Source organism: Mytilus edulis, chromosome 9 (assembly GCF_963676685.1).
Source record: "Mytilus edulis chromosome 9, xbMytEdul2.2, whole genome shotgun sequence".
NCBI classification, from domain to species: domain Eukaryota; kingdom Metazoa; phylum Mollusca; class Bivalvia; order Mytilida; family Mytilidae; genus Mytilus; species Mytilus edulis.
In genome coordinates this window covers 37,867,621-37,997,093 of record NC_092352.1, presented here as the reverse complement: position 1 = coordinate 37,997,093, position 129,473 = coordinate 37,867,621, and the positions used below count along the sequence as shown (strand labels likewise).

General features: G+C 31.6%; 6 protein-coding genes and 1 long non-coding RNA gene across 9 annotated transcripts in view; 1 reads left to right on the top strand and 6 right to left on the bottom strand.

Annotated features, from left to right (window-relative positions):
• Nucleotides 1–31,343: 31,343 nt before the first annotated feature.
• LOC139488279 (uncharacterized) lies at nt 31,344–37,444 on the bottom strand. Its single transcript, XM_071273781.1, has 4 exons — nt 37,177–37,444; nt 36,715–36,798; nt 35,952–36,209; nt 31,344–32,538 (listed from the first exon to the last, which is right to left on the bottom strand). Exons 1-4 carry the CDS (start codon nt 37,379–37,381, stop codon nt 32,165–32,167), a joined length of 921 nt encoding a protein of 306 aa, XP_071129882.1. The 5' UTR covers nt 37,382–37,444; the 3' UTR covers nt 31,344–32,164.
• Nucleotides 37,445–50,257: 12,813 nt separating this feature from the next.
• On the bottom strand, nt 50,258–50,593 carry LOC139489945 (homeobox protein Wariai-like). The gene has a single exon (XM_071276794.1). The coding sequence runs from the start codon at nt 50,591–50,593 to the stop codon at nt 50,258–50,260; it is 336 nt and encodes a 111-aa protein (XP_071132895.1).
• Nucleotides 50,594–50,652: 59 nt separating this feature from the next.
• On the bottom strand, nt 50,653–51,018 carry LOC139489944 (protein fem-1 homolog A-like). The gene has a single exon (XM_071276793.1). The coding sequence runs from the start codon at nt 51,016–51,018 to the stop codon at nt 50,653–50,655; it is 366 nt and encodes a 121-aa protein (XP_071132894.1).
• A 5,077-nt stretch (nt 51,019–56,095) lies between these two features.
• On the bottom strand, nt 56,096–64,232 carry LOC139488278 (uncharacterized). Of its 2 annotated transcripts, none has more exons than XM_071273779.1 (4): nt 64,130–64,232; nt 58,872–59,026; nt 57,989–58,407; nt 56,096–56,248 (listed from the first exon to the last, which is right to left on the bottom strand). In XM_071273779.1, exons 2-4 carry the CDS (start codon nt 58,963–58,965, stop codon nt 56,102–56,104), a joined length of 660 nt encoding a protein of 219 aa, XP_071129880.1. In that variant the 5' UTR covers nt 58,966–59,026; nt 64,130–64,232; the 3' UTR covers nt 56,096–56,101. The 2 variants fall into 2 exon arrangements, with proteins under 2 accessions (XP_071129880.1, XP_071129881.1); XM_071273780.1 differs by having other exon boundaries at nt 58,875–59,026.
• Nucleotides 64,233–71,847: 7,615 nt separating this feature from the next.
• LOC139489694 (ankyrin-3-like) lies at nt 71,848–108,488 on the bottom strand. Of its 2 annotated transcripts, none has more exons than XM_071276360.1 (8): nt 108,335–108,488; nt 88,774–88,916; nt 82,742–83,160; nt 81,630–81,798; nt 81,062–81,270; nt 77,828–77,855; nt 77,055–77,105; nt 71,848–76,148 (listed from the first exon to the last, which is right to left on the bottom strand). In XM_071276360.1, the coding sequence occupies exons 2-8, from the start codon at nt 88,862–88,864 to the stop codon at nt 72,826–72,828; spliced, it is 4,290 nt and encodes a 1,429-aa protein (XP_071132461.1). In that variant the 5' UTR covers nt 88,865–88,916; nt 108,335–108,488; the 3' UTR covers nt 71,848–72,825. The 2 variants fall into 2 exon arrangements, with proteins under 2 accessions (XP_071132461.1, XP_071132462.1); XM_071276361.1 differs by having other exon boundaries at nt 88,774–88,943; nt 108,326–108,445.
• LOC139489943 (zinc finger MYM-type protein 3-like) lies at nt 92,983–94,944 on the top strand. Its single transcript, XM_071276791.1, has 2 exons — nt 92,983–93,347; nt 94,486–94,944. The coding sequence occupies exons 1-2, from the start codon at nt 92,983–92,985 to the stop codon at nt 94,844–94,846; spliced, it is 726 nt and encodes a 241-aa protein (XP_071132892.1). The 3' UTR covers nt 94,847–94,944.
• Nucleotides 108,489–126,251: 17,763 nt separating the features above from the next.
• Nucleotides 126,252–129,473, bottom strand: part of LOC139490311 (uncharacterized) — a 5,201-nt gene continuing 1,979 nt past the window's right edge. Inside the window, exons 2-3 of the long non-coding RNA XR_011656277.1 lie at nt 127,721–127,790; nt 126,252–127,442 (exon numbers count right to left, since the gene is read on the bottom strand). This is a non-coding gene — a long non-coding RNA (uncharacterized lncRNA). The remainder of the gene's footprint in view (nt 127,443–127,720; nt 127,791–129,473) is intronic.

The window sequence follows — 129,473 nt, the reverse complement described above, 5'->3', positions numbered from 1 at the left end:
TTCACCGGTTATTTAGATGGCTGAGTACTGCGGGAAGGTGGCTGCCAACAGTTTCCATGCAATAGCTTATGAATCGTAAACATATTCAACCAATGCTTAACATTTCAATATGTAACAAGTCTGTTCCATGTTATAATCAATGAACTGTATACATATTCAACCAATGCTTTAAATTTCAATATGTAACAAATCTATTACATGCAATAATTTATGAATCGTACCTACTTGTCTTAACTCTATGCATGGTTTTCAAATTTTAATATGTTGCTACTGATGAAAAAATGGAGGTTAGGTTTGACAATGCTGTTTTTCACTTTTACCATTGACATATACTTTAAATACAGTTTCTGTTCTTCTTCTAAACTAATTATCCGTTTAACCAATGCATTACAAATTCTATAATTTGTCTAACGAGAAAGGTAAATATGCTAGATATATACTGGAGATGTGATGAGTTGATTAAAGCCCTCAATATTCCCATAGCCAACATGTATGTTTCGGCAATTAAATCTATTGCCAGGTTGTTGCCTTTAATAGAAGACTTGATCCTTTAATGTTATAAATCCCAGTTTATGACTACACTCAGTAAAGAATAACTTAATTCCATTGAATTAATAAATTCAACAACATTTACATATAAGAAACATAAAATATGAATATAAGGAAATGCAAAGTACAAAAAATGTATATATAAGAAAAAAAAGCAACCCAACAACATACTACTGAAAGGCATGCAATTCACTGGGTTTACTTGATAAGATTGTTAGTTCAAATATAAAAGATGAAATGGACGTCTGCGCTTATTTCTCAAATAGTGTGTGTATTAATTTATATATGTTTCGCTTGACACCTAGAAACATAAATTCAGACCCAGTCACAAAGAACATACAAGAAATTAGTACATATGTTAAACAAACTAGTTCCTAGTGTACACATAGCTGATACTTTTTCTGAAAGTCAAAAAGGAGTGCTATTTTGGTATGATATTTCTCCGATCCTCTCCCTTGTTTTTCGTTAGACGAGAGATTAAATTGGCTCCTTCACTGCATGGTCAACTAACTAAGTGGGATTGGGAAACAAGTTTTTCAACTTATATTAATCCCTTTCCACCTTGCGGGTGCGAGTGCTGTTTTGTAGCGGCATTAGCCTTGCTCTTTTTCGAAATCTACAAGGGTGTCTTTAACGTGCAAGAGATATGACTCTCTCTTAACACGGGTCAGCCATTTATCATCCCCTTCCTTCGCTCTACTCGTAAATGGTGTCAAGGGAGAGCCGAAAATTTAGTCCCTGAAATTTACGACCCAGACGGGAATCGAACCAGGAACCTTTGTGTTAGTAGTCCGATGCACTAACCACCACACCACGGCTACGATTTGAATTTACACTCACGGTTACAGTTTTAATCGTTTACGATTTTTTCATTTGTTGGTGATGCTATACTGTGATATAAAATATGCATCTACTCAGATTGATCTAGTATTTTTTTAGGTTTGCCCTTTTTTTGATTTCTTCATATTATCCTATGTTAAACTGTGTGATAAACATCCTGGATATCAGATCAGTACAAACACAGTGTTGTTTATTTGATATTTGGTTTTAATGTTCAAGAATATCATGGAGGAGATACTCTTCGTATGTTTTAAAGTGATTATATATTTTTTTATCAGCAATTTTTTTTAAATAGACTACTTGTTTATTCAAAAAAAAAATCCTGTTTACAATTTCCTAAGTTGTCCAGGATCCCGTTTACATTTGAAACCAACTGTCCGGGAAGTAGGAGGCTGAAAAAAAACTGTTTACCAGAAAAAGTAGTATAATAATACTTATTATTCTTTATATGACAATGAATGAAAATGAACGTCTTTCTAGAATGTAATACTAGTAATAAATAATATAACACTATAACATAATCGCTTGCACCTCTAAACCAGAATAATAATTTGTTATAACATCATAACATAATCGAGCGCACCTCTAAACCAGAATAATATAACATCATAACATAATCGAGTGCACCTCTAAACCATGGATTAACTCATACAAATTAAAGAGATATAAAAGGCAGACCACATAACATCGTGACTGTTATCTCCTACAAAGTTTGTAGTTATCATACAAAATAATTATTAAAATGTGTTTATTTTTTCTTTTTCTATAATATTGTATTATTAGATAAATAACAGGGTACAGATTTCAGATAGGTTATCATGTATGATTTCCAAAGATTCAAAACATTTGTAGATGACATTTTTAACCCATTATATATTTAATTTTGTTTCTTATTTTCCACAAGGATCATTTTGTCAAAATAAGAGAGAGATGTTTTCTTCGTATTGATTACGAAATGCTCCTGATCAAAAATCAAAAACTCAAAATTGGGTTTGTCCAAAAAAAATAATCAGTAAATAAGTTAAGGATGTTTACAGTATCATTAGTGAAAAATTTCGTTCAAATGTTCGAAATTGGTCTTCGAAGGTGTGTAATAATTCTAAGTGATAAAACACTACCTGGTATGACGCTTTGGGTTAGATAAATTAGAAAGTACACTTTTTTTGGACTCGTTATTCTAATTCTTTCTTTGAGCATTTTATCTTCCTACACTCTTTTATTAAGGTCTTTTGGAAGTAATATGAAAAAAATCTTAGTTTGAAAATAATTTGAATAAAATGGCAAATCATTTTTTATGATTCTTAAATTCAAAAAATAAAATATGACAAAAAAATAGTGTAGATTACAAGTTATATGAACTGTTGTTCTTAAATAGTATATGAAATTATTCTTATTATGTATGAAAACAGAGTACTGCGACATTCGCGAAATTTCAGTACAGAAACGGAATGAGCGGTTGAAGGTAAAAAAAGAAGAAAACAAGAATGTGTCCATAGTACACAGACGCCCCATACGCAATTTTATTTGTTCAATGGACCGTGAAAATGGGGGAAAATCTGTAATTTGGCATTAACATTAGAGAGATCATATCATAAGGAACATGTGTACCAAGTTTCAAATTGATTGGACTTCAACTTCATCAAAAACTACCTCGACTAAAAACTTCAACCTGAAGCGGGACAGACGGACAGACGGACGAACGGAAGCACAGACCAGAAAACATAATGCCCATAAATGGGGCATACTGAAAAAAAAACCCAAAAAAAACAAGAAACATGAGACTGAAATATGACCTCTAAATATCTGTTGAATCAAATTTTTTCTCATAGACATATTGACAATTTTCAACGCAGATTTTAACGGCTAATGTTTTGACAAATAAATCGAGATTAGGTTGTCTTTCTTTTCTCTGATTATTTGATTTGTATTAGAACTGAATAAGTTTAATAATAGACAAATTTTCTATAATACTTTAATTAAACATTATACAATTCTGTACAGAACAACTGTATATTTTATATGTACATTTTGCATTTAATTTAATTTTGCATTATATGTTATTGAAAGATAAAATATTGAGTTAAACTAACAGAGAGAAAACTCACGAACAGACACGAGACAGTGGCAAATAATTAATGTATATGATCAAGACAGATCTTGTTCTATATACACTAATTTAAGACATGAACTATTAGATTCTGTTTCAGTTCTTCCTGTCCAAATTAACACAAAAACTTTGCTTTTTGGATCAACGGTACTCTCAGATAAGCAAAATAGTCTTTTATTTAGTTTGGTGCAGAAATATATTATTAAAAGTAAACGTTTTAACCCTTGATGTTAATGCTTCTTCACTCAATAGGAACCCAAGCATTTCACACTGTATACATTACAATAATTCATGTTTATTTATTATTATTATTTTTTTTTCTCATTAAATTTTTTTTTCTTCTTCTTTCACCTTTTTCATATTCATATATTTATTACAGAGCATGCCAGTATTTATATTTATGTATTGTTCAATAAGTGTATTATTTTTGTAAAAGGAGACAGATTTGTAAAAGCAAATTGCTTGTTTCTGAATCCTTAATTTTATTTCATTTATATAATATAGTTTAAATTAAATAATGTTGATTTATCTGAATAAATATTGTTTAAACTAAGACAGATGTAATTACCCCGGCACCCTTTGCCCAAAAAAAACCTTCTTTATTTTTAATGTACCTTTTGAATTTTAGTTTCACTTTCCATATACGGTATTCAAATTAATTTTTTTTTTTTTTTTCAATTCAAAGTTTTATTGCCATATAAACTTTACAGTTTGTGACATATAACAACAACAAAAACAAATAAAGACAATAACTAAGTAACTCAATATATATACACAAATTCAGGTAAATATTAAAGGGTCCCCTGTCCTCAGTTCCATTGACTTTTTTATAAAGGATCCTAGTTTATTCACTTGTGTTGGTGTTGATGGGTTAAGTATATATATAACTTTGTCATTGTCAGTGAGATTAGCAAATAAATTACTTTCTCTATTAATGCAATCAAAATATGTTAATCTAATATTTGAATTATGAGAACAATTTATTAGGAAATGTTTCTCATCATCTAGTACTTTACATTTTTTGCAAAGTCTCTCTTCGCGAGGAATTTTAAAATGCCTCCCTTTTTCAATTAATAATGAATGGTCACTGATTCTAAGTTTTGTAATTAATTTTCTAAATTCAAAGTTTGGGTTAGAGAGGTAAGGTTTGATCAATAGATTTGGCTCAAGTGCTTTATAAAAATTTAATTTACTTTTATCATCAATAGATGTTAACTTATTTATCAACAGGTTGTTGTAGTATGAGTTTATTTGGGGTTTAATATAGCTTTTAATATTTTTTAATTGTTTTAAATTATCACAGGTTTTTAGTCTATCTATATCAATGTTAGATTCAGAAAGAATATCTTTTGCAAAAGTGAACCATGAATAGGTGCCACTAGAATCCAAAGTTTTAGTTAATTGAAAAGATTCATGTAATAAGGGATTCAAATTTGAGGTGAAAAGCCTTGCTAAATACATAATAGTTTGGGTTTTTATATGACATTCAATAGGCAGTCTTCCCAATTCGTTCCTTGTACCAAAATTTGAGGCACTCTTGTTAGTGCCAAGGGTAAACTTGCAATACCCAAGATGCAAGTTTTCTATTGGAGTCTTGTCAATAAAATTAAATGGGTCCACAATTTTTCCAGAAACCAAAGCTCTTTTTTTAGCTTTGAAATATGTTATATATGAGTCCAAATATGTTATTTCAGAATTATAAGTCAATATAGGTCTCACTAAGGTGTCAAATAAGTTATTTGACACTCTGATAGGAAGGCTGCCAAGAGAATTAGTATATGTTTTAATAGAGAACAAAACCTTTTTTGCCTTTTTTGTTAATTCAGCTGTACTATGACTAAGATTACCATTTGATTTAATCAGCAGACCCAAGTAAGGATATTCTGAAACATTCTCTATTTTTTTGTTTTTATATACAAGTATAGATGTTTCAGGCTTTTGCTTTGTTGTTGAAAAGACCATACTTTTTGTTTTATTTATGTTTAGAGAAAGCTGCCAGTTTTCACATAACATGGAAACTTTATTTAGACTATTTTGGAGACCCTCCTTAGATTCTGATAGTAAAAGCAGATCATCAGCAAACAGGAGGGAGCCTAGTTTACTATTTATAAGCTCCAGTGGACTTGAGTTGTCATCTTCCAAACCTTTAGTGATATCATTTATAAAAATATTGAACAAAGTAGGACTTAATGAATCCCCTTGTTTCACACCTCTAGTAATGTCAAAATAGTCAGAAATGTGATCTTTATGTTTTAAAGAGGATTTTGTATTTAAATATTGTTGTTTTATTACTCTGTAAAAAGACTTTCCTACTCCCATTTTGCATAATTTATACAGAAGGGCTGTCCTCCATACAGAGTCAAATGCCTTTCTTAAGTCAATGAAGCATGCATATATTTTTTTGTTATTTTTGTGTATATATTTATTAATTAAAGATTTTAATATGAAAATACTGTCAGCAGTTCTGTGGTTTTCTCTGAAGCCAAATTGACAGTTATTCAGCTGTTTATCCTATGATTTATTGATAATAGGCTCTTCGATTATCAAAGACATTGACGGCAAAAGATTGTACAAAAATAGAAAAGTTAAAGTTACCACTCTACACGACAAAACAGTGTTTGGAGCAATTCAGTATATCAAATCGTTTAGAGATAAAGCAAAACATATAATGTTCCAAATAGGCTCCAATGATATAGAACAGAAAACACCGGACGAGGTTATCGAAGAAGTAGAAGAACTAGTCAGAGTGACACAAAGATATAACCCAGATGCAACAATCACTTTTGGTGAAATACTGCCACGTTTTTTGAGTGACAGATATTATGCTAAGTTTTTCAATGAACACCGCCTTATTTTTAATGTTCAATTGTATGAATTATGTAAAGATTTAGATTTACATTTTGTAAGGTATGATTTCATTCAGCCTGATTATTTTGTAGATGGAATACATATTAAAGGTCATGGCATTCCAATTATGGTTATGTCCATTAAAAGAGTACTCAATACACTACTAAATGTAAAGTTATGGGAACACAAAAACAAACCATGTAAGAAACAATGGTATACCTAATTATCAAATGCCAAATTCAATAACAAACAGAAAGCAGAGAGATCATCAAGCTTTTGAGCAGAAATCTCATTTTAATAACCCTATACATGTAGGGAGTGAAAGTGCTATGAATGGCAGAAATAAAATTGTAAATATGATGGAGCTCATGTTACAGGAAATGAGAACGGGTCAGTGGTAATATGTCTGAATGTTTAGAAGAAAAATCTAGTCTATTGATATAACCGGTATATGTTTACCGCCATATGTACTTTTCATATGTTTTGATTACAAACTGATTTTTTTATGTCAGTGATAAATATGTATGAATAATTAGAAGAAAAATGTATAGTTTATTGATATATTGCTTACCGGTATATGTTTACCGCCATATGTACTTTTCATATATTCTGATTACAAACTGATTTTTTATGTCAATGAATAATATGTATGAATCATTAGAAGAAAAATGTATAGTTTATTGATATATTGCTTACTGGTATATGTTTACCGCCTTATGGAATTTTCATATGTCCTGTTACAAACTGATTTTCTATATATAGAACTAAAACACAAATGGGAGGTGTACATGCAAAATAAATTCAAAAGAAAAGCTTTTTTATTTTTATTTTTTTATTTCTTTTTTTATATGTTCAAAGTGTGACTAGAAATAAAATAAAATTATATGACAAATAGGTTTTTGCACTGATATATACAACAATATAAATATAAATTTGTTTATTACATCAAATTGTCTTTGGTATTGATTTTAATATAATTGGTAAATACTAGTATATATATATATGCAAGGGTTTAAAATATTGATTTTTCTGAATTTAAAGAATAGAGTTACCTCCCATAGACCATACACAAGGTAATATCATTTAGACTTTATATTGTGAATATTGAGGTTTTCAGGTTTACAACAAAATAAGAAAGATTTATATGCTCAAATGTCAAATTGTTATAAAAATTTATCTATATCCTCATGGAATGTTCATGGCCTTGGAGACAAACTGAAAGATGAATTGTTTATTGAGAATTTAAAAGGTGACATAAACATACTTTTAGAAACCTGGAAGGGAGAATCTAAAGAATTTAAATTGGAAGGCCATTGTATTATTTCTAAGTCCCGTAAAAAAAGAAAAAAAGCAAGAAGGTATAGTGGGGGCATTATTGTTACTATAAAAAAGCCATACTTTAAAGGCATTACATATTTAAAAGAAGCAACAACCTCGCCAAATAGACTATGGCTTAAGTTGAATAAGAACTTTTTTGGATTTGTACATGATATTTATCTGTGCGCTCTTTATATACCCCCCTTTTCATCATCTCACTATGATAATGACTTAGATTTTTTAGAAAATGAGATATCATCTTTCTCCATGAATGGACAGATTGTATTAATTGGAGATCTAAATGCTCGAACTGGCCAAAGAGCTGACTTTATTGTAAATGATTCTGATCACATCAATAATTTTGATGGTTTTGATTTACTCCCTGAAAATTATATTACTGATTCAGAAATTAATAGAAACAATCAAGATACTTCTGTAAATACAGTTGGTACAAAGTTATTAGACTTGTGTTTGTCTTCAAGGCTGCGTTTACTCAATGGTCGATTTTTAGGTGACTCATTGGGATATTATACATATATGTCAAGCAGTGGATTTAGTACTGTTGATTATGCTGTTGTTAGCGAGAGTCTCCTGTCCTCAGTCAAATATTTTAAAACAAACGATTTTACTTACCTATCAGATCATGTTCAAATTACTTTATATATGAAGTGCTCTATAAATATAGATAAAGAAATTGGCCTTGAGGAAAAAGGTTGGCACTGGATTAAATCATATAAATGGACAGAAAATTCTAAACTTAAACTTATTGATGCTTTATTGACTGAAAATGTAAAGAATGAGATAATAGAGTTTGAAATGGTTAATTACGAGGAAAATCAGGTTGGTGTTGATGAGGCTACAGAAAAATTGACAAAAATTTTAGATAATATTTCAAGCCTTTCTTGTAAAGCAACTCCAAAAACTAAAAGGAGGAAGAAGAAAAGGAAATTTAAACAAGTTTGGTCAGACAATGTTATATATGAAACCAAGCGTCAAATAAATAAAATAGGAAACAAAATAAGAAATAATCCAAATAATAATAGTTTAAAGCAAAAGTTTTTTGAGTTAAAAAAAAACTTGAAGAAAATGGTTAAACACAAAAAGTATGAATATAAACAAAAACTTTATAATTGTTTAAGTGAATATATCAATCAAAATCCAAAGGAATATTGGAAAATTTTAAAATCTCTTAAGAATAAAACAGAAAAAGATGAAATACCAGAGGTATTAAAAGATGAAGAAGTTTTAATAAAACATTTTCAAGATCAAGGTAAACCTTCATCTATAAATAATGCTTTTATGATAGACATTGAATCACAGTTAAAGCTATTAGAAAATAATATAGACTTCAAAGCTGAAACAGATGCTCCAATATCTTGTTCAGAAGTAAATAAGGTAATCAGAAGACTAAAACTTCAAAAGTCTGCTGGACCAGATAGAATTATAAATGAAATAATTAAAACCTCAAATCAAGTAATAATTAAGTCAATTGTTAAAATATTTAATTTAATTCTAAAAACGGGTATATACCCAAAATCATGGAAGGACTCATATATAATTGCACTTCATAAGAAGGGAGACAAATCTGATCCCAATAATTACAGAGGTATATCTTTAATCAGTAATCTTCCTAAAATATTCAATGCTGTACTCAATAATAGATTAATCACAGTTGTGGATAAACAGCTGAATAACTGTCAATTTGGCTTCAGAGAAAACCACAGAACTAATTAATGTAAGCTCCACGTGGCAAAAATCACGTGATGCAGGAATGTAGTATCTTGGAGTATACGCCAAGACGAGCATCAGATTTTCAACTTTTGTTTCATTTTGTAAACTGTGTACCTTAAATTTTTTAACGGAAAAAAAATGTCTTCACTGGGATCTCTCGAGCTGGAACCGACACTCTCCAGTTTAGCAGGGACACTACTCTGTTTTTAATTTTTGTCAATTTTGTGCATGGCATCGTCAAAGACACTTACAGCATTCCTTGTCAAAGACATGTCTACTAAGTTAGAGAATGCTGTATTCGAATAGGGACTGCTCTATTCATTCACATAAATTTTGCAATCTTTTGACATAGAAAACACCCTTTTCTATTTAAAATAGATATTCTACATTATAAGGTGTCATTTGTAAGTTTGTAATGGAACTTGAACAACTTTAAAAAGTTGAAATGTTTAAAGACTGAAACAAAACGTTGCCACATATTTAATATGATGGACACACCAACCTTTAATGACATGACCCTTCTTTGTTGCCCTCTCCTTTAAAAGCTTAAACATCTTCTCAATATCTATTGCTTTCCGCTAAAATAGCTGCCTAAATTTAGAAAACAGCTCTGCTTTAAAATTCATCTAGTCTTCTTGTTTTTCAAAACGATTAAAGGTTAAACTGTTTCATATCCAACGGCAAATATATTACAGTATTATCCGAATTCATCATTACACGATGCTGGAAAATTGCTATTATCAAGTTCAATTTCAAATAAATAGATTCGTCCTTAACAAAACTATATAATCTGTGTGGGAAACGTCTAATGTATAAAATGATTGATGTATTTATTGTTAGTCTTTAACGCCACTTTAATCCTTATTTGCAATTTCATGGCGCCAAGGTTGTTTTGTGCGTAGAATGCTGGAACGCTTATTTCTTTCTTTTCGTGCGGGGACTCCAAGCAGACAACATGCATGTAACGGCGCTGTAGATTTTCTTATTAATTAAAGAAAGTTGCCGGTCCGGTATTAGATCTGTTAGAAGTATTCAAATCGAAAATCTGGTGGTATCGCCTTTGGCTACAAGAGATATTTAGAAAATTGTATTACACCAATTGAAACTGATTGTCCTTTTGTACAATGGTTTAGTATTGACGAAAAAATATTTGACTTAAAAAGTAGTGTTATTTTCGGAGTAATTTACATACCACCTGAAAACTCTATCTATACATCAGAAAATGCACTTTCAGATATAGAATTAGAATTTTTTGATTTACAAAGAACAAACAAGTATATTTGTCTTCTTGGCGATTTTAATAGTAGAACAGCGAGTTTACAAGACTTTAATGATTTAGTAGACACTGATGATTTTTTAGCACAGAATTTAATTGATATTAATGAATTTAGTAATGTTGATATCTTAGATAAATTGGGTATTCAAAGAAAACGACACAGTACCGATTCAAATGTAAACACATATGGTAGAAAACTTATACAATTTTGTAAGAATAACAACATGTATATAATGAATGGTCGGATAGGAAATGATGAAGTAGGTAAACCTACGAGCAAGAATACCAGTGTCGTAGACTATGCAATAAGTACTGCAGATGTATTGTATTTAGTAGAAAATTTTGATGTTCTACCATTTAGCAGTTTATATTCTGATATCCATTGTCCACTCGAATTAGTACTCAATTGTAGTAATACTAAGCAATCAAATGTAAATATAAATGTAGAATCTGGTGAAAATAATACATATATTGGAAAATGGAATCATGATCAAGTTAATGAATATAAAGAAAATCTTGACAAAGAAAGTATATCTCAATTGTTATCTTATATTATGACAAAAACTGAAAATGTTCAAAATGTTGATAAAAATACTATTGATGAAATTGAAAATGAAATAAGAGATGTTTTACTCAATTCTGCTAGAAATACATTTGGGGAGTTCGTACAGAAAACTTATGGATTTGATTACACGGGAGGGAAACAAAATCACCGTGATTGGTTTAACACAGAATGCCGCCGGGAAAGGAGGGCGTTTAGAAAATCAAAAAGGTTATATAAACGATATGGTTCACGTATATTCAAGGAACGTTTGAGACGTAGTGAGACTTTATATAAAAAAACTATGGATAAAAATATTAGATCATTTAACGTTGATTTACGTTCAAAGATGAAAAAGATGCGAACAAAAAACCCGAAAGAATTTTGGAAAATTATTAATCGGGGTAAACGAAAGAAAAAAAATGATATTAATATTGAAGATTTGTTTTCTTTTTTTAAGGATCTGAATAAAAATAAGGAAACAAATGATCGGTATATTTTAGAAAATGATGTAAACGAAAATTCATCAAATGTATTTCTTAATGCTTGTATTACAAAAGATGAAATATTGAAGGCAATAAAAAGCCTGAAAAATAATAAGACCCCTGGTGATGATCTTATTGTAAATGAGTATATATGCTCGTCTATTGAATTTTTTATTGATGTTTATGTGTGTTTATTTAATCTTGTTTTTGACACAGGATTGTTGCCTGAGGCATGGTTAATAGGAAATGTAATTCCATTGTTTAAAAACAAAGGCTCTGAAAGTGATCCACAAAACTACAGGCCTATAACGTTATTGTCTACTCTAGGTAAACTTTTTACCTCAATATTGAACACAAGATTATGTAATTATCTTGATGAATTATGTATATTGAATGAAAACCAAGCAGGTTTCAGAAGGAATTATTCTACGACTGAACATATTTTTACTATACATATTTTATTTGAATTATTAAAATTGGGAAAGAAAAAGTTACATTGTGCTTTTATCGACTTTGAAAAAGCGTTTGACTCTCTACAGCGAAATTTACTTTTGTTCAAACTATTGCAGAATGAAGTAAATGGGAAATTTTTTCGAGTTATTCAGAGTATGTATGATTATGCCAAATCGCGTATTATACATCAGGGTAAAAAATCTGATTTCTTTCCTTGTGAGATGGGGGTGCGACAAGGGGAAAATCTTTCACCTGCTTTGTTTTCTATATTTTTAAATGATCTTCAAACTTTTTTTGAAAAGAAAAACATAACAGGCTTAAAATCTATATCACAGGAAATCGAAAATGAGCTGACAGTATTTTTGAAATTGTTTTTACTTTTATATGCAGATGACACTGTTTTATTAGCAGAAAATAGCACTGATCTACAATACATGTTAAATACATTTTACGAATATTGTGACGAATGGAAAATGAAAATAAATACAAATAAAATTAAAAACCAATTGTTCAGAGAACCATTGATGGTCTTTCCACCAGTTAAGACCTTTTTTTATGTGAAAATATTAAAATTTGGTTTTAAATGTCAATTGTACCGTCAAATGACAGCTCATTGAACGCTAATTCCAAAAATGTATGGTTTCTATGGAAAAACATATAGATAAGGGAGATAATTGTTTACTTCCGGTTCAAACGATGTTATTTCCGGTATAGTTTGATAGTTAAAGTGACACTGATTCCAAAAATATATGGTTCTATATACTTTTTCATTAATGAAGGACAAAATATAGCTACTTCCGGTTTACAAAAGGTCACTTCCGGTTGTCTTTTTCTAGATCACATTGCTTGCAACCTAATTTAAAAAGTCCCAAGTCTTGATCATGTATACATATGAGGTAAAAGCAAAGGTCAAAATCTAGAACGTTACATTTACCTATGACCCTGAGCTCAATTTCGAGGTCATCAACCAAGGACCTCAAATCAAAAGACTCTAGGCCTCTACTATATATAGTTAATGAGTTGTATTACCTTACAACTAATATTAGATATAAAAGGGGGCAAAACTGGCATCAAATGTCTACGTACTCTTTCGACTAAAATCTACGTGTTACCACATGTCGCAACTAACAATTTAGTAAAAATAATTTGTCGATAAGTTATACGGCTTTTGAAAATAAGTGAAAATCAGCCAAAATCAAATTTTATAATATGACCTTGACCTTTGACCTTGACCTTATTTTCATTTTTTTGGACCAAGGACCTCAAATCAAAAGACCCTAGGTCTCTATCACTTATGGTTTACCAGTTAGAAATGCAAATTCTTATATCAAACATAAAAGGGGGGATAACTGTCATATGGAATCTATATACGGCTTCGGTCAAAATAAAACAGAACATCCTAAGGATATAACGAGCAATTTGGAAAAATAAATTTGTCGGTTTCTTATACGGTTGCGAAGCCTTAGAGATAACAAGAAAAACAGTGTTCGGGGAGATAACTCTTATTTGGGAAAGTATTCGGTTAAAACGAGTTGGTTTCAAAAGCGTATAAACTGTTCGATATCATATTCCAAAAATCTAAGCGACATCTTGCGAAACAAAAAAACAGCGAAGGAAACAAATTAGGCGGAAGAAAAAAAAAAAAAATAATAATAATAATAATAATTAAAGTTCAATTCTTCTTGAATAATTGATAGGTCTTTCCTTCCATTTTCTTTTAATCATACTGTCATAAATAAATATATCATATATATCGATTGATTAATTTATTGATTAGTTGGTTGGTTGGTTGGTTGGATGATTGGTTTATTAATTAAACACTTGATATAGGGTCTCTTGAAACAAGCGAAAAAAAAAGAGACCTTGGATTCCGTATTAAACACATGAAACGGAAACATGCATTGATTGATTGGTTGGCTGGTTAAACACGTTGGTTGGTTAGTTAAATACGTTTGTTAAACATGTTGGTTAAACACGTTGGTTAAACATGTTGGTTAAACACGTTGGTTAAACATGTTGGTAAAACACGTTGGTTGGATAGGCTCAATTAAAACAAGCGAAAAAAAACCTTGGATCCCGTATGAAACACATGAAACGTGACATGCATTGATTGTTTGGTTGGTTGGTTGTGTTAAACACGTTGGTTGGTTAGTTAAACACGTTGGTTAAACATGCTGGTTAAACACGTTGGTTGAATACGTTGGTTAAACACGTTGGTTGGATAGGCTCAATTAAAACAAGCGAAAAAAAAAACCTTGGATCCCGTATGAAACAAATGAAACGTGACATGCATTGATTGATTGGTGGGTTGGTTAAACACGTTGGTTGGTTAGTTAAACACGTTGGTTAAACATGTTGGTTAAACACGTTGGTTGGATAGGCTCAATTAAAACAAGCGAAAAAAAACCTTGGATCCCGTATGAAACACATGAAACGTGACATGCATTGATTGATTGGTTGGTTGGTTAAACACGTTGGTTGGTTAGTTAAACAAGTTGATTGGTTAGTTAAACACGTTGGTTAAACACGTCGGTTAAACACGTTGGTTAAACACGTTGGTTGGATAGGCTCAATGAAAACAAGCGGGAAAAAATCCTTGGATCCCGTATGAAACACATGAAACGTGACATGCATTGATTGATTGGTTGGTTGGTTAAACACGTTGGTTGGTTAGTTAAACACGTTGGTTAAACATGTTGGTTAAACACGTTGGTTAAACACGTTGGTTGGATAGGCTCAATTAAAACAAGCGAAAAAAAAAACCTTGGATCCCGTATGAAACACATGAAACGTGACATGCATTGATTGATTGGTTGGTTGGTTAAACACGTTGGTTGGTTAGTTAAACACGTTGGTTAAACATGTTAGTGAAACTCGTTGGTTAAACACGTTGATTGATTAAACACGTTGGAAAAGGTCAATTAAAACAAGCAAAAAAAACCCCTTGGATCCCGTATGAAACACATGAAACGTGACATGCATTGATTGATTGGTTGGTTGGTTAAACACGTTGGTTGGATAGGCTCAATTAAAACAAGCGAAAAAAAACCTTGGATCCCGTATGAAACACATGAAACGGAAACATGCATTGATTGATTGGTTAGTTAAACACGTTGGTTGGTTAGTTAAACACGTTGGTTAAACACGTTGGTTTAACACGTTGGTTAAACACGTTGGTTAAACACGTTGGTTAAACACGTTGGTTGGATAGGCTGAATTAAAACAAGCGAAAAAAAAACAACATTGGATCCCGTATGAAACACATGAAACAGAAACATGCATTGATTGATTGGTTGGTTGGTTGGTTAGTTAAACACGTTGGTAAAACATGTTGGTAAAACACGTTGGTTAAACACGTTGGTTAAACACGTTGGAAAGTGTCAATTAAAACAAGCGAAAAAAGAGACCTTGGATCCCGTATTAAACACATGAAACGGAAACTTGCTTTGATTGATTGATTGATTGATTGATTGATTGATTGATTGATTGATTGATTAATTGATTGATTGATTGATTGATTGATTGATTGATTGATTGATTGATTGATTGATTGATTGATTGATTGGTTGGAATTCAAACACACATAAAACTGTTTAAATAGTGCCAAAAAACACATAATTTGATGACCTTGACCTTTGACCTTGTGACCTTCGTCAAGGTCATTGCTCCACAAGGTCATTGCAAAAGACCGTATGGGTCAAGGACCTTTTGTTAATGAGTTTTGCCTAAAAATGGCTTTTTAAAAACCATCAATGGGAGTTATGTCCCTTACATGATGGTAAAATCAGTATAGTCATAATGTAAAAAAGTTGCCCCTTGAAGTACCAATCATTTTCAACTGCTTAATTTTTCTGTATCTATAACCGTTCAATAGTTATAGGGAAATGAAAAACTTTTGAAAATCTAAAATATGACCTTGACCTTTGACCTTGACCTATATTTTCTAGTTTTGGTCCAATGAACTCAAATCTGAAGACCCGCAGTCTTTATGACTTACGGTTCATGAGATTTATATGCATATCGAAAATTTAAATATTCAAGGGGAAATAACTCCTATAAAAGGTCACTGGATCGCTTCGGTTAAAGTTATTTGAAGTTGTAACTTTTGGCAAGGAACATTTAAAAAAAAACCATTTGCCGCTAAGTCTTATAGTTTATGAGGAGTAGTGATAACAGTGTTTTTTGTAATTGGGGAGATAACTCCTATAAGGTAAACAGTAAACCTTGGTTATTCTAATACAAGATAGATATTATACCTCCGATACATGATATCAAAGATCATTTGGATATGTTGCGTACTTTTCTTGATTTTGGACTTTGAAAACGGACGAGGAAAAAGAATAATAATAATAATAATTAAAGTTCAATTCTTCTTGAATAATTGATAGGTCTTTCCTTCCATTTTCTTTTAATTATACTGTCATAAATAAAAATATCATATATATTGATTGATTAATTTATTGATTAGTTGGTTGGTTGGTTGGTTGGATGATTGGTTTATTAATTAAACACTTGATATAGGGTCTCTTGAAACAAGCGAAAAAAAAGAGACCTTGGATTCCGTATTAAACATATGAAACGGAAACATGCATTGATTGATTGGTTGGCTGGTTAAACACGTTGGTTGGTTAGTTAAACACGTTGGTTAAACATGTTGGTTAAACACGTTGGTTGGATAGGCTCAATTAAAACAAGCGAAAAAAAACCTTGGATCCCGTATGAAACACATGAAACGTTGGTTGGTTAGTTAAACACGTTGGTTAAACATGCTGGTTAAACACGTTGGTTGAATACGTTGGTTAAACACGTTGGTTGGATAGGCTCAATTAAAACAAGCGAAAAAAAAACCTTGGATCCCGTATGAAACACATGAAACGTGACATGCATTGATTGATTGGTGGGTTGGTTGGTTAAACACGTTGGTTGGTTAGTTAAACACGTTGGTTAAACATGTTGGTTAAACACGTTGGTTGGATAGGCTCAATTAAAACAAGCGAAAAAAAACCTTGGATCCCGTATGAAACACATGAAACGTGACATGCATTGATTGATTGGTTGGTTGGTTAAACACGTTGGTTGGTTAGTTAAACACGTTGGTTAAACACGTTGGTTAAACACGTTGGTTAGATAGGCTCAATGAAAACAAGCGGGAAAAAAACCTTGGATCCCGTATGAAACACATGAAACGTGAAATGCATTGATTGATTGGTTGGTTGGTTAAACACGTTGGTTGGTTAGTTAAACACGTTGGTTAAACATGTTGGTTAAACACGTTGGTTAAACACGTTGGTTAAACACGTTGGTTGGATAGGCTCAATGAAAACAAGCGGGAAAAAAACCTTGGATCCCGTATGAAACACATGAAACGTGACATGCATTGATTGATTGGTTGGTTGGTTAAACACGTTGGTTGGTTAGTTGAACACGTTGGTTGGTTAGTTAAACACGTTGGTTAAACATGTTGGTTAAACACGTTGGTTAAACACGTTGGTTAAACACGTTGGTTGGATAGGCTCAATTAAAACAAGCGAAAAAAAAAACCTTGGATCCCGTATAAAACACATGAAACGTGACATGCATTGATTGATTGGTTGGTTGGTTAAACACGTTGGTTGGTTAGTTAAACACGTTGGTTAAACATGTTGGTTAAACACGTTGTTTAAACACGTTGGTTAAACACGTTGGTTGGATAGGCTCAATTAAAACAAGCGAAAAAAAAACCTTGGATCCCGTATGAAACACATGAAACGTGACATGCATTGATTGATTGGTTGGTTGGTTAAACACGTTGGTTGGTTAGTTAAACACGTTGGTTTAACACGTTGGTTAAACAAGTTGGTTAAACACGTTGGTTGGATAGGCTGAATTAAAACAAGCGGAAAAAAAACCTTGGATCCCGTATGAAACACATGAAACGGAAACATGCATTGATTGATTGGTTAGTTAAACACGTTGGTTGGTTAGTTAAACACGTTGGTTAAACATGTTGGTTTAACACGTTGGTGAAACACGTTGGTTAAACACGTTGGTTAAACACGTTGGTTGGATAGGCTGAATTAAAACAAGCGAAAAAAAACAACATTGGATCCCGTATGAAACACATGAAACAGAAACATGCATTGATTGATTGGTTGGTTGGTTGGTTTGTTGGTAAAACACGTTGGAAAAACATGTTGGTTAAACACGTTGGTTAAACACGTTGGTTAAACACGTTGGAAAGTGTCAATTAAAACAAGCGAAAAAAAGAGACCTTGGATCCCGTATTAAACACATGAAACGGAAACTTGCTTTGATTGATTGATTGATTGATTGATTGATTGATTGATTGATTGATTGATTGATTAATTGATTGATTGATTGATTGATTGATTGATTGATTGATTGATTGATTGATTGATTGATTGATTGATTGATTGGTTGGAATTCAAACACACATAAAACTGTTTAAATAGTGCCAAAAAACACATAATTTGATGACCTTGACCTTTGACCTTGTGACCTTCGTCAAGGTCATTGCTCCACAAGGTCATTGCAAAAGACCGTTTGGGTCAAGGACCTTTTGTTAAAGAGTTTTGCCTAAAAATGGCTTTTTAAAAACCATCAATGGGAGTTATGTCCCTTACATGATGGTAGAATCAGTATAGTCATAATGTAAAAAAGTTGCCCCTTGAAGTACCAATCATTTTCAACTGCTTAATTTTTCTGTATCTATAACCGTTCAATAGTTATAGGGAAATGAAAAACTTTTGAAAATCTAAAATATGACCTTGACCTTTGACCTTGACCTATATTTTCTAGTTTTGGTCCAATGAACTCAAATCTGAAGACCCGCAGTCTTTATGACTTACGGTTCATGAGATTTATATGCATATCGAAAATTTAAATATTCAAGGGGAAATAACTCCTATAAAAGGTCACTGGATCGCTTCGGTTAAAGTTATTTGAAGTTGTAACTTTTGGCAAGGAACATTTAAAAAAAAACCATTTGCCGCTAAGTCTTATAGTTTATGAGGAGTAGTGATAACAGTGTTTTTTGTAATTGGGGAGATAACTCCTATAAAGTAAACAGTAAACCTTGGTTATTCTAATACAAGATAGATATTATACCCCTGATACATGATACTAAAGATCATTTGGATATGTTGCGTACTTTTCTTGATTTTTGACTTTGAAAACGGACGAGGAAAAAGAATAATAATAATAATAATAAACAAACGAAATACAGTAAGGTCTTTCCATTTAAGAAAGGAAAGACCTTAATAAACAAACGAAATACAGTAAGGTCTTTCCATTTAAGAAAGGAAAGACCTTAATAATAATCAGAAGAAATCCAATAGGTCTTTCCACGGAAAAGTGGAAAGACCTAACTAAAGTTTTGATCTTTTCGAGTGGCAGAATGCCAGCAAATCTCAAGTTCACAGTTAATTGTAACGACATTGAAATTGTAAAAGAATACAAATATTTAGGTATTTTATTTTCTAGAAGTGGATCCTTTTTATCAAATAAAAAATATTTAAAAGAACAAGCAACAAAAGCTATGTATAGCGTTTTAAAAAAAGGTAGACAAAACAATTTGTCAATAGAATGTCAACTTGATTTATTTGACAAAATGGTTGTACCAATATTGTTATATGGATCAGAAATATGGGGTTTTGAAAATATAGATATTCTTGAACGTGTACATTTACAATTTTGTAAAATGATTTTACATTTAAAACAGTCTACTCCAAATTTCATAGTGTATGCAGAACTTGGCAGATACCCTATTACTGTGTCTGTAAAACTGCGAATGATTAATTTCTGGAGTAGACTTCTTAATGGAAAAGAAAGTAAAATTTGTGCTGTATTATATAAACTTGTATTTTTATATTATAATGATTACGGAATAAACACTAAGTGGATATCATATATTAAAAATATTTTTGATAATTGTGGTATGTCCAATATATGGAATGCACAGTTTGCTGATAAATGGGTGTCAAAATGTATTGAGCAAAAACTTAAAGATCAGTTTCAACAAGAATGCTTTGCATTTGTTGCCGAATCACCTAAAACTTTATGCTATCGTATTTTTAAAAATAATTTTCAATTGGAAAAATATTTTTCTGTTTTACCTTACAAATTCATTTATACATTATGCAAATATAGATGTGGTAGTCACCACTTGCCGATTGAGTCTGGAAGGTGGCAGGGTTTACCGAGAGAAGACAGAATCTGCCGTCTCTGTGACTCAAACGACATTGGTGACGAATACCATTATATTATGAATTGTGGATTTTTTATGTTTGAAAGAAAGAAATTTTTACCTACATACTGCTGGTCTAACCCTAATATCTATAAGTTTGATCAACTGTTTAATTCATGTAATATTGTAATATTAGAAAAACTATGTAAATTTATCAAAGTTATAAATGTGAAAGTCAGTCCTCCAAGTTAATTTCATTGTATTGTTCACACATGCTTGTAAAAATTGTACCTTATAGTTATATTTATGTATGTTCTCTATAACTATGTAATTGTAGTTTTATGAGAAATAAAGTATTCGTATTCGTATTCGTTAGAAAGCAAGGTTTTAGTTTTAATTAGATTGGAGAGCTTAATATGAGGGTTGAGTATACGCCAAGACGAGCATCAGATTTTCAACTTTTGTTTCATTTTGTAAACTGTGTACCTTAAATTTTTTAACGGAAAAAAAATGTCTTCACTGGGATCTCTCGAGCTGAAACCGACACTCTCCAGTTTAGCAGGGACACTACTCTGTTTTTAATTTTTGTCAATGTTGTGCATGGCATCGTCGAAGACACTGACAGTATTGCTTGTCAAAGACATGTCTACTAAGTTAGAGAATGGCATATGCTGTATTCGAATAGGGACTGGTCTATTCATTCACAGAAATTTTGCAATCTTTTGACATAGAAAACACCCTTTTCTTTTTAAAATAGATATTCTACATTATAAGGTGTCAACTGTAAGTTTGTAATGGAACTTGAACAACTTTAAAAAGTTTAAATGTTTAAAGGCTGAAACAAAAGGTTGCCACATATTTAATATGATGGACACACCAACCTTTAATGACAGGACCCTTCTTTGTTGCCCGATCCGGTAAATAGATCTGTTAGAAAGCAAGGTTTTAGTTTTAATTAGATTGGAGAGCTTAATATGAGGGTTGAGTATACGCCAAGACGAGCATCAGATTTTCAACTTTTGTTTCATTTTGTAAACTGTGTACCTTAAATTTTTTAACGGAAAAAATGTCTTCACTGGGATCTCTCGAGCTGAAACCGACACTCTCCAGTTTAGCAGGGACACTACTCTGTTTTTAATTTTTGTCAATTTTGTGCATGGCATCGTCAAAGTCACTGACAGTATTGCTTGTCAAAGACATGTCTACTAAGTTAGAGAATGCTGTATTCGAATAGGGACTGCTCTATTCATTCACAGAAATTTTGCAATCTTTTGACATAGAAAACACCCTTTTCTATTTAAAATAGATATTCTACATTATAAAGTGTCAACTGTAAGTTTGTAATGGAACTTGAACAACTTTAAAAAGTTGAAATGTTTAAAGACTGAAACAAAAGGTTGCCACATATGTAATGTGATGGACACACCAACCTTTAATGACAGGATCCTTCTTTGTTGCCCTCTCCTTTAAAAGCTTAAACATCTTCTCAATATCTATTGCTTTCCGCTAAAATAGCTGCCTAAATTTAGAAAACAGCTCTGCTTTAAAATTCATCTTGTCTTCTTGTTTTTCAAAACGATTAAAGGTTAAACTGTTTCATCTCCAGCGGCAAATATATTACAGTATTATCCGAATTCATCATTACACGATGCTGGAAAATTGCTATTATCAAGTTCAATTTCAAATAAAAAGATTCGTCTTTAGCAAAAATATTCATAATCTGTGTGGGAAACGTCTAATATATAAAATGATTGATGTATTTATTGTTAGTCTTTAACGCCACTTTAATCATTATTTGCAATTTCATGGCGCCAAGGTTGTTTTGTGCGTAGGAAGCTGGAACGCTTATTTCTTTCTTTTCGTGCGGGGACTCCAAGCAAACAACATGCATGTAACGGCGCTGTAGATTTTCTTATTAAATAAATAAAGTTGCCGGTCCGGTAAATAGATCTGTTAGAAAGCAAGGTTTTAGTTTTAATTAGATTGGAGAGCTTAACATGAGGGTTTGAGTATACGCCAAGACGAGCATCAGATTTTCAACTTTTGTTTCATTTTGTAAACTGTGTACCTTATGTTTTTTAACGGAAAAAAATCTCTTCACTTGGATCTCTCGAGCTGAAACCGACACTCTCCAGTTTAGCAGGGACAATACTCTGTTTTTATTTTTTGTCAATTTTGTGCATGGCATCGTCATAGACACTGACAGTATTGCTTGTCAAAGACATGTCTACTAAGTTAGAGAATACTGTATTCGAATAGGGACTGCTCTATTCATTCACAGAAATTTTGCAATCTATTGACATAGAAAACACCCTTTTCTATGTAAAATAGATATTCTACGTTATAAGGTGTCAACTGTAAGTTTGCAATGGAGCTTGAACAAATTTAAAAAGTTTTAACTGTTTTAAGACTTAAACAAAAGGTTGCCACATATGTAATATGATGGACACATCAATCTTTAATGACAGGAGCCTTCTTTGTTGCCCTCTCCTTTAAAAGCTTAAACATCTTCTCAATATCTATTGCTTTACGCTAAAATAGCTGCCTAAATTTAGTAAACAGCTCTGCTTTAAAGTTCATCTAGTCTTCTTGTTTTTCAAATAGATTAAAGGTTAAACTGTTTCATCTCCAGCGGCAAATATATTACAGTGTTATCCGAATTCATCATAACACGATGCTGGAAAATTGCTAGTTCAAGTTCAATTTCAAATAAATAGATTCGTCTTTAGCAAAACTTTATAATCTGTGAGGGAAACGTCTTATATATAAAATGATTGATGTATTTATTGTTAGTCTTTAACGCCGCTTTAATCATTATTTGCAATTTCATGGCGCCAATGTTGTTTTGTGCGTAGAAAGCTGGAACGCTTATTTCTTTCTTTTCGTGCGGGAACTCCAATCAGACAACATGCATGTAACGGCGCTGTAGATTTTCTTATTAAATAAAGAAAGTTGCCGGTCCGGTAAATAGAGCTGTTAGAAAGCAAGGTTTTAGTTTTAATTAGATTGGAGAGCTTAATATGAGGGTTGAGTATACGCCAAGACGAGCATCAGATTTTCAACTTTTGTTTCATTTTGTAAACTGTATACCTTAAATTTTTTAACGGAAAAAAATGCCTTCACTGGGATCTCTCGAGCTGAAACCGACACTCTTCAGTTAGAGGTATATATCTCCCAATTGATACGATATTCCCGTGCTTGTATTTCCTATCATGATTTTCTTGATAGAGGGTTACTGCGCACAAGGAAGATATTAAACGAAGAGTTCCAAATGGTGAAGTTGAAATCATCCCTTCGTAAATTTTAGGGACGCCATCACGAGTTGGTTGACCGTTATGGAATAACCGTTTCACAAATGATATCGGATATGTTCCTTACGTCGTAACTACAATCCCCATTCCCTTTCATGAATGTGACCTACCGAATTAGACTATTTACCGGATTTGTAATCACATAAGCAACACAACGGGTGCCACATGTGGAGCAGGATCTGCTTACCCTTCCGGAGCACCTGAGATCACCCCTAGTTTTTGGTGGGGTTCGTGTTGTTTATTCTTTAGTTTTCTATGTTGTGTCATGTGTACTATTGTTTTTCTGTTTTTCTTTTTCATTTTAGCCATGGCATTGTCAGTTTGTTTTAGATTTATGAGTTTGACTGTCCCTTTCGTCCTTCTTTTAGAGACTGCTGCATTCGAATAGTGACTGCTCTATTCATTCACAGAAATTTTGCAATCTTTTGAAACAGAAAACATTCTTTTCTATTTAAAATAGATATTCTACATTATAAGGTGTCGACGGTAAGTTTGAAATAACCTACCGTGCAAGGGCTGTATACCCAGACAAGGTCGGTAAAAACTTCCATTTGTTTCTAATGGAACTTGAATAACTTTGAAAGTTTAATTTGTTTTTAGACTTAAACAAGAGGTTGCCACATATGATGGACACACCAACCTTTAATGACAGGCCCCTTCTATGTTGCCCTATCCTTGAGAATCTTAAATATCTTCTCAATACATTTTGCTTTCCGCTAAAATAACTGCCTATATTTAGAAACCAGCTCTGCTTTAAAATTCATCTATTCTTTCTGTGTTTCAAAAGGATTAATGGTTAAGCTTTTTCATGTGCAGCGGCAAAAATATTACAGTATTATCCAAATTCATCATTACACGATGCGGGAAAATTGCTATTGTCAAATTCATTTTCAAATAAAACAGATTCGTCTTCAGCAAAACTATAATCTTTGTGGGAAACGTCTAAGATATACAATGATTGATGTATTCATTGTTGGTCTTTAACGCCACTTTTATCATTATTTGCTATTTCATGCACCAAGCTTGTTTTGTGTGTAAAAAGGTAGAACGCTTATTCTTTCTTTTCGTGCGGGGACTCCAAGCAGACAACATGCATGTAAAGGCACTGTAGATTTTCTTAATGAATAAAGAAAGTTGTGGGTCCGGTAAATATATCTGTTAAAAAGCAAGGTTTTAATTTTAATTAGATTGGAGAGCTTAATTTGAGATTTAAGAATACGCCAAGAAGAGCATCAAATTTTTAATTTTTGTTTCATTTTGTAGACCTGAAATTTGTTAACTGAAAAAAAATGTCTTCACTGGGATCTCTCGAGCTGAAACCTACACACTTTAAGTTAGCAGGGACAATACTCTGTTTTGATTTTTTGTCATTTTTGCGCTTGGGATCACTGGCGATACTGACAGTGGTTCAAAGTATTGCTTGTCAAAGACATGTCTACTAAGTTAGCGAATGCTGCATTCGAATAGATACTGCTCTATTCATTCTCAGAAATTTTGCATTTTTTTGACATATAAAACACCCTTTTCTTTTAAAGATAGATATTCTACATTATAAGGTGTCGACTGTAAGTTTGTAATGGAACTTGAATAACTTATAAAAGTTTAATTTGTTTTTAAACTTAAACAAAAGGTTGCCACATATGTAATAAGATGGACACACCAACCTTTAATGACAGGACCCTTCTGTGTTGCCCTATCCTGTAAATTTTAAAAATCTTCTCAACATCTATTGCTGTCTGATGAAATAGCTGCCTATGTTTTGAAAACAGCTCTACTTTAAAATTCATCTTTTCTTTGTTATTCAAAATGATTGAAGGTTAAGCTTTTCCAGGTCTTCATGTCCAGCGGCACATATATGACAGTATTATCCGAATTGAGCATTATAGTCCAGTCGATTTGTGCAGATTTTTGACAAAATTGCTCAGATTGTGGTAAAAGCATGAAATTTGGCATAGTAGTAGTATGTGTCATGGACAACATTTTAAGGTATGAGCCCACTCTGAAAGTCGAAATTGGCGGAAGAGGCGGCCATTTTAAAATGGCAAACGTTTGATCTCTATAAATTAAAAAAAAATAATCATGAAAATGAAATAATCATGAAAATTATATTAGAGAAGATATTGACATGCAACCTGTTTAATAGAATAACAGAAATGATTCCAATTGTCTTTTTGAACAAAATTTTTGGAAATATTACCCATATTGAATTGCGTCCATCTTGAAAAATCTTGAATTTTTTAAGCCAAAATAGGTAGTCATTATTCTATATAAAAAAATGCATTTTCGAAGATATACAAATGTATCTGCTTGAGCTATATAAACAGGACAAAAAGCGAGCATAACCCCCATAGTCTCTAATGTTCAAAAGTAATCGACATAGTTAAAACGCGGACCACGAAGAGGATCATAAAATGAATTTTTACGCTAAAAGCAATATTCGTGCCACCGCTTTTTCGGCATATGTTCAGAATAACAGGAGAATTTTTATTTTACAAGTTCAAATAAAGCAAGAAAATATTTGTATACCTGTCATTTATAATAGTTGGCTGATTACAGGATAATTTGTTTTGTTGATATTGTTCATTTGAAACAACTTTCAATGACCTTGATTGCAGACATAATGGGGTTCATATCATACAAGTAATGTTATAAAAACATCAACTGCTCAAATGTTCTCAATTGACGATAAAAATATCTCACAATAAATGAAATGTACATGTTTTGTCAAACCACACTCTGTCTATCATATTATATCACATTGTCCTCCACATTTACAAAGAGTTGTACAACTTAATACTGCCTTTCCTTGGTAACCGTGTTCACTTTGACTAATTAGTTAAGCGCTTGCTGCAGGAAGTTATTATATACATGTAGTCATATGGTATATTCATTACAGATGACAAGGACTGTCATCTGAGGACTTCATATATATTGAATTTTTGGTAGCCATCTTGAATGATGGCCATTTTGAAAACATGAATTTTCAATATATCATTATTCGCTATTCTTATTAATTCAGTGTTTGGATTCATACTGTTTTTACTAATTTATGTTGGATATTCACAAAGTGGTCAGATAAGGCATGCACATGTTTACAATGTGGAGCAGGATCTGCTTACCCTTCCGGAACACCTGAGATCACCCCTAGTTTTTTGGTGGGGTTCGTGTTGTTTGTTCTTTAGTTTTCTATGTTGTGTCGTGTGTGCTGTTGTTTGTTTGTCTTTTTCATTTTTAGCCATGGCGTTGTCAGTTTGTTTTAGATTTATGAGTTTGACTGTCCCTTTGGTATCTTTCGTCCCTCTTTTACAAAATAAAGATATCAGTATCAGAATTTCTTTTACTCACATGTTTGCCTAAGTAACTTTTTAAAAACAGAAATTACGTATATATGATATTATTTATGACCGAAAGTTGTTGTTAGAAAATATCCAAAATTGTAGATTTCAAAAACACTGGAGCTAGATATCAGAAGAACATAATGGGCGAATATACTGGAAGGAATGTGTGAAACGACAAGCGAGGACATGTGAGGGTTTGCAATGCCAAGCAGATACAAACCTAACAGACATAGACAATTGAGCTGGCAATCACTCTTTTAATGCAAGCATACAAAGATGTTGTTTCTTGAATTGGTTTTCGTTTCGCTCAATTTAAAACAGTTAGATTAGGTCTATGGAACTGCAGAAGCACTCCAAAATCACAAGGCAAAATTGCACAAATCCTGTCAAACAAATTTTCAGACCTCAAAATATTTCATCAGTAAAAGGGAAAACATACTTCTGATGTTGAAGATACGTAGCCAATTGCAAGAAAAAAAAATAAGTAACCGGACACTGTAAAGTTGTACTGAATCAACAAAATCAATGACTGCAATGTATTGTTTTCTGTGGTGATGTATCTGAAGATCTCCATGATACATTGACATTTTCAAATCGACAAAAAAAGGCATGACTGTGCACCTGTACTACAAGACATATTCCCGTAGCCAAATTAAGAGCTGGATATGTCAAAGCACTAGTAACCTGCTTGATGATTGATAAAACTTGAAAACATAGCAAATAGGCAGAATAAAAGACACAGAAAGAAAGCCAGGAATCTTTTATCCTTGGAGTTGTGCTTTCCAAAATAATAAAATACATTGAAGGCACACGGTCTGGAAGAGGTATTGTACCAAATGCAATCTCCAAGCTTGCAGATAACGATTGAAGTTATCATGGAAGGTATAAATGATACAACGCATCTAACAAAATTGGAATGTAGCTGCCATAGGATAACTGCAAGCATACAAGCAAGATAAATTAGTTCTCTTGATTTTCAACAAAGGTATTCGTGAAACTCCGAAACAGACATCATAATAAAAGGGTAAAAATGAAGGCATCACCATAGCTATAGTAGGCAAAATACATATGCTTGATACTAAGAATAGCTTTACAGGGACACTCAATAACAGCTGTTAACAGCTGTTATCAGTTCAACAGACATAAGTTACCTTAGAAAGAATGATACATGATGGCATCGAGACACAGTCCAGTAATATAATTGAGTGGCAGACAACACTAAGGATTTCTCAGCTATAATAGTTCAATTGTGCAACTCGTCCTCGAAAGGATACAACTGCAACTTATCAGTCCTCAGATAAAGAGTAAGATGTCTCAAAGATTGGTGGAACTGATTCATTTTGAAAGCCATCATTGAATATTAATGTCCCTGTAAATCTTTTTATAGTACCAAGCCTAACTCTTCAAACTATTCTAGTTACTTTGACTATGAAGAGGCCTTCACCATCACGACTAAAAGACATGGCCTGTTTCAGAACTTTCCCAACATATTCGTTGAGAATCCGGAGAAAGACACAACCTTTCATGTGTGCTTACATATCATCTATGGCAGCTAGTATTCAATTTTTCAGAAGTGTTGTATTAATCATTCCTTCTATGACAACTCATATTTACTAAGAACGTTTACTGTACAATTTACCGATATCATCAATTTCAAATATTAAAACAATGTCTGTTCCAGACTGTGAGCCGTCACTGTTTTCTATCATTTTGGCAAGCCCTATTCCATGGATAACATATTCTTGACTTTCTTTCTGTGTCTCGAATTCTGTCTTATTGCCTTGTCGTGCAGTTTTAACAAACATTTAGCATGACATCTGCTCCTGAAATATTACTCTCCAGCACTGAGTCTGGTTAAAAAATCAATGATTAGTAGTTCAAGTGACAGTCACATACTCTATTGTCGATCATAATAGTCGATGCTTTCATGATGATAGTCAGATACCTCATCACAGAGAAAGAAAAAATCCCTGCAATCATTGTCCTGGTTGATTCCTCACAACTGTGGCTGGTGATTTTACTGGTATTTTCAATCTGGGACTCATCTTAGACTTTTTTCGTTTTTCCTGACAATATATTTTGATCTTGCTTTTGCCTTGTGATTCTCCCATTACATGGCCTTCATCAACTTGGAACAGTTGTATGCTTACAAAAAATGACTGATTACCAGCTCAAATGTCTATGTCTGCTCTATTTTTTTATTTGCTTTGCATTGTATATCCTCACGTGTCCTCTCTTGGCGTTACGGAATTCTTTCCAGTCTATTTATTTATTAGTTTTTTCAGCTCCATTGATTTTAATACCTACATATGTTTCCTTTTCAACATACAGCGGTCATAACTCATATTGTATATACACATTTTTAGGTGGTAAAAAAGTAACTAAGCCCTACATGCTAAACTGCAATTAAAAGAATTTACGTATTTCTTTAGATACATTTATTTTGTTAACATATGCATGGTGGTCATGACCATACGCGTATTGTCCAAATACTCATATGGTCCGAAACATAATAATATATATAGCTTGTCAATTAAGATTGAAGTCGAACGAAGCTACCACGTGTAGGGTTCGAACACGGAAATAATCAATGAAGCAGTAATTTTAACTAATGAAAGAATTTGTTTCTCACTTTATCCAGTTTTCGTAATATTCAATATAATAATATTCAAATTGAAGAAACCATGACATTTTAAAAACGAATTGAAGAAAAAAAGTTAGCGGAGTGCATAGTTCTTTTAAACATATTCTTTTATCGCTGGGATGCTGTCTTGACATGTCTCAGAATATGAAGTTAATTGTTGGCAAGTTGTTTTATAGCCTCTTTCCATTCCTAATCATACCCAAGTATATGTATACTTGCCAAACCTATGTTTCGTATAAAGAAATATTCCTTAGATAAAATTAAAATTAAATAACAGATTAAAGTGAGAATTTTCAATTGCAACTATTCTATAAATGTTTGACTATTAATATACCTGGGAAAGTTAAGGTATTTAATTTATATCAAAATAGGTCATTTTGATCAGATTGTCACATGATACGTATATAGGTACATGTAAATTGTTTGTTATATAAACCGTCTAGATCATTCCATTCTAAAAATTTCTATTTTATAATTATTCTTTTGAGAACGAGACATACGATGGAAATTTCCAATCACAACTATTCCATATCTTATTATAGGCTATTAATGTACGAGAATAAGTATAGGTATGGTATATTTTACGTTTTAAATAGCCCATTGTAAAGTAAATATACATATTGAATTATATATCTGTACATTATGATTATGTACATGTATGAATACTGTTTGTAATCATGAATCCAACATTTATTAGTTTCTAAGACTTTTCTAAAAGATTGATGTTGATAATTAACAGTTCGTAAGGTATCGTCTTTTAATCTTTAATGGAACATGCCGACTATCCCTTTATTTGTTATTCAAATGAACAATTGATACATGTATTATAAAAGGCCTAGTCGAGAGGAGACCGTGAATGTTTGTCCTATAATCACAACATTGTAATATCAAAATCGACCAAGTAGACCTTTGACTTATCTTTAGAAGTCACGTTTCCGTTGTCATGCCTCAATGGATAGTAATATAACAAAAATACCGAACTACGAAAAAATTATAAACGGAAAGTCGCTAAGCAACTAGCGAATTCAAAATCAAAAACACATCAAACGAATGAATAACAACTGTCATATTCCTGACTTGGTAGTTGGTACAGCCAGTAAATTTCTGTTAAAATTGGTGGTATAAACCTGGTTTTATAGCCAGATAAACCTCTCACTTGTATGTGGATTACATAAAACTATAGGTTATGGGTATTGCATAAATGTTTAAGGTTTGGAGATTCACCAACTTGATGTTTTTTTTATATATTGAAAGGTTAAAGTGAAAACTACTAAAAATAAAGAAGACTGAAACAACTAAGGACCAATAATATCTAGTTGTATACAGTAGAAGAGGGAAAAATTGAACAAAAATTATGAATTATTTCTAACTCTTAGTCAAGTTCAAAAAGGGGAAGTCCATGAAAACTAACAAAATCAAACGTTATTAAATAGTGAATAACTTGTTATGTTTCTGACTTGGTTTTAGGCGTTTTCCGAATAAATGTAGGGTAAACCCTGGTGTTTGTATCTAGCCAAACCTTCCACTTTTATGGCATTTGTGTATGACCTCGTTGTATTGATGTAAATCGGGCGAGCTACTCAAAATGACATAAAAGGTTATTGTGGCAATACTTGGAACCAAGCTTCCTAAATAGTGTACTGTCAACATACATCACAGAAATACAACACAACTGGTACAAATAATCAAACAAGCATACAAATAATACCAACACAGATGTCAATATTTAATATTTTGTTTATTGTACGCACTTATTTGTATCACACGTATCAATTAAAACAATTTCAAATTTGAGTATTAACATAGTGTATTGCATACACTTTTTAAAGTTTCTGTAACAATCATACTTTTGCCCTGTCATATAATAAATAATGCGTTCTTCCACAGTTTTATATGAATAACATATATTTACACAGTGATATAAATAACACACTTGTACAGTATCACTTATACAGTATTGTAGAAATAACACATACGTTAACGCATATGACACTTACTTACACAGTTTTATATAAATGAAACATATCTCTCATAGTAAATATAAATATAAATATAAATAACATATTTACACATTATCATATAAATAACATATACTTGCAAATTATAATATAAATATCACATACTTTCACAATATCACATACCTAACACATATTAATGCAGTATCATTTATAATAACACTTTATGTACGTATACAGTATTATGAATATAGAGTACATACATTTATGTATATACAAAATACATAAATCTATGTATATAAAAAAGGAATATAGTTTTTCTTGATCACAGGTAATGCAATGATGAGCTAGATGACAACGAACATAGTATTACAAAAAACAGAAGAAAATACAAAATGTATATTTGCCATATTCCAGTAAAATGCCACTTTTGGGTCCTTATAAAATATGTTAATGTGAAAAGAAACCTCAAGGAAAATAGATTGTTAAAAGATTGAACAAAAATATATATTTATGCCAATTACACATGCAGTTTGACATTTAATCTCATATTTCTACCTAATAGTATACATATTTACACAATTTTCAGCAGACTTTATCTGTTTGTTTTTTAGCTACTGTCAATTCTGCTATATTAGTGTCAACTCCTAACGAACCTGTACAAATGTTAACATTTTCGGAAACATTAGCAGAATGTTTAGTTACATCTTGAATACCTTTTGAAAAATGTTCACTACTGTCTAAAATATTATAGTCTAATTGTTCACACTTTTTCTCGTTCTCAGCCTGGCTTACTGGTCCAATTGTGGGAGGACCTTGTAAAGATTCATCCAATGGAATACTGGACGATAAAATATTATGGTCGCCAAAGTTGTGTGAAGGAGACTTGTCGTCATCATCTGGATGTGCTACTATTGTGGAATCTGTATAAGGCAGTGATGATGGTCCATTTATATTCTCTGAAATATAATAAAAAATGGTACTTACTATATATATCAGTAAAATGTTTTATATGAGGCAGTTTCATGAAACCTCAAAAGTAACTAGCTAATACAAAAAGTTATGTTTTCATAGAAGTAAAATGTTTTATTTAAGAGAGGTTCAAGAAACCTCAAAAGTCACTTTCTTGTATTTATATACAAGTTAAATATTTTATTTAAGACAAATTCGAGAAAGCTCGTTAATCGTAGAAATCGAGAAATTTATACCCCTGTGAATATAATACACTGAATAGTTGTTTTCCTTATATCAGTCATTTCAAAATAAAGTACATATTCGGAATCTGAACTTTTCCAAAAAAAAAGTTAAAATAAATGCAAATTAATTTAAAAAACCAATAGCATATTGATTTGTTAATATTTTTTTTAAATATGCAATCTTACCAACACTTGAGAAAATTTTATTTTAAAATTGTGTGCCAGCTTGTGTCAGATTTTGTCCATCCTGTTACTTTTTTTAACTGATAGCAAAAGTGATAATAGAAAAGAAAATATCCAATGAAAAGTGTGGCTCACATTTGCATAGCAGTGTTCATTTGAAATCACATTTACATTTTTCATTTCTGTTGATTACCCAAAAAAAATCTGCAGATAGTCGGTACGTTCAGGAAAATCATCACATTTCTTATTTTTCAAACACTCTTAAAAAAATATTGTGGAGACAGTGGCATTGAAAATTTACTATTATGTCCCTTTTCAATTATACTAACTGGAAACTTAGTCAATAGATCAGTTATGTTGATTGTAAAAATTATTTTACACATTTTTGGGGGTAACAGGAACGAACAAAGGCAGTAACAGGGAGGACAAAGTGGTAACAGTAGAGACAAAACATAATTTGGGTCACGAAAATCAATAACAAAAAACTGGATTTTGAATTTCATAGGGATACGAACGGGAGATATAAGTATCTAAACATTATACACGAACCATTTATACGTGTATCAACCCTTTCCGGGTCAAACAAACAAAACAAAACAAAAACAAAAGAAAAATTGGTATTGGTGTTTTTTGTTTTTTTTTCGCTAAGTATGAAGTAAGATTTGGTTGCCGCAAGTCGTAAAAATCAGTACATAAGATGACATGCCTTTCTGTGAACTACCGCTTTTAAGACCAAGTTCAGCATGTTGGTTCTTATTTATTCATCATAATTATTCTCTTCCTGATTATGCCTTTAAGTGTCCACTGGAGGCTAACCTGAATCACCAGAACAACCACCCATCGTACCGTCTTAGAGAAGGTTGAAGATATAGGCGTAAAAAGCAAAACTAATTTCATATGTTTAAAAACACGAGGACAATTTAAAGAACACAACAATACAACTGAACGAAAATTCAAATTATTTGTTCTTATTGTCAATGATTCTGATATACATGTATCTAGTTTCTGACACATTTTAACACTGAAGGCTTGTCATTCTTGGATTTTTGAATCATCTCCATAAGTTCACGAAGAGGTTCTGATTTTATTTGGATTCGGAATGATAGCCAATATTCTGGAAGTTGTAGCAGCGTCTCTCAATGGTTTTGGCAAAGAAAAGCACAGAGGCGTCCAAAAAAAGGGGGGGGGGTATATCATTATAAAAATTATAAAAATGAATAATACACACAGATTTGCCGCTGGTGTGCGTATTTATATTTGGAATGGCAAATATATCAATGACCTGCAACTTTAAGAAGGCAATAAATCAATGGGTAGAAATTCTTATATCAATTAATGGGTCGACTCATACGTACATGATGTGCACCTACTGTAGACTAAAATTGGTGTTCTAATATTTGTATCTCCTTATATCATCTCATTTAAGTATGATAGTGGTAGCTGTGAAATATCATGTGACGGAGTAGGGATTTTCATTGTTATTTTATGAATAGGGCAGGGGAGTTCAAACCACAACCGGAGGTATAATATACCCACATTTATATGTTGTTCACCCCCCTTTTTTTGAAATAAAAGAAATTCTTTTGTGTCATGAGTGTTGCTGTCATCTCGCAAGGTTTATATCTCTATTTGCCTGTAACGAGAAAGTATCATGTCTCTAAGAAAGCAGTACAAAAGTTGGCAAAATATGATAATGATAGTTTTACAACCATAGCAGAACAAAATAACACATCAAGGAACAAAATGAACCAAATTAGGTTCAGGTACTAAAGAAAACACTTAAGTACAAATCGCAAAGTGTAAAGCATTCAAAGAGTATTGAAAAGAAACAATGCGTATTCTATATGACACGCTTGAATAATAGCTGTACAGTAATATCAGCAACTGAATTCTAAATAATAGTTGCACAATTAATAATTTTGTCCATCCTGTTACCAGTCAAGGTAGCACTTGACTTGTTCTAGAAATACCTCAATACAAATGTACATTTTATGAATTAATATACCGTACGGTAACAAATATGTGTAACAATTTATTTGCGATAATGTAAGAGGCATTTTGAGTTTTCTTACAAAGTATGTCTATCCTGTTACCATTTTTGTCCCTCCTGTTACCACTGTCTTTGTAACAGTAAGGACAGTAACAGGATGGAAAAATTAGTACATAACTTAAATTGGTTTTAAAATAGTCGCTCCCTAATAATTGATGTAGTGTTTTTATACTTACGGCCCATGCCTAAGTTACGGTAACAAGCGTTTCATTAGTCTTATTCAATTAAAAATTATCTATCAACTGGTAACATTAAAGACATTATAAAAAGGTACGCATACATCAATACCTACCGATCTTTTGATTCTTATGACCAAAATCTTTCCACATAAAAAATTTCACCATGTCGTTACGTCCTGTATCCACGCCTACGACGTCACCATAAAAAACCGCCGTTATTTGAGGGAGAAACTAGTTTTATTCCGTAAACAAATAAATAGTAACAGGAAGGACAAATATTGATGAACAGACATTCCAGTGACTGTGGAATAAAAGTTGTCATGATTTGAAACATGGAAAGTTATTTATTTTTAATTATGATGTTACTAAATGAAGAAAAATCATTCTGTTTACCTTTAAATGCAGTTTTATGTACAGATAATTTGAATGCAAATGTTATTTATCAAAAATGAACGCATGGAAATTGGCGAATTTTCATACTTCAACGAATATAAAAAAAAATATGAAACTTTTTGCACACTAATATTTGCATGTACTATCTTGCACAACATGTAAACTCTTATGTTAAATTGAAAAAATATGTCAAACTTACAAATAAAACAGACAATAGACAATAACCGAAAAATGTACATTTTTTTGAAATGACTGATATATAGAGTATATTTATAAGTTGAAATTTTAAAAAATGTGGTAAATTGCTCTTTGTTCAGACACATATATTTGAATATATTCTGCAGATGCAAGTTCTAAATATTAACAATTACCTTGAGGTGGTGCAGTTGCTTGTTCAGTTGCATTAGGAATTTCTGGGGTTGTCAAAGTTGTGTTATTATCAGGTTCACTTTGGTCCGTTTCAACTGCTTTTACAGGTTCTATACATTTTTCGATTTTCACAACCTCTAATGACGTATAACGTGTGTTTTGTTTTCCTTTTTTTCTGTATAGTTTCCATCCTTTCTTCACATACAAGCATATAACCAATAATAAAGCAATAATTGCAATGACATAGACACCCTCAATAGCTGTAAAGAGAAAAAAATATGTTTAAAACTAGTATATAACGATATGTGTGTGTTCAGCCTTTGAGTTTCCTACACACACTTAAAATCTTTACTGGTAGACGCATATTTTAAATTGTTTTCCTTTTATTGGGCGGCGTCGGATTGCGGATTGAACGGTTATGAACAAGTTTCATTCTATACGTATTAAAGATAGAACTATTCTTAAGATTATTAACATTTAACTTCAATGACACGTCTATAAATAAGTATATATTTTTAGATATCATAATTTTAAAGTATAGAAAACGGAAAATTTTGAGCTGTAAATAGATTTTTCATGGTGTGATCATAATACGTGACACGTTTTTATAATTGAATAAGAATTGAGTCATTCTATAAAAGAAACCCAGAGAGTATGGAATAATCACCAATATAACAACTATATCCACCTTAAGTCAAAGATTTAATATTATAGTTCTTTTAAAATAGAGCTAATTGACACATTCATTTTTATACATATACTTACATGTTCCAGAATATGCGTTGTAGTTGTTCATTTGTGGATCACGTTGAATGTCCCGTGTACTAGTTGAAGTCGTCGAGAACAATTCTAAAAAAAAAATTAAACATGTAGGTAGTAAAGACAAACACCTTCTCGTTAACACTGTAAATCTTAAATTTAATTGGACTTGGCGAAATATGTAAACATCGCACCAGAAACATGGAATGAACATACAGTAGCATTAAAACACAGTTTGTTCTCCATCTTGAATATACCCCTCGCTCCCTCCCCCCAATACAAATAACATAAATACTACTCTAAAGAATATATTAATAAACTTATAGAGAAAAAATGTTATAGAAGAATGTCATGTGTTAATGGACAAACATGTTGAAAGAAAATTGAATAAGAATTTTAAGAGGACATTAGTAATGGAATAAAAAAGTTAACTTCTTCATACAATAATATAGAAACTAAAAATCTTACTATTGCATTCTTCTCTACACTGTGTTGGTATTGAACCAGAATTACAAATATCCGGTGAACAATAACCACATCTGTTATCCTCTGTATCACAGTACTGAGTTGGATATGTACAAATGTCAAATCCACAATTAAATTTAAAACCTTCTTCTGGAGTTAACTTCATTATAACATTTACAGACCACAACCGATATCCATAATTCGCCATGCGAGTTTAACATTGCCTTAAATACCTGCACGTTGTTTTCTATTTTCAGGTATGGGAATTTCCACAAATGATCGCAAAGTCATTTGAATGAATAATTCTATAATTAAAGATGACAAATGATTTGTTTTACGCAGCAAACAACAAAAAGGCGCATGTACAAGAATATTTTGTTCTTGCTAGCAAAATCATGAACATGTAACTCATTAGCGCACAATCTCTCTTTTAAAGAATTAGATCTGTCCTAATTCATCGGACAAAACTATATCAAATTTTTACAGTAAAAAGAATTTAGTATAAGTAAACTTATTATATCATAATTTGATTAAGTGGTATTTCATAGAATCGAATATTTATAAAATGACAAAGAAGAAATATCTTAAAAGCCACGATGATGAGGAAAATAGTAAAACAAACAGTGACAAACTTCTATTCAGAGGAGGGAGAGGGTATACCGATGGGCAATCAATAAGGATAAGACGAAGGTCAAAACCACGCAATATGTATACCTCAACGAGGTAGAATGTAATTCAATACCTTCAAGATGTAGCGAACACATTTTGACTCTGTTTTTTTTTAATTATTTGTTTTTAGCTTTTAGCTGCCATTCTGTTAATTGTTATATTATGCAGGTTTTTTTAAATGACATATGGTCTAGATGTGCAAAACTGAGGTTGTGTTCAGGGCCCGATAGGGGGTTTATTCACATGAAACTATTTTAAACCAAACACATTTTGTGCTTATACAAAGTCTGACTATATGGACCATGTGTCATTCGTTGTTCTTTGTCTTTAGTTCAAACATATGTATGTATATAGGATTGGGAAACAATTTACTGTAACTTATATTATTCCCTTCCTACCTTGCGGGTACAAGTGCTGCCTTGTCGCGACATTAGCCTCCTGTTTTTCGAAATCTATAAGAGTGTCTTTTACGTGCAAGAGATATTGCTCTCTCTAAATACGGATCATTTATTTATCGTCCCCATCCGACGGACTATTGTTTCTCAAGACCATACTCGCAAATGGTGTCAAGGGAGAGCCAAAAATTCAGTCCCTGAAATTTTCTCCACCGAACGTGGATCGAGCCAGAAACCTGTGTGTTAGTAGTCCAATGCGCTAACCACTTCACCACGGCTTTTTGTCTGAGTTTTTATGGTTTCGGGTTTCGATGGTTCATGTGGTCTGTTCTTCTTTGTGTTTTATTTTTGCGATTACTGTTTTCCCTAATTATGCATAACTCATTCACTTCAGACAAATATTACTCCCAAGATAAGGAAATATTGTGTAGCAAAGTTTGCAATTTCTTCTCTCTAATATTGAAGAACCGAGGTGACCTCTGATGTAAGGTTTGAATAGGCACTTTAAATGATACGAATGAAACAATATTTTAGAACCATGAAGTCAATTTTGGACAATTGATGAAGAGAACGTCAATTATTCATTTGTATTTTAATAATTTAATTTTGAATGTAACGCGTCTTTTGATTGGCTGACGTTATTTTGTTATCAGCCCAAAGACACAATTTAGTCATGTGACCGTGACGTCATCAACGTTTTTTCATAGTTTTCTACCGTTTAAAATGGAATTTAGAATTAAATTATAAGAAATTCCTTATAATATTTTTTCTGTCTATTCGAAATAACATAAAAAATGTGGTGCACACTGTTAAATAACCCGCTACGCGCGTTATTCAATGTGCACCAAATTTTTTTATGTTATTTCTTCATAGACAGAAAAATTATTACAGTCATTCCTTAATTAGAATAAAGTTCCATAGCAAAAGGATCTATATGAATTTGAGTGTACACTATATTCTTTTGCGAGCACAACATTTTTATATTGAGCGCACAATATTTTTATACGCCCGTCAAAATTTTGACGGGACGTATTATGGTATACAGATGTCCGGTGTCCGTCCGTCTGTCCGTCTGTCTGTCCGTCTGTCTGTTCGGCGTAAACATGTCGCACCGTAACTTGAGAATTTCATGAAACTTAATATAGTTGTTTCTTATGATGGCCAAATGATCTGTATACTTTTTGGTGAAAATAAGATTAAAACTTTTTGAGATACGGCACTTTGTAATTAAAACAGTTTTTTTTCACATGTCGCACCGTATCTCAAAAACGATTCTTGATTATGGCTTAAAACTTTAAACAATTCTTAGTTATATTTATCTTAATATCTGTATACTTTTTGGTGATGATTCAAAATTTCATTTTTGAGTTATTGAGTATTTTGTAAAAAAGGGGGAGGGCTTTTTATATGTCGCGCTATATCTAAAAAACGATTTATGATTATTGCGTAAAACTTTACACATGTCTTTGTTTTATTAATCTAAAGATCTGTATACTTTTTGGTGATGATTCAAAATTTTATTTTTGAGTTATTGAGTATTTTGTAAAACAGGGAAGGTTTTTTTTTTTACATGTCATGCCCTATCTCAAAAATAATTTATGATTATTGCTTAAAACTTTACACACTTCTTTGTTATATTAATCTAAAGATCTGTATACTTTTTAGTTTTGATTCAAAATTTTATTTTTATTGATATTTAGTTTTTGTAAAAAAAAAAACAGGGTGGGGGGTTTCACATGTCCCGCCGTGTCTCAAAAACAATATATGGTTATTGCTTAAAACTTTCTCAGAAACTATTTATGATTATTGCATAAAACTTGCACACAAGACGTCGGGCGTATCATTCGCTCATGGCGCAGCTGTTTATTTGAATCTAGCGCACATTATAAAATGTTATGCACAATACATGTATATTTTTTTTGCACAGGTCCCTAGCTATCAGAGCTCCGAAACCTATTGGTCCCAATATTACGTACTAGTAATTTTTTCAAAATATATTTTGAGTGAAAGTATGTAAGTTGTATTGTACGTGCATTATATATCCTTTGTACAAAGGTTGTTTTCTTAAACAAACAAAGGACACTCATACTTATACCTGTTTAAATTTGAAACGAAAATTTTCTGTGCGTGTATCTATTTTTAGATATCATTGAACTATATTTTGGATATGTGTGAATATAGGTGCATTTATATAGAATAACGATTGTCATTACAATAAGGGTTTGTATTCTTTAAAATCACTCGGGGCACACTGAAAAATGGTCTTGTGAACTTATGAGTATAAGGAACCAGTATAAGTTCTGTTTTTAAATATCAATATGCATGTAAATTAATAAATACGACTTTTAATTTGACCAGATCGAAAACAATAACGCTTTAATTAAAGTCGGCAATTAACTTGAAATTGAAAATAAAATGAAATTTACGTTAAATAACATGAAGTAATGATCATGCAGAGATAGAATAATTCTAGTTATGTTGAACCGTATTATACATAACTGATTTCTTATGCAATAGATATAATAGCCATTTTATCTTTGCTTACATCTTCAATATCAATAAAAATTCGGTGAAACATTACAACTCACCATGGACTAATCCCAGTTCAATGTTTTTTTCTTCTTTCAAACAATTATTTGTATTAAAAAACTAATATTAGATACAAAATATACTCTCAAATTATCATAGACTGATTTAGTATTCGTAAAAGAAGGTTTGAATATATAACTCGTGCAATGAGAATTTCTTAAAATATGAAAACATACACTGCCAGTGATTTATAAATGGGCTAGTTGAAAACTTCAAGTCTATCTTTCTTCCAGGTCCAGAAAAAATCGTATGTGAGAAAATTTACAGATAAACTGTTTGTTGAATGAGTGTTATCAGAAATTTCATATCGACTTTTCTAGAAATGTTTACTTTTATCGTTCAACGACAGTGATCAATGATATTGACTTTCAAAAAATTGAAAATAACCATTTACTAAAAATAAATGACAAAAAAATATTTTATGCAGTACATAAGTATTTACATTTGAATTGGTTGTGCATTTGATATTGACAAAGCATAAATAACACATCTTATATTCTGTGAACAAAATGCCGTCCTTTACTGCAAGACCTTCAGAGATTATGTATTCTCAAGTTTCTATAGCTAATACTTCCAGAACAGGTGTTTCGATTGGTGACGTTCTAGATGATATAATGGAAGACCGACTTTCAGTGTCTAGTTTACCTAAAATTTCGGTCAAAGACATTGACGGCGAATTAGTTTCAGCAGACAATAGAAGACTATGGATTCATAAACAGTTAGAAAAGTTGGGACATTTAACGACAGTGGAAGTCAAAAGAACAAAGCACATTTATAGGCAAAAAAAACGCTAGAACACAAAACGTGAAAATTCGCAGTGGCTCTCCCGGAGGGAAATGGTATTGTGTTTCAGATTCATTAACAGAATTAACAAAAGTAATGAAAATGTGTTTGATATAATCGTTATAAACATCAAAAGAGTACAATACCCATAATACTGTTCAAACGATTCCATATGGAAGGCGACAAGATAAAGCTGATCATGGATAACATTTTCGCCGGAAATACCAACAATAGGCATCGAAAGACTTTAAACAAGAATATTTAAGGAGCATACAAGTCTAACAATTCATATATGCAAACCAAACTGATATATGTTGATATAATTCAGTGTTAAGGAACATGTGCATTAAAACGAAATAAGTCAACTTTAAACGATTGTATCTTGGTAGAACACACGTTGTACTTTTCGTTATCGTAACGTTGAAGAGAATGCTATAATGGTTTTCAAACGCTTCCGAAATGCATGTCTGAAATGCGAAAGAAGAGTTAAGCATCTTAACATGTGAGCATACGACCAATACTTTAATTGAAACCTAATTTGGAAATTTATGGCGGATCTGCAGTTAAGAGACGGGATCCATCTCAGATTCACCAGTAAAAATTTTAAATGTATAAATATGTTCGATTTCAGAGAAATAAGAAAAAAAAACAGTTTGGGAGATAACCAAAACAACTGACTAATTATTTTTATAAAAGCCTAAATGATTGAATGAAAAACGGCGATCTTAAGATAGTTACGTTCAATGTTTAAAAAGATATAAAGACGATTCATAAGAACAGAAAAGGACTGATGATAAATGACACTAAATGAATTTGTAAACGAGAATCTTTTATGTACAAGTGTATGATAACTTTCATGTAGCATTATATAAAATATTCAAGAAATTTAGACTTATTTAAAATTTGTTCATGACCCCAAACAAATACATGTTTATAGGAGGACCATATAATCATACAAACATATGATAACATATAGCGAGACAGGACAGTCAAAACACAAATACACAGTGCGATAGAAAAAAACATTTGGTATTAGTTATTAGAAAAAACCTGATAATTTATTTTGAACTTGTACGTTGGATAAATTATATAACCCCTAGTTTTTGGTGGGGTTCGTGTTGTTTATTCTTTAGTTTTCTATGTTATGTCCTGTGTGCTATTGTTTGTCTGTTTGTCTTTTTCATTTTTAGCCATGGCGTTGTCAGTTTATTTTAGATTTATGAGTTTGACTGTCCCTTTGGTATCTTTCGTCCCTCTTTTATATTACAATGAGGCAAACAATACACGAAACTCATCACCTATTTCCTCATTACATAAAGCAAATATGCTATTTTTTTGCGAAAAATATCCATCTCCCATTCTCAATAGGGTACTTCAAATTCTAAAATCGAGGTGTAGAAATCTGTTCTTACAGTGACTTGACTGTTAGTGTTGCTATCCACCAATTGCAACTCATTCAAAATTTTGAATCGCAATTTGTTTTATAAAATCAAATTGTTCAACTGGTCAGAATATTGAACAAATTGTTCAGTCAAAATGTGAAAGTGCAAAGTGATAAAAGAAATTATACTTACAATCCTATAAGACTTTAACTCCACTTTAATGATGTTATTACTAAATTTGTCTATCAATCTGTATAGTTATATTGTAGCCATTACTAAAGGTAAAATGTTTTATTTTGAATTGCTATAAAAATGTCCAAACTAAGCTTTTATATGGTTTTTCTTTCGAAAAGGATTTTATGTTTATAAGAATCATATATCATTTAAAATAATACATCATATATTCAGTAAAATACGTGTGAAATAACAATATGCTATTGATAAGTTTCCTTGGGGAGATAACCTAAAATACTATTCTTTTGAATAAAGATTTTTTGAAACCAAAAAAGATTATCTCCCCTTCCTACAAACATATTGCAATTTCACAAATATTTTACTGAATATGAAATGATTTTATTCACATAATGTGTGATTCTTATGAATATAGAATACTTTTCGAAAGAAAAACTATATAAAAGCTTAGTTTGGACATTTTTATAGCAATTCAAAATAAAACAGTTCACCTTTAGTATGGTAATGGCTATAATATAACTATACAGATTGATAGACTGATTTAGTAATACCATCAATAAAGTGGAGTTAAAGTCTTATAGGATTGTAAGTATGTTTTATTTTATCACCTTGCACTTTCACGACCTGACTGTGGTTTTCTACAGCAGTTGGTTCAAATTTCGGACCAGTTGAACAATTTGGTTTAATAAAACAAATTGCAATTTGGTCAAAATTTTGAATGAATTGCAATTGGTGGATAGCAACACTTACAGTCAAGTCACTGTAGGTAAAAAAATATATATATAAAATTTCATTACAAGGGGAACCTTATTTTCGACAGTAAACAAAATGTGTATAAAAATAACATGACGAGTTGTCAAAGTCCTTTCTAAATAAATCTGTTGTTTAGTTTGCTGTAAAAAAGAAGCTACGAAGAACAGCACAAGACAATTCTGTATCTGTATGTGGATTATCGTATTTAGGCTTTTTTTTTTTACACGGAAAGAGAACACAATAGTACGATCAAAAGAAATAAGCAAAAAAAGTCAAAGAATATACATCGCCAAAAAAGAAATAATGAGTGAAAAACACAAATAATATGGTCATACTTTACATGTGCTCATAATTATACGGATAAAACAATATTGTCCATCCCTGAGGAAACCTCTGGACTATTTATGAAGAGAATTCAAAATCTATTTCTAATAATACTGGGAAAAAGTACAATAGTAAAAAGCTTTATATTAGATTGAGTGCACAATATATTCATTTGCGCGTAAATAATTATAACTTGTGCTTAAATAATTTTTATAGCTCTTCACGTGTTAAAGTTCCTATGTATCCTTGGCTTTCAAATGTTTGTGTATGAGCGTTCCTGATGAAGGTTAATCCAGAAAAGCGCATCGAATGCACACTCGAGATATGAATCTAATCCGTTTGTTTCTGTTACTATACATAAGATTTAAAAAAATATCATATTTTGATATATGATAACTAATCAATAAAAGTGCTAAAGACATACTTATAATTAATGTTCAATAATCTATCGATAGTATAAAAGTCTTTTTCAAAAGGAAGAGACGTTGTCTTGGAAAATATGGACTAAAAAGTTGCTTGCTCCGTGATAGTTGTGGATAGCGTAGCAGCGACATATTTGTCATATCTTTTATAATAGCTTGTAGATCTTAAAATATTTTGGTATCGATCATCAGTGAAGAGACATTAATAGTCATAATGCGCATTGTGTGCAGCACAAGTGTAAGTGTGTTTACAAAGCTTCCTACATGATATGGAAATAACATTTCTACCCTAGTTTCCAGATACAATTCGAATAATGATTCCATGTTCCACTTTAAGTGGCCATTCCGTTAGAAGTAACATTGAGCAGGATTTTTATTGTGTGTTTTAGTTTAATCACATATGGTCTAGGTAGGCAAAAAGGGGCACTATAACTTGTTTAACCGACCCGCATTGTGCTTGTACCAAGTCTGGACCAGAAGTCATTCGTTTTTTGTTTTTCTTTGTACACTATGTCTCATTTTATGGACAAGTCGAGTTTTGAATTTGCTGTTGTAGAATTTTTAAAAGTTCACTCATATGCTTTAGTGAGATATTGCTCCTAAGTTACAATGTAGGAAATATTTCCACATGCAAGTTTTCAAATCCTCTGATTTTAAAATATTACATGTATAGAACCGAGGTGACCACTGATACAAACTTTGGATAGGTACTTCAAATGATACAGATTAAACAATATGTTAAATCTATAATACTAAAATAACGAGGTCCAATTTGTCAGCCGTCATCACGTAAAAACGATGAATCAAAGAATTCAAGTTTATATATAACTAATATAGTACGATGGTGTTGATTAAAAATTACACCACTCAAGGCCCATTTGTTTTCCACGTAATTAATATTGCCAATAATTAAGAAGTTCCGGGTCGAGTCCGATACCTATACCAATAGTATATTCACCTGTTACCTTTACCTTATCTGTACGTTCCGCATCTGACAGACGCACCACCAAACCGGGTGTATTTAGGATTTTGCTATAATACACGGGTCATAATCACAGAGTTGACACTACTATATTCAATCATTGTCACATTGTTTCCTATTGTAGTATTTTATTTAGTTTGACTTTCTAAGATGACAATACGAATACTAAAAACCTGGACTTAAAATAAGGCGTGTAGGTACAGTTTTCAATTTGCTAGCCGGCATGACGTAAAACAGCGGTTATTTATAACTAATATGGGACAATGCTGTTAATAAAAAAAATACTCCATTCCAGGCCCTTTTGTTCTCCAAATAATTAATATCACTAAAAAATTCCAGGTCGACGGGTTCAAACAAAAAGTGTTTGAAAGCATAGAAAACTGTGCATCTTATAATCGGCATGACTTTATCAGATGACATTACCAATACTAAAATAAGGCTTACGCATATTTATATACTTTAATTCAGTCACGGACCCGCGATATCACGGGTGTGTTCTAGTAATTTCTAATATTATTGGATAATGATAGTACAGTAGGAAAAGACTTGAAATGAGATTGAGCGCTCTAGATTCTTTTTTGCGCTAAAAATTATAATGTGTGCGTACAACAATTTTATAATTATTTGGTGTACAATGATTATTTTAAATATGTTCCTACCAGAGACTCGGAACTTTTTGGTCCCAATAATACGTATTTAGAAAATATATCTTGAGTGAAAGTATGTTAGTATATTGAAAGATATTCAGTTGGACAAGTTTAACCTGCATTATATATCCATTGTACACAGGCTTAATCTTAAATGAATATAGACCGCGTGTAAAAAAATATGATATGAGAATTTCCTTTACTTTTATCTATTTTTAAATATTGAACTATATTTTGGATAACATTTATGTGTGAATAATTCAATTGACAAAGAATAATGATTGTCTTATTTTAAGGGTTTGTTTTCTTTGAAAATCGTCAGAGGGACATTGTCTTGCGAAATTGTGAGTTAACATTGTATAACTTGAATTTGAAAGGATGAGGGAATTAAACGGAGAAAAAAATAATTCAATCATACAAAAACAATAACACTTTATGGACATATCGACAATTATCTTGAATAAGAAAATAAAATGAATTTTTACGTTAAAATCACCCGAAGTAATGGTCATACTGATATAGAATAATTATAATTAGTTTTACATGACTAATTCTTTAAACCATTGATATAATTGCCATTATATCTATGCTTATATCTTCAAATAATAATAAAACATTTCCTATAAAACACAACAACTCATCATAGACTAACCCAAGTTTAATGATTTTGTTTTAACCCCTTCTTTCTTCCAATTACTTGTATTCAAATACTAATCTTAGATACGAAATACTCTCAAATTATCCTTGACTGATTTAGTATTCGTAAAAGAAGGATTTTAATATGTAACTCATTTAATGAGAACTTCTTTTAATATGAAAACAGACACAGTAAATTATAAATGAGCTTGTTGAAAACTTCTGGTCGGTCTCTATTCCAGGTCAAGAAAAACTCGTATGTTAGAAAACGTCCAGATAAACTGTTTGTTTATTTAACGTTATCAGTTGGACAATTTTGTATAGACTTTTCAGGAAATTATAATATTATCGTTTAACAATATTGATCAATGATATTGACTTTCAAAAAATTGCAAATAACCATTTACTAAAAATAAATGACCAAGAAATGTTAAATGCAGTACATAAGTCATAACATTTGAATAGGTTGTGCATTTGATATTGACAAAGCATAAATAACACATCGTATATTCTTGTTAACAAAATGCCGTCCTTTACTGCAAGACCTTCAGAGATTATGTATTCTCAAGTTTCTATAGCTAATACTTTCAGAACAGGTGTTTCGATTGGTGAGGTTCTTGATGATATTATGGAAGACCGACTTTCAGTGTCAAGTTTACCTGCAATTTCGGTACAACGTATTAAAGGTAAAGTAGTTTCTGCTGACAATAGGCGATTATGGATTCTTAAACAGTTAGAAAAGTTGGGACATTTAACCACAGTGGAAGTCAAAAGAACAAAGTGGATGGGAAAAGATAAAAGCGCTAGAACACAAAACGTGAAAATTCGCGGTGGCTCTCCTGGAGGAAAATGGTATTGTGTTTCAGATTCATTAACAGAATTAACAAATTCAATGAAACTGTGTTCACTTTAATTGTCATAAACTTTAAAAGGGTACTCTACTCAAAATAGTGTTCAACATAGATCATGTGAAAGGAGAAAAGACAAAACTGATCATGGATAACATTTTCGCTGGAAAGAACAAGAGGCACGGACATACTTTAAGCAAGGAGATTTAAGGAACATACAAGTCTAACAAGTCATATACGCAGATGAAGCTGATATAGGTTTATAAAATTCAGTGCTAAGAAGCACATGTATTTCAAGAATCAAGTCATCATTAAGCGATTGTTACCTGGTGGACAAACTGTAGTTTTCATTATCAGAACGTTGAAGAGAATGAATGCTATTATGTTTAAAAAAAAAACAAAAAAAAAACGCGTCTGATATGAATGTTTGAAAATGCGAAAAGAAGAATTTAAAAGCAGTCTTACATGTGAGCATACGACACATTCCTCCAATGAAACCTGATTTGGAAATTCATGGCGAATGTGTAGTTAAGAGACGGGATCCACCTTAGATTCACCAGTAAAAAATGTAGATGTATTAATATGTTAGATTTCAGAGAAATTCGAAAATGAACAGTTTGTGAGATAACCAAAATTACTGGCTAATTATTTTCATGAAAGCCTTAATGAATGAATGTAAAACGGCAACGTTCAAGGTTTAAAAAAGGATCAGAAAGATATAAAGATATACAAATACAAAAATGTATGATTCATATAAACAGAAAAGGACTAATGATAAGATACAATAAATGAATGTGTAGAAGAAAATCTTTTATGTCAAAGTGTGTGATAACTTTTATGTAGCAAAATATAGAATAAATATGAATTTAGATTTATTCAAGATTTTATTCATGACCTCATATATATCCAGGTTTACAAATTAACCATATAATCATACAAACATTAGATAATGCATTGTGAGACAGACAGGACAGATAAAACACAAATACATAGTGTGAAAATTGGTATAAGTTGATAATTAATATAACAATGGGGTATAATCTTTTATATAAAAAAAAGAAATATCAGCATTTTTACAGGCAAACAATTCATGAAACTCATCACCTATTCCCTCATTACACAAAGTACATATTCTATCTCTCGCAGAAGCCCCGCCCATCTCCCATTCTAATCAAGTAACTTCAAATTTGAACATCCTGATGTAGAAATATAATATCTGTACTTTGGTAATAATCGTTATAAGTATGGCATTGGAATCACACAAGTATATATATTTAAAGTCTCATTACAAAGGGAACCTTATTTTCGACAATAAACAAAATGTGTTTAAAATAACATGTCGAGTTGTCTAAGTCCTTTCTAAATAAATCTGTTGTTAATTTTTCTCTAAAACAAAGAATCTACGAAGAAACAACAGCACACAAAAATTCTGTACCAGTATGTGTATATTTACGTGTAGCATCCTATTTAGGTTTTTATATACGGTGAGACAAAAAAATACCACGATATAAAAGAAATTAAGTAAAAAAGGACAAACGATATACAGTGTTCAAAAAGAAATAAATTAAAGGACTAAAACACAAATAACATGGTCCGTATTTGTTTGCGACCATACTTTTTTCGATTGAGAAATCAAAAACGAAAAATAAAAAATTGAAAGTGCTTTCTTGGTTTATTTTATATTTCTCAAAACCCAAAAACAAAATCGGAAGTGACTCAACAGTCCACGAAAAGTAACACAGTAAAACAAACATTTTTACCGTGTAGAAATATAATATCTGTCCTTAGGTAATAATCGTAATAAATATTATAGATGTATAAATGAGAGAAATAGAGAAATTAAATCAAATATCATTTGTTTTTTAAATTCTCATTTTTCCAAGGCGAAATAGGAAGGGTCGCAAATATAAAAAAAAGCAACAATCTGACTTATAACATGTACTGACATAATACTGCCAAGTATTACATTACATGCATATTCAGAAGAAAAATATAACGACCAAAAGAAATTACGACAACATGTAATCAATGAGATTTAAGTTATTATCTAACTACTGATTAAACCTTACAGTAATGTCGCTTGTCATAACTATAGGTGCATACACAGTTTGAAAAATTCATTCCAGCTTGAAAGTGTAATTCTATGTCTTCTACTTTCTTCGTCCCTAGAAATTAAAATATTCACGGCAGTTCTCATAACAAGTTTAAAGCTAATACGTGTAATAGCGGATACATCTTTTGTTTGTGAATTGGACCTTTACAGCGATAGAGACCAATATAAGTTGATATCTGATTTTTTTTATGCGTGATATTAATTTCATAAAGTATTGCTCTGCTCCAATGAATGATGACGTCACGCAATACTATGTTAGTGACAGTAGGATTTTGATAGGTTCCTGTGTAGATAATTTATCCCCCGTAGATAGAATAAGATAACATAAGGTTAAATGTGCATGACGTATCTAATCAGGCCAGTCAAACATGTCTGCTCCCTCATCCTGCAATAATCCAAATATATTGTCATGATCGTTAATAATTGCTATATCGAAAGGTGTGTGTCCATCACAGTTCGCTTTATTTAAATCGGCACCTTTTTCCAATAATATTTTTACAGTTTCATAATGACCTGCCTTGCAAGCTGCGTATATGGGTGTCCATCCATATATGTTCACTACGTTAACTAAAGAATTTTCTTCGAGGAGTATCCGAACAATCTGATGATAACCACCTTTACATGCCACAAAAAGAGGCGTCTCAGCTTCTATATTAACCTTTTTGACACTAGCATGTTTCTCCATCAATTTTTGAACTATTTCATCATGTCCACAGACACATGCGACATGGAGAGGTGTGTTTTTCATAAAATTAACTCTTCTAGTAATAGCGAGACTATTGTAAGATCTCCACTGTAGCATGCGTTGTGGAGGGGGCTATTTCCTTGCACATCAACTCTATCTAAAACGGTTCCTTTGTTTAATAAAAACTGAAAAACTGAACTGTTTCCACCTAAGCAGGCGAAGTGCATAGGAGTCTCTCCTTTTGAGTTGGCTATATCAATATCAGCTCCCATGTTAACCAACAGAATAACGGTGTCTGTATGTCCTTCACTGCAAGCAGCAACCAAAGGGGTCCATCCGAATGTATTGTACTCATTTACAGTTGCTCCGTTCTCTAACAACAGTTCAACTACTTCAGTATAGCCTGCTGAGGCCGCAGCATACATCGCGTTCCAACCATAAACTGTCGTTTCATCTATATTAGCAAGAAGCTATTAAACCAAGAGTTCCAAATGGTGAAGTTGAAATCATCACTTCGTAAATTTTACGGACGCCATCACGAGTTGGTTGACCGTTATGGAATAACCGTTTCACAAATGATATCGGATATGTTCCTTACGTCGTAACTACAATCCCCTTCCCTTTCATGAATATGACCTACCGAATTAGACTATTTACCGGATTTGTAATCACTTAAGCAACACGACGGGTGCCACATGTGGAGCAGGATCTGCTTACCCTTCCGGAGCACCTGAGATCACCCCTAGTTTTTGGTGGGGTTCGTGTTGTTTATTCTTTAGTTTTCTATGTTGTGTCGTGTGTACTATTGTTTTTCTGTTTGTCTTTTTTATTTTTAGCCATGGCGTTGTCAGTTTGTTTTAGATTTATGAGTTTGACTGTCCCTTTGGTATCTTTCGTCCCTCTTTTAATGTCTTTGTTAATAAGGATTTTAGCAATTTCATAGAACCCCTTTTTATAATCCTGGTACCTTTGATAACTATTCACATGCTATATAAAAAGGTGTTTCATTAAAGTTATTTGATTTGTTTATATCAGCATTATTCTTTATCAAAATCTTGACTATTTTTTCATATTGTCCAGCGCTTGCAATATGCAAAGGAGTATTGCAATAACAATTACTTTTATTTAAGTCAGCCCCATTTTCTACTAAAAAATCCGATATTTCATCGTGTCCTTCGCGACAAGCAACAAACAATGCAGTTTCGCCAGAATCCGAAGCTACGTTTATAAAGGCCCCCTTTTCTATCAAATTTTTCACAGCTTGCAAATTACCTGCAATGGATGCCTCGTATAAAGCTGTAAAGCCACAACCATAAGTACTATTAATATTTGCGCCATTGCATACTAATAAATTGACTAATTTCTCATTATGACACTTAACTGCAGCATGAAGAGGTGTCTGACCATCGCCCTTAGGGGTGTTTACTTCGGACTGTTTTCCTATCAGTAACTTTGCTATTTCGTAATCTCCTATAAAACAAGCAGCATGCAAAGGTACATAGTTATTTTCAGAATAATTAGCATTGCCCCCTTTTTCTAGCAGTAACTGCACAATATTCTCGTATCCCCTCAGACAAGACACGTACAACGGTGATTTGTTATTTTTGTTTGTCGTATTGATTGATGCTTTCTTGCGTAAGAGTAGTTGGACTATAGACTCAAATCCACCATTACACGCAACGTTCAGAGACGTGTTTCCAGATTTTGTAGCATAATTAATCGCGGCACCATGTCTTATCAATAGTCGAACAATATTTTCATGTCCTCTCTGACATGCCGCTAATAATGGCGACTCTTCATTTTGAAATGTTTTATTTACTAATGCCCCTTTGTTGACAAGTATTTCTACTATCGACTCGAATCCTCCACAACATGCAGCTACAAGGGGAGTATTTCCAAACTTAGTGACATAATTGACATCTGCGCCTTGCTCCACAAGTATTCTTACTATGCTTTCATCTCCACCAGAACATGCAGCAAACAAAGGTGTCACTCCAAGTTTTGTTGTTTTGTCTATTTTTGCTCTTGCATTGATTAACAATCTAACAACATTTTCATTTCCTTCAAAACAAGCGACATATAAGGGTGTATCCCCGCATGTATCTACTTTATTTAAGTTGGCGCCTTTTTTTAACAACAAGTCAACCGTAGAAACATTTCCAGATCCACATGCAGCTGTCATTGGAGACAAACGTGTATCTTTTCCACGAATGTCAGCGCCCATTGAAATAAAGTACAGAGCAATTTCATCATAACCATTTGAACAGACTGTTATGAATGCGTTGTTATCATTGTTATCTCTTTTATTTATAATTCGTTTTATGGAATTCTTGCTTATTGGTTTCAGGAGTCCAAGAAACTGTTCCCTGTAATTTTTGTACTTCATATTTACGTTGTTTAAAGCGATATTTAGGCTGTCATGCTTGATGTCGTTTTGGAATCTTTGAGAATACTCCCTCTCATATTTCCTTTCAATAATAACGGTATACCTATTGCGACAAGCTTGGGAGGATTTAAGTTGAACACGCTCAATCAAAACATCAATATTTGCGTACTTTATTATCAATGAAAGCCTCTTTTTACCGAAATAGTAACAGAGAAAATCGAACAGTTTGTCATGTATAACTTTATAAACTTTTCCTATTTTAATGAAATAAGTGCCTACACAGAAATGTAGTTTATCCCGGATTAAAGATAATGTTTTGCTGCTTTCAATATTTAAACGTTTAAATACATTTTCAAGTTTATTACTTTCGTCTTCAGTTGGTTCATTGAACAATGATTCATTGATAGTACCGTTAAAAATTACAAACATAAACAGTAAGCAGTACTTATGGAGATCGTTCCCTTCCAACTCATCCCACTCAGAACTGAAAATGTTAAAAGGCTCATTTAAGAGCTCTTGACGGGTAATAGTTTCGTATTTTGAAAATAAAAAGCACAGCAAGGGCGAAAAAGCAAAACTTCCAAGAACGTCTTGAAGATTCTCACAGTCTTCGCTGTTCATATATTTTTCAGCGATGACTAATTTTTCTTTTGGAGACAGTTTGTATTTTGAGGAAAGATCAAAGCTATAAGAAATAAACGGCTTTAAACATCTTTGTTCTTTTTCCTCATTAAATATTTCTAAGCGACACGAGGCAAGTATTTTACTTTTGCCTTTTCCTAGCATGATTTTTAATTTGTTTATATTATTGATCCAGTTGTCAATATCAACTTCGCTAACTGCGTATTTACCACATATATCATCAATGACGAAAATTAGAGACTCATTTTTTTTGTAATGGTTTATTACTTCCTGAGGACTATGACAAGGTATTATAGTCCGTCCTCCTAAGTGGAAAATTTGCAACGCAATATGGTGTATGCCAACCACAACGACGAAATGTTCCGTTTCTAAATATTTGATAATGTCGTTTACTATATCAGTTTCAAAGAATGTGCTATCATGTTCTTGCCATAAACTAACATCAAGCTGGTGTGCATCTAGAGTAAAAAGAAATATTGCAAGTTTAATCATACAAAAAAAAAAGTTTTTTGTTTTGTATCGCTTACTTTTACCTTTGATTTGTAAAGAGCATAAGAACTATTTATCTAATGATACTATTTTACATAATTTAACTTTATTCTATTAGTTCGAAGGCCTAATTTTGAAACTAGTTTATATAAACATTTTGATGATTAAAATTGTTTCATAATTTAATACAGTAAACTTGAATGAACAGATACTGAAAAAAAAAACAAGTAAAGGATATTCTCTAAAGATAATTTGATAAGCAATAAAAAAAAAATGGATTACTATGAAGTAAGAAAAGTACTACCAGTCGCATGACGACAGCAATAAAATTCTAAAGACAATCTAAGGTTGAACATGTTGATTATTAGAAAGAGTGATAAGTTTCGCCGAGTTTTATCAATTGTTATATCACTGTATAAAAACTTACCATGACAATGACATGGTGTGTTGGTTTTCAAGGTCTTCGGTTCAGTCGGATCTGGAATGTTGAAAATACTTAATAAATTATATACATTTCAAGATAAAAATAAAGGTAAGGAGATGTGAAAAGATTTCCAAAAAGATTACAATAAAAAAAATATACAAAAATTATCTAAACAGATATATTTACAAGTCATCATACCACCTTCAACAGGTTGCAAATCCACACCGTTTGTTCTAATGTTTACATTTGTCAATATGTTGATGCGAGTAAAATTTAAAAACCATGATGTAGTCTTATATATATGAATGTAGCGATTGGATGCATTCAGGAATAGATGACCTTAGCTTTATTTGACAAAACGTTTAGGAAATTTTGGTCCTCAATGCTCTTCAACTTCGTACTTTATTTGGCAATTTTACCTTCTTTTTTTTTAGATTCTAGCGTCACTGATGAGTCTTTTGTAGACGAAACACGCATCGGGCGCATATCCAAATGTCAATCCTGTTATCGATGATAAGTTTGTTTATTTGACTTTTAATATTAAGGGCACAAGTTAACAATGCATACCTGTACTGCTACATTCTGAAACGTTCTGAAATATATCGAAACCAAAGAATAAATACATCAGCTCAATTTCCTTAGACTTAATTTAGCTACTTAAACCTAAAGTTGGTATAAATATAATATATGACATATTATGGTAGATAAAGAGTGTTACTATAGCTGTAAGTTCATGTATTTGGATATGCAGATGTGAAAATACATAAGAAAATAGAATAAGAATAAAAAAAAATGTAATTTTTACGAACATTTGTTTATCTTTATTTCACTTACTTAATCTATTGATAAAATGCATCCTAAATGTGACCTCTTTAAACTTACACGTTAGAACACCCTTGCATCGATGTGCAAAATAGCCAGGTAATGTCAATGAATTCAACCGTTACAATATACTGTTAAATAAAAGTTTCAAAGTTGTAGATTAAAATATCGATTTAATGAAATATTTGCAAAAAAGCCAATGATACATACAGCATTACTTTCCATTAGATATTTCCCATTATCAGCCATTAGCTTATCAATTTTTTTCTCTATCTTGATAAGTTCATTCTGTAATTGAAGACATTTTAAACTTGTTTCTTTGGACTCATGTTGAGTAGCGTTAGCGTTCTGAATCATACTAACTAATTCCGCGCCAAGCAAGGATATGTTGATGAATTTCATACCTAAAACAGAAATACAGTTGTTACATTCCATACACGTCAAAACGAGTTATCAAGTAATTCTGCTTTCATGAGACATGCAAGTGCAACTATTAGATATAACATGCTACGCGTATGCGCTGCATCTTCTATTTATATTTTTATATTATGATCATTATTGTCCTATGAACAAAATTGTCAGATAGCTTAATAAAACTTTTTAAGAAAAAGCCGCTTATGGACAAACATATTTCAAATTGTGAGATTAAATATGTTTAAAATCATATAAAATAAATCTAAATTAAAATTTCTGAGCACTATTCTTTCTGTCAATTAACTTACCATTTGTTTTACAATTGCGTAAGTCACCTATAACTCGGTTTTCTTCTGTTGCATTTAAATGCAAATTTTAAAAAAAAGCTTTCTAACAGCTGGAAAGACACACAGAACTTCGCTATATCCCATTGTATAACATTACAATGTGCCCAACAGTTCCGTATTGCTGTTCGAACCTGAAATTGTTTTATAGGAAATTTTGACATAACCATTAAAATTATTCATCAAAGATTTATATACATATATATATATTTATATATTTATATATTCATTAAATAAAATAGTAAAAAAAGTAAAAAGTTAACAGTTCCATTCTATCGATTTCATCCTTCCATTGGACTCTTCAGGATAACTGATGTAGTGTCGCTATAGGCGACGTCGTTAAGGAGGTTTGTGACTTTCCGGCATTGGTCGTGATTAAAAATTCTCTGGATTTAATTTCGATCGGAATGTTGCAATGAAATAACGTGCCATCTTTTTTCTATATGCTTCATCCCGTCTACATTTAAAAATAGGCATTATTTGAAAACGTTTTTTACCACAAGTGTCAAGATGGGCACTATTGGCGAATTTCTGTATTGTGTGTGCTTTATTTGTTCTTTGTGAACTCGCACCCGTTCACAGAGGCTATTCCCGGTCTGTCCAATATAATTTTCGTGACAACCAGGACACGTGACGCAGTAAATAAGATTTTTTGTTTTACAGGTCATATTGGCGTTCACATGAAATTGTTTGCCTTCTTTAAATGATTTAATTTTACCCGTTTCTAAATATTTTATATCTTGACCGCAAACACCGCATCTTGAATATCCGCAAGACTTTATTTCAAAGTCACTAACCGTCGGTTCGAACCGAGCTCTGGTGAAGTGTTTCTTTAAGTTTTTAGGTTGTTTTCGGTTGCAGATTAAGTTTCCTTCCGGTATCATTATTTTCATAGTTTCGCTTTCATGTAGAATCGGAAGGTTAGTTTAAATTGTATTAAAAAGTTTGGTAAATACGGGTCATGTGTACTAACAAACGGTATTTTCTTTAAGTTTTCATACGTGTCTTTCACTTTCAGGGTTCATAATTCTTGAAGTGTCAGTAGTTTTGATTTTCGTATTCCACTTTCGATTAAACCCTCTGGGTATGACTGCTGTGTCAAATAGCCTTTTAATTCTCTCAAACGTATGTCTGGAATTTTATTGTCCGACCTATAGCACAAATCCGCCTGGCCATACAGTAAGGTATCTTTCGTTTTGTATGGGACGGATGGCACGAATGAAAATTTAAGTATTGATGGGTGTCTGTGGATTAATAATAAATATCCGTTGTTATATGTCTGCCTGATTTTAAGATGAGGATATCCAAAAATTGTAGTTGTATGTCACTGGTTTCCATGGTGAATTTAATCGACGGATGTAAGGAGTTGATTAGGTCTTTAAATTTATATTACTGTTCTTCTGATCTGCTCCAAAATATTATGCAGTCATCTAAATATCTTTTCCAAAACTGAATGACATAATCACTGAAATTTTTATCGAATGGATAGATGTTTGTCGATACCTCTGTTGCTCTAAGTATCCAATCACATTAAATTTATATTTAAATGCCGTTAATATGGTTGTCATTATTATCTAATTAGTTTAAAGCCGACAAACTGTCTAGTTACTAGACTAAGTATGTAAGGTCATTCGCTTGGACGTTCTTTGATTTGAGATTGCATGGTCGTTTCAACAACATTAAGTGAACTTTTTTTTTATCTTGATGTATATTTTAAAGAAAATCTAACTTCGAATGGAAAAATATCGGACCTAACAAGGTTGTGTCCAAGAGTCTTTACGTAGACAATAATCTATCAAATCTATAAAAAATAGAGATAAGTTTATTTGTTATGTCCTTTTAATTTACTGCGATATGTATTTAATAAAACATACCTTAATGGCATCCTCTTGAACAGCTAAAGGGAACTGGTCCATATTAATAATAATCGCCAGTAATGCTGACGAATCGCATGCTTCATCAAATGCTACGTATTCGGCCATGTGAGTTTGTAGGAAAAGCTTTGATAGGTCAACAGGATTTTTAACATTATAGTCGTATTTCCACCTCTGTCGACCATAGAGTTTTTTGTTATCATTGATTGGTTCGTAGTTGAGCATCGTATTTGTTGGTGGGTGTTTTTTCAAATAATTTTGAAACTGTTGATTATCAATATGGTATTGTTTAACCAATGATTTATACATCTGGTCAACAATAGGAGTGACATATTTTCTCAATGCTGGAGTCAAGACACTGTTCAAACAAATCCCTATAACTACCCATCTTTTGACATCGTCATCGAAGTCTAGTATACCTAAAACATATCAGTTAATTTTATGGAAGAGAATACACGATAAAAACAGGTTCTACCTCTAATCTCCTCATGATCAGATGAAATAAAAAGAAAATTGTGAAAGGTTTAAAACTTTAAAAAAAGATAAACTCTATCTATTTATTGCTCCTATTGAAATCAATTTATTGTTTTGCCCGTATCTTCATTTTGAATTTTTTAAATATTTCATTGTTTCAAACAGCTATGTATTTTTAGTATGTTTATGTTCTTTGTACAGCAGTACCCTCAATTTCATAATTCTAAAGGCTTCATTTTGTTTTAATAGATACCATTTTTTCTTTTATTTTCATAGCTTTGTGTTATTATGTACTAGAATTATTAATTTTGCAATAAAAAATAAAAACAAGATGTATCTTATTCTAATCATGATAATATAGTTTCCGACTCAAAGTTATGTTTTAGATGTATTAATATTTCATATATACAACTTTTGCTGCTGGAGGCTGATGTCTGGAGCTGTCCTTGTATGCATTGTGGCAATATTGGCTTCAGTGATGACATGAGGTTTTTTACTGCCATTTTTCTATGTCAGCTTTTACTCTTGTATGCTATCTTCGTTGATTTCATATCCTTATCCAGACTATACAATAGAAATGAATAGAACTGTAGAATGACTAAAAGGTTGAATTGCTCGCAAGGTGTGTTGGATTGTTTGTCAAAGCGTTGTAATTATGGTTGAAATATTTCTGCCAGTTACCTTAATGGCACAATGCATAGTTTCATATTATGTCTTGTAAAGATCATAACCTTGAAGAAGGCACCGTGTAATAAATATTCCTTCAAGCTGTACCATTTAAGAATTGATTATGGGGAAAGAGATCAAGTTAAAAAAAACGGGATAAGAAATAGTTTGTGCAATTTTGAATCAGATTTGAAATCATAAACTTCTTCTGAAATTAGAAAAAAAACATTGCAACAAATATGTAAAGGTTCATAGTAACAACGTGGCTTCCAAAAACAATGGATAAAATAAAATTTGATTAGTTTCATAAGTTACCTTTTCTTACCTCAAACTTGGGGTTCCTTTAAACTGAATTTGACTAAGCGTATTGCTGTGTGTTCGATTATTCCACATTAACTGTCCCTAGTAAATAAGCTCTGCCTTTTGTTTGTCTAGTATGTGTTTTTAATATTGGTTTATTTACATGGTTGAGACTTAAGTGAAACGTACATTTTCACTGAACTATTATACATATTAGTATAAAAGAGACCATCTGATGTCAGCCACCTGTTTCGGAATTTTCCCGCTGAGTTAAAGACCCTTTGATGGCATTAGGCTATTTTCTGCTCTTTGGTTGGGTCTTTGTCTCTTTCACGAATTCCCTGTTATCAAAGATGATGTTATCACAATATGAAAATCAAGCGCAATCCCTCCCGTTCACAATGAGTGAATCTGTCACGAAGTAGAAGTCCCCTCATAATTAAGGTTCCAAATAGAATAAATGTTCTGAAATATTATTTCCACTGGAATTAATATAACAGTATATATTTATCGGAATAAATGGTAAAAAAATTGAGAATGCAAATGGGGGATGTGTCAAAGAGAAAACAACCCAACCAAAGAGCAGACAACCGCTGAAGGTTACCAATGGGTCTTAAATGCAGCGAGAAAGTCCTGTACCCGGAGGCGTGCTTCAACTAGCCCCTAAACAAAAAAATATACCAGTTCAGTGATGATGGACGTCATACTAAACTTCAAAATATATAACAGAAACTAAAAATCAAAAATCATACAAGACTAACAAAGGCAAAAATGCGGCGGGGTTAAACATGTTTTTTGATATCTCAAACCACCCCTTATACCTCTAGCCAATGTAGAAAACAAAAATCACACAACAAAACACACAGTAAAATTCAATTTAAAAGAAAAAAAATTGATGTCAGAATAGGTTAAAAAGAAACTAAACAATACGACAATGATACATAAAACAGGACTTCAAGCAGTTACTGCATGCCAGCTTCAGATCTCAATTAAACTGATTGAAAGATGATGTCTTCATGATATGAATACAAAGTACAATCCCCCGCCAGGGTTACATGCATGAAATAGTTTCCTGGATATACACATAGAACATATATAAATGTAGGATTTAGTAAGATTTTCCTGCGGGAAGAAATGAACACACTCATGAAAGTGAGGAGCTTGTTCCTGAAAAAAACCCCATACATAAGTTCATACATTACTAACCATTAATTGCTATTCCATTCCAGGAAATATACAGTTAATTTATTCAAGACTTCACATTTACATATTGTGCCATTAATTGTGCATATAAATGAATAAAGACTTCTCTAATGATAAATTCATTGAAATCATGAATGTTTAACCCAAATTTCGTTTTACGTCCTGTACCATGTCAGGAAAATGGCCATTGTATATTATAGCTCGTTTCTGTGTGTGTTACATTTAAATGTTGAATTTCTGTTGTGTCGTAGTTCTCCTCTTATATTTTAGTGTTTCCCTCAGTTTTAGTTTGCAACTTGGATTTTTTTTTTTGTATCGATTTATGAATTTCGAACAGCGGTACACTACTGTGCCTTTAGGTGGCACGGTAGTATTTGCATTCCAGAATTTAGGTTGCTCTTTTGTGTACCCTACTTAGGTAAATGTATCTAAACAGTATGATTGGACAACAAATACAGTATCAACTGAACATACTTTCCCAAACTGAGGGATGAATCAGGTGTAGAAAAATATGAAATAATTTTACATACAGATGAAAATGAATTTTTGAGATTTTTTTTAAATTTTGTATTCACTGCACCCTAAAAGACCTAAAATTACTGGTGGCCTTAGGTTTTTAAAAATAGCAAAAACAGTAAACGGTCATGATACATATTCAAATTCATTTCTGAATAGTAAAATGAAAGTACTTCAGTTAACTGTGAATGTAGAATTTTTTGCAGTGTTAGAAAGTGGTGAAAATTCTAAAAAGGCTATCATTATCCCGTATAGGCCAGGAAATACTACCGTGCCACCTTTATTCATCCTCTTGTTCTAATACATTATACAATAACGGATAAGAATTTCCATGAGAAATCATCAAATTTAAAAATTCAGTTGTCATAGGTTTAATTGCTCATTGTTTCTGTGTTTCTCTGACAGTATATATTTTGTCACTTTTAGCTATAGAATTCGTTTAATTATTTTCTTCTCTTAACGTTTATAGATAACTACTTCACTTTGTAAGGGTTATAAAAGGCATTTGTGTATATTCAGAACACGGAAATGTTGATCTTTATAGTAAAGGGAATTTCCACAGCACATAAACCCACAATTGTTATTTAAAGTTTGATTACGTATATTGTATATCTATCGGTAAAAAATTTCAGTCGTCCTTAAATCTCACCTCATAAATTTCACAACCTTGATGAGTTTTTACTTTGAACAGTTTACATGCAATTTTCAAAATGTAAAAAGACAAAAGCTAATGTTCTTTATGTAAAGTCGGAAATGCAGTTATTATTAGAGCAAAATATATTGTTTTTAATTTTTTTATTCAAAATATCCAATTTTATTAACATATTGACAGGACACAAAATGCAGGAACTGAACTAAAATGTCAAATTTATCTAAAAGGTCGTAAACGTATAATATTCATCATCGAACACAATCCTTTGTATTTACAACGTTTACTGCCTTCGGAGGTTGAGCATTACTCAACTAGAAAACCAAACAAATCAGTTCGTAATTCTTCTTTTTATTTATGCTTATATCTACAAACGCGACCTTTTTTAAACTCTTTTATTTTGGCCTATCGACGAAAACAAAACAACACGTTGACAAGATTTATACCTACCTGCAAAATGAGATAATAAGGAATTCTAATTTAAGTGATGGAAGCTAAAAAAACCTGTACATCCCGTTATAACAACTGCACTGATTGAATCATGTCGTATGAATTCAATGATTTCTATGTAAACATTAATTTTTTTTTAAAGTACTGTTGATGTAGCCAGCATTGTTGTTTGGAAATGGGAAAAAATACATCAATGGAATAATACTCAATAAGTCGAAAGCAGAACAACCGAGGCTTTTTTAAACAAATGAATATATATTTAACACCTCATCTAAAGATTGAACAAGACGACACGTCATAAATAAACAGAATAGTAAACTGTCGCTTTTCTACCTTGTAGTTCCCGTCATGGTGTCATTTGAGGTATAAATAACCCAGAATAATAATGAAAAATGCAATAGACGCTTTACCTGTATTTGGCAAAACATAAAATTTTGAATTGAAATAGGGAATGTGTCAAAAAGACAACAACCCGACAATAGAAAAAAACAACAGCAGAAGGTCACCAACAGGTCTTCAATGTAGCGAGAAATTCCCGCACCCGGAGGAGTCCTTCGGCTGGCGCCTAAACAAATATATACTAGTTCAGTGATATTTAACGCCATACTAAACTCCAAATTGTACACAAAAAACTAAAATTAATATAATACAAGACTAACAAAGGCCAGAGGCTCCTGATTTGGGACAGGGGCAAAAATGCGGCGGGGTTAAACACGTTTATGAGATCTCAACCCTCCCCCTATACCTCTAGCCAATGTAGAAAAGTAAACGCATAACAATACGCACATTAAAATTCAGTTCAAGAGCAGTCCGAATTAACGTTTTTCATTGCGCTTCAATTTCTCAATTTTTTGGCTCTCTTTAAAATATTGTTTTTGATAAGACCGTCATTCGATTTGTCTTTTAACATTCAGAATTTTATTTTAAAACCATTGAATACATATTGATATTTTGGATGATTTTTGAAATCATTATTTTATAAATAACATATGACAATTTTAGATAACTGTTTCAATAGTAAAAGCTACTTCGAATAATTTCGACCTACCTACTAGTATCTACAATCATATTGTACGTGCTATCATTTGCAATTTGCAATGACGACCTTTACAATTGAATACAAATAAAAGGAAGAATTTTGCAAGTACTAAAGTTGTTTATATTTAAGATTTCTATCGTGGGATTTTGAAAAGTAAGAAATAGCATGAATATTTCCTTGTCATAAAAGTTTTCTTATAACATTTCTTATTTTTTGGAAATCATAACGTTTTCATATATGTTCAATTGAAATCATTCGAATTAAAGCTAAAAATTATAGGTTATATCAATGTCCATTTTAAGTAATATGATGATTGTTTTCACAACGGATTCTTATTAAGATCAATAATATAATTAAATTTCATTTCAAATCAGATAAGCATTCATAGGACTAGATTTTCTGAAGTAGTTTACAGGTCATCGTGAGGGTAGTGTTTAGTGATAAATATAAAAAGTAAATTAAAAAAAATACTATGGGAAATTTAAAAAGAAAATTCCTTTAAAAATGCAAATTCAAAAGCTTTTTACATACTAAATAGAAAGAAAACAACAGTCATATTACTAACTTGGTAGATGCACTAACCACTACACCACGGCTCTCACTATCTACTCTATCTATGGTTATAATATTTAAACAGTTTAGACAGACACTTGTATAATTTCCTCCGAACATCTTAACATGTACATCGTTAGAAGTTTACCTTACTTATGTTAAGGTTTTAGAGAAACAAATAACACTTTTGAAATAGAATCGTATAAATAATATTCAGAAAATTTGCTATATCAAATATTTTATCAGAATCTTAATTAAAATACTATCTTAAAAACTTTTTTACGATACATACCAACAAGAACGAAAATGTCCATGACAATCTTCTAAATAGTTACACTCCAAATAAAAAGGAAGTTATAGGTAATTATTTAACAGAAGCTTAATATATAATGTACTTAACAAGGAAGGTGGCATAAAAAACTCTTTATTCAACAAATATCTAAAAATAAAACAGAGTAATCAAAAATTTAGTTCATAAATCAAAAGGTTAAGTTCATGTCATTATGAAACGCACAAAAAAAGTTAAATGAAAGAAAAATACTTTTAAACAGAGATGCAAAAAAAATAAAATAAAAATGAAAATGAAAGAAAAATACTTTTAAACAGAGATGCAAAAAAATGAAAATAAAAGAAAAATACTTTTAAACAGACATGCATGTCAGTATGCTTCCAACTAAAATTAACACCTAGAAATGGACAGAAAAGGACAATTTAGAACAAAAATTTACAGACAAACAGATCACTTTAATTCCATAAGTAAAAGTTTTTATATTGTTGTAGCATTATTCCAGCACTGGATATAGAGTGTCACGCTTTTACAATTTCCTCACATTGTACATAAACTTATTGTAATTTATTGACAAAACGCTTCCTTATTTCTGCCTTTAAAAAAGATATTTTTTTATTCTCTTAATTTATATAAGAAAAAGCATAAAAAGATGCCTCACAACATTTAAATATTGTCGCTTTATATTCAGAGTATGAATAGTAACCCAATTGATAAGCACAGCGCATTCATGAATGACAATTTTTCACAAGGTACATTGAAAATAGGATGTGTATATGCAGTCAATTTCATAATAAAAAGAATAAATGGAACGATTAACATAGAGACAACTAATTTAATGAAGTGGATTTAAGCAATTATATGAAATTTAACAAATATAATTATAAACATGTCAACCATTTAAAAACAGCCAATCACTTACACTAGTAACATATAGCACATCTTCTTATAGCTAGTTAGTTCAAGAGAAATTGTATGTTTTCCATTGAATCCCCAAACATTTGGTACGAATGCGAAAGTAAAACAGACACGACTTATAAAAGACAATAAGTTATTTCAAAAAAGGGGATCTACAGAGGTGTAAGATACACAAGGTTTATGCAAAACCATAAGTCAAAAACAAACTAAAGCCATGGCAAAAAACAAAAAACGAAGAAAAGGAATAGTACATAAAACACAACAAAGAAAATAAAACTTGACTAAGTAAAAGAGCCCAACCAAAAACTTTGGGATGAATTTAGGTGATCCGGAAATGATGAGCAGATCCTGCTCCACATGTAGCACCTGTCATGTTGCTCCTGTGAGTACAAACCTAGTGGTGAGGTTAATTCGGTACAGTAACATTTGAGGTAAGGACAACATGGTTGTAGTTAAGACAATTGGAACATAATGCTTCGTCAGCATACCAGCATTCAATTTAAATGAACATTAAAAGGTGTAAGCTTAATAAATGACAAACGAGAAAGAAATAGGTATTATAATGAATATCCAGGTTAAACCCTCTGACGTTATTCGTTGGAAAAAGTCTTTCTAAAAAAATTGAATGACTTTTACTTGAAAAACCGGTATATTACTGTTGCCTATATTAAGTCTAAAAATAAATAGTTAATATACATTTTAAAAAAGATGTGTGTAAAGTTTAGAGGAAACGTAATAATGCATACTCATATGATATCCTAGCTATCGTAAGCGTCATATCATAACATTTTGATGTGTTAGTATTATAAATATTTTTATGAAAAATTGTAAACCTCCATAATTAATTGTGGCTATGTAGCTATATATATATAGACACATTCAGATGCTAACGAGCTAAACAAAACTATTAATGTTTCATCCATTTCTTCAAATTTAAAGACAGACAGACGGAAGATACAGAAAGTAGAGTCAAACCTCAAAGTGAAAAAGGAAATGACAATTATAATACCATGGCATAAAACATACAAACAAGGACAAAAAAAAAGAAAACCCAGCAGTCTACTAAACACAACAAAGAAAATGAAAGACTGAGCAATAACTATTCAAGAACCCCAACAGTATTCACAACTGTGAATCTGCTCAATCAATAATCCCGATTTATCATGCAATATTGAAATGTTCTGAAATTCAGAAACTTCGTTCAAAGCACTTGCAACAATTATCTAATGATGAAAACTTAATACAAAACGCAAACTATACAATATATTGTGTTAACTGCTAAAAATTAACGAAACATGACGGTGATATTTTTAGTTCTCAACCAAGCCTCACTGATAAAGTAGAAATTTAATTCAAGGTGTAAAACTATGCATCAGTAGTATCATTAATTCGAAGTACATATTTCCCAGTTGATACGTTATTCAAGGGCTAGTATTCCTAGCATATTTTTCTTGGCAGAGGGTTTTTGCTCACAAAGAAGCTGTAAAAACTAAGAGTTCCAAGTGGTGAAGTAAAAATCGACCCTTCGTAAATTTTGCAAACCACGAGTTGGATGCCCGTTATGATATATCTGCTTCACAGATGACGACAGATATGTTCCAACAATCGCCTGCTCTCCTAATGTGACGTATCAAATTTAACTAATCACCGTATTTGTATTTGCATCATAAACACGCCGGATGTTAAATGTGGAGTCGAGTCTTTTTATATCGTATTTGCAGCAGGAATTTAAACTTTATAACAAACTAGTTTCAATTGATTAAGGCTTTTGAAGTGAAATCCTGCATAATTTCGTAAATGTTAACAAAAATGAATTTCTAAATGTTCTTTTATACAGATAGCCTAGATATGAATTACTTATTTAGTTTTCTAATTGGTTTCATAATAATCGATCGTAATAGTGTAGAGACTGGAGGTATTTAATATATTTCATTTTGAATAAATACATCCTTCTCAGTGTATAAACAAATCTTTTACATTGTATTAATGAAATAGGAATGAAAAATGTTTCACATTGTTTAAATACAATGGACTACAATGGTTTCATTTAATAACAAAAGGAAAATATTTGCTCTCACGTAGACACCAAAAAGTACAAAAAAATGGGTATTTCCCAAGGAATTCTAAATAATTTCTATTTTAATATACTGAAAAAAACTGAAGTCAACGAACACTTTTTGCATTCATATAATGTACGACATAAACAATTATCAAAATCATTTGTTGAGTAAGCAGCAATGAAAATCAGTTAAACAAAATCATACGCAAATATAGCACAAATAGAAAATGCATTTCAACAACAACCAGCCGCTCTCATTGAATTAAAGGCCATGTGGAGTAAACGTCAATAAACTGAAGCTCACCACGACAAACACACCAAACATATATTTAAATAAGTCAAAATCTTATCTTCTATAATGTAAAGGCCAAACAAAAAACAAGTCTTCTTACTTACCGCTAAACTTAAATCGTTGTGAATAAATTCAACACAGAAGACAAAATATCTGACACATATACTGATATTGCCACTTAGACAGCTTCCAAAAATGAGAACAAAATTCAGACACATGACACCTATACACTCTGGTAGTAAGCCTCTTTTGTGATTGATCAATCTTTCCACCTTTAATATCGAACATTGAAAATTAAAATCGCATATTTCAAATAAATCAATACTTTGCTTGTTTGAATTGTTTTACATTGTCATATCGGGGCCTTTTATAGCAGACTATGCGGTATGGGTTTTGCTCTTTGTTGAAGGCCGTACGGTGACCTATAGTTGTTAATGTCTGTGCCATTTTGGTCTCTTGTGGACAGTTTTCTCATTGGCAATCATACCACATTTTCTTTTTTATAAAGCATATCATTCAATGGCATTACAGAGATTGATGAACTCAACAAAACACATTTGACAACCCTAAAGGTTATAAAAGAAAGCATGCTTAATGTTGAAATTCCCCTATTTTAAAAGATACAATCAGTACTTTTTCAGATAATAAAAGGGATAAATGCATAATCTTTTTTGATTTATAGCTTAATTTCAACGAGCCAAAGTTCTACGAAAATATGTGACTTTGCTCATCTACTGTAACGTGACCATAAGATGAAATTATTGACGTTCTGTTTACTCGAATGACCCCAAATTCTGATGGCTGGCAAATAAAATATCCAGATTTCCATCTCCATGTATCGAGCAGTTGCTTTCTAAAGTCGGGAGTCAAACATTTCAAATGCATTTAAGACTTTAGCATACTAGAGTTTAACAGTAAACTAATTGGCTAGGCTATGTTGGTACAGTGGATCGAAAGTGACAACAGAAAAACATATAAGAAATTTGTTTTGCACTGTCTGAAAAAGAAAGATGACTGGATAATTATAATGTACCCCAAAAAAGTTCGAATTTCGATCAAAATTGATGTGTACAAAAACAGTCACCCTATTACAATACGAGATTTGAAGAATTAAATAAACTAAGAAAAACGTACATAACGGATAGAAAGTATGATTCCGTTTTAGTCACACAGGTATAGAAGAGACAAAACACACTTTTATAGTATCGGACGGTAATATCATCGCAAATACGAATATTTACGTTTTTATGGTTTGGGATCTTAGTTGTATTTTACAAGATATGATATGGTAGAGTGGGGAATAAACCCAAACATTTAAAACATCTGAGGCACAAAAAAGGACTTGTGATGAGAAGAATTTCGATTATTTATAATAGAGTTGTGCAATTGACAGTTTTAAAAAAAGAAGGAATAAATGAATCGATACATTAAACATCAAAAGAAAAGAAAAAAAACAAAAGTTAAGACGCAGAGCTCAAATTGTCTTTCCTCATCTAAGTTAAAGTAAATTGCGTCTTTGAGATGAAATCACCTCAGATTTAAGGCAAAGGAATCTAACAAATACTGTCAAAAGTACAAGACAATCTAAAAATAGAATACTCATTTATTTTTATTTAGGCTTTTCTTTTTCTATTTTGTTTTAATTTAACACACCATTATTCTCTATTCTTTATATTTTCTAATTTTTTTTTCTCTGTTTTATAATATTTCAGTCCAATGTTCTGAAGATTTGGCCCATTATTCTCTATTCTGATAATGTAAGACATTCTCTCTTCTTTAGGTCTTTTTATAGATTGTTTCCAGGTGGTGTGAACGGTCTACAATACCCCTTACAATCTATTTTGTATACACCAATTATGCTTATCCAGTAATGACTGTGCATTTAATAAAATGAATTATATTGAGACTTATTCAATATGAAATAAAACATTGTTCACCGAGAAATGATATATACTCAGAACGTAATGGAGAAATTGGTTTCGTGTATATAATCACGTCCATCCGTATTTCGTTTTTTGTTTTGAGAGGTAATAAAAAAACCTACTAAAAAACAAACCGAAAGTACAATACACTTCCTTCGGTCATGTTTATATAATGATATTTCAACACTTAACTAAATGGACGCAGATATACATGAATTCAAAACACCACAAAATATAGGTTATATCATGTGCTTCGGAAAAATAAACATTTCTTGTTTCAAAATTAAAGTGGCACAAACATTTCTTGACAAACACGGGAAGGAATATCATAAACGACTACAGGAGAACAAAGTAGCGGCGAAAGATAAATTGTAATTTTGGTATCCATACAGTGAGTAAATAAAGATTCCTTTCTCATTCTAACGAAAAAAAAACCCAACGCACATACATCATGATTGTCCTTAATTTTTCCTTAAGTAAGTGTGGCCAAGTTAAAGTATATGTAGGTTTAGTGTCAATATATTATTTACTTCTTGAGCGAGGTATATAATTTGATTAAAACATCAAAACGATATTGTATGATGCTATGGCTGCATACAATGGTTTCTAGTAACATATTTAATTTAATAAAAGCATGTAGCAACTCTGTAAATAGAGTTAACAGGTGTTTGTGTTTCAATTTTAATCAAAAAAATTGTGCATCTCTGTCTTTCAAATGTTTGAGCTTGAGAACGTTCATGATGAAGATTAGTCCAGTAACACACTTTAGACGCACGAGTTTTATGGGATGATTTTCATTCATTAACACACTGAGTCGTTATCACTGCTGTTAGTGTCATCAACTCAGACTTCAGAGCTTTGTAAAATAAACCTCCCCGTTAAAGGATAACATATAACGAAGAAAACAAATGTTCTAACCCCCTTCGACAAAGTTGACATTGAAGCTATTAAAGCAACAGTTCCAAATTGTAGAGTTGGAATCACCCCTTCGTAATTCTACGGACGCCATCACGAGTTGGTTGACCGTTATGGAAAACCCGCCTAACAGGCGATAGCGGAAATGTTCCTAATGTCGTAACTACCATCCCGTCCCCTTTACACGAATTTATCCTACCAAATTATTACCAGGTACAAACTTACATTAGCAAAACGACCACTGCCATATGTTTTAATGTGAAAAACAGAAAGACAAAAGACGATTTGAAACGAAAATCAATATAGGTGAGTCCAATACATGTATATCTAAATATATTTTATACCAGGGCAGTTTTCAAAAATGGTTCACAAGCCCAACTTAAGAACACCGTACACATACTATGTGTGTTTATTTCTTACTAACTGCACAAAATGTAAACGCCTTAAAAATTTCGTGTGCCCAAAGCGCATCTATAGATTTGCTTTTGTCAAAAACGCTCTGACTCAAACATTCGAAGGTCATTGATGTAGAAAAAGGTAAAAATGTTAGGAGCCATTTGTATAAGGGGGATATAAAAGGAATAGCATAATTTGGCTAACTCAAAGTTCAAAAATGAGAGGCGAAAGATAACAAAAGGTCATTGAAAAATAAAATAACCCTCGAAAAACGAAGAAAAGACAAACAGTAGACAAAACAAAATATAGAAAACTTAGCAACACAAACCCAACCAAAAACAGGGTTGATCTCAGGTGTTTCGGACGGGTAAGCAGTTCCTGGTCCATGTTGTGGCAACCTTCATTTTCTCATAATAATACCCACCCGAGTATGTCTTTTTCTGGAAGGTCACATTTGGGAAAAAGGGGACGGAGTTGTTGTTACAACAATCGGAAAATAATTGATGTCATTTGGGAAATAGATCTTGATTGTCAAACCAATTAGTGACAACGTCCGTAAAATCAAGCGAAGTGGTGAATTTAATTTTTGGTTGAATAGCTTCCTTGTGGCCAGAATCTCTTTATCAGACAAAACACGATAGGAAATAAAAGCCCTGAAATATCGTATCAACTGGGAGATACACACTTCGTATGCATCCGCTGCAGTAATGTTGCTACATTGAAATGGAAAGTTCACAATCAGATAACTGAAATCATCTCTGATAATTTTGTTTTCAACCGACTCTCATTATCAATTGCTAGATGTAGGTCAAATACTGAGCAAATTTAAATGTATCTGCTGTATCCATTAACTTGAATTAAATAGGATAGATGCATTCAACATAGTCAACAAATTTGAATCATCTATATAGCGGACAGTGAACCTAAAGGATACTGCTAATTTTTCTTTATTCGTCCTAAGAACTTCCTGTATGTAGCCGGCCTCATGTGAATATTTATACAGTTGGTTTCCTGGGAATGTGATAAAACAGTTGACAGACTTTAATAATTCAATGTATAATAAAGCGATCGTACTGTATTACATGTACACTACGAAATTACAGAACCACAAACAATGTTCCTTAAACGGAAAGATATTTGAATGAATTTTAAATAAATAGTTCTTTTTAACTTTTTTCAGTTTTTTCTTTAATCGCTTTTCTTATAAAAGATAATATGTACACCAAATCAAATACGTTTAATATCACTAATTACAATACACGCAAGTGTTTATAGTCACTGCACATTTCATATTTCATGAAGAAGGGTCATACGGTTTAACGATTATTAAATTTATTTGAGTTATCTGAAAAGTCAGAAGTTGGTAGATTTGTTTGTACTACAATATGTAAATTTTCTGAGTCATTTATAAACTCCTCAATGATATGGCATCAATGATACTGCATGAGTAAAATGGAATGTAAGTCTTTCACTTAGTAATTTCACCAATTAAGACTTAGCAGTTCCCACTCATATAAAACTCTCACAAATTTTCGCCAAATGCATCATCGGCATAAACTGTTAGTATTTTGATATTGGAATGATTCCTCTATTTAAGAGAACGCACTTTTATGGTCACAACGTAAACGTATCTTGAATATAGAGTCCTCTACGTATAACAATGTACACGTACTAATATAAATGGCTGTACAAAAGCTCATTTGCATTACATTTCCAAGTTGAATTATTGGTGGCAGATGATATGTTCAGGGGTAAAGCACAGTATTTTTGTTTATCTTGTTCTGCTTATTTCATATTGATGATCGCTATAACCGTTAATTGGAAGCCATACTTTAATATTTTTTTCGCGCTCGTCTTGATGATAACGGTCATTACTGTTTCAATTCGTTTCCCTAACTGTTGCTGTATCAGTACACTAGTTTGGTTGCCGGAAGGCTGCAAAAAAAATAAAATAATAACCGCGTAATTCGATAATTTGTCTAGTTCAATCAAAAAGTGTTCAGTTAACTGGTGTTTACAACATTTTGAGCGCTTTTGTGTTCCATATGTAGCCGTCACAATATCTCTGCTGATCTTCTAGAACTTATATATATTCCACCGGTTCTAGTGTTTTCATTACTGCTCTGTCTTCTTACTTGACATTTATTTGCTCTTATCTTGAAAGTGTACTCAAGTTATCACACTCGATATAAGATGACATTTATTTTTCAGGCCATTCACAAATGTCCGCTCCCTTGTCACAAAGTAATTCAGATATTTTCCTATGATCGTTTAATGTTGCTATATGTAAAGGTGTTTGTTCATCACAGTTAGCTTGATTAATATCGCCACCATTCTCTAATAATAGTTTTACTGTTTCGTAATGCCCTTTTTTACATGCTGCACAAAGAGGTGTCCACCCTTCGAAATTTAGCATGTTAACAAAAGATCCAGCATTGATGAGTTTTTGAACAATTGTATGGTAACCACCTTCAGATGCTACTAATAGAGCCGTTTCAGCATTGACATTAATCTTATTAACATCTGCATGTTTTTCTATTAGTTTTTCAACAATATCCGAGTGTCCACCAAAACATGCTAAATGCAGTGGTGTGTTTCTCATACTATTAATGCAGTTTAAATTAACATTTTCTTCTAGAATAAGCATAACTATTTCGGTGTGTCCATTTTTGCATGCGTTATGCAGAGGATAATTTCCTTTCGCATCAGCTGTGTTTATACTTGCTCCTTTATGTAATATAAGTGTAAAAATAGAATTATATCCACCACAGCAGACAAGGTGCATAGCAGTCTCTCTACTCGCGTTAGCTATATTAATATCAGCTCCCTCGTTAAGTAACAGGATAACGGTGTCTATATGTCCTTTACTACATGCAGCTATCAAAGGGGTACAACCAGAAGTATTGCACTGATTAACATTCGCTCCGTTCTCTAACAACAGTTTCACTATTTCTTTATGACCGGATGAGGCGGCCGCATATAAAGCACTCCATCCATAACGTGTTACTTCATTAGCATTAGTTTCATTGGTCAGTAGTGTTTTAGCAATTGCATAGTATCCTTCTTTGCATGCCATGTAAAATGGAGATTCTTTATTCTTATTGAGAGGATTGATTTCAACTTCATTTTTTACTAACATGTAGACTATTTGTTCATACTGCCCGGCGCATGCAATATGCAAAGGAGTATCCCCATTCCAGTTACTTTTATTAATATCAGCCCCCCTTTCTACTAGAAATTTTGATATTTCAAAATGTCCCTTACGACAAGCACCAAACAATGCAGTTTCGCCCGAATGTGAAGCAACGTTTAAAACTGCTCCGTTTTCTACTAAAATTAACACAACTTGTAATTGTTTTGCCACGGATGCCTCGTACAAAGGTGTAAATCCACAACCGTAAGTTGCATTTATATTTGCGCCTTCACATATTAATAAATCCACTAATTTCTCAACATAACGTGTACTTTTAACTGCAGCATGAAGAGGTGTCTGACCGTCACCTTTTGGATTGTTTATCTCCGATTTGTTTTCTATCAGCAACTTTGCTATTTCATAATCTCCTATATTACAAGCAGCGTGCAAAGGTGTATAGTCATTTTCAGAATCATTAACTTTGGCCCCGTTTTCTAACAGCAACTTCACAATATTCTTGTATCCTCTCTGACAAGATACGTACAACGGCGTTATGTTGTTTCCTTTTCCTGCATTAACATAATTAATCTTTGCACCATGTTCTATGAGTAGCCGCGCAATATCCGTATACCCTCTCAGACATGACGCAAATAATGGCGACCCTTCATTCTCAAATGTTTTATTCACCGATGCTCTCTTATTGACAAGGGTTCTAACTATAGATTCAAATCCACCACAACACGCAGCAAACAAAGGAGTATTACCAGACTTAGTGCTTTTATTCACATTTGCGCCATGCGACACTAGCATTGTGACTATACTTTCGTCTCCACCGTTACATGACGCAAACAAAGGTGATGCTCCTGATTTTAAAGTTTTGTTTATATTCGCTCCTTTTTTAATTAATAATTCGATTACATTTTCAAGTCCTCTACAACAAGCTACATATAAGGGTGTTTCCCCGCATTTATCTGGTTGATTTAAGTGGGCACCATTTTCAATCAACAAAACAACGGTAGAATAATGTCCAGAGCCACATGCAGCTGTCATTGGAGACAAACGTGTATCTTTAATATTAATTTCGGCTCCATCGGAAATAAAAAACTTAACTATTTCATCATAACCGTTTGCGCATGCTATGATGAAAGCATTGTTACTGTTTTCATCTTTTTTATTTATCATTTGCTTTAATGATGATTCCTCACTTAAAGTTTTTAAAATATTTAAAAATTGTTCCCTGCAAACTTTGTACTTCATTTGTTCGATATTTAAAGCCTTATGAAGTCCATGATGCATATCTTTTTTAAATCTTTGAACATATTCCATTTCATATTGACTTTCAACTACAACGGTATTCCTGATGCGACATGGATATAAGGTGTTAAAAGATTGTAATTGAGTTCGCTCACATAAGACTTCAATATTTGCGTACTTTATGACAGTTGAAGTCATCTTTTTACCGAAATAGCAACATAGAAAGTCGAACATTTTATCATGTATAACTTTATACATTTTACCTATTTTGATGAAGTAAGTGCCTACACAAAAGTCTAGTTTTGTCCTTATTAGATACAACGGTGTGCTGCGATCAATGTTAAAATTTTCAAAAACATTCTGAAGTTTCGTTCTTTCATTTTCATTTGTTTCATTGAATAATGATTCATTTATAGTACCATTAAAAATTACAAACATGAACAGTAAACAGTACTTATGAGGATCAACGACTTTTAACTCATCCCATTCTGAACTAAAAATATTAAATGGCTCATTCAAGAACTCATGAACGGTAAATTGTTCGTACTTTGAGAACAAAAAACATAGTAAAGGGGAAAAAGTGTCACTTCCAAGAATGTCTTCTAATTTCTCACAGTATTCAGACGTCAAATATTTTCCAGCTATAGCTAATTTTTCTTTCAGAGAAAGTTTGTATTTAGTTGAAAGATCAAAGCTACAAGATAGAAATGGCCCTAAAGATCGTTGCACCTTTTCTTCATTATATATGTCTAAGCGACATGATGCTATTATTTTAATGTTGTTTTTTCCTAGCATCATCTTTAATTTATTTTTATTATTAATCCAATTCTCAATATCAACGTCGCTCACTGCGTATTTCCCACAGATGTCATCAATGACGAAAATAAGAAACTCAAATTCTTTGTAATGACTAATTATTTCGTATGGACTATGACATGGTATTAAAGTCCATCCTTCTATTAGGCAAATTTGTAAAGCAATATGGTGTATTATTGCTGATTTTCCCATGCCCGATGCTCCGATCACAATAGCAAAATGTTCCTTTTCTAAATATTTGATTAAATCGTTAATGATAGCAGTTTCAACGAACTTTCTATCATTTTCTTGCCACGTATTCACTTCAAGCTGGTGTGCATCTGCAGTAAAAAAAATATTTGTTAGTTCTTTGATGATTCTTATTGATATAACTTTAACATATAATAATTCTGTATCAAAGGAAACGAGGCATTTGTACAACTGCTCATAAAGTTCTATGTTCAAAGGCCGATATATCGATGTTCTGCCAAAGAGGTTAGTAACTTTTACTTGAATGCTAGTATGATATCTTTGTCACTTTGACCAGATGGAGACAAATCAAGCTATTCCTCGTTCATCTTCAACGATGCCACAATGATATGAATGTGTCATATAGAAATTTGCTGCAACTGAATATATATATACAAAAGATTTATACCAAGTAAACTCATTATTGAAATTTTCAGATGCGCATTTCGTCTACAAAAGACTCATCAGTGACGCTCGTATCGAAACAGCTAAACAAATAAAACAGCCAAATAAGCTATAAAGCTGAAGAGCATTGAGAATCATTTCCTAAAAGTCTTGCTAAATCAACTAAGGTTATCCTTTCCTGAGTTAGAAACGCCTTAGTATATCAAAAAGTTGAAGGGGACATTCAAACTATAAGTAGAAAATAAACAGCCATGACTAAAAAAGAAAAAAAAAAAACACAGGCAAACAACAGTACACAAAATATAATAAAGAAAAATAACGGCTGCGCAAAACTAACTCCATTAAAAACTGGGAGTTATCTCAGGTGCTCCCGTAAGGGTAAGCAGTTCATGTTCCACATGCGATAAATTATATTCTATGTAGTTAATACATGAGATAAAGAACAAAATAACCAACAGTTTGATGTGCTTTTAACTAATTATGTAATTTAAAATTAATTTTATTCTATATATTACTAGGTCGAATCCGTGTCTTATTCGAAAAAGATAATCAACTTTGTATAATAAGTAACGATTTTTATTACGTAAACCTACCATAGCACATACGGTTTGGAAGGTAAGTTTTGTTCTTTACTTCGGTTATATCTGGAATGTAAATAATTACATAAATAAGACTTTGTTATCTACTCATTTTCATGACTATTAATATTTGAATTCACTTGAAGAATTTGTATATATATTATTATTGACGTTCATACATGTCTTAATCGCGAAAGTAATTCCTACAAACTTTCATCTGTTCACTTGGCAATCTTCCGTGATTTATACAAAATGAAAAAACAAGCACGATAAACAAAAATGGGTAAAAAAGAATCATTTAATTCTTATAATAACAATTTTATAAGACGACATTGGAATTACGAATTGTATAACAGCTTTTCATTTGTTTTCCCATCCATTGCTGTAATGAGAAACACGTGTTGTCATGAATGTTGAATTTTATTTGGAATGTCTCGCAACAGTTGTCTACCAATCAAAATTACTATTATAACACAGATGTAAGGTAGACAAAGTTATTAATACATTAAGTGTTTAATCTGCTTTGATTTGATATGAATGCCAATGAGACACTTTTCTGCTAAATTGTTAACCGTTTCTGGTCATCGTACGACCGTCAGAAATGTACATACCCTAGTTATGTTCATTCTGATTTATAAATCTATTGATATTTTTTTACTTAATGAATGCAAGCTACTTAGCTTTTTAACAAATTAAATCGTTTCATAATACAAATCAGTATCGCTTTATTCATAAGTTTTATTCAGCGTTCTATTTCAATTGAGGAGACAAACGATATAAATACGAACCTGTATTAATACTACAATCTGATAATCTCTGGAAAAAATACAATGAACATACATATACTGTAGATAAAGTGTTCATTATATTTGCTATTTACTATCAATTCCAAGTTTATTATTAACGACGATCACATATTATATAGAGATTATAGTATTATATGTCTGTTCACAGTATACAGAAAAACGCAAAAGAAAATAATTGAAATTGATGAAAAAAATAAAAAAGAATAACGAATTTTGAAAAAAGGGAGAGGGCTAGAATAATCATCCTGTCCCCAATTACTTTTGGATACCTTTCCTTAAATTCTCCAGTCATAAATTTCGATTAACAAAATTCATTCTACAACAGTAATAATATACCTTCAACCACGCTATGAATGACATGATTTCTGGTATTATACCTATTTATTAAAAGTTTAACTCCTTCTATCTGACTGCTGTCGATACTTTTATTTTTTGCATTTCACAAGTCATGTCTTCTTTGACTGTCCATGACTTCTTAACACCAAAATCCTGGGATGTGTTTAAGTTGATTTTAGTCTCTGATGCATGATCTTTTTTAACTAAATAATTGTTTGTTGAGTACGCTCAAATCTTATTTCGTGTTAATTTGAACTGTTTATTCAATTTGGATTTTTGTTATGAACTGCTTACTATTTTTATATATCTCATCTTACTATTTTTTATATTTTTAGCTGTGATAAGTGTTTGGCATTGCGATAAATTTTGACTTCCGGTTTCGTACTATGACCAACAAAATTATTCATTTTGTAATATATATTTCCGTACTACATTTTATACCTTACCTCAAAATTATCATCATTAACCTATGAACCTTATTTTCTTTGGTTGTATTTTGTCTAAAGCTATGGTTGTCTTCTGATATTGTTTGACATCGAACTCACTTGTTTTCTTGAATTTGTATTTATATTGTGTCATAGATATTTTTTTTTGTTTAGTTTATGTTCACTTTATTTTTTTAAAGTCTTTAAATGAGTTAAGCCATTTCAATCTATATTATATACTGTGTATATCAATGTTGTGATGTTGCACTATTGTTTCAGGCTGGGTGAAAGTTGGCAAATCAGAAAGCTTAAACCCGCTGGGTTTTTTGCCACTGACAGGAACCTGATTATCAGCGATTGTCGATAGTTGAGGTTGTTCATTAGTGTTTCTCGTTTTTTTGTAAAGTATAGACCGTTGGTTTTCTTGTTTGAACTGTTTTACATTAGTCATTTTTGGGCTCTTTATAGCTTAGGGTTTGATGTGAGCTAAAGGGTTGTTAAAGGCCGTACTTTGACCTATAATGGTTTACTCTTACAGATTGTGACTTAAATTGAGAGTTGTCTTCTTTGATAAGTTCTAGATTAAAATAATAACATGTTTTTAGAACAAATAGACAAAAAAACGTTATGGACCACTTTGATTCGAATTAATATCGATATTTATGTTCACCAAGGACAACAGGTACAAATACAGAGCACACGCAACTTGCAGGCTGATTTGTTATTAATGTCAACAATTTCCGACAGAAAGTCTTAAATTTTAGCTCTCAAATTTGCAGGAATCACAATTTATCACTAGAAAAGATATTTTCTTTCACTTTTAATGATTTTCTAACACCATTTGTTTATCATCATGATGAGATTTAGCAGATGCAAACTGTCTGAAAAATAAACTGTTTTGTTACGTTCTCATTTTTGTTTGTGTTAAATTTGTACGTTTTCTTAAGCTGTTAGAAGTGCTAGATATAGCTGATTGTGGTAAAGCGTTTTTACTTTACATTAACCAAAACTTTAAAAGAAAGGATTTTTGGGTGAATAAATAATAATTAATGAATTTTATGTTTATGCCAGGTGTTATTCTAATGACACCAAATGAATTGCAAAAATATGTAATAATTTAGGTGAAGATAACAACTAAACCCAGCTTTTTAAAGTTTTTACTGAGTTAACACAAGTTGTCAATGATCAGACTAACAAATATTCAACCACTTGCCCTTATCAAGTTTGGCCAAATGTATGAGATAATACAACTAGTAGATAAAAATATCTTAAAGGTATGTTTGACTTTTTATACAAGAGAAACTAGTATCTATAAACTTGCATTTACTTATTGTGCTCTGATTAAATAACATACTATTTATGGACCTAAACATTGTTATTTTTATACTGTTATGTTGCCAAATATATGAGATAGTAACACGAGTCTATTGATTGCAAATGTCTTCATTAAAACCTCCTTTTTAAACTTAACAAGCTATGTTTCACTTTTTATACCAGAAGAACTGGTATCTACAAACATTCATTTACTTATTGTGCACTGATTTATATTTCATGCATTTTCTCACATTGTTAGCATCGACAAGCAAAAACAAATGTAAATATCCAGTTTTAGCGGTTAAGCTAGTAAAATAGGATTTTCATTGGCGTAAATCTTTTGAAGACAACCACATTCTTTATGTACCTATCACGAGGTGATGGGTATGGTAATCAGTGGTTACAGTGTGCTTTTGTCTGTCCTTTTGTTATTCGTTAATTGTTTTCTCCTAAAGCAAATTTATATTGTTTAAAATTGTGTTACATGTATGTTATGCATTTTTATTTTAGATGACTATACGGTATTGATTATGCTCAATGTTGGACTTAAATGGAGAGGAGATAATTGGTCGTCATATCATATATCTTTACCTGTTATATTTTTGTATTCAAAATGACAAGTTTTCCAAACATTTGATACTTGGTTTGTTAAAGAAGTGGCGAAAAATACAAGAGGGAAATTCAAACTCGCAGATAAAAAATAAACTGACAAGGCAATGGCTAAAAAAGAAAAAGACAAACAAACAAAAAATAGTTCACAAGACACAACCCGTCGTGTGGCTAATGTTATTACTAACCGGTAATTTTTTTTTTTTAAATTTTCTTTCCAGTTCAGGAATAACTACATTACATTTAGCTAGCTCACTATTCTGTTTAGAATCAATCATTCAAACTGTTTAGCAATGCAACTCTATTTTTTCATTGCATTTTGAAAAATAAAATGATTTGGAAAGATATTTTATAATTTTTGTTGTTGTGTTGAGCTAAAATGTCACAATTTTACGTGTTTTGCAAAGAAATGATCGGTATATCTATTGGTGTTGACCATTACATGCTTTTGTAAACGAATTTGCTTGGGTTTTCTAATGTTCATTTAGAACCCCCAACATAATCCCTAAAGAAAAGAGAAATTAAAACATACAGTTCCTATTTCGTTTAACCATTTTCCTGTATTAGTTTTAAACTCCTCAAATTTTGTCTCTATCTTGATGAGTTGTTTCTGCAGCTGGTGAAAATTTGAATCTGTTTCTATGGAGTCCTCTTGAGTACATTTAGTCAAGGCTTGTGTAGCGGTTTGAATTTCGCCAACTAGTTCCGCACCAAGCATGGATATATTAATAAAATTCATACCTTGACAAAAGAAATAAAATGAAAAGACTTAAAACAAACCAATAATAATTAAAATAATTATGAAGTTTCAGAATTTTCAACAATATTTTTTTTCTTTTTTCTTTGTTATGGTCTAAGTTGTCGTCCCTATTACATTTTCAACAACTTTATCACATTTAAAAAATCCATAATCAATGAATTTTACATTCAAAGTATTTTATGATATTTATATAGAAAAAGCTTTTAGGAAAACTCACACATCGACATACATAGTGTAACCGTTAACTGAGCTTTACATTTTATAAATATAAAATATATACAAGCATGTCAAATATTTTGAATTATCACCACTAGTCTTCCAATTTTTAATTGTCTCTTACCGTCTGTTTTCCATTTGTGTATGTCACCTAAAATTCTGTTTTCTTCCGTGGCATTGACACCCATCTTTTTGATAAATCTTTCCAAAAGCTGAAAGGATGCAGCAAATTTTGTGGGAGTCCATTGCAAAAAATTACAATGAGCCCAACAGTTCCTAACTGAAGTACGAACCTGAAATTGTATCAAATACATAAAAATTTCTATTGAGTGGTTTATTATCGTTTGGAATGTCGAATATCTTATGTTTTTACTGTCATACATATTTATTGATAATAAAGATATGGATGTCAAGTTTTTTTGTAGACAACAAGAGTAGGGACAACACACGATACGATAATTTTGTTTTTTAATCGACCGGTTTTCATAAAATGTCAATAGAATAAACAAATTCATCATAGTTTAGTTTAAACATATTTATTTATAGTGGACTGGGAAACAAGTTTTGCAACTTATATTAATCCCTTTTCACTTTGCGGGTACGAGTGCTGCCTTGTAGCGGCATTAGCCTGCTCTTTTTTGAAATCAACAACAGTGTCTTTAACGTGCAAGAGATATGGCTATCTCTTAACACGGATCAGCCATTTATCATTCCCTTCCGACGGACTATCATCGTTTCCTCAAGACCATACTTGCAAATGGTGTCAAGTGAGAGATACTATAATAGAAATTTTGTATTTGCGCCAGTCTTCAAAGACTCATCAGTGTATATTTTTTTTTTAAGTTAAAACTATTCATATTGATTCACTTCATTTGTTTTTTTCTTTTTTTCACAATAATAGCCCAAAAGTAGGTAAAAATTGATGAAAAATGAGAAAATCATCAGGGCCATAGCAAAAAAAAAAAAAGAAGTGCACCACAATATGATTTTTACTTCACCAATAATTTCTTTACAATCATATAAACCCAAAAATCAGGTTAAGAAAAAAGTTTAATTCTAGAATTTTTTTACCCCTCAGAGGTGTACATGCTTAACTGAAAAGACTTAATTTGTAGAAATGACCATCCGCTGCAGTTGCAGCAGTATTTCATTTCACTACTGATTTTTTTACTAGGCAAAATGCTAACATTTTCTTGATATGTTCTTTTACCTTTGCTTTTATTAGAAAAATATTACCTCATTTGCTTCTTCCTGTACGACCAATGGAAACTGATCAATATTAATAATAATCGCAAGTAATGCTGACGAATCGCATGTGGAATCGAATGCTATGTACTGTGCCATATGCGTTGGTAGGAAAAGCTTCGATAAGTCAAAAGGATTTTTAACACAACGGTCGTATTTCCACGTTTGTCCACCATAAAGAGTTTTGTTGTTGTTGATTGCTTCGTAGTTCAGTTTCGTTTTTGTTGGTAGATATGTTCTAAGATAGTTGTGAGACGTTTGTGTATTGATGTGATCAGATGCAACTAATGAAGTATACATCTTGGTTACAATTTGACAGACAAATATTCTTAAAGCTGGAGCCAAGACGTTGTGAAGACCAAGTCCTATAACTACCCATCTCTTAACATCGTCATCAAGGTCTAGGGTACCTTTTAATATAGATTGTTTATTTTAGAAAAGAAGTAAGAAAAACCAGATAATAGGAAAAAATGTTCTTTCGATATCAATATTTCCTATTTTATAATTTCAAAATATAAGGGTCCTACTGGTATTTTAGTTTTGTTTTGCCTAATTCACTTTTTCTGTAATTTAGCCTTTCGATTGTAAACTGCAAATGATAATGCAATGCTTAAGTTATTTCATTAACCAAAAAGTGATCTTTCAAAAAATAAAAGTAAAGTTTTTGTTAATGTCACTTATGCACTGTGTCTAAACCACACTGGCAAAATTTGTTCGGACTTGATGGTATCTAACATCCGGCACAATGACGGAACATCAATAGACAGAAGAAAGATAAGTTTCTCCTTATTTTCTTATTTTTTTTATGATATCGAAGAATATATATACATATACAACTATTTTCTATTGTGATATGCAATATTTTCTACAACCGTTCTATATTAACGGAGAAATAAGTAAAATTGCACGTCAAAATGACAAATTGAGTGAACCTTGCCTCGAAATTGTTTAATTTCTCGTTAAATTGTTCACATTGTACGGAAAGAAAGGTACGGGAAGATAGATGCTGACACGGAGATTGCAAAACTTTTCATTATGAACATCTCAATACTTGTATTTCTGTGTATGGAACGAAAGAAATGGGCCATGTCAAATTAAAGTACACCGGTTTTGTCATTGTTGTTTACTACACAATCACCCGGTTTCGTCTATATATATCACCCGGTTTTTCCAATTTGTTTAAAACCAACAATTTATGAAAAGCAACGTTAACACGGATCTGATCATTGTCTCTCGAAAAAATTTGAATATATATTTATTGTAAAGTAAACTTGGCTTGTTTAAAGTTATTTTAAACGGACACTTTTGGACATAGGTAATTATAGTAATACAGATTTTCCTAATGAAAGGCGTATCCATTATTTCACTGATCTTCAAACTAATTTTAAATGGAATATGAATACTCAATAGCAAACACTGATATCTAATTATTTTATAACATTATGATATTTTTTTTATATAGGTTTTGAGATACATCACAATATGTGACCCCCTTTTTTTTTACAAAAACCCTAAATAACGCTTAATAAACAAAATTTTAAACATCACCAAAAAGTATGCAGAAGTTAAGATTTATAGTACTAAGAAGTAAACACACTCCTTACTTACAAAGACCTGTAACTCTAAAAGATTTAATTTGATTTTCACGAAAAGGTTTACAGATCGATTGACCATTATAAGAAATAACTTTGTTAAGTTTCATGAAAATTAGATAAGCTGTTCTCAAGTTACGGTGCGACATGTTTACGCTGGACAGAAGGATAGACGGATAGATAGACGGACAGACGGACAGAATGACTGATACTGGATTAAGGAACGGACGGATGGAAGGAAGGACAGACGGACGGACGGATGTATATAAACGTGTAAAAACGCAAATAAATGAAAAAAAAAACTCTTAATTAAAAAGGTCAATAAGTTTTATAACGATATCGGCCAATTCGATTTATTTGTATATCTTGACTTCCTAAATTATTTTTGCTATATGACTTTTATATGTTTGAAAATAATATATAGACATTGATAAAAAGAACTTCAAATTCGTCATTTAAGGGCAATGCAATAACTCCTTTAAGAACTTATGTGAGAATTTTATAGTAAATGGACAAATGGTAGAGCTCAACATTTTGAAGATAATCATCTGGCCCTTTCGAATTTTCTACGTCTACGGCTGTTTTTAAATAATTGACATCATGCACTTGCATGTCCCCCTATGTTTATTTCTAGCCATGACGGCCATCTTGGTTGACAAGCGGGGTCACAGTAAACTTTTTAGAACTAGATACCCTAATTATAATAAAAAAAGACATATGATTTTAGATAAGGTTTGTTAAATGCAGCCTAGTAATTTTAGATATGAAAATGTATTTAAAAAATTGTATTAAAAGATAATGAACGACGGTCGACCGGTGCCAACAGATGAAAAAAATACTTTTCCTGTTAGGTCAAGTGAGCTAAAAACAACCAAAAATTCCAAACAAAATTACACCGTTCTTGAATTTAAAAAAATAATTGTGTAACAACTGAAAATTTCAAATTTCACGAACGAGATAACTTGATTGGACATAGCAAACAACTTCACTGGCGGTTGTTTTCAATAAAAACAAATAAGACATATTATTTATACTTATAAGTGTACGCACTGAACTGTCACAAATGCTTAAATGATCGCAATTCAATTTATTTTGAAGGTCTGTAAAATTTAAAAAAATGGTCACAGAAACTTAACCGATTGTTTATGGAACCATTTAAGTCGAGGTCTAATGAATCCTGCCAGACGGACATGAACATATTCTAATCATTAAAACCAACAAAACAAAACCCTTAACATTTACCAATTAATGAAGGAAATTAGTTTACGGTCACTTGAATCGTCATGTGGCCAAAGGAAAAATAATATAGAAATGAGGTCAAGGGCAAGAACAATGGACATATGGCAAATAGGAAAACAATTCGTTAGATCTGTGTTCCATACTTGTATATGTTGCAGTCAAACCTTCTTACTTTTGTCATATGCAGCTTTATACGAATAGTTCGAAACGCTATGAATTAGAATCACTTGATCTCGCTTGTTTAATAATATCAATGAAAATGTTAATAATAAACATAATCAAACTCACATAATCCGATTTCACGGGTGTCCCTGTTTTCTTATTTCTTACAATATTTAAATTCGGTGTACACTTTATAAGATAAGTGGCGAATCTAGAAGACGTATAGGTTGCACGCCCCCGACCCCACCTTTGATTGCCAAAACTATATTGATTCATGTATTAAACGATTTTTTAAAGCAAATAGTAGTGGAAAGATTGTTCGACTCGCTACGCTCGGCGGTATGTAAAAGTTGTTCGAATTACGTCCACTTTGAAATAAACTGAATCCGGTGTCAAAATATATTGACCAACGTCAGTGTACGATCATCATAACACAATGGCGACAGTACAGACCCGTTTTTTTTTTAAGTTAAGTTAACCATGGAAGTAATATTTAAATATTACTTCCATGGGTTAAAAAATATTTATTATAATATTGAATTTTGTCGATGACCTGAGACTATAATACTAATTTATACATAGTAGTATAGTTACTATATAGTTTCCAAAGATACCAGGATTATAATTTATAGTACGCCAGAGGCGCGTTTCGTCTACATAAGACTCATCAGTGACGCTCATATCAAAATATTTGTAAAGCCAAACAAGTACAAAGTTGAAGAGCATTGAGGATCCAAAATTCCAAAAAGTTGTGCCAAATACAGCTAAGGTAATCTATGCCTGTGATAAGAAAATCCTTAGTTTGTCGAAAAATTCAAAGTTTTGTAAACAGGAAATTTATAAAAATGACCACATTATTGATATTCATGTCAACACCGAAGTGTTGACTACTGGGCTGGTGATACCCTCGGAGACGAAACGTCCACCAGCAGTGGCATCGACCCAGTGGTGTAAATAGTTATCAAAGGTACCAGGATTATAATTTATAGTACGCCAGACGCGCGTTTCGTCTACATAAGACTCATCAGTGACGCTCATATCAAAATATTTGTAAAGCCAAACAAGTACAAAGTTGAAGAGCATTGAGGATCCAAAATTCCAAAAAGTTGTGCCAAATACATCTAACGTAATATACAATTAATGATAAAAAAAAATTAATGCATGGTAGTTGTAATCCTTTTCTTCCTATAAACATTCATTTTCTATGTCGATTATACATGCATATACATTTGTCTTATTATCAACGTCTATACTTAAGATGATTTATTTTTAACGATCATAGAAAAGATTACCTACGTATAATGATTAGATTACTTATGATGGTGCCCATTCTATTGTGCGAGAAAATCACATATCAATTCTGTGTTTCGATTTTCAAGTTTAAACATATTTTCCATATTTCATATAGAAAACGCATATTTGAGAGCTTTAACATCAATTTGCGTTATAACCTTCATTTCTATCTATTTTGCTGTTAAAAAAATTTAAATGCAAAGTAAAATTAAAATTATTTGTGTTCTATAAGAGTAGGAATTCAAGTGTTTGCTTATTATCTATTTGAATCTGAGACTGATCATATAAATAATAAGCCGTTGACCTGTGAAAGAACTTGTTTTCCAACGACCCACAAAACTCCTTTTTAATACTGAAGTTAAATTATCAATTATAATGTAATGCGATTATGATTTTTTTTATTTGACCAAACCGGGTTATGCATTGTGAAATCTATGACAAAACGGGGTGGTAAACATTGTCAAAAACCGGCCAGTTCCATTTTGACATGACCCATTTCTTTCGTTCCATACTCAGAAATACAAGTATTGAGATGTTTATTATGACAAGATTTGAAATCTCCGTGTCAGTATCTATCTTCCCGTACTTTTCTTTCCGTACAATGTGAACAATTTAAAGAGAAATTAAACAATTTCGAAGCAAGGTTCACTCAATTCGTCATTTTGACGTGCATTTTTACTATTTCTCCGTTAATATAGAACGGTTGTAGAAAATATTGCATATCACAATAGAAAATAATTGTATATGTATATATATTCTTCGATATCATAAAAAAAGAAAATAAGGAGAAGCTTATCTTTCTTCTGTCTATTGATGTTCCGTCATTGTGCCGGATGTTAGATACCATCGAGTCCGAACATATTTTGCCGGTGTGGTTTAGACACAGTGATATGGACCGATTCTATATATACATATTCAAAGCTTGTTGAGATATTATACTATCAGATTATTACATGGCATTTTTCATATCGCATGTATTATCAGCCCTAGGTTCAATATCAGCCCAAGAGCCGCATGGCTCGAGGGCTGATATTGACCGAGGGCTGATAATACATGCGATATGAAAAATGACATGTTATGATCTTTTTATCATATGCTTCAACAATGGAGAAAAATAACCGATTCATATATTGATCCTTTTACGTGGTTCCCAAATAGAAGTTCAAAGATTGAAAAGTTCAAGGACGTCGGACTCAAATTTAGTACATTCGATATCAAATCTTTCTACCATATGCCTCAGCAGAGCAGAACACATTTTTAATATGGACGACTCGACAAACCAAAACAAAAACAACAATATACATAATGAACACTGTTTGGAAAAGTCAACCTTTTCAAAGTAACTTTCTAAATTATGTTTGCAACTTATAAAGAATGCATTTATTTAATAATTTGTTTGTTTTTTTTATTTTTATTTTTTTTGTTATTAATTTACACAATATACTTTTCAGTATCAGACTTAGTAAATAATTGTTTTGTACACTATTTCGTAATGTTTTTCACTGAAAACGTAGCATTTGGGTGTATTTTCCGGAATTTGCCGAGTATCACCGGAATGCCATGTGATAACGTTACGGAAAGGCATGTGATAACAATCGAAGCATGTGATAAACTTTTCATATCAGCCCGCTAAGCACCAATTCGAAAAATATGGAATTTACGTTAATTTAATGCTATTATCATACAGTAAAAATCATATGTTATTTAGTCTAAGTATATGATAATTGTTTTTATTACCTGTGCTACTGGATACTGATGCCTGGATCTGTCCTTGTAGATCTTGTGGCAATCTTGATTGCAGTGATGAAATGATGCTATGTAGTGCCATCTCTGTTGATCTCAGCTTCTATACTTTTGATTAGATATCTTTTTTACTTGAACTATATATGTAATAGAATGACACTTCTCTTTTTAGTAAATAGTTAAACAAAATTAACACGTATGATACTAATTGTTTGACAAAAAAATGATTTTTTATAGTACAGTCTCCGTTTATTTGGGGAAAGTCTATCATAATCTGTACTGATAATACTAAAAATTCTACGCTTTCTTTGTTACTGTTACTCATTAAAGAATCTACATTGTACTCTTAGTAGACATGATACATAAATGTTTCTCTAATTCTTGCGCGATTTATTCCTTTCCTGACCTGATAATTTTTATTTAATCAACGTGTGCTTCGTTTGGTCTCAGTTCTTCATTGGTCAAAATTCATTGATGATGTTAAATTTGTTGGTTTTCCTTTAAATTTCATATTGTGACGTCATGAAAAAAGGCGGCAATGCCTTATGACGTTACATAAAAAAAACACATATTCTTGCAGATCAATCAAAAAAAAAATATTTGAGTTTGTCTGCATCGGTGAAAAATTATTAAGAAACAGATTCCACCTTCAAATTTCGTCTTGAATGGATAAATATTATATTTACATTTGACAGTCGAGAGTTTACAGTTGAGACATTTAGATAAGGGTAGTCTCAAAAGCATTAATATAATCATTGACTACTCTCCACACCAATAACTGTTTTGTTATTGCTTCCAATAAATATAGAAGTACATATGAGTGAAGTATTTCCATCTTCTAACATGATAATTGGTTGATTGATTAGATGGGCAAAAACTTTGGATAACACATGTTACATCAAAAAGTAAAATCATAAAAATACTGAACTCCGAGGTAAACTCAAAAACGTTAAGTCTCTAATCAAATGGTAAAAATCATAATCTCAAACACAACAAATTGCATGTTTTTATATGAATAGGTTGGTTTGTACTACTAAGGTAGGTAAACTGATTGGGTGATTGGTCGAAATTTAGCAGACTATCATACTACTCGTGGAATTCCGCATTCATTACTCGTTTGATTAGATGGGTGCGTTTGTTAGATTGAATAATTTATTGATTGATCGAAAAATTAATAATGTTTAAGTTTTTTAATAAACACATGTTCCATAATGATTGTTTGATTCATTAATTGCTAATATGACTTTAATTGACAAATATTTAGCGAACGTTATGGAAAATGTTTAATGCCCTTGTTCAATTTAAAAGCCAGGCCGCAAACTAATGCCTCGATTAAAAAAAAGGTTTTGGTTCCAAGCGAAAAAAGAAAGTAGGACGTCAATATCCTACATGAACACGTTTTCAGGCTAGTACAAGATGTTTACTAATATATTCCATAACAAATATAGCTTGATGTCAACTCGAGCTATTAAATTCAAATATAACTGGAACACACCCGCGATATCGCGGATCTGTGACTGATTGAAGTGTACAACTTTGTGTAAGCCTCATTTTTTAGTATTGGTATTGTCTTCTGATAAAGTCATACTGATTATAAAATGCACAGTTTTCTCTGCTTTCAAAAACTTTCTGTTTGAACCCGTCGACGTGAAACTGATCAATTATTGGTAATGTTAATTATTTGGAAAACAATAGGGCATGGAATGGAGAAATGCTTAAATTTAGAAGTGTAAACCCTGTGCTTATGACCCGTGTATATATGAAATCCTAAATACACCGTTTGGTGGTGCACCTGTTAGCTTGGAACGTACAGATAAGGTAATCATTGAGGTAACAGGTGAATATACTATTGGTATCGGTATTGGATTTTACCTGGAACTTGTTAATTGTTGGCAATATTAATTATGTGGAAAACAAAGGGTCTGGAATGTTGTAAATTTTAATCAACACCATTGTCCTATATTAGCTATATATAAAGTTCAATTCTTTGATGTGTCGTTTTTACCCCATAACGACTAACACATTGGACCTCGTTACTTTAGTATTGAAAATAAACTAGCCTTCGGTGAGGTTATTGTTACTATTTAGATAAAATAACGAGAGTTGATATCAAGCAATATCCAATTCTCACAAGTTGTTAAACTTTTTCTAACTGTGTTGTATTAGAAAAAAAACCCCAAACAATCGTTGATAAAGTCTTTTGCACATTCTAAAATAACGTCATATATTCTTTTCCGGTGTCAAACTTAAACATCAGACATTTTAAGACCTTCTGTACGCTTCAAAATGTAATAAAAAGTGGCAAAAAGAAGACTGTCCGGTGAAAAGTGTTATTGTTTTGTATATAATGGAAGAAATCACATATATACGTTGTCATAGACGAATTATACATCGTCGTAACCTTTGAAAGGCATCGATGACCTAACCAATAGCCAGTAGAAATTCTGTAATACAGTATAATGATGCTATATTAGACAATCAGATTAACGCTGTTTTTTTGCAGATTTCTTGTTGTATGATACGGGAAAAAACTATTCATGCAAGAAAAAAGATAATAGGCGACAACCACAAGAGATATGTATTAAAATCATAGCATTCATAGGTATAAACAATTATTACATTGGTTGCAATGAATTACATTTATTTCCCAGTCAAATAAAAACCGATAATTTCACATGTGAAATAAACGTGGTCATTTCACTCTCTGACGTCATACAACAATAGGCGTTGTCAAGACGTCGATAACGTCGGATCAAAACATGCGTAGGAAAAACATATAGTTCCTTACATTTTCTACATTAATTTCATAAAAAAGAGCCATTTCCCAATGTAATAAAAAGAATAACTAATCAAAGAATTCAAATATCGAAAAATATTCAACTCGTGACCGAACAACACTGATAATTAACTCATGCGCTACGCGCATTCGTAAATTAATGTGTTGTTCGGTCACTCGTTGAATATTTTTCTCTATTTGAATTCTTCGATTAGTTATTCTATAAATATTTAACACCCTTTCCTTTTCTTATTCCAAACAAATACGTGAGTCTTATTGTAATATCTCAGTGATATAGATACAATGGATAAGCGTAGATTCTTGAAAAAGAAACCATGAGCCCGGAGGGCGAATGGTTTGTTTTTCATGAATCTACGCTTATCCATTGTATCTATCACTTAAACTATTGTGTTGATTTCTTTTCAAAATTAAATCCTTTTCTTAATTAGCAGGTATTGTAAGTGATGTATAAATAGCCATGTTATCATGTTCAACGATGCATTTATAAATAAAAGTTCAAACATAATCAGTTAGAGAAAAACAACGTATCACGTCTTTCGTATAAATTAACGCACGTATGTTCATTACTAAATTACTGTATCATTTACCTAAGGAAGTTTTTTTTTAATAAGAAATGCGAAATTTAAATAAAAAAAAGATCGATTAAAACAAATACTATTTTTTAATGGCAGGAGGGGTGGGACAGACAGGGCTGGGGTTGGATCGGTGGAGAGGGTAACTCAAAAGTGTACGTGAAATTTTACAATTCGAACTTTACAATGATCTTTGAGTCAGCTAAAAAAAATCGCTCAATTGAAGCTGTGCTAATATGTTAATGAATGGAAAGTCTTCTGAAATGTTCTATTTGTTTTTAATATCCAATAAGTACATTGGCAATTGTACCTATAAGATACTGTTTTTAAGCATTTGTCGTTAAAAAATTTAAAAACATAGTTGAAACAATATTTTACTTTCCAAGTTTCAATGTCAATTCATAAAATTTATTTAAAATTTTCGTTTATTCACGACTGGCTTAATATAAAATAAAAGATATATACCTTTGAACTGCAAGCTAAATATAGAAAGACGATAATGTCCAGTAAAGGGGATTTTTTTTTAACAAAACTTTTTTTTTCATTGATATTTTTATTGTAATTGAATAAATATAAAAAGTTTGTATCGAAAATAGGTTAGATTTCTTAACTTTTTTTAATGATACCATTGTAATACGATAAATTTATTCATCCCTTTATACATTATAATTCCTGCATCGAGCCTTCATTAAACAAAATGTACTGTTTTTCTGATTTTAACTCATCATGAGCTCTTTTCTAAAATATATTCGGAGTAAAAAATAAAGAAATAATCCGAATGTGTATTAAAGTGTATTTAAGCAAATCCTAATCTAATTAAACATACTGCACAAAATGTTTCAAGACGGAGACGACTTATTCTTGACGCAGAATCGTTTTTTCCAAGAACCTGATGAACCAGCTGAAGACATATGCTCCCTTTTTGGATTACCAGTTCCAGATGAATTGGAAGATATACAAACTGCAGACTTTCAATTGCTTGACCAAGATGATGTGTTTAGCCTCATTGGGAATGGTAACTCAGATCTAGACCTAGAATCTCCTGAAATTTACGATGACCTAGCTGCATGGGCTGAACAAATCGAGACCCAACATCCACCCATCGCCATTGCTGCTGCTGTAACCGGTCCAGAAAACACCAACAAAAGAATAAAAAGAATCGTGTCTGACGACGAGATTAAAAGAATTGCAGTTAAAAGGTAAAAACTATTTTTTTTCTTAAATGTATACTTGCAGTATCAGTCAAACGGTGGAAGGGGATAATACACATATAATATGCATTTAGTTGATTAACACAAAGCTGTGATCGATATATATCGCAAAAAAATTCTCTTAGTTCGGGTTAGGTTCCATCTTGAAATTAAGTAAAGCGCGAGTTTTTACCCCATGTCGAAATCGTTTTATTAACTTTTAGATATAAAAAACGGCTATAAAACTGTCGTTTCTTTGCCTTTTCCGTGTACTTATAGGAAGTATGTGTCAGTTCCATAGTAATCGATACATCATGATTTCCTTTCTTTTTTCAAATTCCATATATTATATATGTTTGATAAATGTCTGGTTTATGGTATATAAAAAATCATTTTACAGCTAATTTCCTAATGCATGTAGAGGAAGACTTTGGTTAGCTTGCTTGCTTTGTTTGTATATTGTACAATCAAATGCAATTAAATTCAAATATGATATATACAGGTTTAACTATGCCATATATATATATTGTTTAGAGATGTCAATCTTAATTACAAAGCTTGAATAAGCAATTATACTAACAAAGCAAGCAAGCCAACCAAAGTTTTACTCTACAAGCAGTAGTAAATTAGCTGTAATGATATATGAAACCTTCCTTAACCAACAAACTTAAGATAATTCATGTAAGTTATCTGTAAAAAATCTCTATGTACTATATTTGATAACTAATAATCTTTATTTCTGATAACCTTTTAAATGAATAAAGAATTATTTAGAGCTAATTTCCGAATGCATATGTGTCACATTATAAAAGTTTGGCAGAGAATTTTATATTCGTCGTTGAGACTGCAACCCAAAAAATCAAGCAAATAGATTTTGTTCGGAATGTTAAATAATTGATTGACTGTTGGTTGATTACCGTCCAGTGGCAAATATTTCTTATATATTAAGTATTTATGATGAAACTGTATGCATTTATCAATCAATTGCGTAGAAATGAGCTATAGAATGAAAATAAATATAGAATCACCGAAATATCTTATGTTGCTACAGAAATGGGAAAAGGGTACTGTATGATGGTAAATTTAAATTAGGGATATGCACTTTATGTCTTCGCTTTTAATCTGGCAAATTGTCTTCTATTTTCAGTACTGCTGATAATACAAAGAAAAAGATGAGATGGGCGATAAATGTTTTTAGAAAATGGCAGTTGGAAAGAAATGAATTGGCGAAACGCGACGAGAATATAAGTTGTATTGCACCTGATATTGAAGAAATGACAAAAGATGAACTGTGTTATTCGTTATCTAGATTCATATGCGAGGTTATAAAAGAAAATGGTGAAGATTATCCGGGTCAAACATTGTACGAGATTTTGATTAACATTCAAATGCATTTTGAACAAAAAGGAAAATGTTATAAGTTCCTGAACGAGGATGCCTTTTTACAAGTGAAAAAACACCTTGGATATCACCATGAAACAGAGGGCAGCAGCAGGACTAGGCATTAACAAGAAGAAAGCGGAAACTATTCTAATTGAGGAGGAAGAACTTTTGTGGCAGAGAGGTATTTTAGGTGACAGTAATCCAGGAAGGCTAGTGGACACCATAGTGTATTTGATTGGATTACACTACGCTCTTCGGGCTGGAAAAGAGCACAGAAACTTGAGAATGAAGAATTCCCAAATAACTATATTGGAAAGAAATGGAGAGACCTGCCTAAAATATTCCGAAGATATTTCGAAGAGTAATCAAGGTGGATTAAAAACAAGAAGAATTAAACAGAAACAAGTCTACGCCTACGAAGATAGCAGCCAACCCAGATAGATGTATAGTTCGACTATACATGAAGTACATTGATCATTTGTAAGTATATAGATAAACTTAAATTGTAGCACATTTAATGACTAATGCTATGTATAAATTATGCAACAAGTTATTTTGAAATTTCACGCAATTTACATTAAACAACTTAAGTCAAAATACAAATAATTCAGCCCCTCACTGTGGTCGATTTTCAAACTTGCGAGTAATTTTAAAGTCAAACAGCAGCAGAAAAGACGACTCATTTATTCTGATTAACTACTTCTATGTTCTTCGACAATGACCGCAAACGTTCTTTTTTTAATGGCGTATTCTTTTACAACTCAATTTTATCTATCAATTCACCAATCAAAATAGAATGAAATTCAAAACAGTGTGGCTGTGGCCATTGATTGACACATTAAATTCATCCATTGACTTGGACAATTTAGGTGAACGTTTGTATGTTACGACCACTGCTCACTATGTACTTTTTAAAGACACTTAAACTATGGGGTCACCAAAGGTTCTCAACACCTTAATAAAGTAATTCGAAAAATTAATCAGAAATAACACGATGTTTTGATTTATATCAATTATATAAATCAAAACATAAAGGTTATTCCTGATTAATTTTTCGAATTATTTTATAATTAAAGGCGTTAAGAAACCTTTGGTGACCCAACAGTTTAAATGTCTATCGTAGGTACGTCGTGAACAGTGATCGTTACAGACAAACGTTCAAGTAAATTGTCCCAGGCAATGGATGAATTTAATGTGTCAATCAATGGCCACAGCCACACTGTTTTGAATTTCATTCTAGAAACAAGCTCATCCAAAACAATTATGAGTTTGCTTCAAATTCAAAATCAAATAATTTATTTTTATAAAAACTCGTACCCCTGAAAAAATGAATGGTCAGTGTCTTAGTACAATTGTGAGCTTGCAGGAATTTTTATATTTTTTTTCAAAACCCTAGACTGTTTTTAAGAATTTTGTTAATAAACTTTTAAGAATAAAAAATACTCACATGTTCGTCCATGTTACGTTATCATACGTCATGTATTATTGTTTATAATCACCATAACTTCATGCTGAGTCACTTAAGCTTGTCGTACACTAAAGGTGTTCTTGAACACTTGTTTTGTTCAATTATATATAGTATACTCAGTAATTAAAAAAGGTTAGCAGCAAATTTGTAGAGTTTATGTTTACAATAAAACACTTCTAAGTATAGACATAAATACATTGCCGTTAAAGAGAACATATACGATATGTTGTGCTTTTACATTAGTTCAAAGTTTACAAATTATTTCCCAATTTTGGACATTTTGAATATATTTTTTCTTAAGTTAAGGTTTATGTACCCTTCTGTAGCCATTTTTGTACGAATTTTTCAAACCTCAATTGTATCAAAACTAAAGATATAATAAATAATAGAGATAGGCCATTTAGTACATGTTCCAAGGGGAAACTTGATGCAAAGCATCATTTTTTACTGTTTCATTGCATTTGATAGAAAAAAGGACTTTGTGGCAAATAAATCAAGATTTTTATAGAAAATCCACAGCCTTTAATACAGAGATTTTTGTTATAAAATTTGAGACATAAATTACTCACTTGATTTTCTATGATGTGCTAGTGTTTATTTTTTGCAAAAAGTTCTAAGTAACCTGTAAATTCCAAAACACCTCGTGCTGAGTCACTAAAGTCGAGCGCACCCTAAAAGGTGTACATGATTTTGGTCATATTTATACTTGTCTTAACCAATAACTACATTTATAAACTTGTTTTAAGGAAATCAATGCTAGCACTGCATGCAATAATCCTTTATCTATCAGTCATCAAATTGCCAAATATGAGAGTACAAGGATAAAGGCTGTGGATTTTCTATAAAAATCTTGATTTATTTGCCACAAAGTCCTCTTTTTCTATTAAATGTAATGGAACAGTAAAAAATAATGCTTTGCATTAAGTTTCCCCTTGGAATATGTACAAAATAGCCTATCTCTATTATTCATAATATCTGTAGTTTTGATACAATTGAAGTTTGAAAAGTTCGTACAAAAATGGCTACAGAAGGGTACATAAACCTTAAAACATATGTTGCTAATTTTGTTTTACTCAGTTTAAATTACATATTGATTGATTGATTGTTGGTTGCTTAACGTCCAGTGGCAAATATTTCATGAATGTTCTTTATATATATTAAATAGTATTTACGGAATCCATTGCTCACATTGATTAAAGTAATTCTGTATTGATTTGGTGTAGATTTTTTTTCCCTTTTCGAGGCGTTCAAAATCACGCAAGTGTCATGTGTTTTCGATTCTTAATCTTAAAAGCAAATGTTGGCAGTACTGATTTGGTAATGCCAAATTTTCATAATCCTGACTTATTCAGAAAAGACAGGTCAAATGACGGTGGAGGAGGAATTTTGATCTATGTAAGATATAGTCTCCATTGTAAACGCCGTAGTAACTTAGAAATAGCTGAATTAGAATCAGTTTGTGTTGAAATTACAACACAAACTGGTAGATTCTTAGTTGTATGTTTTTATAGACCTCCAAATGCACCAGTCACATCACTAGACCATTTTGAAAATTTATTAGATAATGTAATAGATACTGATAAAAATGTAATATTGCTTGGTGACTTAAACATAGATTTAATAAAAGCAAGTCCGACTAGTAGGATATCAAGAATCTGTGAAAGATATGGCATAGAAAATGTTGTTAAGGAACCTACTCGAATAACCTCCTCAACTGCAACACTCTTAGACCCTATATACATAAATAATCTTAGTTTACTAAGAAATAGTATGGTACTACCACGTTTTTGTAGCGACCACTCTCCGACACTTATTGAGATTAATTATTCCACAGCTAGGCAAAAGGCTTATTCAAAAGTAGTTTATGACTATGAGAGTGGTGACTATGCATCAGCAAACATGTATTTACAAAGAAAAAACTTGAATGAATGCTTTAAAAATGTTCATGACATTAATAAGATAAATGGTTTAATTAACCAAAAAGTTCATCATGTCATGGACACATATATTCCAAAAAAAAAAGTATTGGTTAGACCCAGGGACAAACCTTGGATCACAACCAGTATTAAAGTTAAAATGCGAAAGCGTAACCGTGCTTACAAAAAAGCTAAATCAAGAAATTTAATTTCAGACTGGAAAAAATTTAAAGAACTTAGAAATGAAGTGATTGATCTAGTAAGAGAAGCTAAATGTCAGTACCTGATTAACTTGCATAATTCCCTAGTCGATAAATCAATCCCCCCAGGGAAGTGGTGGAGAATAGCTAAGAGTGTTTGCAAATTTAAAAATAAAGAGAGTCAAAATTCTCCCAATAAGGTAAATGGAGAGATTCTCATTCACCCCATTGAGAAAGCCACAGCCATAAATGATTATTTTTGCTCAATATCAAAATTTGACACAGAACCTCAACTACCTAATGTTCCACCTTTGGCACCCTATGAGCTGTCTGCCATAGTGATAACAGAGCAGGATGTGATTGACCATTTTCAAATTTTAAATATTAACAAACCAGCTGGACCTGACAAGCTACCTTCAAAATTTCTTAAGGCAATTTTCCCATCACTGGTTACACCTTTAACATTCATATTTAATAAAAGCTTACAATCAGGAATAGTTCCCAGTGATTGGAAACTTGCAAATGTATCAGCTATCTACAAGGGTAAAGGAGATCAGGACAATGTTTCAAACTACAGACCTATCTCTGTTACTAATTGTTTTAGCAAAATATTGGAGAAAATTATTTTTAAGTATTTACATAACTATATACATGATCATGCAATATTAACTGACCAACAGTCAGGGTTCCGAAACAAGGACTCTACTATAAATCAGTTACTTTTATTATATGATGAGATTGTAAAAAATCTTGACAAAGGGAAAGATGTCAGATTTATTTTTTGCGATGTGTCAAAGGCATTTGATCGTGTATGGCACATGGGACTTCTATATAAGTTAAGAAAATATGGAATAAAGGGTAATTTGCTTAACTGGTTCAAAAGTTTTCTTTCTGATAGACAAAAAAGGGTTGGAGTAAATGGGTTTTTTTCTAACTGGAATACTGTCAAGGCAGGAGTCCCTCAAGGGTCCATCTTGGGCCCTTTTCTGTTTTTATTGTTTGTGAATGACATAGTAGATGTGGTTACAAACAAAATTAACTGTTTGCAGATGATACTTGTCTATATTGTGTTGTACATGATGAGAGATCAGCAGCTGAATCCCTGGGGCAAGATCTAGAATCATTAGATCAATGGGCAGGAGAATGGGGTGTAACCTTCAATGCAGACAAAACCAAATCTATGTACTTTACGAGAAAAAGTAATATTGATGTCACATCACTATGCATGAATGATGCACCTCTAGAAAATGTCTCAGAACATAAACATCTTGGTATAACCTTATCATCTAATGCCAAATGGTCTAGTCACATACAGGATATTTATTCAAAAGCTTGTAAACATCTTAATATTATGAGATATTTAAAACATAAGATTGATAGAGAGTCTCTGGAAAGACTTTATATTGCATTTATAAGGCCTATTTTAGAATATAAGAACATAATTTGGGATAACTGCACACAAGAAGAATCAGATCTAATTGAGTCTGTACAACAAGCTGCTGCCAGAATTGTAACTGGGCTTCGAAAGGGAACTCCTAGATGGAAATTATATAAGGAATTAGGTTGGGATTCCCTCCAGAATAGACGTCAGAAAAACAAATTATTGTTTCTTCATAAAACTATTTCTGGAGATATTCCTAATTATATTGCTGCTGATATCTTGTCGTATACAAACACTAATGACCAGTATGGACTGAGGAAAAAAAGGGAATTTAAAACTCCTCGTTGTCGAACCACAGCCTATAAGAACAGTTTTATTCCACATACTCTTGAAAAGTGGAATTCACTTGATGGAGAAGTTAAAAATATTTTAAGCTTTACAGGATTTAAAAGAAAACTGAATGAGGACATAAGTCCTTGTCCTGTTTTCTTTTCCACTGATTCACGTAAATTTAATATAATCTACTGCCAATTAAGAAATGAGGCTAGTGATCTAAAACAACATCTTTTCTGTGATAATTTGTCAGACAGCTCTATATGTGCCTGTGGAGATCCAGTAGAAGATAATTTTCATTTCTTTATGTTTGTCCATCTTACATTTATCAGAGATATGAGCTCTTTCGAAAAATAAGTAACTTTAATAATGTCAATTTTGATGTCCTACTACAGGGTTGCTCAGACTTTAATATTGATGAAAACACAGAGATATTTACATATGTACAACAATATATTCATGAAACTGGAAGATTTTTATAATATTTCATGTGATTCTATACTGTTTAGAAATCAGCTTATAACCACAGTGTACCACTCTTTAGTCTTAATAAAAGACAAACCTAACTTTTAACACAAAAAAAAAACAACCAATTGTGTTTCGCATCGTTTTGCAAATAAATTTATATATATTTTATTTTATTTTTTGTATTAGTAATTATATTTTCAAAAATCAAGAAATTAATAGTCATGTAATAAGATGGTACACTAAATTACTTATGTATTGCAAAAAAGGGCCAATCAATTCTTGTTATTCATATAAATAGGACAACTTTGTTGCAGTGAGTTTGTGAATTCGAGTAAAAAATCACTTAATGATCTACTTGATTCCTAACCAACACTTATTAATGTGGTATAAAATTCGACACCACCTTCAGTAGGTCTTGCTTTGACTTTGTTAACATAGTTATTTATATACGTATACACAATAAAATACTTCAAGAAGTGGGGGAATTGCCTCCCCTGACTCACTGCAACAACGTATGATCTATTAACTTATCAGAAAATTATATACTATCATGCATGTTATTCAATCCATCTTGTATGGGAAAGGATTTGTATAGGCACTGCCTTTTGTCTAATCCCTTTGTTTAAATGTACATTTGATATTTGAACAATAAAATATTTTGAATTGAATTCTTAATCTTAATTGCGCAGGATTATCAGTTTCCTTAACTCCCTTAGAATCAAAATTACAAATAGATATTGTTATAAATGCCTAATTAGATTTTTTTTTTATTAAAGATTCAACTTTTTCATTTTAGCCCAGACAGACAAAAACTAATGTTTTTTATCTGAGGCCTTTATCTAAACCAAAGGAAAACATTTGGTAGACAGCACAACCAATTGGTATAAACACCCTAGCTGCAACCGTCGGAAAAATGTGCACAGAAGCAGGACTCGGTGGATTTAGGTCAAACCATTCATTACGTGCAACAGCTGCAACCCGTTTGTATGAATGTGGTGTTGATGAGCAAATTATATCAGAGGTAACTGGACACCGGAGTGATGCTGTGAGGGAATACAAAAGAACTAGCGAGACAATGCGACGAGACGCATGTGGAATTATTCGCGGTGGTGTGCCTAAAAAACAGGAAGTGTCGAAAAAAATCTGTATTGGAAACCAGGAGTTAGACATTAATATAAATGTTAATGTTAACGTGAATAAAAGTTAAATGCAGTTTCTTTTCATTTTTGTAATTGAACTTATTTCAGATTTATCGGCCCGAAGGTTCAGAGATAAATACTCGTCAGGCAACAATACTCGATAATGAGCTATTGTAGCCTTAATGCGTTTTGCCAAAGGCTCTCTAGCTAGATCTCATTGTTCAAGCACAGTGGGTTCTTGAAAAACAATCCACGCTTATTGAATAGAAAAATTTCACAACAATGGTTTAAATTATCTTATTAGTGGTTGCTCAAAGGATAGTATAATAATATATGTTACATTTATAATTCCATAGATACAATCAAATTATGATAAAAAATTGCGAAAATATGGGTAAACAAAAACTAGAACGCGAGTCGATGAAACTGAGCCATTCGAATCCAACTTAAACCCGTGAACTGAAATGCAAGATTTTGATGAGAAGTTCCTACTATAACAGTGATACGCACCGTGGAATACCTGCTAACATACTTTGATGATTTATATAAGGATGCGGTATTTTTCGAAAGGGTGTAGGGAAATGTCTTTTCTCAAACTTTAGAAGCAATTCATAACAGTTGTCATAGTTAATTTTCATACTGTCGTGTTTTCTCTATCCGTTCCAATATTTGTATGACTTTTGTAAACACATTGAATACATTATTAACATATGATATTTCTTGTTTGAGATGTGACTGCACTTAACAATCACCATTGTAGTAAAAACAAGGAAGTGTAGATTATTTTTAGATTAGGGTATTTCAAAAGTGCATAAACCCGAAGATGTTATTTAAAGCTTGATTACGTCTATGATATATTTATCAATGAAAATTTCCATTCATCTTCACACGTTAGATGAACAACATTTGCTATTGTGTTTTATAATTTCAGTTTACAAAGATTTTTAAAAACTCCAGTTTAGGTTGTGATCTATATCAAAATTATACTCAAAAGTCAGCACAAATGAACTTAAAAGAAAGAACAGATGGAAAACAATCAAATATATATGAAACGCACTTTATAAAAAAAATGTTTTTTATGTAATCTTTTTTGACAAGAAATTCGAACCAATATTAAATAGTATTTTTTATGACTACAAAAGAACTTTTATTGGTGAAAATTTAATTGGTGTTTTTAGTTTATCAAAGGAAAATTGTATAGATAAGAAACCAGTGATGTAAATATTCAAGAGCAAATTTCCAGATGTAAGATAAATAAGACAACTAATTTAAATTGAGAAAAAAAACAAAAAATGATTTTTTATATATTTTAAAAAGTACTTAAAAATATAAACATAAGGAGATTATAGGCATTCTGGAAAACCCTAGTTTAGGTTATTTAAATTGTGTTAAAATAAAACTCGAAAATTGGTACAAATGAACATAAAAAGGTTTATGTAGACCATATTGTTAATCATCCGCCCGCACTATACAAAGTCATACATAAGGGAAATTACCTAATCAAAGATCCTAGAAATTATATTTATAGTTTAATAAACATCTATTGATTGGTATCACATCAGCAAGTTCTGTCATCGGAATTTTTTTTTTCAATAGGAAATAAAAAACTGTACATTTTTATATCGATGTAAATATTAGAGCAAAAATCTTAAAGCTAATAAGTAATAGCTTACATTTACAAAATGTACTGTATCAGGCAGCGATATATAAGACGCACAACAAAAATAAGGACTTGTCTACCATATTTAGGTCTTTCCACAGAGCCTATTGGTTTACTTCAATTATTTTATCGTCTTCCACCACATTTTTTTCTTACAGTGTTTTATGGTTTTGCAAGATGTCGCTTAGATTTCATGAATAAGATATCAAACAGTTATTCTGATTTTGAAACTGATCGTAAAAGATAAAGACAAATTTATTTCAACAATTTGCTCGTTATATTCTCATTATCTTTAGAATAAAATTTACTGAAGAGGTCCGGAGTATTCATAAGAGAGTTTTCGCCCCTTTAGTATTTCATATATAAAAATGTAAATGTAACTGATAAACCATAAGTGATAGAACCCTACTGTCTTTTGATTTGAGGCCCTTGATCCAAAACAAGGATAACTAGGTTAAGGTCAAATGTCAAGATCATGTTCGAAATTTAGATTTTGGCTTATTTTAACTTCTTTTCAGAAACCGTTTTACATGTATAAGATATCGACAAATAATTTAAACTACATTTTTAGCTCTGACATGTCGTAACAAATACATTTTGGTTGAAGGGATGTATAGACATTAAATGGGAGTTTTATGAAAATAAAAGATATTTTTTTCTATTCTATTTTATTTTATTCTATTCTATTCTATATTTAGAATTACGCGTATAGTAATATAACTCATTAATCATATAAATAAAGACCTAGTGTCTTTTGGTTTGATGTCCTGTGTTTATAAACTTGAAATTGAGGTAAAGGTTATAGATACAGTTGATGTTCTATATTTCGACCTTTGCTTTAAATTCATATTTATATATCATAAAGCCATAGGACTTTGAGCAATATATTCAACCGTTACAAGCGATATGACCTAGAAAATCAAACAGGAAGTGACTTATTGTAAACCAGAAGTGGCTATTATTTTTGAAACTAATATCATTTAAGAATGTATACAATAATTTATCTTTATAACCAGTGTCAAATTAACTTTTAAACAATACCAAAAATCCCATTGCTCTGACCAGAAGTAGGATATTATCTTCCTTATTTCAAATAAAATTGTATAGAAACCATATATTTTTGGAATCAGAAAACAATGAACTATCATTTGGCACTTGAACTGACACAACCGAATTTTAATATTTTTATATCAAAATATATCAACCCACCATTTTTTCCTTTAAAAATGTCCGGTACCAAGTCAGGAATATGGCCATTGTTATATTATAGTTCGTTTCTGTGTGTGTTACATTTTACGGTGCGTCGTTTGTTTTCTCTTATTTTTGAGTGTAAATTCACATTTCGATAAGACGTGTCATGGTACTTGTCTATCCCAAATTCATGTATTTGGTTTTGATGTTATATTTGTTATTCTCGTGGGATTTTGTCTGATGCTTGGTCCGTTTCTGTGTGTGTAATATTGTAGTGCTGTGTCGTTGTTCTCCTCTTATATTTAATGCGTTTCCCTCAGTTTTAGTTTGTTTCCCCGATTTTGTTTTTTGTCCATGGATTTATAATTTGAACAGCGGTATACTACTGCTGCCTTTATATATCGTTAGGGGTTGCAAAAACCATAACTGTTCTCTGAACAATTGGCTTTTAATTGTTTTTGTTTTATTGCATTAAGCATAAAATCAAACAATTATGTTTCTTTATATTTCACCAAACTTATCAGGAGCCTGTAATTCAGTTGTTGTCGTTTGTTGATGTGTTACAATATTGTTTTTCGTTCATTGTTTTGTACATAAATTAGGCCGTTAGTTCTCTCGTTTGAGTTGTTTTACATTTGTCATTTTAGGGCATTTCATAGCTGAAATGAAATTATCTTCATTATTTTCACTTGATTCTTACTCAATATTGACTGTTGTAGTTGGACATACAATCAGGGTAAATTGTCAATGAATTCATGTCAATGTGAGTTGATTCAGACGTTGTGGACTCTAATTGATATCTGAAACTAATACTGTTGCATCAGTGTTTCGTTAGGAAACCATTAAATTATTAAACGTGATGTTTCCAAATTTTATAGGCCTTTTTTCTAAAGCCGCTTACAAGACGATCGAATAAACTAATTTTGAAATCACCTGTTTCAATCCACATTTTACTATTGTTATTGTACAAAAAAACAGAGATAAATTTTCCATGATAGCATTTGTCAATTGTAATATGATTCAAATACTTGTTTTCATTTGGTATTTTTATCGTTTTTTGTCATGTCGTTGTATCGACTTATGAGTGTATACTCTGCATCTCAATTCCAGCGTTTAAGATTATTTTAATAATACTTTACATATTTTTTTTTTATCTAAATATAAACACTTTATACAGATATGTGTGTGTTGGTATGTTATGTGTTATTACGAAATAAACTGCAAATCATTTGTATACTTAACCTTTCCCATTCTATGAATAGATTATAAAAATATTAGATTTGGTATGTCTTAATCTAAAAACCATTAACAAATGAAATCGTGGACAATGTTATGTCGATTGTTTGTAAAAATTCAACGGAAATTTTTTTTGCAGAGTTCGGGTGAAAATATGTTTTATCTACCATTATTAGATTTACTACTGTTATTAAGATTTCATCAACTTTAACCTATTTAATTATAATAGTTTCAGGTTGGTTTTTTTTTTTTTAACGAAAACACTCAGCAGAAAGGATATGACAGTTTCTCCGAATTTTTATATTATATTCTTGCTTTTATTCGATGTTTTTCCAAGCAAGTTTAATGGATACTAAATAAACTCATCCTAGATACCAGTATTGTAATATTATATGTGCGTCAGACGTGCGTTTCGACTATAAAAGACTCATTAGTGACGCTTTAATAATAAAAAAAAATCAAATAAAGTACGAAGTAGAAAAACATTGAGGATAAAAAAATTCTAAAGGTTTTGCCAAATACAGCAATAAAAACATTTCATTATACAAACTGGAATAAACGGACTTTTGTATATAAAACAGCATATCAACGAGAAAAAACCTGTAGATCACAAACCTTTGTATTGACTGTATGAAAGTTATGAATTGTTGTTTTTGTCTTTTATACTTTGAGTTCAAGACGTATTACACTTTTACAGTCACATTCTTACACTTGATATCTCGCGGACATAATAAAACATTTTTCAAAGTTTAAACAAAACTTAACTTTTATACTTACGGATGTATGAAAATAAAAATAACACAAAGTTATTAATGATACAAATATTAATGCAATAAGGAAGAATCAAACATGGAAATCTGTCAATTGGTACTTTCTACAGAAATTTATGATTTTTAAAATATATAATTTCTAGTGAGAAAACTATCCACCGAAACAACCATAGTTAGATCTTCATTTTTATCAACAATATTTTTTGTAGTAAACATGTTGCTTTAAACAAGGTCAACACGAATGTCCTGTTTATTAAATATATTAGCGTTCTGTATAGATCTATTTCCAAATTGTGTACAATCATTTTCCATTTTATGATAGTTTCAGATTTTTAAACTCTAGTTATAACCTAAAACGAAATGGTGGACGATTTTTTATCATTGAAATTAGTGTACCGCAGTAATTCATTTTTTCGAAGAGATTTTTATGAAGTTAAAGCATACGACTTTCTTGAAAACTAGTTGAAACTTGTAGTACACTAAAAGCGTATGCCTCGAATATCACTCTTGTAATGAAAATAAAACAACACACAAAAATCATGTTTATGCACTGAATAAAATTGAGAAAGGAAATGGTGAATATGTCAAAGCGACAACCACCCGACCATAGAGCAAACAACAGCCGAAGGCAACCAATGGGTCTTCAATGTAGCGAGAATTCCCGCACCCGTAGGTGTCCTTCAGCTGGCCTCTAAAATATGCATAATAGTACAGTGATAATGGACGTCATACTAAACTCCGAATTATACACAAGAAACTAAAATTTAAAATCATACAAGACTAATAAAGGCCAGAGGCTCCTGACTTGGGACAGGCGCAAAATTGCGGCGGGGTTAAACATGTTTATGAGATCTCAACCCTCCCCCTATACCTCTAGCCAATGTAGAAAATGAATGAATGAGCGAGTATCACAAGCCCTGAAGTCAGGACTTGTGTGTTGACATGGATTATCATTAATATGGTAATAATCATAGATTGATTGCTTACAAAACTTTAATATTTTCGAAATACTAAGGCTTTTCTACCTCACAGATTTTATGAAGTTTTGGTCCACGAATGCTCTCCACCTTTTTACTTTATTTGGCCTTGTTACTTCATTTGATTCGAACGCAGCAGATAAGTTGTTTGTAGACGAAACGCATTTCATATCATAGCAATTCAAATATATATGGTTAATGGATGGGGATCGAACAATATTGAAAAATTTTAAAGACTAAATACATAATGAAAAAGGGCAGGACTCCTGGCGACAAACATCTATATGCACTATAAAAGTATTGTCTGGATAATAAGGAATAAATATTCTAGGGATAATATAAGTACATCTTACATGGTATTTTTTAATTATACCTTCAGAATAATAAAGTTTACTCAGACTGTTTTAATTTATAGAGTTTTCATAAATATATGGATATTCAAAAACGTTTTATTTCAAAGATAAAGGATAAGCACTTACCCCCATCAGTTTATATTGCATTTGGTTTTTCTACTTTCATTTTTATCTAAATAGACTTCTTATTATTTCTTTTCATAACCGAGGATTTATAACCTGTAACATTACACTATATACATATAGCTTGTCAGTCTTTACAGCTTGAATGATCTTTTAAATCTGAATCATTTGTTAAACTTAAAATGAAAAACATTAACAAAAATCAGGTTGGCTTAAAACAAAAGTCGGTTGATGATAACATACAGTATAATAAAGATTACACCATTCTTACACAAACATAGTCTTATAGAATTACATACCAGGATCTAAAGGTTACTTTTTATAGAAGCAAATAGGTTTCAAACCTTTAAACTTCAAAACAATATTTAGTTTCTAAATAAGAAAACTACAATACTTACGAATAAAACGAAAATATCCATGGCAACCTATTCAACAAATAAACTACAATACGGAAGTGTTTCACAGGTACTATGCAGACCTTATATCCAACGAACTAAACAAGGAAGTGCACACTATAACACACACTTTTGGGACAAATATCTTTGTTGTGCCTACATCAAAATACATTAGGGTAAATTAATCAAAACAAAGGTGGAATATATCACAGACAACCTCAGAATATACATATTTTGAGTTTCAAGACTAATAATAATTGCCTTTTTATTTTTAAGAAACACTTTTCTTCCTTTTGTTTTGGTTTTTAATATCATTAGATGCGCCGGGCCCGTTCCAACAAAAAATCATATGTACATGTAAATTGTGCTAATTTTGGAAATCAGAACGGAATTGTCCTTTCAAAAACTAAATATACAAATTTAAACAAATATTATGTCTACAGTAAGAGTGACTATCCTATCATCAATAAAAAAAAGGGGGAGACATTTATCCACATACGTAAGGGGTGGTGGCAATCAGAAATGAACACCAAAACATTCCAAAGATCTGTTACAGCACACGCAATTACATACCCACTTTTGCAATGATATAAACATTAACATGTTGTCAGTCTTTCTTTGGAATATGAGTTTTGATCGTTCCCTTGTTATGTTCCTAATCGTTTAATTATCCAATAGGAATAGTACCATTATTTGAACTAACCATTTGCAACACGACAGAGTGCAATTTGTGAAGCAATAGATGTTGACGTAATCTGAATATGTCATTTTTCCTTTGGTTTAGTTTAGTTTGTGTTACTGGGTATTTGGAGGGTGAATAACGAATTATACCCATAATTTAAAAAAATTAGATGGAAACACTTTTATAAATTTTATGATTCCAAAGTACTTTTCTGGTTTGACTATCATAATGAACGCGTAAGGCCAAATATTTGGATGCCAATGATGAACACTTATCAATCTAAGGTTAACTTTGACTGAGAGTTGAAACCTTCGCTTTTTTTTATAATTAAAACTTATAAAAAGACAATATAAGACAGGTTGATTATAGAATGATAGAATTATGTTGTGCCGAAGTACTTACAACAGGGCTTAAGTATATCATCGGGAACTGAGAATAGCGATATTTACTTATTTTTCAACCCTGACAAAATTGCATTGTTTGGTACTATCAAATCTATAATAAGAACTCCATCAAGATGTACACTAAACATATAGGAAGTCCTTTTTTAAAACAAAATACGACAATGTATATTCAAAAGGAAATTAACAAGAAATGTGAATGAGAAAAAATGTCAAGGAAAGGGAGGAATACAGTACATACGATAAGGTAATAGTTTACCGATGATGAAATCTATAGATAGGTCAAACTTTTAATCGTAATTGGTTGCTTTTGTGAATGACTATATCAAAATTTAAAAACCTTGACATACTTAATCAAAATATAAATATTTTAATCATGCATATTGTTTTTCCTTTAAGCAGAAAATAGAATAGTATTCATCGGCACATGATTAAATGGGTTATTTTTAAACTTTAAAGAACTTTTAAAAATGCTAAACAAGTAAACACATAACAAGTTTTTATATGGACTAATTTTGACGAACTATCAACTTATCAAATGTAATGATATTACTATAAAAAGAGATAAAAGATCATTTATGAAAATTCCTTAAAGCACTGTACGTAAGGGTAACCATATTGCACCTTGTTCGCCTTTGAGCCTGCGTTTATTGATGATCCAGACAAAAGTTTCGATTCTGTTTTATTTTGTAGATTATAATTTTTCCCATACAGCTTCACCAAATAAATTTTGAAACCATATTGTAGCATATTAATCTATTGTAATAAAAATTCATAATATCTAATAAAATTTGTAGATTTAGCTATCAAGGTCCTTATATTTGTATAAAATAACAATTGTTTATAGTGGAAAGTTGTTTTAACGTTAAATAAGCTACAACTAAAAATTGCTTTCTAGTCCCTCTTTGTGATTACCTGTAGAGAACTTTGGTTCATTTCCCAATCAATCTATCATCAAGGGAAGATAATGAATACGATTTTCAATCATAGTATTTTTCAAAAATGATGAACGGTTCTTTATATTGGTATGTAATCATTTTAAACGTTACAAATTTATGAAATTATATTCGTACATCAATGTTTTTGATACACCAATAACAAAAACTGAAATATATTGAATTGATACATTTTGTAACTATTCAAATTTATATCAGAAACCTAAACTTAATTATAAAATAATGAACCTGTTAAAGGGAGACAATACTCCCATAACTTTTTCGAATTGGCACATAATACAACGGAATGTCACTCTTGCATACAAATGGCACATCAATATAATTAATTAACTGTGCAATCGCGCTCCACCTTCAATGATGATTCTAAATTATAAATATAACCAAAAGTTGTTAATCTTTAGATAGTAAAGACTAATGAAATCTAACCCACTGTTAAAATATTTCTTTTTTAAAACTTCCTCAGTAAAATGCTTGAGCCACTTGACTTTCATAGCTCATAATTAACGTTTTTACACAATATTTAAATAAAGTAGCTACAGATTTTTCGCTTCTCAAAGTGTAAGACGCAATAAAAATCGTATGCTTTCACCATCTTACCCAAAAACAGATTTAATTAAGTTCTGAACATTTCGACATTTCTTCGTTAAAACCGGTTTTAAACAAATCACAAGTTCGTGTTAAGATCTGACTAAATACCCATATCCTGATATCGTCAGGTTAATTTGCTACATATTGGATCAAAGAGAAGTTGGTTCGAATCGACCTCCAAACAATCCATGATTCTGTAATGAGGAGTACTCAAATTGCATGCGGGTGCCGGCTTTTCTCGCTACATCGAAGACCCTTTGACGGCTTTCTGTTTTTGTCTACTCTTCATTTGGGTTGTTGTCTCCTTGACATATTGCTTATTTCATTTTCAATGTTATTAAATTCACATCCGTAAAAATCGAATAACTGATTATTGTTTTATTTCACCAAAATATGTAAAACAATTCGACAATAGACCTGATTCATTTTTCATTTTATAAGAAGCAAACGCCTGTTTCATATTTCAATTGCTCATATTTAAAGGTGAGTTTTATGGCTGTTGTATAGCAACGATTTTGAAGATTTACTATTTCTAGTGAATACTTTATCAGTGTATGTATACAATGGACGTTTTCTGTATATATGAATTTATTAAGCTTTGTTGTATGCCGTTTAAAATAAAGGCAACAGTAGTATACCGCTGTTCGAAATTCATAAATCGATTGAGAAAAAAAAAGTCCAGGTTACAAACTAAAACGGAAGGAAATACATCAAATATAAGAGAAGAACTACGACACAACAGAGACATAACATTAAAATGTAACACACACAGAAACTAAAAAGTCATAATAAAAAATACAAATAATTAAGTCTCTTATAAAAAATAAACATGATTAAGGATTATCACCGATATTTATGTTAAACGAGTGATAATTGGACTGGGTGCAACTTGAGTACTATGTCTTTATATCTGTCATACATATATGGGGAATAAATCAGCACTTATGAAGCTAAACTTGCTAAGTATATTATACATTGAAAACAATCAATTTATGATGTAGTCTAAAAACTTTTATAAAGACAACGCTTTAACTTACAATATAATCAGAAAAATGATTGGATGAGTCTTACCGAGTAATTCTCTATGGACGGAATTCAAAATAGGACACGCAAGCTCTTGTACATGTATACCACATCAAATAAAACACATATTTACGACATACTATTACATTTGTTTCATAAATTTTAGTTTTCAACCCAGCTTCAGTATCATAATGTAGGTTAAAGTCAAGATATGAAAGAGGACTGCGGTGCAACAGTTGTATCATTTTTTTTTAAAAGTTTAGCGATCAGGGTGGTCATCATACTTTAAATCAGTCATTGGAAGGACTAAATGTCTACAACAGAACATGCAGCAAGAATCTTTGATTTTATTGTTTTGGACCAATGCACTGAAGATTTGTTTATTTAGTTGTAAATGATTAGATATTTGAGTTAAGAATATTCTACAAATTAAATTCACCATTACTAAGAATAATCTGATTTATTTCAATTTGGTATCAAAATGATTAATCTTTAGCTTAAATATCGGTGGTTGATATCAGTTTTACATGATATGAATAATATCTTCAACTTCGTATAACAAGTGCATAAAATAAGTGCATGTACATATCATTCGAATACAATTGAACAGTTTACTTCTTATGTAATGATTAAAATACAGGTAAGTATAAGAGATATGAAGTAATGTGGGAATTTCCGAACGTACTTTGATGAGGTACTATTATAAGCTGTTCGTCACATGAGTGTTTGTTATAGTTATTTTTGGTTTTTCTCTCGCCGGGATTCGAACCCATGCTACTTGATATCGTGACACCAAATCGCCTGCACTGCAGCCGTCTCGCTAGACCACACGACCACCTGGGCTCTTAACAAATAGAGCTTTCGCTGGCCGTGTGTTACCTATCCACGTCAGTTTTAATCTAGCGGCGTACTGCAGTACATGATATATAAGGCACGAAGATGTTATTGTTACAGATCAGCTAAATTATCAATGATGGTGATACATGGCTGTGTACATAATGTATATACAACTCGTCTAAACATCAACCCAACAATGTTAGCTCTGTAAATTTGCATTCGCAAATTTTTGGTTCTTCCCTCGCCGGGATTCGAACCCATGCTACTGTGATATCGTGACACCAAATCGCGAGTCTAAATTGAAAACTACGTTCAAACCTATGATTGCGTTGGATAAAAACCGCAATTTTTATACGTGTGCATGTAAAACAAATTTCGTTGTAGAAGGGTATAAAAACAGCACAAACAACATTTTCCAAAAGACCAAAAAAGTGAAAAAGTATATTTAAACAAAACACATTTGACTAACAGGTCGAACAACTGATGTTCTTTAACCCTGCTGACTGCCATTGGCGATTGCCAAATAAAATTGATCACAAGATGTAACAAAATGGATCTAAATATAAATTTAATACTTAACAGAAAAAAAAGTTTTTTAACTTGTGGCCACGATGTTATGCCACAAATATACGGTGTCAATATTTTTTAGTACACCAGATCCGGATTTCGACAATACACGTCTCTTCAGTGATGTTAGGGATCGAAACGGTATTTGGAAGGCCATATAAAAAGTACCCTCATTGTTAGATAAACTCTTGAATTTTAAGAGTCAATATAGGATGAACGGATCATATAAACCGGAGGGAAAATATGATACAAGCCCAAACAAAAAAATATAAACGAGTCTACATTGAAAACTACGTTCAAACCTATGATTGCGTTGGATAAAAACCGCAATTTTTATACGTGTGCATGTAAAACAAATTTCGTCGTAGAAGGGTCTAAATACAGCACAAACAATATTTTCCAAAAGACCAAAAAAGTGAAAAAGTATGTTTAAAATAAACGCATTTGACTAACAGGTCAAACAACTGACACCAAGTCGCCAGCCGTCCCGCTAGACCACACGACCACCTGGGCTCTCAAAAAAAGAGCTTTCGCTGGCCGTGTGTTACCTTTCCACGTCAGTTTTAATCTAGCGGCGTACTGCAGTACATGATATATAAGGCATGAAGATGTTATTGTTACAGATCAGCTAAATTATCTATAGTAAAGGATCCTTAAATGAATGTAAGAAACAGTCACAGAAAATAATTTTATTTATAAGTACGTCTGAGTCAGTGAAAACCCTACAACAGATGTATCCATCGGATCGCCATCAATGATGGTGATACATGGCTGTGTACATAATGTATATACAACTCGTCTAAACATCAACCCAACAATGTTAGATCTGTAAATTTGCTTTCGCAAATGTTTGGTTCTTCCCTCGCCGGGATTCGAACCCATGCTACTGTGATATCGTGACACCAAATCGCCTGCACTGCAGCCGTCCCGTTAGACCACACGACCACCTGGGCTCTCTATATATATAACTCGTCTAAACATCAACCCAAAAATGTTAGATCTGTAAATTTGCTTTCGCAAATTTTTGGTTCTTCCCTCGCCGGGATTCGAACTCATGCTACTGTGATATGAGTCTGAAAGATTGTGTAACTGGTTGGTAGATTCTTATAGACTCTATATATATATATATATACAACTCGTCTAAACATCAACCCAACAATGTTAGATCTGTTAATTTGCTTTCGCAAATTTTTGGTTCTTCCCTCGCCGGGATTCGAACCCATGCTACTGTGATATCGTGACACCAAATCGCCTGCACTGCAGCCGTCCCGCTAGACCACACTACCACCTGGGCTCTCTATATATATAACTCGTCTAAACATCAACCCAAAAATGTTAGATCTGTAAATTTGCTTTCGTAAATTTTTGGTTCTTCCCTCGCCGGGATTCGAACTCATGCTACTGTGATATGAGTCTGAAAGATTGTGTAACTGGTTGGTAGATTCTTATAGACTCTATATATATATATACAACTCGTCTAAACATCAACCCAACAATGTTAGATCTGAAATTTGCTTTCGCAAATTTTTGGTTTTTCCCTCGCCGGGATTCGAACCCATGCTACTGTGATATCGTGACACCAAACCGTCCCGCTAGACCACACGACCACCTGGGCTCTAAAAAAAGAGCTTTCGCTGGCCGTGTGTTACCGTTCCTCATCAGTTTTAATCTAGCGGCGTACTACAGTACATGATATATAAGGCATGAAAATGTTATTGTTACAGATCAGCTAAATTATCTATAGTAAATTACAAATTAATGTAATATACAGTCACAGAAAATAATTATATTTATAAGTACGTCTGAGTCAGTGACAACTCTACAACAGGTGTATCCATCGGATCGCCATCAATGATGGTGATGCATGGCTGTGTACATAATATATATATATGTTACATTTTTTTCAACAAATATTGGTAACAGAGCCTTTTTTTAAGCTGCACATTGTGTAAAAATGTCAAAATCTGTGCATAATATACATGGAAATGTTATGTTATAGAAGTAAAACCAAGCTATAGAATTTTAAGATGAAATATAGGAATATATATAGTTCCTATAGTATTCTTGCAGACTGATTAACATTTTATCACATATTATAAGCCTTTGGATTTTTTACTGATTAATACTTTTGTCTAGAGGAACATGAATTATTTAATATTTGTTTTTGGCTTTGGTGATATTGCTGTCCAAGGTAAGCAGGGTTGAGCTTTTAACAACGCTAAACTATGTCGGCTCCAAGTCCGAAAACTGTTATTTCGTGGTTGGCGTTGATTACTGTTTGTCTTATTTGTTTTTGCTAAACATGTGATAACATAAGATATGTTCATCTCATACCAAATGCTCGCTTGCTTATACAATACACTATGTATTCAACTATATCAACATGACTATTGTAAATGTTACAACGACATAAATTTTAAGCGAATGCTTGCACAAAGTTAATAGTAGATTATCTATCAATTCATTTGTTGTGGCAAAAACTTACATGCATGTTTTCAAATAACCATCTTTTTTTCTTTGTAGAGTTTCTAATTGGCAATTTCTATGGTTGTATTCCTTTTTTTTTTTTTTTTATCTATCTATGGAAGTGAAGTTGAAATATTTAATTTGTTTTATTTTGGGTAAAACCTGGGTTTGATAAAATACAACGGAAAGTGTGACGAGTACGCTTCAAATACACGTGTGTATATAAAGCATATAAAGCATACTATTAATATTGAGTATTGAAAGTGTAAGTCCTTTAAATGAAACTTTTTGACGGAAGTCGGACATTTATTTCAATGATTTCATGTTAAATGAGTGCCATGTTCCATAATGTTAAACCATTTTTATGCCTGTTTCAAGGACAACTTTTTGTCACTAATCCAGAATTAAAACCTTCATCCTGTCGTTGGTTTCACAGATCTACATTTTTTATATGTCATTCATTTAGGTATTTTCGAGAATATTGATCTCTTAAACTTTTAATCCAAAATGTTCATACATTTTGTCTTTTCCTTAGAATTGAGTAAAATTAATCATCTCTATAACGTCATTATATTTTTGTCGAAACAATCAAACAAGTTATGAATGAATAGCAAATATCATATTCATTACTTGATACATGGATTTTTAGGGTAGAAAATTGTGGATTAAACCTGTTTTTGAAGGGATAATATTTGTAGACTAGTAGAATGTTTAAGGAATTTTCCCCACTTCTTACACTCAGGTAACTGAAGTCGTATCATTTTTCAGATATTCATGTAAATATGAATGATGACCATCTTCTTTTTCTGCTATCTATATATGTTTAAGCCTAATCATACTTTTCGACCAAAACAGAGAGTGTATATAACTCTTTTTTTTATTCATCTTTTTTTCTAAATAGTTAGATACTTTGTAGACAATTTAATAAAATTTTGGCAGGTACCTGTCTTATGGTGTAATTTTAACCACAGAAAAAAATTACTATCTATTAATTTTTGTATTGTAAATGTTTACAATATTTAGACTACCCACAACGTTTAGGTTTGTCATCATACAAGGTCAACGACATATGCATAAATACAGGAACTTTTGCACAAATAAATCACGAGTAACTCTAAATTTCATTTCATGCTGTGGTTTACTATTTCAATCAACTATAAAGTTAATAACAGTTACAGAACGTCACGCGCTTTGGCAGAATGTGTAAAATGTTAACATATTATCATGATTAGGTTGCCTAACAATAGATATATTTCCCGGTCAGAAGATTCATATGGTTCTTCGTCAAACCAACTTCTTTTCATTTTCAAAAAGTTGTATTTAATTTTCTAAATATATCTTACATGCCTTTAGTGATAAAATGATTTATATTTAGAATCACTTAAATCATGCATGTATTTGATTGGTTTAACAAATCAATGGATCATCAAACATTGTCAAGATAGTATGAACTAATCAAACATGTAATAAAAATGCATATGTAAAAAGATAACAAGACAACTGCGACATTCCCAGTTGTCAAAACGATCTACATGCACCTTTTAAGTATATCTTAATGATAAAATTGTTTATATTTAGATAAAAAAAAATCCTGTTTTCTATAATTACATTCAACAAATAAACATATACATCATATAACTATGTAATTTCCAACTGTCATAATAATAGGCATGGGAATTCTCTTTTCTAGAACTTTTATCGGGTACATAAAATAATCTAACCATTACGAAAAGTTGTATTCTACGACAGATATTTGAACTAAGTATTACTTATGATTTATTTAATGGAAGATTTACAACATGCCATATTACAACGTGAAGCCATCGGATATTTTATACTCTCAAGTTTCTATTGCAAACAAATTCAAAAATGGCCTCCTGATTGGAGAAGTTCTAGATGACATATTAGATGGAATCGCGTCTGTCAGAGACATACCAATGATTGAGGTTAAACTAATTGACGGTAAATACGTTTCCGCTGATAATAGACGATTGTGGATCTTAAAGGAGTTAGAAAGGTTAGGTCATCTTGTTAAAGTGGTAGTTAAAACGACTCGACGAATTAATAGGAGAAAATCTGCGAGGACAGAGAGTATTAAAATACGTGGTGGTGGCCCTGGTGGAAAGTCAGCAGATATAGATTTGAAGAATATATATCATATGATGGGGAGATTAAACATATAAAAAAGACAGTAATTGTAAAAAGATGATTTTTAGAGTGTTCGAAGAGAGTAGAAATATTTTGCCAAATTCGCAAGTGGCATGAGCATGAGTGGAAGAATAAACAAATGAAAATACGAAATGCATTCCAAAAAGATGCTATTAAGAGAGTGTTGTGGAATTTAGAAATATTACGATTCTGTTGTCGAACAGACTTTGCAAATGACTTGAGCATGATGATGGTCCGGTTAAACGTACTGAACTTTGGAAGGATATTTTGCCAAGCAGTGTGAGTCGTTGGTATTAAATTATTTGAAGAACTTGAAAAACAAATACTAACAGCGATGCCACATAAGTGTTATGAACATATGTTTTTGTTAATTATTTCTGTATCACTTGCATTTTTTTTTATCATGATAACGTGTATTATTCCATAGATAGTCTTGCTCTTTATAGTTAATCCATTATTAAATGTTATTGTTGTTATTTATATTGTAATAGTTACATTTAAGGGGGCTCGCGGGTCTAAATGAAATTTTTTATTTAATATAGGATTTCTCTATATTTTTCTATAAATGAACTTTATCTTATACTTAATAGAAAAATGAAATAAAAAAGTGGGGTCACCGTTCATTTACGCTCACAATCTGCCTTCGAATGGAGCATACATTTTTGTTAATGTCCTTTTTTTCTGTTGAACTAATAGGAGAAATAGCGGCAATATCGAAATAAAAAAAGAACTAAATTACAGAAATCGCTAAAATTTTACAATTATTTAGTCTATGTACAGCTTATTCGAAAACAACAATAAAAAATATAGGTCACCGATGAGTTAAAAAAGATATTTCAATTTTTATGCCAAAAAATGGCATTTTTGCACCAAAGGGAGATAATTTGAAGCTTTATCAATGACATCTACATTTTAAAAGTCCGCTGGGGCCAACACGAATTGATTTTTTGGAATGCTTTTTGTACCATAGGATAAAGTAACAGCTACTTAAGGTAATCAATAAAATTTGTAATGAAAAATTAATGTTTAATTTTTTTCTGAAAATCTTATACCCGCAAGCCTCCTTAAACATATGCAAAACAATTGTTTTATAACAAAAATTAGACAAAGATTTATAACTGTTTGATTTGTACTGCCTACTAGTAAAAAATTACAAAAAGTGTTCTAATTAAGCAGATTATTTTGTTTTATTTCTGTGTCACAGATGACTACATATATGTTCCAACAGTTTTGGTGATTTTCGTGTTGCTCAGTCTTTAGTTTTCTATGTATTTGTTTTGTGTACTATTGTTTGTCTGTTCCTCATTTTATTTTTTAGCCTTTTCGTTGTTAGTTTATTTCGTCTTATAAGTTTGGACGTCTATCTAGTATCTTTCGCCTCTCATTTTTAATTCCTGTTACCACTACCCCGTCCTTTTCGTCTCGATTTTTGACATTAATAAAACGACTTATGACTGGTCTTGACATTGCTCTAAAACTTCACGTATGCTTAATGTGGATCAGAAATAACTTATCTTTCAAACCTCTTGTGTCATCGCGGTTTTGTGTAGGTTAGTTTCCCTAGTCTTCGTTTTTTATGTAATGCTTTTTTATTTCATTGTTCTTATATGTTTTTTTAGTATTTAATTTCTTTTTTCCTAATGATTTTCAGTCAGTTACAGATATAAAGACTTACTTTTCTAATAATGATTCGTGAAAAAACCCAAGCAAACTTCTTACATGTATTAATATTGTACCGATAGTAAAATAAAATTCATGAATGACATCGAACAAATGAACAATAAAAAGAAACGTCTGATTTTTAGATTGCTCCGAAGATCATCTTTGCTGGTATTTAAAAAATCATTCAACGACTTACTGTATAAGGCAAATATAAGACGGATATTTAAGGTGATGACTACTGAATAAGGAAGAAAAATGATGTGTAGCAAAGTGAACAAAATAACAATGACGTGATCAGTCTATTTTTAAGAAGTGGAGTGATATCGTTATTTTTAAAGTATATTTTTCGCTTCTTTTAGTATAAATACGAAATCCTTCATGTTGTTTTTTGACCATGATCGTCATTTAAATCAATGTATGTCATTTAAACATCGGTAAACTACTGCTTCATTAATGTAATGCTGTTACATCTCTCTTCAAATACGTACAGCTGAACTTGTTGTACATTAAGTAACGATCCAGATGCAAACGAATGTTAACAATAATTTTACTAGTATCTTTAGTAGAGTTCCAACACTTCCCGTTGTTTTGACCTACCGTTTCAATCCTGGTATCTATGATAAGTTTATTTCTAATAAGAAGTGATATTTTATGCAATATCACTAACATGTCACTTTTCCTCAAGATTTGGAACTCGTTTAAGTATATATTATCCATCTATAACTGATAATTTTTCTTCTTCAAAAACTTGGGGAATAATGTGATTAATTAGAAATATGTTGAAACTGTACTCAATTCGGGTGTTATTTACAACCACTGGGTCGAAGCCACTGCTGGTGGAGTTTTAATTCCCAGAGGGTATCACCAGTAGACATAAATTATCATTGATATGGTCATATTTATAAATTAACTGTTTACAAAACTTTTGAATGTTTGAAATAATAAGGTTTTTCTATCTCAGGAATAGATTACCTTAGCTGTATTTGGCAAAACCTTTATATGAATTTTGGTCCTCAATGCTCTTCACCTTCGTTTTTTATTTGGTCTTTTGATTTTTTTTGGATTCGAGCACTGGTGAGTCTTTTTTTAGACGAAACAGGCATCTATCGTATAAACAAACTTTTATCCTGGTATCTATGATGAATTATTTTTACAGTTGAGCATAATACCGATGCTTTAGTTCATCGCTTGATAAAATGATTTACCTCGTACACTCGTGACAGCTGTTTCTATCTGTGCAAAGAGAGGAGTCTGATATTCGATAGTTGTTAGATATAGAAAGATGTGGTGCGAGTGCCAATGAGACAACTCTCCATCCAAATAACAATTAAAAAAAGGTAAACCATTATAGGTCAATATTCGGCCTTCAACACGGAGCCTTGGCTCACACCGAACTACAAGCTATAAAAGGCCCCAAAATTACTAGTTTAAAACCATTCAAACAGGAAAACCAACGGTCTAATCTATATAAAATAAAAAAACGAGAAATGAGAAACACGTTTAAATAACATAAACAAACGACAACTACTGTACATCAGATTTCTGACTTAGGACAGATGCATACATTTGCAGCGGGATTAAACATTTTAATGGATCCAAACCTTCTCTCTTTTTCTGAAACAATAGCATAACATCACAACATAGAAAAACACACGATAAAATATCAATTGGTAGGCTTAACTCAATCATAAAACGTACATTAATACACTATGAACGAATAAATTTGAGCTGCGATATCTGAATGCAAATGCACAGTTAATAAAATATTAGGGACAAACATTCAAGGCCAAAAAATAAACACACAAGTGTGTTAAAACATGTTTAACCCCGCCGCATTTTTGCGCCTGCCCCAAGTCAGGAGCCTCTGGCCTTTGTTAGTCTTGTATTATTTTAATTTAAGTTTCTTGTGTACAATTTGGAAATTAGTATGACGTTCATTATCACTGAAGTAGTATATATTTGTTTAGGGGCCAGCTCAAGGACGCCTCCGGGTGCGGGAATTCTCGCTTCATTGAAGACCTGTTGGTGACCTTCTGCTGTTGTTTTTTTTCTATGGTCGGGTTGTTGTCTCTTTGGCAGATTCCCCATTTCCATTCTCAATTTTATTTTGAGTCCAAACAAATCCATGTCAAGACACCACTGCGAAATATTTAACCCTTCGAAAATATTCACTTTAGAAAAAAAAACCTTGTCGCTGATTTCTCTTGGTTGCATATATATTGTTTTGTTTTGTACATAAATCAGGTCGTTCTTTTCAACATTTGAAATTATATCTTGACTGGAGCGGTTATATCCGTTCCCTTTTGTGTATACGATCTCGCGACATTTCGAACTATTAAATGTGTGTAATCGTGGTTTACATAAGCAACGTATCAAACGTTAGTATCATTTTAACCATTTCTATTTGTTTTAATACATGCACAGAAGATGCGTAATTTAAGTGCGATATTCTTGAATTTTTAAAGATTCATTCAATTCAGAAAATTATACCGCATTACCTGTTTAAAGACAAACTCTCAGTGCTATCGTTGGGATGAAATACATGCTCCCTTAACGTTCGTTCGTACCATTCGTCTAAGTTAAAAGATTTTAGTAACTATACGATAAGAGTTTCATTTTTTTTAAAGGTAGTACGGTGAACTAAAGGTGCTTCTTATTTTGATATTATAGTTTTCGTATGGTTATTATTTTTCGTTTAAAAAGTCAATACATTGATTTCACTAATTTGCTGTATAAACCTAACTACATGATTTCTTGTTTATGACAAAACATTTCCTTAAAAAACAAATTCACTTTAAAGTATGACTCTGTATATATTTCGTTTACGTAGGGAAACACATCTTTGGTGAATTTAATGTTGTTCTTAATGTATGTATGCTTATTTAAGTACATATGTTTTCAATTTCCATTCATTAATAATAAGCGTCAATGGTATTTTACTGATGCCCAAAAATCTTATTGATTTACTAAATTTAATTTGAAAATCGTTTAAAGATCATTACGTGCGTTGGCTAAAATAATTTTTCAGGTTTGGGGGAATCTCAAAATGTAAACATTTCACTGCATGACGTCAGTATGAAAATTCGTTCTGACCTACTAAACGAGTTATATGTAATATTCTTAATATAAACTGTTGACTACATCCTTTATATTTAGATCGCCTCAAATGATAAACTTATAACTGTTACATTGTATAAGTAAGTTAAACAGTTCATTAGTCATTTATAATTAATTCTGACCAAAGATATAAAAGATTCCATATTTATAAAGATATATAGAAATTTTGTTTTCATAATTATGGAATCGCTAGTATACTTGTCGATATTATAGACACGAAAATTCTAAATATATCCTTATGGTTTAATAATCTATTTTTAGATAAATAAATACCCATGTTATATAATTACGATAAAAAAATATAACGGACCAATAGTAAACATACATATGTATAAAGTTATCAAGTGATCTATTTTTATAATTATGAAACTTCCAATTCACATAACAATTTGCATGGGGATTCTCTTTTCTAGAACATTCATCGGGTATATAAAATATTGTTAACGATGTAAATCATTGTAGTCAACTTCAGATTTTGACACAACTATTACTTATGATTCATTTTACGGAATATTCGCAAAATGTTTTGTCACAGTGTCAAGCCATCGGACGTGTTATACTCTCAAGATTCTATTGCAAGAAAATTCAAAAATGGCCGCCTGATTGGAAAAGTTCTAGATGAAATTTATGTTTATGAGAGTTTATCTGTCAAAGACTTACCAATGATCGAGGTCCATCTAATAGACTTTAAATACGTATCCGCAGATAATAGACGATTATGGATCCTGAAAGAGTTAGAAAAGTTAGGTCATCTAAAAAAAGTTAAAGTTAATATAACTACTAAAGAAATGGACAGGAGAAAATCTGCAAGGACAGAGCATATAAAAATTCGTGGTGATGGCCCTGGTGGATGGTCAGCCGTAGGTGGTGTACAAATGATGCGTTTAGCTCGTCTTATGCATCAAATGATAAGACTTAAGATAGAAAAGATAGAAACAGACAATCAAAAAAAGTGACACATGTTTTAGAAAGTTTGTCGAAAGTGGGAATATTTGTTGATGAACATTAACACAAATGTTTTAGAGTTAGAATTGTGAAGCAGTTAAACGCATGTGTGTTCATTTATGACAATTGAGAAATTTATCGAAAGTGGTGAAAGATAAGTTATTTGTACATTAGCATGTTTACATTCATTATTCCAGTAACATAAATACTTTTTATTACTTGTAAATTCAAAGATTGTTTTGATTTGAATAATTGTTGAATTATTTTGTACATGTTGTACTTTTATTTATGATGTATAAAAGAATCAAAACATATCTAGTAATTTTAGAAAACCTACGAGTCTAGAGAAACTGACAACGCAATGAGAAACGACAAAGTATTTTACAAACTTCCGTACAACGATTAAAATTCTAGTTATAATGAGTAATAGACACAGATTTTATAATTGTTTGGTAAGAGTTATGTAGATCTTCATCGATTATCATGCATTTGTCCATACAGGAACATTTCGATTTTCAATGTGAGATTCGTAGTGTGAGATTGAGTTTAAAAAATACAGAAAACAAATCCTGAAATACAACAGACAACAAATGTATCAAAAGATAAATCTGATGACTTGCATTTCAAGTATTAATTGGGTTCGTTAAGACATTACCTTAAGCATATCAAAGTGGTCATTATCGAAAACGGGCTTTTAACCCCGACAAATCCATTTCGTGTTTGTCTCAAACCCTGATCCTGTGAATCAGTTTGCGACGTAGGGAAGGTTAGCACAAATACCCGCCACTTATTCAAAATATAAATTATATAACACAATCGGTAAATAAAAGGTCAGACAGATATCCAGGTGAAAAGTTCTAAGACGGGTAAAACATAATTATAAAAATTAGTGCCGATTTTGCTTAAAATACACTCCACTTTCCATATTTTCTTTGGAATAGAAATAATTCGAAAATATCGAATACTATGAATTAAATTAATCAAAGAAAATAACCATGAATATGTTTACTGATTTTATTTCATTTAATAAGATTTCCTGTCTTGACAATAGCAAACTACTACAGATTTAGAAACTAGAATTACTTTGATTTTCAAGCTTCTATTCTAAAGCCTTGCCATTTATATACCCAATATTCTTTTGCAAACTGATTCTATACTGGTTACCTGATTTGAATAGGTCTATAAAACGTTTTCGGCGATCTTCATTTGCGTAAATTGAAAATCTAACTGATATTACGTTTACGCGAATTTACCTATATTTATTTCTTTGTCTTATTCTGAAAATAGTCTGAACTTTGCTAAGTCAGGAAAAGTTATATTTTATCTTAACATACCTGTACTAACTCAGTTTACGCCGGATGTTCCTTTTGTTGAGATTATCTTACATTTGATTTTGTCGGGTACTATGGACCTTTTTAATTTACCTTGAAGTTCGGTATTTCTGATACTGTTTTTTGTACGCTATTTATCCTGGAAATGAGTATTGTAAAGATCAGCTGTCAGGTATGAACACAGTGTATATGTTTTATATATATCCTTCCTTGTCTGGTGTCTTTGGGTAATTCAGGATAACATGCATGGGTGCGTTTGTCTTTAATGGAACTTATATCTCTAAGAAACGTTTCGACTTTTCTTCTCTTTATCTTCACATCAAATATGCCCGTGGAATTCCAAGAACTGTCCTTTAATTTGCATCTGACGTGATTATGTAAGTCTTTAATGTAGATTTTTAAATTGTTATTTCTATGGATTATTTTTTTTATTTCACTTTGTTTTCATTAGTGTTGATCAACAATTTCACAAGAGTTATATCACTGATCACTGGGAAATATTTGTTTTATAGAAAATTGCCTTGTAAGCGTTCTAACGTGTACAATTCTTGCCAGAATTTAAAGAAAGTTATGACATATGTTAATTTCATCAATGTCTTGGGCAAGTTTGAAAAATTGGTGCCGTTCAATTCATTTTAAAAAAAAGTTATGGAAGTATCATTTTATATGGAAACTTTGCATTGTTAATGCCCTTATGTGTACATTTCTTGCCAGATTTGTTTTCAAATTTATATCAAAAGTGTATATCAGCAATGACTTGGACCATGTCGAAAATCGGTACAAAACCAATATTTAAAACAGAGTGTAATGTCCCTTGAAAATGTTTTTTTTTATCGAAAATTACATTGCGTTCGCTCTCAATCATTTATATCCCTAAGTTATTAGTTATTGTATTTGGACAGAAAGAATATGTGCAAAGCAGGGGACCTTGAAATTTTTATCTCACCGGAAACAGCATCAATCGTTGCAATTACTTTTGACAATGTTCATTCAGTTATGCGATTCAATTGACCATATGAACACCGCAAGGATTACATCTTGTCATAAAACTGCTGTTGTCCCAAACAATGTTTTATTATGTAGTACCATATAACACATTTGGTCAATTTGTATGTGTAAATGTTCACATAAGTTTGTCTAAATAATTAAACAATGTCTAATTTCAATGCAGCGCATTAATACAAATTTAAGACAAACATAGCCATATAGGACATGCTAGTTTTAAGAAGCACATTAATTTTGAGAGGGTTTCCCAAATCTAAAGACCCGTATGCTCGACAAATTGTTCGAATGTAGAATTTGAAATATCGAAATTGAATTGATTAGAGAATTGAACTGTTTCATCATTAGTAATTATTCACAATTTTCGATGTTTATAATTATGATAGCAAGAGGAAAAATAAATTTACTCCATTGTTTCTATATACTTGAACTATATGCTCAAATCGAAATATCCGAGTGTGTTTTCTCTTTTTAATTAAGTTATTGATTTTTTCAGTTGATAAAAGTGAAATACAACTCGTGCTTTACGTTAAAAAGTTTGTACTTTATATATTTCATGGTACAATATTTAAATCTTTAATTTTTGTTTTACGGCGAAATGAAATCGGCATAAAATTTCCCTTTGACAAATTTAAGATGCAACGTTTTCTTCAAACATATAGACCATGACTTTGAAAACTTAATTTCTCATAGGAAAGAAAACAGAGACTGACCATTACCTTTTTTTCTACGGAAGAGTTGAACAGTTTTAAAAAATGTATTGTCAACCGCAATAATAAGCATGCAAGTTGTTCTTGTATTTCTATAGTTAAATCAATTCTTCAATAATAACTCATCAGTGAATACCAATACAAGAACAATAATTCATTCTCAAACGAGAGACAGATAATAGAGGCAAAATTTATATCGTTATCAAATTTGACATCGACGATGAAAAATCAAAAAGGATCTTGAGGTAGATCATAGATGACTTCATCAGCAACAACGTTTGAGATGCGGTATGCAAGTTGCTCCTGTTCTTCGTCATATGTACTCCATGCAGATCCTTCTTTGGTCGGACGTTTTGCACCATTATAATATCTAGCAGTGAAGTGTATGTCGTGTACTTCTGTTGAACTTTGTTGACCATCATTATGAAGTGTGAAATCAAGATGTTGGCATGCATTGTCCCCATCAGAAAAATTCTCATAATCAGTGGCTGGATAATTTTCAAATCGATGGGTTTGCTTAAAAACCAAAGGTACATCATATGATCGGAAGCTAGATCTGTGGTTGCGACTCGTCATTTGCCCGAGCTCGTCTCCTTCAAAAGTGCTATTCGTGCCATCGTGTGTATTGTTATGAAAATAATGTGTGGTACGGTTCCTGAAAAATATATTCAACGATTTATACATTTCAAGATAAAAAATCCAATATTTATGCATTGGTGTTTAGTTTTTGGTTGATATTTATACTTTATTTTAGCACAGTTAAGACAAAATTATTAAATCATATTTAAAAAGTGAATGAATTTTGTATGAAACAAGCCAGTCCTGAAAATAATTGCGTACAAACACATTATAAAAAAATGATATCTGATTGTACAGTTATGCATACTATCATGCCTTTATAGTTCAACCTATAAATATGAATAGAATAGTTACCATTTTCTAAAAATCAGAATCACAATTACTACTATTCCAGTAACCACCAATAAGAGACCAACGGAAATCACTGAAAAATTATATTTAAACACCGAATTTATAGTTAGAAAGTAAAATTTGATAAAAAAAAGAAAATAACTTTTAGTGAGAAATAGATGCATTTCCTACTTTGTTTGCTAAATTCGAATAATATGTGTATCATGTGAGGTTGACAGTTTTTTTTGTTGTTTATTTTCTTTTGATAAAAAAATTATGCTTCATGCATGGATGAAGTAAAGTATACTCTACTTCCATTTACTCCGCATTTCCTTTTATTCGGCTTTCGATATGAAATGAAGTCAGTTAGTACATTTTACACAATATGATCTACCCCTTTCTTAAACAACATGTTTGTATTTACGTTGGTAATCCCTTCTAATCGAACTAATTCCCAAAACTTATTATTTCTTAGAAAAGAAAATATAAGTTAGGGGGTTATTAAGTCAACTGTTGTATGCAGTTTTAAGATTTGTTCATAAATCATATGTACTGTAACAGATCCCAAAGTTCCCACATTAAATTCACACCACTCAAAGCTAGTGTAGCTTGTTTCATTGAAACAGAAGCACGGCTTGTTTGCTGATGATGTTAATGTTTCAGAATGAGTTTTTCTATAATTTCAGTTTCATGTACAGTCGAGGAAGATCCCTGTCCTAACTTGTACCAAAATTATAATTTAATACGCCAGATGCGCGTTTCATCTACATAAGACTCATCAGTGACGCTCAGATAAAATAGTTATAAAGCCAAACAAGTACAAAGAGCATTGAAGACCTAAAATTCCAAAACGTTGTGCCAAATACGGCTACGGTAATCTACTCCTGGGATTAAAAAGTCCTAAGTTTTTCGAAAAATTCAAAGTTTTGTAACAAGAAATTTTTAAAAGTGACCATATAATTGATATTCATGTCAACACTGAAGTGCTGACTGCTAGGCTGGTGATACCCTCGGGGACGAAACGTCCACCAACAGTGGCATAAGATTTTTTGTTGAAATTCCACAGGAACATAGAACAGATCAATGATCAGTTTTTGTCTTTTTTATTTATTGGGGAAGTTGTTGTTGAAGTGAGTTGGCAATACCTAATTCCGATATCAAGCAGTCCATGTATTGTGATTGAAACTAGAGATTTTTTTGCAGAAATAATAACATATTTGTCATGAAGAACCAAAAAAATCCTTGGCAATTTTCTGAATATTGAAAGATATATGTAGTATAATTTTCACAGTATAATTTCGTTTTATAATTATAATTTGTTTCAAGAACATCACAGTCTTAACAAATACATAGAGTATCAATGTTCTAGATTGTGCCTTAAGCCTTTTGTCTAACATTATCTTCATGTGAATATATTTGTTTCATACTGATTACAGATTTAGGCTCACGGAAGCGAAGCGGTATAACTAATGTTTATGTCACATTGATAGCTTTGAAGTAGTCAGTATTGAGATCACTGAACATGTTTCATAATGGAAAATATGAGGTACTGTATATGTTTATAAATAAACCCATCATATATGCCATGATTCAAATCATGAACGTTTGACGCAGGTTTCGTTATAACTTAGCACACAAGTTATAGATTCCAACACTGCAACAATTATGTTACGATATTTATTCAACCTTGACATTGCTAATTTAAAGCACGAGTCTTGTCGAGCCTTTTAAATAATTAAAATGTAACTGTTGAAAGTGGAGAATTATCACGAAACAC

Bases quoted from the DNA above. Each gene is read 5' to 3' on its own strand.
- LOC139488279 (XM_071273781.1), bottom strand. From the start codon at position 37,381: ATGGCGAATTATGGATATCGGTTGTGGTCTGTAAATGTTATAATGAAG. The intron at 36,210-36,714 runs GTAAGTATATGT...TTCTCTTTACAG, and splicing joins CAACGCATATTCTGGAACAT to CTATTGAGGGTGTCTATGTC. The intron at 32,539-35,951 runs GTAATTGTTAAT...ATTATATTTCAG, and splicing joins AGCAACTGCACCACCTCAAG to AGAATATAAATGGACCATCA.
- LOC139488278 (XM_071273779.1), bottom strand. From the start codon at position 58,965: ATGGCAGTAAAAAACCTCATGTCATCACTGAAGCCAATATTGCCACAA. The intron at 58,408-58,871 runs GTATATATGAAA...GATATGTTTTAG, and splicing joins AGCCTCCAGCAGCAAAAGTT to GTATACTAGACTTCGATGAC. The intron at 56,249-57,988 runs GTATGTTTTATT...AAACAATTTCAG, and splicing joins TTCAAGAGGATGCCATTAAG to GTTCGAACAGCAATACGGAA.
- LOC139489694 (XM_071276360.1), bottom strand. From the start codon at position 88,864: ATGGCACTACATAGCATCATTTCATCACTGCAATCAAGATTGCCACAA. The intron at 83,161-88,773 runs GTAATAAAAACA...CTATATTAAAAG, and splicing joins ATCAGTATCCAGTAGCACAG to GTACCCTAGACCTTGATGAC. The intron at 77,106-77,827 runs GTTCGTATTTAT...TTTACATTCCAG, and splicing joins AGATTGTAGTATTAATACAG to ATATAACCGAAGTAAAGAAC.
- LOC139489943 (XM_071276791.1), top strand. From the start codon at position 92,983: ATGTTTCAAGACGGAGACGACTTATTCTTGACGCAGAATCGTTTTTTC. The intron at 93,348-94,485 runs GTAAAAACTATT...TTCTATTTTCAG, and splicing joins AAAAGAATTGCAGTTAAAAG to TACTGCTGATAATACAAAGA.
- LOC139489944 (XM_071276793.1), bottom strand. From the start codon at position 51,018: ATGTATGCTGCGGCCTCAGCAGGCTATACTGAAGTAGTTGAACTGTTG.
- LOC139489945 (XM_071276794.1), bottom strand. From the start codon at position 50,593: ATGGAGAAACATGCTAGTGTCAAAAAGGTTAATATAGAAGCTGAGACG.